The sequence below is a fragment of the Eretmochelys imbricata genome, chromosome 1 (genome assembly GCF_965152235.1).
Source record: "Eretmochelys imbricata isolate rEreImb1 chromosome 1, rEreImb1.hap1, whole genome shotgun sequence".
NCBI classification, from domain to species: domain Eukaryota; kingdom Metazoa; phylum Chordata; order Testudines; family Cheloniidae; genus Eretmochelys; species Eretmochelys imbricata.
The window spans coordinates 268,484,047-268,627,175 of NC_135572.1; the positions used below are offsets into that span (position 1 = coordinate 268,484,047).

Consider the following 143,129-nt stretch of genomic DNA (forward strand, 5'->3'; position numbering starts at 1 on the left):
GTAAGGGATGCTGTTTTGACCTTGTGTTAGATAAGAATGGAACTCAGACTGTAGCAGGAACTGCTGAGAAAAGTAAGATATCAGGAAGGAATATGTATAAACAAGACGCAGCAGTTGATCATTATTGTATGTAACAAAAGGTATAAATGCTTGCCCTAATTGTTTATTGGGCGGAGACCTGCCTAGGAAGGGGGAATCCCTGTCTGTGTGCACTCTCCCCCTTGCAATTGCTTGAGAATAAACCTGTCTCTGACTTGTTGCAAACAACCTAAGAGTGAAGACTGCGTTTTTCTTCCACGCTAACATCCTCCCCCCCCACACACACACCAAAAAAACAGTTCCATACTTCTCTTATCCACACCCAACAACCCTCCAGGTTCACTCCCAGGCTCCTTTCCTCTCCCTCAGCTCCTCTGTTATCTCTGACTCCCCTAAGTCTTTGCATTGCTTCTGAGTGATGTGGGAATATGTTTCTGTATTGTATTTTAAATGAATTACTTAAAGTTCTGTATTAATATTCCTAGTAAGGAATCTATTTGTAAAAAAAAAATCCTGAATTTTGTTGTCTATTATTAGAAATGTATTTGCTGACAGGTATTTTGAAATAAATTACCAAAATAATTGAAACTGGTGTGATTATATTGTGTTATTTTAACAAATAAAATTGCAGAATTTTAAAATATTGTGTGCTGAATTTTTAATGTTTTGGCGTAGAATTCCCCCAGGAGTACACGTGTCAAAGAAATTGCTATGCCCAATACACTGACAAAGGCAAAATCCAAAGGTTATAGAAAGCAAGACCATTTCAACCGATGTATCACGTGTGGCAAGCTCTAGTGATCCCAGTAAAGACACCAGTGTCTGCAAAAGAAGACAGTCCAGTTCTGTGAAATATATGGACTGGAGATGCTGCGTGTTTAAGAAATTCCCGCAAGAGAACTTTGTTTTCAAGAGATCATGTGAGAAGTTAAAACAAGTGGACCCTGATCAGAGCCCAAGAGTGGCTTAATGGCACAGGAAAGAAAGGAGGTGGAACTGAAGGCATCACCAAGACTCTCTCAGCACTCAGCAGATCGGACTTGTCTTACAACTGGAGAGCCCATATTGCAGCAGACACCAGAACCATGTTTCATGTTGGCTTGGATAACCAGCTTATTCACAGTGAGTCAAGAAAGGCCAGGAAGCAACGTGACAATAAAAAGGGGATGCCCTTTTACAAACCCTTCAAAGGGTTAAGGTTTTCTCTGGGGATGTACCACCCACTTCATTGCAAAATATTGCAACAAAAGATCTGGCTGCTGAAGCCATACAAGACACACTGTTGAATGTAAATATCCTGGGAAAAGTGCAATTGGACAATTTTATGGAGAAACAGCTTATGACACATACTTGTGGTCATCAGAAGCTGTACTACCAATAGGTGGTGCTCTTTTCTTCCACATAGAGAGAGCTCATTAGTAGGCACTAGTTTGGAGACAGGTCCACTGTCCAAATTCAATACTTCCTCTTCCAAATACAATGTTTTGGAAACAAGAGAACAAAGGTCTGTTGCCATAGCTCACGTCATTGCCACCAATACCAGCAGACTGCATGGAGGCAGTATTCTGTGGCTGCACAGGGTGCAGAAATCAGCAATGCAGCTACAAAACAGCATGACTTATTTGTATAGAAGCATGCAAATGTAGAGCGCTGGAAAAAAGTTGTGTCGATGTACCTGTACCTTAGTGCTTAAGGACAGAATTATCAAATAGGTAATGTGTCACAGTAAGTGACCAAATAAGATATTTTTAATTCAATCTGCCACTGTGTTCCAGGGTTTCTTGAAATAGTACAACATTAACATGTGCTTAACTTGTGTGCATTAAAATGTTAACTCAGTGTTTAGTTTTTAAAATAAGTGAAAATATTTTCTTCACAGGTATTTTCAGATTGTGTTGTATTTCTGAGAGAAAATCAATTTGTATACTTTTATTTCAAGTTGCTTATGCTCAAGTTATAAAAGCCAGCTAAACATGCTCTTTCACGGTTGTATAACATATTAAAATATTTCTGATACCTCTTGCAAATAAGAAATTGAAATTCAATAGCTTTATAAAAAAGTTGTGCATATTTCTGATTACTTTTACTATGGTCCTACAGCCCATTAAGATCCAACTTTGTTCTCTTTTTAGACACCTTTATACACAACGTACAGCTTTCTAACAACCGTATTTGGATTCAGCACACCCTAATTATCTTAAAAAGACTTGTTACCAACTTTAAACAAATAATGTTTGTAATGGGGTCAGTCAGGAGAAGTTGAGGCCACTCAAGAGACCATTCCAAGGGGCAGTGACATGCCTTTTACAGTTAACTTTTCTGAAAATCTTAGTCTATGTTATTCAGTGTCAACTTGTCTGTCACTGAAGCTGTATGTGCTGTGACCTTCTACTCCACCCCAGGTCCCAAATGCCCCTTGAGGTAGAAGGACAGATTGCTTGGATCATCAAAGGCCCCCAAACCCATGAACTCCTCTTGAACCTTGTGTATTAGTATAGTGTGCAGGTTCCAAAATGATTTTGTTCCTTGCTTGCTACCAGCCTATGCCATGCACAGGTACTCAGAAATCCCTTGTGTTGGTTCCATAATTTCCATTAGGTGTGCTTTGTACCTAATACAGAAAGAATCAGGGCAATGGTTTACAGGCTTTCCAGATATCTGGAGGAAAGATGTGCATTGGTAACTGATTCAGGCTGCTTTTGTGGAAGCTGAGATAATATGAATTATGAACAAGATTGCAAACATGACTCATGCAACTGCTAGTGAATATACAGTTGCCAGCCCTCCTGATATTTTCAGGATCATCTCAGCTTTGTTAGATCGGTGGCTCTCAGCCTTTCCAGACTTCTGTACTCCTTTCAAGGGTCTGATTTGTCTTTCTATCCCCCCAAGTTTCACCTCACTGAAAAAATACTTGCTTACAAAATCAGACATAAAAATACAAAATTATTACAGCACACTATTGCTGAAAAATTGCTTACTTTCTCATTTTTACCATATAATAAAATAAATCCATCGGAATATAAGTATTGTACTTACATTTCAGTGTATAGTACATAAAGCAGTATAAACAAGTTATTGTCTGTATGAAATTTTAGTTTGTACAGACTTCGCTAGTGCTTTTTATGTAGCCTGTTGTAAAACTAGGCAACTATCTAGCTGAGTTGATGTACCTCCCTGAAAGACCTCTGAGTACCCCTAGGGATACATTTCAGAGTAGCAGCCATGTTAGTCTGTATCCGCAAAAAGAAAAGGAGTACTTGTGGCACCTTAGAGACTAACAAACTTATTTGAGCATAAGCTTTTGTGAGCTACAGCTCACTTCATCGGATGCATGCCTAGGAATACAATTACCCCTGGTTGAGAACCACAGTGTTAGATTATCCCATGTCCCACAAGCAGTAGGGCTTGCAATAACCAATAACTTTCTCCCAATAACTTTCATGCCTTGCAAAATGTTACCACGTTGAGATGCATAATGATAATCTTGTGATAGGTGATGACTGTCCAATGAAAAGTCATCATATTGCATCATACATAAATATATCAAGCTCAGGATGAATTATTGTGTCCCAGGTGAAAAACTCCAGTGTGTGATACCCTACTGTAGGTGACCCCCTACTCTGTGAATTTTCACTAAATTGTCATTTAAATAATATTATCTTTATAGATCTCCCTTGTCTTATATTTTGCTGTCACACTTGCCTAATGGGAAAGATGGGCATCCTAGGAAGTGTTAGAGATTCTATGTCATGATTAAAAAATACATGCTTTTGGACTGTGACTGTATATATTTGTGTGATATTTTCCCCTGTCAATAGAGCCCAATAAAACAAAAGTCATGAACTGTAGGACAATGTAAGCTATGCAACAAGCTGCTCCCTGGTGGAACAAGCTTAACATAGCTCCTCTTGTCTTGGTCCAATAGGGACACAGCTGATGCCTACTGACAGTGACCTGGATGCATTTCAAATTACAGCTGGAGCAATCTGTACTGTACAATGAATCCAGCCGTTGGTTATAAAGACTTTAAAGGGTTGAGTTTGTTCTACTGGTTGGCCCTGGGGCACAACAAGGACACTTGTAATTTTCAGGAATGTAACAAGTAACTTAAGTAGTCTTGACAGAATTCAATTTTTATTTGTTTGTAATTTTGACATAATATCAATATTTATTTTAAAGTATTTTTCCCATTTTTATTAATGTAAAAGTTCACAGTTGTGCAAAAGTATGGGTTTTAAGCATTTTTCCCAATTGTTATCAATTTAAATTTTTAAAGTTGTGGGAGATTATGGGGGTCAGACACTCTGTGTGTGTGTGGTGGTCAGATGGTAATTATTTAATGGCAGATTCAAAAAGATAAAGCTTTATAACCCTTGAAACACAAATTATGAACATCACATGTCAAAACATACAAAGTAAATAGTCTTAAATCAAACTCTAATAAGTTTTCAAACAGCATTTTTCTTACTTTGCCCAGCTGTAAACATTCATTACAATTGATGGAAATATTTTTCATCGTTTTTTGTGCATGCAATGAAATCAACGTTTACCAGCATTTATTGATAAAAATCTAATCCTTCCAAGCCTAAATATAAAGCTATTTCTGGAATAAATTTTGCCCTAGTTCAGTATTGCCAACACCAAGCTTTAAAATATCTTCAGTCAGATCCCAAATTGTCATGTGATTGGCTTTAAAATAATGAGACTTTTAAAAAATATAAAATATTTTATTTTTAATTGCCGTCAGGTTTTTAAGCTTTCCTCTGCATCAATGAGGGTTAGAAACTTACCTGTTGTTTTTTTTTTTAAATGAAAGCTGATATTCAAGGCCAGATTTAGGGGCAAGCGACCCAGGTGACGACTTGGGGTGCCGTTTTTGTTGTGAGCAGCAAAAGGGAAAATAGAATGTTTGAAGTAAATGTTTCACGTATTCAGTATGTGGATTCATTTTTTACAAACGTTCTAGAATGTTCTGGACCTTTGTAGAATCTCGTGGCAGTTTCCAGACTTTCTGAGAACTACATTTTCTTGGAACATCCTACAATGTTGTCAGCCATGCCCTTATGGGTATATAAGAGGCGGACTGTCACTCTTCAGTCAGTGAGATATAAAAGGGAAGTGAAGTGAGAGCCAGCTGCCATATTGTGAACGTTGTTTTATTATGTAATTGTGAAACTTGTGTTTTAAGATTTAAAGAATGTAAGTAGCGACTAATAAGGGACATATTTAATGAGACGCCAGAGATACCTATCAAACTGATGCTCTGAAGCAACATAAAAAGTCACCCAGTCATTTTACGGCCTACTCCAAATGGATGGAGGTTGAGTCCAGGCTCAAGCTGAATAAATGCATAGATACAGAAAACCAGCTCATTATTAATGTAGAAACACAGCACTGGAGGAATGTGCTTGAGTGTCTGACCTTAATTACTCTCTTCCTTGCAAATAATTTGGCTTTCCGGGGCTCGTCGGTTAAGTTGTGCACTGAACATAAATATGTGCACTGAAATATGACAGTGTCATTCATGAGCACCTAGTTCATAATGAAGCTATGGACCATTACTGCAGCAAAACAATTCAAAATGAATTGATTGACATGGCAAGGAAGGTGCTTGATAACATATTGATGCGGCTTGGCAAAGCAAAGTACTAAACCGTAATAATAGACTGCATTCCCGACATTAGTCACAGTGAAAAGATGTCATTCACAGTAAGATTGGTTGACAACAAAGATGTATCCAAGTGAAGGAACACTTTATTTGTTCACAGACCGTAAACAGCTCTACTGGATAAGGCCTAACAGAACTGTTTACGAACATTTTGAATGAGAAGTAAATAAAGCTTCAGGACTGCCATGGCCAAGGCTACAACAACAGTAGAGACATGAAGGGAAGAAACAGTGGCGTCCAGGAAAGGATCCTTGCACTGAATCCAAAAGCTTTCTTTGTTCCTTGTGGCTGCCATTCCCTCAACCTGGTTGTGTCAGATGCAGTATCATCTTCTTTAGATTCAGTATCTCTCTTTGGAGTACCGCAAAGGATCTAAGTCCTGTTTTCAGCATCAACTATTAGGAGGAAGATCCTCATGGACAATGTTGCAAATCTGACCGTGAAGCTGCTAAGTTACACATGTTGGGAGAGCTGCATTGACAGCGTAAGACCAGTGAGGTACTAAGTGATTGAGGTTTATGACTCCCTAATGGAACAGGCACAGTAAAGTAAAGCCGAAGCCGGAATCTGACATGAGGTGCAAAGCCTGGCAAACTTGATCACTGACTTTAAATTTCTGGTCTCAGTTGTGGTTTGGCACAATATCCTGTTCCAAGTAAACATTGTAGGCAAGGCATTACAAACTCAATCAATAGAAATCACAACCACTAATACTTTGATGAGAAGCTGCCTTGATTTTGTTGTGGTCTACAGAGACACTGATGTGAAGATGTCATCACTGCTGCAAAAGAAATGGCAGAAAACTTAGGAGTTGAGCCTGTCTTCAAGGAAACTTGTACTCACTGGAAGAAGAGACAATTTGTTACGAGGGCAGAGATGAGGTGATGGGAAGCTCGGAAGAAAATTCAAGAGGGAGCTTTTTTGCTCCCTCATTGACACTGCTTGAGTGTCCATCACAGAAAGGTTTGGACAAATGAAGCACCACAAAAAGACCTGGGATAGGGAGGGTTGTATGACCTTAATAGGCTGCCAGCAGACCGGAAAACACTGTTGAACATTTATATAGATCTTCACCAGACGCTGACACATGGGACTGTTTGGACGTCAATGATAAAGACCTCTATGTCAAATTGGACAACATCCGTGACATTTTGCCAAATGGGAAGCACTCTCCCCTCCAAGTTCTGCAATTTATTCATGATGCAGAGCTGAAGGACACGTTTCCTCATGTGTGGATAGCTTTGAGGATTCTGCTCACACTGCGGGTCATAGTCACGAGCGGTGAGCGCAGCTTTTCAAAGGTCAGGATCGTTAAAACATATCTTTGATGATGGCTGACGAGAGGCTGACATCACTTGCTATTTCATTGCTTGAAAATGCTATTGGCCAATCTTTGGATCTCTCTGACTCTATGCTTCTGTTCGCGAGGGCAAAAGCAAGAAAAGTGACCTTTTGAACTAAAGGACATGGGTTAATGTTCTAAGGCTATCACCTACTGTAACACTATTTAATACTGATCCACCCAGTGTTGGTGCACAGTTCAATTTCTTGATGTTAGTACATTTCAATTGTCCTTAAAATTAAAAAGTTTCTGTAAGCTTAGAGGAAATACATTTGTTATTTGTTTGTATATGGCATGAATAAATACAGATTCACAGATTCTAGTGTGCAAATTTATTGTCTTATATGACATGGATAAATCATGCATCAAAGTCGTGAAATGGGCTACAAATGCAATAAAAATAAGGTATTCAAAAGTTTATCAAATAAAGTGTGGGGGGGTGCCAAAGATACTCCTCACCTGGGGTGCCATTTAGTCCAGGGCCAGCTCTGCTGATATTCCTACATAACCAAACAACTTCAAGATCTGGGGCTTTAAGAAAAACAATGAATATCATATTTATCATAATACCCGTGATAAAAATCACAAGAATTGGCACTGCATCATGAACTTGCTAGGCTCCAGAGAGCCATACTCATGTCGGAGCAGTGTAAGCAAAGGCCTGGTATAGTCACAATTTTTATACCAGTTGAACTATTTTGATTAGGGGTGAAATATTTCTGCCAAAATTGTTAAATTGGTACTGTTATGCTAGAGAGTATTGGCAGTTACTAGCAAATGTGTAACTAGCGATTTCATTTAAGCTGATGGGCATACTAGCTGCTTTTCATTCTGTCTCAATGGAAGACGCAATTAAGCTCCTTTATGGAGTAGGTATAGCTGAAAAATTAAAAGTCACGGCCCAAAGCATTGGCCACCTGGAAGGCTTGAACAAGAACTAACTCAGGGAAAATAATAAGGGTTTCCCTGGGAACTGATGGAAAATGCAGGGAATAGGTGTAAAACCTAACTGTTCCCCAATGCAGCTGGCACTCTGTTGTCATGATATGTACCCAAAAGCTTGCATGTAATATTTCATTGGAAATCTAATAACTACTGATCATTGAAATTCTTGCATGATGTATGCATGATAAACCCACAAAGGACTGTATAGATATGTGCAGCAAATATGTTCTTAAAATATATTTGGCAAGCAGTGCCTCAGCCAAACCTGCTCCAGAAAAAAAAAAAAAGTATGGCTCCACCTGCTTGAATGGCTCTCCAATGTAAATTAGGCAAGGTCTGACCAAAGACAAAGAAAAGCACATTTACATGCAAGATAAACAAACCAACAGGAGAGCAAGTGGGGAAAGATGAATATTTAACTATCTTGATGGAGGATGGAGACTGCACCCCCAGGAAGCCTTCCTGCCTCTTGAAGCAGAATCAATGAACTTTGGGAAGACAGCCTGGTGTCTACACCCCCGCAGGAAAGAGAAGCTTTGGCCGGGCTTACTTTTCAAAGAATACATTTCAAAGGTTTACTGGACTATCAAAAGAAAGGAGAGAGAATCCCATAGTTATCCATGACTGAGCAGATACAAGAGGCTAGAGCTCTCGTACATCTGAGAAAAGTGGACCCTTCAACCAAGAGTGTTGACGTCTCTGGGAACTGAGTTTAGGTGAGAAACCTGCTTAGGCAAGGATTGTAACTTGCTGAAGTTAAGTTTCAGTCTTAGAAGTGTATTTTTACTTTTGTTTGCTTGTAGCCATTTCTATCTTTACTCCTTATACTTGGTAGCACTAGGTATGACTTTTGTTTAATAAACTTGTTTTACTATAAACCAATTCAATGCACTGATTGAAAGGAAGGGTGCATTAAGCCCTGTTAAGCTAACAGGCTGCAGTGTATTGTGTTTTTAAAGGACCAACAAACTTAATAACTTCTGTGAGTGTTCAGTGAAGGGAGCTAGGCAGTGCAGGGAGACATCTCTAGGGAACTTGGGAGTTGGGGTTCACTGTTTGTTACCTGTTAGGCAAGGTTTGGACTAGCAGAGTCCTGGAGTTTGCTGGAAAGGCAGACAAGCTGGTGTTTCTGGGAGTTGACACAGCTTAGCTGTAGCAAAATCTCATTTGCTGAGGCTGAAGGGGGAACACAGAATTACTCACCTTTCCATAAGTGTTGTTCTTCAAACTGTGTTGCACATGTCCATTCCATTGTAGGTATGTGTGGGGCGGGTTGTAGAATGGACAGGTGCAACACATCTTGAAGAACAATTATGGAAAGATAGGTAACCACTTTCGACAGGTATTTTGGATGAGATTCATGGGTGGCAGGTATAATAGGACAGGGGAGGCAGACCTGGTGCTGCTGCTGCTGCTGGTCCCCTGGTTGCGGGGTTTGGGGGGGCAGAAGTTTTTGCTTTATTATGCCCCATGCAGGTTCCAGGGTGGCTGAGGAGGCAGTATTTGCTATTCAGCTTCCTGGATTCATCAGTAATCTCCCTGGACTCCAGGGACGTTACTGATGGAACCAGGAAGCTGAGTAGCAAATACCACATCAGCAGCAGCCCCGGAACCTGCATGGGGCATATCAAAAGCTTCTTCAGGCAAGAGTGAGAGGCAACTGCATGTGAGGAGGGACAGGGGTTTTCCCAGGGCTGTTGCTGCAGCCAAAGCCTTTAGGAAAGAGAAGAGAGCAAGGGGTGTTGTTGCTCGGCAAAGTCTGTGCTGTGGTGTATCCCTGCCTATCATATAGGGAGACCAGGGTTCAACTCCCTGACAGGGAGTGCAATGCCTTTTGAATGGGGAGAAAGAAATGCCTGGCCCAGCCAGCATATTCTTCACCTCCTTCTTCTATTTTTAAAAAGGGCTCCAAAAGTGATTCTGGCAATTACAGGCTGGTAAGCCTGATTTCATAAACCAGGCAAACAGGTTGAAACTATAATAAAGAACAAAATTGTCAGACACATAGATGAACATAATTTGTTGGGGAAGAGTCAACATGGTTTTTGAAAAAGGAAGTCATGCCTCACCAATCTACCAGAATTCTTTGAGGGGGTCAACAAGCATGTGGCCAAGGGGGATCCAGTGGATATATTGTATTTAGATATAATGTACACCAAAGGCTCTTAAGCAAAGTACGCTGTCATGGATAAGAGGGAAGGTCCTCTCATGGATTGGTAACTGGTTAAAAGATAAGAAACAAAGGGTAGTTATAAATGGTCAGTTTTCAGAATGGAGAGAGGTAAATAGTGGTGTCCCCTAGGGGTCTGTACTGGGACCAGACCTATTCAACATATTCAGAAATGACCTGGAAAGAGGGATAAACGTGAGGTGGCAAAAAGCTACCCAAGATAGTTAAGTCCCAGGCAGACTGCGAAGAGCTACAAAAGGATCTCTCAGAACTGGGTGACTGGGCAACAAAATGGCAGATGAAATTCAATGTTGATAAATGCAAAGTAATGCACATTGGAAAAATAATCCCAACTATACATATAAAATGATGAGGTCGAAGTTAGCTGCTACAACTCAAAAAAGAGATCTTAGAGTCACTGTGAATAGTTCTCTGAAAACATCCACTCAATGTGCAACGACAGTCAAAAAAGAGAACAGAATGTTGGGAATCATTAAGGGATAGAAAATAAGACAGAAAATATCATATTGCCTCTATATAAATCCATGGTATTCCCACATCTTGAATACTCGGTGCAGATGTGGTCACCCCATCTCAAAAAAGATATATTGGAATTGGAAGAGGTTCAGAAAAGGGCAACAAAAATGATTAGGGGTATGGAATGGCTGCCATATGAGGAGAGATGAATAAAACTGCGACTTTTCAGCTTGGAAAATAGATGACTAAGGGGGGATATGATAGAGGTCTATAAAATCATGATTGATGTGGAGAAAGTAAATAAGGAAGTGTTATTTACTTCTCATAATACAAGAACTAGGGGTCACCAAATGAAATTAATAGGCAGCAGATTTAAAACAAACGAAAGGAAGTATTTTTTCACACAATGCACAGTCAACCTGTGGAACTCTTTGCCAGAGGATGTTGTGAAGGCCAAGACTGTAACAGGGTTAAAAAAATAACTAGATAAATTAATGGAGGATAGGTCCTTCAACGGCTGTTAGCCAGAATGGACAGGGATGGTGTCTCTAGCCTCTGTTTGCCAGAAGCTGGGAATGGGCGACAGGGGATGGATCACTTGATGATTACCTGTTCTGTTTATTCCTCTGGGGCACCTGGCACTGGCCACTGTTGGAAGACAGGATACTGGCCTAGATGGACCTTTGGTTTGACCCAGTATGGCTGTTCTTATGTTCTAATGAAGGGTCTATGGGCCTGAGAAGCTGCGGCCCTCAAGAGGTGCTTTGAAATCCAAAGAGGCCTTGGGTGAGTTTGTGATGGCATGACTTTGAGGAGTGTGTGAATTATGGAAGTAGAAGGGTAGAAAGAAAGGGTTGTGAGAGGAAGGTGAGGGAAAGGTCCCAGGCAGGTGTTAGAGGAGCTGCGTAGCCCCCAAAGGTAGCCTGCTGAGAGGTTTTTCCCTGCAGTGGCTTGGGGTCTAGGGAGGGGAGACACGGCATGGCTGTGGCTGACTCAGGGCACCTCCAGGTCAGGGAGTGGAGGCTGAGGGGCCGGGGGGGTGCTCAGGCCTCCGATCAGCGTGAGACTCCTTCGGCCGAAGTGGAGGGGCGCTCGGGACTCCTCCAGACAGCGGGGGACTTGTGGCCCTAGCCACAGGGGAGGGACAAGGGGTCTCGGGACTCTGGCTGCGGGGTGAGCGAAAGAGGCAGAGCCAGGGGCTAGCCTCCCCTAAGGGGGGCTCCATCAACCACCCATGGTGAGGTTGAAAGAAAACCTGGTCCCTAAAGAAAATTGTATAGGGAGGCTTTGACACCAAAGCTTGCATCTTCTGTACTCTCCTGGCTGAGGTTATAGCAGCCAAGAAAGCCACCTTTGTAGAGAGGCATAATACAGAACAAGTTGCTAGTGGCTCAAACGGGGTGGGGGCACATCTGCTTTGCTAGAACTAATTTTAAACTTTACTGTGGAACTAGGCTGGGAACCTGTGGGTATAATCTGAGCAAACCCTTGAGAAATCTGATGGAGACAGGGTTTGAAAAAAGCTGATTTGTTATCCTTGGAAGGGTGAAAAGCTGGATAGCCGTCAAATGGACTCTGATGGAACTAAGAGCTAACCCTTGTCGTTTAAAACAAAAGACAGTCTAAGACTTGGAGTCTAAGATTTGGGAAATCAGAAATTGAGCTGGGGGAACACCTCTTTGTATGGCCCAAACAGAGAATCTCTTCCATCTAGCAAGCTAAGTAGATTTAGTTGAAGGTTTCCTACTATTTAGCAGAACTTCCTGCACCCACTTAGAGCAAACTCGTTTCAAGGCTGTTGGCCATGAAGCATCCATGCTGTCACATGGAGGGCCTGGAGGTTGAAATGAAGGCGGCGGCTGTGGCCCTGGAAGATCACATCCACATCTCTCAGGAATAACAGTGGACATTGACCGATAGTAGGAGTAGAGTCAAAACGCAGTGTTGACAGGGCCATGCTGGGGCTATTAGAATAAGGTGAGCAGAATCTTCTTGACTTTGGATACAACTTTGGGCAAGAAAGGAACTGGAGGGAAGGCATACAGCAGGCCTTTAGACCGAGGTAGGAGGAAAGCATCTCTCAGTGAAACCAGACTGTGACCTGCTCAGGAACAAAAAAGGTCATATTATTTATTTCTTTTTGTTGCAAACAGGCCCACTTGGGGAGTTCCCCACTGCTGGAAAAAGGACCTGGACACATCTGGGCAAAGAGATCACTCATGATGACCTGCGAGCAACCTGCTCAGGCGGTCTCCCAGAGAGTTTTGAACTCCTGGAAGATAAGCAGCTCTCAAATTGACGGAACTGGTGATGCAGAAATTCCAAAGGAGGATCAACGCCTGGCATAACTTTAACAAATGCCTCCCTTTTACATAGAACATGGTTGCTGTGCTGTCTGCGAGTACCAATAAATTCTGCCCCTTGATATATAGGAGTGCCATGCAAGCTAAATGGTCGGCCAGAAGCTCCGTGATATTTAAGACTTAGGCCTTGTCTACACTACAGAGTTTTGTTGAAAAGGGGCAGCTTTTCCTCGACACAACAGTGGAGGTGTACACACTCCAGTGGAACTTTTGGTGACAAAATAAAACCACCTCGACGAGAGGCATAGAGCTTTTTGCGGCAAAGTTATATGGACAAAGTATCAGTGTAGACACCGCGCTTGGTTTAGTCGCTGTAAATGGCCTCCAGGAGATGTCCCACAATGCCCATCCTGACTGCTCTGGTCAGCAGTTAGAACTCCTCTGCCCTGCAGCCAGGTAAACAGGCTGAAAAGCAGTACTGTGAATTGGTAGTGAGATCCATTCACTGTGATTCTGAGAAACTTTCTGTGGCTCTGGTGAATCACAATGCGAAAATAAGTGTCCTTGAAGCTGAGAGCAGCATACCAATCCCTGGGATCTAAGGAAGGGATAATAGATGCTAGAGCGACCATCCAGAAATTTGTTTTCTTTAGGAACTTGTTTGGCTGTCTTAGATCTAAAATAGGCTTTAAAATCCCCCGCCCCCTGCCTTCCCCACCACATACTTTTACCTTTAGGATTAGGAAGAAATAGGAATAAAATCCCTTCCCTCTGAATGACACGGGAACTTCCTGTGTGGCTCTCATGAGGAGGAGAGACTGGACCTCCTGAAGTAGCATGGTTTTGTGAGAGTGGTCCCTGAAGAGGGATGGAGAAGGGGATTGGGAAGGGAGGATAGAAATAAATTAAAGAGTGTATCCCTATTTCACTGTGCTTAAGACCCATTGATCCATGATGATGCTGGTCCAAGCACTTAGGAAGTGGTTGGCAAAAATTGTGGTGTGAAAGATGGTACTCTGGTCAGTGGTAGACTGCTCACAATGATTGTTTAGAGGATTCCGTTTGTCTAGTTGCAGAAGAGGTGGGAGGAGAAGAAGGTTGCCTCTTGTAACTTCTGCTCCTCTCTTTGGATGGGTCCTGGCTTTGTGGCAAGAAGGGCTGAAACCCTTGGGACTGCCATGGATGGAACAGCTTTCTTTTTGCCACCGGTGTATAAAACCCCAGGGACTTAAGGGTCACCCTTGAATCCTTAAGTCTCTGAAGCCTCTTCTGTGTCTTATCAGAGAAGAGTTAGTGGCCTTCAAATGGGAGGTCTTGAATGGTTTGCTGCACCTCTGGGGGAAGACCTGACACCTGCAGCCAAGATGAACACCGTATATTGATGGCAGAAGCCATAGCTCGAGCCATAGAATCTGCCGCATCTGGGCTCACTTGCAATGCTGTTTTTGCAACTAATTTGCCATTCTCCACCGCAGCAGTGAACTCCTGCTTTGCCTCATCAGGAAGCTTGACTTTGAACTTCAGGATATTATCCCACAGGCTGAAGTCTTATCGACTCAGCAGAGCCTGCTGGTTTGTGATCCTAAGCTATAAACCTCCTGTGGAATAAAGCTTCCTGCTGAATAGGTGTATCTTTTTTTATTCTTTTCCTTTCAGGGTAGAGGTCTGGTCTCCCTGCCTTTCTTTTTCATTTGCAGCAGTGACTACTAGGGAGCCTAGAGGAGGGTGGTTATAGACGTGCTCAAATCCTTGCGAAGGGACATAATGTCTTCTCTCCACCCTTTTAGCAATGGGAGGAAGGGAAGATTTGCCATAAACCCTTGACAGATTCCTGGATAGCCTCACTAACAGGGGGAGCTACCCTAGAGGATCCTGCTGAGGCTAAAATGTCAATAAGCCTGCGTGACCTTACCTGCACCTCTTCTGGTTAGATAGCCAGAGCTGCAGCCACCCTCCTCAACAAGTCTTCATGAGTTTTGAAATCATCAGGAGGGGAAGAAGTAGGTACCGCCTCATCAGGCGACAAAGAAGAAGAGGCAAAGGGTTATTGAGGAGCTCCCTCCTCCAATTCCTCCACAGGTGAGTCCTCAGCATGCTGTTCCCCCTGCATGGTACCGGTCCCTGTACTGGGGGAGGGAAGACAGTGACATTGCTGCAGATGCTCCTGGTGCCTAGTCAATGTATAAGGGCAGGAAGGGAGCGTAGAGGCTTTAGAATGTGGAGGGAAGCCCCAAGGCCCCAAAAGGGCCATTGATATGGAGATGGGACCCAGTTATCTGCAGGCCTTTGGTCCTTACAGTGCTGAGGCTGTGGCTGGTACCACAGTGGTCTGGTGCCCCACTGGGGCTACTGGGCATTCAGATCAGGACACATAGGATCTGACCTTGGGGTCTGATGTGGAGTCTGTTTCTCAGACCATAGTGGAGCTGACCCTATTGGTACTGGGGAGATTGGCTCTGAGTTTGGAGATGGCGGTTCTGGTGAGATCATCACTGGCTTCCCTCTAGGTGGAACCCTACGGAGAGGAGCATAGGTGCTAGAACTAGGGGAGCTGTCACACCCCCTGTCTTGAAGTCGTTTCTATCATAGAGAGGGTTTACAGTTTGGTTCAATGGCTCTCAGCACCCCCATTATACAAATTGTTCCAGCACCCCTGGAGAGGAGCCACAACAGTAGAAGCCACCGAATGGTGCTCTGGGGCTAGAGCTGGGACCATGGGGACATGCACTTCCAATCCCATTACTGGCTGAGATTCCTGAACAGCAGGGGAAGCTGGCACTGACAGGTTAAGCAACTCTCTGGCTGCCTCTAAAGCTTCAGGTGTAGACAGCACCAGAAAGGGCTCCTGAGTCTGCAATACGAAAAGGTGCACACTGGTCTTTCAGGAACTGGTATCACTGGACCCTTCCTGGACTCCCAAGTCAGCAATCCCCGCTGGTTTATGGACTGTGTCTAGGAGTGCCTCTTCTTTGAGTGCACTTCTGAGACATCGCCTCTGCTTGGTGCCTTCACTGTAGACTTCAAAGCCCTGGTACTGAGTCTATGGGAGACTTAATGTTGTCTTGTCTTAGGTACTGGCAATGAGGATCTGCCTCTGGATTCAATCAGAACAGGAGGAGTACTCCTAGATGATTTGGACTTGCTCAGTACCCATTCCGAGCAGGTTCCTATGGCAGGTGAAGCACAGACACCATAAGTGGGTACTTGAGTCTGCCAGCCCCGTCCTTTTTCGATCAGGGTTTGAACCCCCTATAAATGTCACATTTGTCACTCACATATGCCTCTCCCAAACAGTTAAGGCAGCTGGAGTGTTGGTTGCTCACTGGCATAGATTTGTTACATGAACGACAGGCCTTGAAGCCAGGAAAACGATGCATTAGTCTGGTACCGAGACCGGTACCCAGCCGCTAACTGATAGTGCCGCTCTAGAAAATTACTATCCTTAACTTATTCTTATATTTAAATAGTACAAACACATTACACTAGACTGAAAAGTAACTCTGCGGGTACTAGATACACTGAAAGAGGGAAGACTTGCCCATACAAAGACTGGAGCTCCAACAAAGCAAGGAATTGAGGGGATCTGGGGCAGCATAGCCCTTTATACCTCTAGCAGTTGTATGAGGCACCAGAGGACACTGACGCTGCCCCAACAGGTACCGCTCAGGAAAAAATCTGCAAGAACTGTGCATGAGGTGTGCACATACCTACAGTGTAATGGACATGTGCAGTCACTCGATGCAGAACTCACAGTTCTGCGAACCCCAGCAAATTGTCACAATGGGTCATCGATTGAACTTTAGCCATATGCATGAGAAGTATAAAACAACCAGAAAGTCAGGATCATATAGCAAGAGAAGCATTGGTAATGTGGTCCTAAGAGGAAGCCAGGAGAGAGAGGGCTTATTTTGGACAGAATGCTGGCTGGAAAAGCAGGCTTGGAAATTGTGAGCAAGGAAACTGCCTACTGTTGTTTGATCTTACTGTGTTGAGGGAAACAAGATTTTGTGAACATTCTTATAGAACTGTGTCAACATTAGGGATGGGGGTAGGGAGCTGTACCACTTGAACTGTACTGTTATAGATAGAGCAGTACAACCTTTGTGTGTATAGATAATGCCTGAATAGCCTTCCCTGCTGACTGCTGGTGGTAGAATCTTGGGGTTAACCAATGGGGAAAGATGATTTGGCCAAGTTGGAGCAGTACATATTAGGGCATGTCACTGTTGAATACACCTTGCTGTTACAGGCAAGGGTTGTTAGGGGAACAAGTTAGGACACCCACAGATTGCAGTTGCGGTATTTCCATCTTGAAACTGAACATTCTTGTATGAAAAATTTAGTCCTTATTGACAACCTAGTGCATGGGCAGCTGGAGGATGAGTTTAAACTAGATTAATTATTAGGCTGGAGGTCCTTTTCTTTCATATGCGTCGCAGGTCAATATCTAGATTGTTCAACCATCTTACCGCTGCAACATCAAGGGCAGCAAGGTGTTGCAGTCCACCCTCCAATCTTCTAATTGTGCACTCCTCCACCACATGTGTGGCCATTTGCATCGCTACCCCACGGTCACACTGTGAAGATTGGACTAAGCCAAATTTCTGCATTGTGGCAGCCGCTCTGGCTGTTCCAGTGAGCAGTCTGTGAAGCCTAGTCCAAGATCTGCACCACAGGTTGCAAACAGGTGGCTATAAGTTGGGGCTTCTGAAATTCATCAGCATGCCTGTCTCTCTATCCCAGAGTTGCTGCCACTCTGTGAGGACATAGCTGTTGGCCTTGATATGCTGTTGTTCATCCAAGATTGGCACTGGCCATAATGCATGGATGGTCACCGCAAAAGGATGTTACAAAGTTAGTTGTGCCAAGTCAGCAGGAACTTCAGGTGTAGGTGTTTTCTTCTGGAAGTGAGCAGATCTTCTTCTGTGTTGTTTATTTGTGCCTATTGGGACCATTGTCAGCCTTGTGTGCAGCAGGTTGTTTTCATCCACCATAGTCCTCTGCGCAGTTTTAAGGGTGATGGCATCTTGGCAAAGTTTTGGGGGAGCTATGTGAGCCAACTTATAAATTAGATGTTAATGTGTGGCTAAGACAGCCAATAATGATATAGGTGGCTGTGTTCATCTCTGAATCAACGAGCTGTGTAGCCAACTTCTGCCCCAAACTGCTGCACAATATTCCGCTGGAGCAAATACCAGCACCAGGAGGTACTGAGGTTCGTAAAACATTTGCTTTTGCTCCCCAGAAGGTTCCTGCTAGCTTCTGGATCAAGACAGTGCAGATCTTTAAGTGTTCTAGATAGAACAGGTATCAGTGTGGTCCAGTTTGACTCCTAAATAAGTGACAACTGATTGGAAAGGGAGTGGACAATCCACAACACAGACTGTAAGGGGTTGATTAGCCAGGTAATTGTTCAGCTAGAAGGTTGTGGCCACTGTCTCAGTCTCAATGTCAGTCTCCCAAGAGGCAGGCGGTGAGTTGGGAGTACTACTCCCAACTGGCTAAGAACTGTGCACAATCTTTTCGTGTTTAGGCCCTTAACCCTGCCTCCTTAACCCCCACCCTGTCCCTCTTGTTGTCTTACCCACCTGTTATGTCTTGTCTTTTCAGAATTGGTCCGAAGAGAAACATCTGCCACTAAACAATATTGTTGGGGGGAGGGGGGAGACAATGACAGCACATTAAGCCCCCATCCTGGAATTGGATCCAAATGGAGTTAATTGAAGATAGAGATGCTCCACATGGATGCAGGGTTCTGCCTGCATGGAGCTTTATGTGGGATCAGGGCCTAAACTGGAAATATGTATGGATTTGAAAAAGCAGTAAAAATTATTTTACAGCTGATATTTCTAGCAACAGACAATCAGTCCCCAGCAGAAGCCAATTAGAAGTTTGAAAGTAACTGAAATTGGATATGTTGCTTGTGTCTTTTGTACTGAGATAAAGAGTTTAAGAGTGTAGTGTAAAGCAGAGGTTCTAAATCTTTTTCTTTCTGAGGCCCCCTCCAACATGCTGTAAAAACTCTGTGGTCCACCTGTGCCACAATAACTGATTTTATGCATATAAAAGCCAGGGCTGACATTAAGGGGTAGCAAGCAGGGCAATTGCCTGGGGCCCAATGCCACAGGGGCACTCACAAAGCTACATTGCTCAGGCTTCAGCTTTAGCCCCAAGTGCTGGGGCTCAGGGACCTGGGCTTCAGCCCCAGGTGAGGGGGCTTCAGCTTTCTACCCTAGGCCCCAGTGAGTCTAATGCTGGCCCTGCTTGGAGGCTCCCCTGAAACCAGCTCAAGGTTGAGAACTACTAGTGTAAAGAACAATCCCAAAGCAGTGTGGGATGAACTAGGTAATTGCCATCTCTAATTTTCATGGCCCTTATCCTGCAAGCCATTTAGGCACCTGCAGTTGCTTAACTTAATGCATGTGATAGTCGCATTGCACACAGATAGTGATGGTCTTTTTAGGTGGCATACTCTAACTGCTGACTTCAATGTGATGTCTTATTTGCATAAAGTTACTCAAGTGTGTATGCAAAGATTCCAGGCCTGTGTTATTGTACAGGTATTTACTAAAAAGAGCAGTAAAAGTTATTGAAATCAGTGATCAAAATAATATCAACCATAACAAACACTGTGACAATTTGGTAGCAAGACAGTTATCTTGGTAAAAATCAAATAACCGATTTCCAACGCCATGAGGGAAGGGTCTATTTAGGCGAAACCGGTTACCACTAGGACCTAGAAGAAGCTCAGGGAAGCTGCTGTTACTGCTGAGGGAGGGGGAGAGAGAGACCTGGAAATGAAAGTAAAGAGACCAGGAGGCACATGGAGGGAGCTGCAGGGGCAGCAGATCCGGAAGCAGAATGCTTCCTTCTGTAATTAAATAGCATTTACTATTATTATTACTAACAGTAATAATACTCTAATAATATCTCTAGTAATATCATACCATTTATCAAGGAAAGTTATACATAGTGTGAGTGGGGGAAAACCCAAGCGGAGGTGAGTCCTTTATTATTTTTTTGGATTTTTTTTTCCTAACTCCAGACATAAAAGGGGACAGGTCTGAGCAATAGGAAGAAAAGCTAAATATTGTGTACACTAGCAAAATCCCCCCCCACCAATAGTAATTAAATAGAGGAAACGTTTTGCAGTAGCAAAAAACAAGTAGAGAAAATGATTTATTTTCGAGGCCACCTCCCACCAAAAAGATGTGGGGCTTGCAGGAAATAATTGTGAAAGACCCTAATCCCCTCCTTTAAAAAAAAAATGCAACTGGAGTTTAAAAGTTACTAGCGAGCTAAAAAAGCCCCTAGGGTTGATGTGAACACTGGGTATGAACTGGTTTTATGTTTGTGTGGTTTTCAGATTTCAAAGCTTTATCCTTCTCTGTGTTTCGCCTGCAGTTTTCCCTTTTGTGGGTCTAAGCCCCATGAAACAGCAAATAAATGCTTGTGACATAGCTTTTCAGATGTGCCATTTCTCAGGGGTTGGAAAGCTCATCAAATAAGAGAGATTATTTTTATTCTTTGATCCTTTTTATGGCTTCTGGGTGGAGGGTGCTGTTAGCCCCCCCAACCCCCCTTTTTTAAGTCGTCTCCCAAAACACTTGGAAATAGGTGTTTTGTTTTCGTTTTTTGGTTGAAATGATTTGGGAGTCGTTTTTAAAGTGGGTGGGGGAGCTGGGCGATATTGGTGATGGGAGACACCTCCCAGCAATAGGGAGAGCTGACTTCGGGGTGATGAACGCCTGGAAGACTAGACGGGAGACGTTTGTAGTTGCCAAAGGAAGGCGGTGCTGCCTTAGCGCATGTCCCCGCCCGAGATGCTCCTGCCGCCCGTTGCTTCTGCTAAGCGAGCCCGGGGATCGGCGGCCTATGGCTGGTGGGGGAGGGGAGGAGATGACTTTATTCCTGGGAGCTCAAACCAGGCTATTTTGCTGCTAGGGCCCTCAGTGGGGCAGGGGAGTGACACCGCCCCGAGGAGCGGGGAGAAGGGCTGCAGCGCCTGCAATACAAAGAAGTGGCTGGGGAAAAAAATCCCCCTGCCTCTTTGGGTGCCTGTTGCATTGAAATGCCACCCCCTCAGGAGATGCACGGACCCACCGACTGGGGGAAACATGGCTCAGTGCAGGTGGGAGCCTGCTATAAAGTGGGCAAGGCCTGAGCATGAGGTGGGGATCCCCAAGGCTTGGTGCACTGGGTGGTGTGTCTAAATGGCATTATTGTGTGTGCTTTTAAATGGGGGGGGGGCCGCACTCGGGTACTCTGGGCACAGGGGTGGCTATAGAAGTGCCCCATATTTATTTCAGAGAGGTTGTAACAATGACGCTGTCTTGCCAGACACCGCTAATGACCTTGGTGGCTTGCAGCATTTCTAATGGGCATGGAGCGAGGGAGAGAAGAGGAGTGGTAGGGTGAGAGAGGGTGGCTAGGTATATGGGATGGGGCATGTTAGAGGGGATGGGGGTTGGTCAGACATGGAGAGTGGGGTATGGGATGAGGTGGTCAGGTTTACAGGGTGGACATGGGGAGTTGACAGGCACGGGCCATGGTGGAGAAGGACTGGGGAAGAGTTCAAGCACATGGAGCGGAGGACAATCAAATGTGCAGGATTGGGCAGAGCTCTTTGATGTATTGGCTTATGCAGAATGTTCTGCATTTGAGTTGAATTAGGTTGTCTGTTTTGCTGCACCAAATCAGGTACAGTTCTGCAGGTTAGCAACTCCTTATCTAAATACCCTGTGGCCCGCTCGCTGGGACATGGCCGCCGGCATCCTGGGCCGCGGCCCCAGGATCCTCCTCCCGTGCCACATGTGGAGAACATTGGCTTCGCAGACTGGTGGGGAAGCCAGGGTGATGCAGGTCCTCCGAGAAAAATTCCCTTTGGCTTTGGCCATCAAAGTAGTGGATATATCGGGAGGCTGTGGAGCGATTTATGAAATTCATATAGAATCTGAAGAATTTAAAGAAAAGAGAACTGTCCAGCACCATCAGATGGTTAATCAGGCACTAAGTGAAGAAATTAAAGCAATGCATGGACTACATGGATATTCACACTTATTCCAAAGCACTGAAGATTAACCAGGCAGCATGGTTACAAACCTGTGTGGAGATGGGACACCTCTGGGCATGAGACAAATCAGGAAGTTTGTATTTTTGGATTAGTGACTTGTTTATCTTTAAATAATCAATATTTAAAGGTGTTAAAACAAGGACAGTAAGTATTTCAGAAGCTATTTAAATAGATCCTATTTCATGTTTGTTTAATTTTAATTTGTAGATTGATTTCTTATGTTTTCATAAAGTACCTGATGCCAAAAAAAAATAAAGGTGGGAGTGAGAAGACCTGAGTTCTGATCTCACCTCTACTGATTGCCATTTATATTTCAACGTGTTTATAGCCCATATTACTGACCAAAGCATTGTAAGCAAACCCTGGAAAGCAGTCAAGTATTAGCCTTCTCAATCCCCATTTTTCAAATAAATTCACAGAAACTTTGCACAGACAGAATTGGAAATAAAAACCAGATCTCTAATATGGCAGACTCAAGTCTTTTCCACCGAGTTATACTGTCTTTCAGACTGAATGTGCCAAATCTGTGTGCTTCGGTTACCCTGTCTAACTACTAGACCACATTTCCCTCCCAGAGCCAGGGATAGAATTTAGGTTACGTGGTTGCCAATATTTTTCTGCTGTCTAGTAAATAGTTTGTAACTCCTTGGCAAAATGTGTGTAAAGTCCCCTCTAGTGGTTAATCCACCCAGATGGTAACAGCTAACCTCTGTGACTCAAGTGGTAGAGAGGTCTGTGCAGGGGATGTGAAGGCCCAGGGTTTAAACCTTCCTGCCGATTGAGTCAGAGGAAGTATTGTGTTGTTGCATGTAGTATAGCATGGTTTTCCATTTTTATTTTAAAATAAGATGGTGCAAACACATCCTTTAAAACAGGTTTTATAATTAAAAACAATTATCTGTCAGTTATGTTATGACATGCCACAAAATCCAAGTGCTCCACATATTGCTTGTTTTTCACGCATTTGGATTGCTGGTGTTCCACATTTGCAGGTTTGAAGTTTGCGAGGCATAGGATGGGACATGGTAGGGGGGACTGGGGAATAGGCTCACAAAGTAAGTAATGACAGAGGGAGATGAGAAAGTGGTCAGATTTGCAGAGTCGGGGGTGGCAGAAGGAGTTGGGGGCGTGGTCATATGTGGGATAGGGGAGTGGTCAGGCAGGCAGGTCACAGCAGTTATGGAGGGAGAATGCGGGAGACGTCAGCCTCATGGGGTGGAACACAGTGGAAAGTGGTGGTGATCCTTGTTCAGTGAAAGATAGTTGTGTCTGAGATATATAAAGGAGTGGGTAGTATTGCAGGATGGTGGGATGCAGGAGGACAGTTCTTGTATGTGGGGTTACATAAAGCAGGGGTGGAGGTGCGTGAAAAGGTGTGGGTGGGTTCAACAGCAAAGGAAAGTGGTCAGGGTCAGCAGTAGAGGAGGTTGGTTAACCATGTGAGGTAGGAGGGGCGCTATTAGGCATGCAGAACGTAGAAAGGCCAGTGAACGGGCTGGCTATGGCTGCAGTGCAGGGAGGTGAGAACACCTCTCAGGCACAGAGGATGGTGCAGAGGAGATAGTGGTCCTTTATGTGGGGTTATCCAGTGGGGATCAGTGGACAGGTACGAGGGTCACAGCAGGGGTAGATTAGGCTGGTGAGTCATCAAAGTGGGGAGCTCTGGAGGGAAGACATGTGGGGTGTGGCAGGTTAGACGGGTGTGGGGGAAGCAGGGGTGGTGAGAAAGGGGAGAAATCTGAAATGAGCTCCAAGGGGAGCTGGGTGAGTCTGGGGGATCAGAGAAGAGTTATGGAGCCTTTTCCCTGCAAAGTCTGTGGCTCCAACCAGGCCTCTGATCAGTAATGACTAGGGGTACAGATTTGTCGTGACATTTTTTTATCAAAAACCACAGAGCAGTCATGGTAAATTTAATAAAAATCACGGGTTTAAGGGGAAATGGCATGTAAAGTCACGGGTAGGAGCCATGAGGTATGAGTCATGACAGAGCGACGGCCAGGCCAAACCTGAGCAGCACTGTGACTCTGTTTCCCAGGTTGCAACACCCTGGAGCAGGGAACCAGACCCAGCCCTGTGGGACAGGAGCTGCTGCTGCAGAGTGAGTGTGAGGCAAGCTGGCTTTGCAGCCCCTGTGCCTGGGACCTGGCCAGGATTAGGGTTGCTGTGCAGGGACGGAGGATGCTGCTGTGTGTTGTCAATGCGCCCTCTCTCCAGGCTGAAAAGGCACAGTGTCCATCACATTGTCACCGCCATAACAATCCTATGGTCCTAGTAGTGACTGAAAGTCATTATCCGTTGACAGCTTTTTCAGTGATGTGTGAAATAAGTCAGAAGTCCTAGTCCAGATCTTGTTGTAATTTATGTCCACACCCCATTTGGCCATCTCGTGGGGTGTCTGAGCAGAAGGCTAAGAAAGTAATAGAATGGAAGCTGAACTCCTCTCCCCCCACCAACTCCTCCTACTGGTCCCTTGAGAATAAGGTTGATGCAAATGGCAGAGGTTAGGTTAGGTGATGTGTACAGGAAACTTTCATAGCTGCTGCTCATGCTGTATTTGGTGTGTGGATAAACAGGAGTTCAAAGTGCTGCCATAGCATTTTTTGGCTTGTTGCCTCTAGTTTTGGAATGACCTGCCAATGTTTGATTGTTCTCACTGTGGTCCCCAGTGGGCGAAGTCTATAGGCAACTGCTTTATTTTCATATCCTTTGTTCTATCTGATATGGCCAGTAACTCCCTCTTCCTCTGCATTCTCTCCTCTCTCTGGATTTTTGTGATTCTGTGTTCTCTTGCCTTTCCAGCCTTTCCCATTGCTGCTTCAGTGTCTCTGGTGGTGGCTTCTCCACTTCCTCTTCCTCTCTTTCTCATGTCCCCGAAGGTTCTTTGACTAGGGCTTTTTGTCTCCTTCTTTACTTCATCCTTGGGTGACCTTATTCTTCCTCATCACTTCAACTACCACTTCTATGTGGATATTTCCTAAATCTACCGCTTCCTGACATCAAATCAAACTCTTTGGCCCAAACTCAAGTCCATATCCTCCCCTCTCCAAGCCTTCCCTTCTTTATCACAGTTGATCATCCCAGCCTCACAATTTCATTGTTACATTTATCTCCTCTCTTTTTTACACCCAGGTTGTTGATAAATCCTACTGGTTTTTCTACTACAACCTCTCTGACATCTATCCAGTCTTCTCCATACCTTCTACTAAAAACCCTCGTCTGTACGTTGATAATCTCTTGCTTCATTTATTACACTGTCCTCCTCTCTGACCTCGTTGGTTCTTTCCTCCAGTCCATCCAAAATGCTGATGCTAAAATAGTCTCTTCCACCTGTTGCTTGGACCATGCAACTCTTCTCTTTGAACGTGACCTCTGGCTTCCCATCACCTGGGGCAGGTACCTGCTTCCCAGCCTCACCTTCAAGGCTCTGCCCAGCTCAGCATCTGCTTGCATTTCTTCTTACTCTCCCTCTGGCTCCTTTTGTTCTGCCCAATCCTCCTGTTTCACTGCTCCCTTTGTAGCCATCTCCAACTCTAGCTTTCATACTTTCTTCCACTTTCCCCTGGAACAGTCCCCTCATATGCATCAGGCATATTCTCTTTCCTCATCCAGATCCCCTTTATAAAGCTGCCCTTCTTCCACAGGTCCTAGTAAAGAGAATACCCAGAGAGACTTAAACTGTCTGCCCCACTTTACCCTCTGATCCCTGGTGTGTTACATATCTGAGCACTAGTGTCTATCCAGTCTTCCGTGGAAAGACTTCTTGAAGTAGGGGCCATGACTTTCTCTACGTTTTGTATAATGCAGAGCATGGTGAGGGGGCTTCAATAAATGATAATGGTTGGATTCTGCTGCCATTTCTTACTTAGACGTCAAGGGCTTAATTCTCATTTACAACAAGGCTCCTTCAACCTGTTCTGGTTTAATGTAAAGAACACTTAAAATGGGTGGAAATGGCCTTAATGTAAATAAGAAGTAGGCCATATCTCTTTGATGTTTTGGTGTGGACTTAGAGGGGTGGCTGATTTTTCCTCCACCCCCAGAGCCTTTTCGGTGGCAACCCTAGCATGGGAGCATAAATCATGCCTTGAAGAACGTGGCAGCTTGAATTCCACCTCACTTCCCTGATTCTGCCCTTACTCTGTTTATCTGCCTCTCTCCCTTCCCCCCGCGCACCAGGTTGAACACCTTTCATGAACATGGCTTCTCTGTGTCAGTGTGGATCTGTGGGCTTCAACAGATCTTTCCTGGCACAGAATTCCAGGGTGCCTTCTATCTCTCTCTGCTACTCCTATGCTCTCGTTAAGATAGCAGTGCAGATGTGGGGAGTGGGCTATTCCTGGTTTTGCACCAAAGCTGCAGCAGATGAACAATGCAAACGTAACTGTTTGAATCTAACCCATTTCAGTTGAGAACAGGGCCTTCTAGGTCTCACTACTCACAAATCTAAGGTAGGGGGGATATTGGCCCCTTTGTATGGTTAACTTGTTTTCGTTCATAGAGTCATGGAAAATAGAGGTGCAAGAGAATGGATCTGGTCTCTTTCTATCCTTGGCCAATGCAGGATTGTTCTCTACAGTGGCTTCCCCTGGGCTCTGTCCATTCCATGTTAAATGATGGGGCTTTCACCACTTTCCTTAGGAGAATATTCCATAGTCTAACAGGTGTCACCATTAGGAAACATATTCCAGTAGTCAGCCTGACATTCTCTTTGCCCAGTTTCATCCTTGTACTTTTATTTGTACCACACAAATTGGTTCCTCAGCTACCATGGTGCTTACATCTCTCAAATTCTGTAGGCAGTTTATCTATATCCCCATGGTATCCAACCTCCCCCATCTTACACCAGGTTAAAATCTAACCCAGGTAAGTAGTGATCAAAGTTGCTTATCATCTGATGGCTGCTTGGTAGCCTGCATTAAATTAGTTAGTGGGGGGAAGGTCTCAGTTAATTTTCTAGTGAACAACCACCATCACAATTTTCACTAATTGACTTCCTTGCTGGCCAATGGCATACCGGTACATTTTTAGTCAGGCATGCACTTCTACACTTGCATGCGAAATTGTATCCTTGATGTGGCGTGACCTCGCATGTACAGTGCATGCAAGGTCATGCTGTGCAGAAGATGCCATTTTGTTCTTCAAAATGGCATCCTCCTTGTGCATTTGGGGGCCTGATGGAATCATCCTGCAGGCGTGGTTGGTCCTGGGGAATGCCATGCATGTATTGCATACACAGACAATATGCTACTGTTGTTGGCAGTCTAAGCAGAGAGCTTGGACTGAATGGGCCGGTATGAATGAATTCCTTTTCACACCATTGGGTGGTCTCCTGCAAATCATGGGGGAGATGCATGGGTAGCGAGTTTGCATTGGTGCTGCCTCCCACGCTGTGGGTAAATAAAACATTTTGGTGTCTAAGGCAGTCAGTCTGGAACATTTTGCTAGTGCTATATTCACTTAAATAGTGCACTGCTACTTTGACAGTAAGATCTGTAATAACTGGCTTTGTCTTTTTCTCTCTGCAGACGCTATAATGGAGAGACAGAAAAGGAAAGAGGAAATAGAGAAGGGACTTCAATTCATTCAGTAAGTGAGCGGGTTCACTGCTCTTTTCTTTTGACTTTGGACATAGTCCTTGCAACGTATGGTATAAGGAGAAATAACATTTTCTTTTCATTCTGTTCACTGGTCCAGGGCTGATGCTTGGAAAGGTCCAGAGAGCATTTGTCCTGATTCTTCCAAGTGTTGCTCGTCCTGCAAGATGTCCATATTTAAAATCAAGTCATTCCAATTCCCGTCTTGGTTTTGCCCACTACTTCCGTTCCAATGTGATCTTAATACCCAGTGCAGCAGCAGTAATAATAATATTAACACTCTGCACTTCTTCAAAGCCTTCCATCTGAGGATTTCAAAGCATTGGTCAAGCACTGATAATTTAAGCCTTTCACTGCCTCAGTGAGGTAGGCAAGAGTAGTATCTCCATTTGAGATACGAGGAAACCAAGGCACAAGAGGTGCTATATGTCCCAAGAAGAATCCTGATTCCTTAACTGCCAGTCCTGACCATCCTTATGTGACTATCTATGAGTTTGAGACGAATGTTTGTACAGTGTTTGGAAGCTAGGAGCCTAAGTTGCTTTTACATGGAATACAGCTTTGTATTCTTTCTCCAACAGTTACTTTAGCAAATGCTGAAAACTCGGGTCAAAATTCCAGTGTGTGTGTGAGAGAGAAGCAAGGTGGTAATGAGAATTATGTGTTGGTGTTCTGTTTTTTTCTTTTTTTAAAGATCCGTTTTGTAATGGAAAGCTGAGAAGGCTAGTTCTCCAATAGTATATAATATGTATTTGCACTTCTGATGGATCAATTTGTGACATATAGGACTTCAAAACTGTTGCCGGTGCCTTGGCCTTGCAGTGCTATTTTGGCCCTAGTTCTGCCAGACTGAGTATGTGGGGCTAATAATGATTACCTACTTCACAGGGGAAGTTGTGAGGCTTAATTTGTTCACATTTCTACAGCACTTTCCAGATGTGGATCTCAAGGCACTTTAGAAATATGAAGTAGTAGTATTCCTGTATAGCGTGTCCTGAACCTTGGAGCAGTGTAAGTTTCATTTAATGGCTTGATTTGAGGGGTCACTGTGGAGGAGGGGCTTTCAAATTTTAGTGGCCTGATGATGATGGGGCCACATCCACCGCCCCCACACACTTTACTTATTAAGTCCATGAAAATTCTTCTGCCTAATTTTAAGGTGCAATAACTGATGAGCTCTAGAAAGAGAGTCTGGTGTATCTGGCTAGTGAGATGATTATGATGTAGTGTTCCGAGAGTAGACAGGGGTTAGAAAGGTATGGGGAAAGTGAAAGGCTTTTTGGGGGGCTTGGCATTCTCTTCCCTGAAGAAAAGAAACACTGTGGATCTGGGCTTTGGTGCATTGATCAAGGGGAAGGAACATGGCTTATCTTGTGATGGTTAAAAGACACTTTATTGAAGGTGACTGGATGATCTCAAGATTGGGTTTGGGATATGGAGTCTTTCATCTCTGGGTCACTTGTTCTAGTCTGGCCCCATCTTGAAAGTGACCAAAAGTCCTTACCGTCAGACTGCTGTTTGGTGGTCCGTATGAAATGGCGTGGTCTCAGTCCTGTTGTGGTACATGTGTTCTCACCACAGAAGCCACCCAGCACTACTGGCTCCCTGGCTGGTGGTCTCTGCAGAAAAGGCAAGGATTGATGGCCTATGGAGCCAGAGCTCCTGTGAGGTGCTCCCTCCAGGGGAGGGTTTAGACCAGCGTTGCTCAAATATGGCCACCATGCACTTTTCTTGTGGCCACAGCCTCCTGGGCTGGGGGTGGGGCAAAGTAGCAGCCACTCCCCCACCCTGTTGCTCCTGAATGCCCTGCCCTGGTGTTGGTTGCTGGGGCCCTGTCCCCCTCTGGAGACAAGGGGGTTGGGCCCTGGGGCACAACGCTGGAGGAGCAGTTCTCCACCTTCCCATGGATGGTGGATCTCAGGCTTTGGGGTTCAGCCCTGGGGCGGTGGGGTGGGTGGGTGAGGGGCTTCAGGGTCCAGTTCTGGGCTCCGACTGTGCAGCAGCAGGCCCCAGACTCCAGCAGCTGGGCTTCAGGCTCTGGCCCCCCACTGCCTCCCTTGGCCCCTCATCCAGGGCTTAATCTGTCACTGGCTTGCCAGAGCTGAATAAATCTCTGAAAAGTGATACTTGTATGTATGTTAATATCACTTTTCACAACAGACTTACTAGCTAGCAATAAATAAATTACAATGATTTGGACGTGTATATGTGCATATTTATTTGGTTGTCCTAAAGCTAATTAAATATTTTAGGGGAAGGTGTGAGAGCAGCCACTGCCAAGAGTTGGTGGCTGCACTCTGAGGCCACCAAAAATTTTGTCCTGAGAACCTCTGGTTTAGACCCTTTGTCAGGGGAAGCATAGAAGCAACTTGCTGCGCTCTGGGCCTTACTTGTTCCATGGCTAAACAGAGGGATTCAGTGTTCTGGGACCTACCAGTCCAACATCTTTCACTGGTACCATATTCTCTTAAAAAATTTATGTTCTTTTATAAAAACATTTTAGCATGACAGTATCTGTTCTGATCCCAGATTGAAACCTGGCTGCCTGAATGCAGCCCCTAGAGCAGCTGGTTTGCATAGGGAATAGCCATGAAAATGCAGTCTCCTAAATTAGTCAGATTGTAAACTCTTTGAGGCAGTGACCATCTCCTGTTGTGGCTATCTGGTGCCTAGCTTGGTGGAGTACTGATCTCTAACTGGCCCTCTTGGCACAACAGCGATACAAGTAATCAATAGTAAATGTGGAGTAAAATGCGTAATGAGATCCATAACACAGAGCCAGAAAGACTGCTTGTTTAGCTGAGAGAGACGCAAGTGTTTGCACAGACCCATGTTTCATGAAACCTTCCTCTTCTCTCCTCAGGTCCACATTACCCCTAAACCAAGAAGATTATGAGGTAATTTAAGATTTGTTTTTCTGAAGGCGTTTGAAACCACATAACGGTGGCTTTTGGTCAATACATGTTGCCCTCTTGCACAGACGTTATAAATTAATGTCCTTGCTTTTGAGAGCCAAGAGGGGCTAGTTATGTGTGGGAATGGTCTAGTGCCATTTGTCTATAGTGGAAGATCTTTAAGGGGAAGAATACTGGGAGGAGTTAACCTCTAAGAGAGGGGGAATTTGGGTGATGGCACTTAGCCCTTGGAGGGAAGGAGTTTTGGTTGAATTAGCCTCCCCACTAGGGGACGGATGGAGTTTGAGGATGGGGAATTAATTTCTTGACAGGAGGACTTGATTTGAGGGCACACGTGAAGATGAATTGGGGGTTGGGAAACCCCTCTCAGTTTCTGGGCATGTTATACAGGAGGTCAGACTAGATGATCACAATGACCTGTTCTGGCCATGGAATCTATGAATCTCCACTCCACTCTGTTTATATTCTCTTTCCACCCAGGCCTTTTTACAGAAGCTGGTGCGGAACCTTTTTGCAGAGGGGAATGACTTGTTCCGGGAGAAGGACTTCAAGCTGGCACTGGTGCAGTACGTAGAAGGGCTGAATGTGGCGGATTATGCGGCCTCGGATGAGGTGACCATCCCAGTGGAGCTCCTATGTAAGCTGCACGTCAACCGGGCTGCTTGCTACTTTGCCATGGTGAGCACCTACCTGAGCCATTCCCAAGAGCTGGACAAAAAACATTGGGAAGTGGGGAGACCCAACAGATGGCCATGCAGAGGATGGGGGTTTGAACTGATCTCGTCCACTTCTCCAGCATTGGAGGAGGAATACAGAAAACTCTGAACTCTTCTCATTATGACATTGGTGTCACAAGATCCAGACAGAAAATGTGAGGGGGTGCCCTTACAGGCCTTGAGAGTGCACTAATATAGATCACAGTGGTGGGGGAGAGGTTGAGGTGCTGTGGAGTTATGAGCTATAAAGGGCCAGTTCCTTCAAGTATTCCATGATGATAATGCAATCTTGGGAGCATTGCTCTGTAAATTATTCTTTCTCCTGTGCTTGAGAAAATACATTTAATCTAGATCTGGTGTGAACATGGTGGGTGTGGGGTTTCCGTAGAAAATTTTGAAATATTTCAACCAAAAACTGAAATATGTTGATTCTGAATACTGCTGTAGTACCTCATGGGAGCTGTAGTTCAAGGGCCTCATTCTCTATACACCAGATTCCCTGGTCAGACTACATCTCCCATGATACACCTCCACTTACCAAGAGGGGAGCTGAGGTGGTGCATCATGGCAGTGTCATGACCACAATGAGTCATGAAAGGTGAAGTCTGGCTGGGAACTCAGCCTATAGAGGGGTATAGGAGCATGAGGTACCCAAACCACAGCTTCCATGAGGGATTTCAGAACTAAAATAATTCATTTTTTGTATGAGGGGAAAAAAAATCAATTTTTTGGTTTTCAAATGTTCAGTTTTTCAATGGGGGAAAAAAGTTTTATGTGGAAATAGGACACTTTGCAAAAGTTTTGTTTAGTGAAAACCTAATTTTCTGTCAACCTCCTCCCCCCACACACACACACCGCAAATCATCAGATGGAAAAAATTTCTAATAGCTCTAACTTCATAATTCTCTCAGCAAAGTATGCCATGAACCCCCAGTACCCTCCTAGTTAAATTGCTGGCATCCATTATAACTCCTCCTAAAGATAGATTTAATAAAACATTACATGTCAAGAGAAGGGTTATTAGCTGCAGTGTCTCTGAAGATAAGATGAAAAATGGAGGCAGTTGTGGGGAAATTTTCTCTTCTTATCCTCTGGCTTCAGGGCCACCGTCTTCTGAAGTATCAACCGTTGGTGGAGATAAGATCCTGAACTAAGTAGACCAGTGGCCAAAACTGGTATGGTAAGAGAGAGGGTGCTGGATTGGGTGGACTATTTGTTTGAACTGGTATGGCAGGATATTGTACTAGATGGACCAGTGCTGTGATCTGGTGTGGTAGTATATTCTATGTTCCTATCTAACTGGTTTTAAACGTTACCCTTCCAGGATCCCAGTATGGTCATACCAGTACTCTTGCAGTAGAGGCTTCAGTCAACCAGTAGGATTTCTTCCCTTCAGAAGCCCATTTCAAAGTTGTTATAGGTAGAACTGGTAGGCAGTGCCTATTATTAAGGTTGCTTCCATCCCAGTATAAGATCCTGTTTCAAGTTGCTTATAACTTTGCCAAACTAACTGTTTAGGCTGAAATTTTCCACACTGGGTGTCTGCCTTCGGCTGAATGTTTTGGGAAACCTTCAGCTGAAATGGTTCAGCTATTTCCGAGAACAAGGCGAGGGGAAAAATTATGTTTTGCCCATGTTCAAAATTTCTGACAGGTTTTTCTTGAAGATGCTCTTGCTATCTCACGCTTTGGAGCTGGAACTTTAATTTGGCAGTGAGAGGCCTTTGTGACAGGGAGTTGTCTTTTGCCATCCCTAGGAAAATCCAGCCCAGTTTCAACCCTCTGAAAAATTCTAAGTTTGCACATACCCAACTGAGACATTATTAAACTTTCTAGCAAATTTCCCCAAGATTCTAAGGGCCCTGAGAATGCTCCATCTTGGGGCTGAGAAGGGTTTTACCTGTAGCTACTGCTCCTTGATGCTATGGGCTAGTCTGGAGCCAGGTACTGGAGCAAGGGGCCTGTCTCTCCTATGCTAACAGTGAACACCTCTGCTGGTCCCATGCAGTGTGGAAGAAGCTGACTGATTCAAATACAAAGGGGACAATAGCCAGACCTGGGGTGGGGAAGGGAGAGTAGATTGGGACAAGGACTCTGATGGGAGGGAGACTGGGACTGCAGGCAGGTGAGGTGGGGTGGAAACTGGGACTGAAAATTGCGGTAGAGGGAGACTGGTACTGGCTGTGCAAGTAGACCTGAACTGTGAACTAGTGGGTTGAGGGGAAGTAGCTGTAGGGGGAGAGGAGACAGATCTGACAAGGAGCTGAAGTGCAGTGAGAGAACTGAGATTGGCTGGGTAAAGAGACTGGAATGAGAAGCTTGTGGGGTTGATGCTGTGGTTAGACTAGGAACTTGGGGAGGGAGACTGGAACATGAGTGGTCATGACTGGAGGCCAGCATGCAGATGAGGAGCTTGGAGGGGGAAGTAAGACTGTTTCAGCAAAGAAACTAGGGACAGTGATCTGGGGGGGGGATCTGGGATTGGTTGAGCAGGGGTGTGGGGAGATAAGGAGTCCGGAGGGAGACACTAGGACTGGCTGGGCAAGGAGATTGGGATGAAAAGCATGAGGAGTGGAGACTGGGACTGGCTAGGTGGGCGGAGAATGGGACTGGGATGAAGAACCAGGGGTGAGAAAGAGACAGGATTGGGCCAGGTGTGGGCTGGAGGGGTCAGGCGCAGAAGGGGTTAAGCTTGGAGGAAGTGGGTGGAAAAGTCTGTGCTTGCTAGATCATACTCTCCTCCAGAGCCTGAAATGGAACCTAGGATTCCTGAGTCTCGGCATTCCTCTGCTGTCAGCAGATATCTGTGAAATCCACGGACAGTGTCTCTCATCTCCCTGTAGTGCTGGTACACAAAGAGGATGACAGCCTACTTCTGCTACCAGTTACTCCACTAACTCAAGTGGCAGAAGTCTGTGTGGTAAATCTAAAGGTTCCAACTCTGCTGATGACCCTTAGATGCCAAGATCAGAAGGATCCACTGTGATCATCCAGTCTGACCTCCTGAATAACATAGACCATAAAAATCTCCCAAAGTAACTCTATTGGAACTAGAGCATATCTTTGAAAAAAAAATCAAAGCATGTTTTAAAAATGGTCAGTGATGGAGAATCCATGATCCTTGGTAAATTGTTCCAGAGGTTAATTACCCTCGCTGTTAGAAATTTATCAATATGATGGTATTTGATTTGCTTATTTTAAACCTAGGAAATCACACACACACACACACACATGCACACGCATGTTAAAAAAAAAACAACATTGAGGTGGTAAAGTCAAGCATTCAGAAGTTGCTTGTGTGATCTTAATTTGGCCCCCTTGTGCCTCCTATTATGATGCAATCTCTAGTTACATGTTTACATACTATTTTTTCCACAGAACCCCTGCCTCATTCAGTGTGGATGGTGCTCAGCACAGAACAGGCAGCACTTACCGAATGAGCGGCTATTCAATATTTAATTTTCTTCTCATTGATCAGAGAATGGCCCCAGACCTTATTTAATGCACACTAGTCAAACTAGGCTCTGAAGACAGAGTTGTTAATTTCCTCATATGCTATTCTGTGGTGCTCATAAGTACATTATCTGAGTGCTTCACAACCATTAACAAATTTATTCTCACAACATACCCCTGTAAGATGGGAGGGGGGGTGTTATCTCACTTTTACAGATGGGGAACTGAGACACGATGATTAGTGGAACTTTTGACTTTAATTTTGGGTGCCTAATTTGAGATGCCTAGGATCTGATTTTTTCAGAGTACTCCGCATTACATAGCACTTTTAATGTTCAAATCGCGGCTCCCATTGAGTTCAGTTGCAACTCAGCACTTCTCCAAAATGGACCCCAGGGTCTCAGGCACCCAGAAAATGAGGAATACATAAGTAGTGACCACCTGTAAAAAGTCTGGTTTAAGTGACTTGCTCAGCGTCACACAGGAACTCTGTGGCAGAGGAAGGGGTAGACTCCCATTCTCCACGGCAACATGCACCTGCCTTAACCGTGAGACCATCCTTGCCCTTCCTTCGATTGTCTGCCTCTTTTACTACATGCCTTCCAACTCCCCCCAACACATGGGGCAGGCCCCTTCACTACACAACCCTTATTCATCCCTAGAGCTGGCCCACCCTGTGCACTGAATGGTGCAGGAAGACCTGTGGAAAAAGTAGTATGGGATCATGTAATTCAAGACTACAGCGTACACAGAGGGGGCTGAATTAAGATGCACACAGACGCCCTTAATTCTGGCATTTCCTAACTTTTGAGTGCTTGACTCTGTAACCTTTATAACCTTATAATTACCTCCCCCACCCGCAATCTGCATTAAATCTAATCTCCAATTGCTTTTATATTCATGGGTTTTGATGACGTATGTTCCCAGTGAACTGCAGTAAATGGTTGGGCAGAACTTTCACGCAGGGAGAGGAGGTGGATTCCAGTGTGTGACAGACACCATTGCCTGCTCAGGTGGTCTCTTTCCTCTCATGCAGGGCTTGTACGAGAAGGCACTGGAAGACAGCGAGAAGGCTTTGGTGCTTGAGAAGGAGAACATCCGTGCCCTCTTCCGCAAAGCCCGCTCCTTAAATGAGCTGGGGAGGCACAAGGAGGCGTATGAATGTAATAGCCGCTGCCTGCTGTCCCTCCCACATGTAAGTGTGTGACATGTGTGTCTACCCCAGCCTCTGAGGCACTTTTCCATCTTTCCTTTCCCACGGTCTATTGCAGCGTGAATGGTGATGGTAGTGGAAGAGAGAAGCTGGCTGTTCTATACGACGCACCCGTTCCCAGTAATTGCATCTCTTGGGGAGTTCCAACTCCATGTCTTCACCAAGAGGCTTAGAGCTTAAGTCGGTGTATTTAGGGCAATGCAGTGACTGTGCAGACACTGCATTACTTACATCAGCTGTTGACTGTCTTGTCGGGCTCACAGCAGGAGAGTCAGGACAAGAATGGATCCTGCTTCCAGCTGGGAGCCAGGCGGGGCCGGCTGGAAATGTTGGCTGTCTTGTCAAATTTCATGGCTCCATGCTGTAGCTGTGAAATTGACAGGGCTTCCTGACTCCTAGCGGATGCAGGGGGCCAAAAAGCTGGGACCACTGGATCCCACTCCCCAGAGGCAAGAAGCTCTGGGCGACTTCCCCCCCTCTCTCTCCAGCCCACCCCACTCTCAGTAGGGAACGGGGAGGCGAGAAGCCCCAGTCAGCCCACTTGGAGTCCAGGAGCCTGTAGGGCAGCTGGGCTCCGGCCAGGGACTTGCAAGCAGAGCTGAGACACCAGGCTTTCATCTCTCCACAGTGCCCCTCTTAGGTCAGTGGAAGAGCTCATGGTGAGGCTGTGCACCACCAACCCAAGGAGGGAAGTGTGGACATGCACCACCGCAGTAATTACTGTGCTGACTGTAAGTCAACCTAATATAGGTCGACTTAAGTTTCTAGAGTAGACATACCCTATTCCTAATCCCCCAAGCCTCAGTAGAGCACCATAAATATGTTTTAGCTGATAAATAGCAGTCATTTTACCCATTAAGAGCTGAGTTCAGGCCCTCAGTGGCCAGTGTTTCTTGGGGTGAGAGGTGTCAGTGTGTGAAAGGGGCTTTAATGTGGGTATATTAACAGAAGTGTCACATGTAAGACACTGGAGGTAACTGTTCTGCTCTGCTCGGCACAGATGAGGCCTCAGCTGCAATATTGTGTCCAGTTCTGGATGCCACACTTTAGGAAAGATGAGGAGTACTTGCGGCCCCTTAGAGACTAACAAATTTATCTGAGCATAAGCTTTCGTGAGCTACAGCTCACTTCATCGGATGTGGACAAACTGGAGAAAGTCCAAAGGAGATCAACAAAAATGATTAAAGGTTTAGGTTTTTTAACCTTTTCTATGAGGAAAAGGTTAAAAAACAACGGGGCATGTTTAGTCATGAGAAAAGGAGACTGAGGGGGGACCTGATAACACTCCTCAGATATGTTAAGGGCTGTTATAAAGGGGACTGTGACTGACTGTCCTCCAAAGGTAGGACAAGAAGTAATGGGCTTAATCTGCGACCAGGGAGATTTAGGTTAGGTATTAAAAAGTTTTTCCTAACTATAAGGATAGTAAATCTCTGGAATGGGGATTCCATCCCTATTGGAAGCCTATCCCTGACGGCTGTTAAGAACAGGTTGGAGAAACACCTGTCAGGGATGGTCTAGGTTTACTTGGTCCTGTCTCAGTGCAGGGGGCTGGACTAGATGACCTCTCAAAGTCTCTACATTTCTGGGATTCTGTAATGTTGCTTTGATGTCCTAGATTTTAAGGCCAGAAAGTGACTGCTGTAACCATCTAGTCTGGCCTCCTGTATAACCCAGGCCAGAGAGCTTCACCCAGGAATCCCTGCATCAATCCTGTAACTCCTTTTTGAGCTATAGACTATCTAAAGACTTCAAGTGATTGACTGAGTTAATTTGGTACCTGGTTCTGCTATTTCCTGCTGCTGGCTTGTGTGGTTAATACATTACCAGTATGATGATTATATTGATATTATTTATATCGCTGTAGCATCATGGATCAGGGCACCATTGTGCTAGGCCCTGTGCACCTACTTAACAAACAGATGTTCTATCCCCCAAAGAGCTTAAAATCTAAATAACAGTAAATAATACTGTGGTGCTATATAGTATGCTTCTGTGTGGTCCTCGTTGTTGTAATGTTAAGGAATTTTTAGGGCATTTGGCATAGGTATTCCTTAAACTGTTTAAATAAATCATTAGATTCAGTGTAGGCAGCATGGCAGAAGTGGGTCTTTAAGAGAGCCTTAAACGTGGACAGAGTCGGGGCCTTGTGGCTAAGGTCAGGGAGCTGGGCCCATGTATGCGGGCCCTGAAGGCATTTTTGCGATAGACTGAGGGGGAAACACAGAGTTTGAGAAGGGAGGATAATTGGGGCAGAGCAGAGTCCTCTAGAGCCTTAAAGGTGGTGACCTGCAGATTGAATTTGCTATAATAGCTTATGGGCAGCTGGTAGAGGAATCTGAGGAGGGAAGAGACTAAACAGACTGATGAGTAAAGGAGATGATTTTAGCAGCCGTATTATGTACGGACTGAAGGGAGCAATGTGCGTGTTTGGAACATCAGAGAGGAGTGTGCGGCAGTAGTCGAGATGGGATGTAATGAGGGCCTGAATGGAGATTTTTACTGTGGGAAATGGGAAAACAAAGGATGGATCTTGGAGCTGTTAAGAAGGAAGCAGTAGCAGGATTTGGCTATGGCCTGAGTATTTGTGGCAACAGAGTGGGAGGGTACAAAAGAAACCCTCAAATTGCAGGCCTGAGTGACAGTGACAGCGTGGTGTGGTTGACAGAGTTAAGGATGGGAAAGTGGAGGAGGTTTGTGAGGAGAGAGAAGTTCAGTTTTGACCACATATTTAACTGAAGATGGGACATCCAAGAGGAGATGTCACAGACAGGTTGAGAAGCGGAGTAAGCAAACGAGCTGGCCCTGTGCTGTCCTCACTTTACATCCTGTCTCTGGGCCATGGACAGAGGCCTGGGGAACCCCCACTGTGAGTGGGAGAGGGGAGGAGGTGGGCCCACTGAAAGAGAAGCTGAGGAAATGGACAGAGAGATAGAAGGAGAACCAGGAGACAGTGGTATCTCAAAAACGCAGAGAGGATAAGATGCCAAGAAGGGGAGGGTAATGGACAGTATCAAAAGTGGCACAGAGTTGGTGGCCCTGAGGTTTGGCCAGGAAGGGGTTGTTGGAGACACTAGTGAGACCAGTTTCAGTAGAGAGGAGAGGTGGGGGGCCAGATTGGAAGGGGTCCAAGACCGAGGAGAGGAAGTAAATGCGTTGGTTTTAGATTGTGCTCAGTGGGTTCAGAGACGGCGAGGATGGCGACAGGGCAGTAGTTGGAGAGACAGGTCTGGTTGAAGGATTGTGCTCTAAAGAGAGGGGAAACCAGGGCACACTAGTATTTGTGAGGGGGAGGAGCCAAAGGCTGGGGAGAGGTTGCGAAGGAGTGGGAGGAGCAAGGGGGGCAACGTAGGTAAAGAGCCAAGCATCAGTGGACTCACTGGGGCAGGTGGAGGGCTTAGTGGTGGAGAGAAGGCAGCAGACTTCAAAATTTGAAGTTTGGTGATGAGGGAGAACATGTTTGAAGGAACCAGGCAGGGGGCGAATCAAAGAGGATTTAGTTGATTTTTTCATGTAACGAAGTTAACCAAATACTTTGCAAGGAGGGAAGAAAGGATGGGGAACATGAGGCTGAAGGAGGCAGTCAGAGGGTGAAAATAAGTGTTGGGGATTGTGCTCGTGCGACTTGGTGATGGAGGAAACCTGTTTTTGTTTGGCCAGGGAGATGACAGAGTTGACGGAGGAGAGAACGAAACTGTAGTGGGGGATGCAGTGTGGTCATGGGCCTCCCGCCAACGGTGCTGAGTGACATGGTAGCAGGAGCGGATGCTGGGAGTGACCTAGTGCTGTGGGTTAGTAGGGTGGACTCTAATAGGAGAGAGGGGCAGTGATTGGCTGAATTTACGTTGTGGATTGTGTAGTTCCAGGAAGTAGCGTCTATGTGTTTGGTACATTGGAAACTTTTTTAAAGAGGAACTGAGAAAGTGAATGCAGACTGGATGTGATGAGCTAAATCATTAGCAGAGCTCAGTGCAGCAGAGAGTGTGGAAAGTCAAAGGTGCCTCTGAACCAGTGCTCCCACCCAGATCCTGGGATTGGAGAGAGGGAGCGGGGTTGAAGGTCCGGCCCTTGTGTCAGTAAGGATCACTAGCCCTGCATTTGGAGACTCGATACTTTGTTTGCCTCTCCATTTCTGCAGCTTTGTATCTCTGCAGGGCAGAATGACATCTTAAATCTGCACGGCCTCTCCAAGAATGGAGTCTGCAATTGACTACCTCTCGACTTGCATACCAATAAGAATACTAGCATGTAATTCAGTCTGTGTAGTCTGTTTGTGTAACTTGTGGTCTGATTCTGGTTGGTTATTGTATGTGCAGGAAAATAAAACCACATGCTTTAAAATGACAATGTCCTTGAATTACATTTTCCCTAGGATGAGAGTGTTACGCAGCTTGGTCAGGAGCTCGCACAGAAGCTGGGTTTAAGGGTTCGGAAAGCGTATAAGAGGCCTCAGGTATGACTCTTTCTAGACTGTCCTTTGGAGTCCACTGATATGTTTCTGTACAGGCTACTGATTCTGAGCGGCTGCATTGCCATAGGTATAGCCTTCAGCACCTCCTGCTGTTCCACTCCTGGGAATGCCCCACCCCCAGATCTGCCAATCATTCTTCAGTCCTGGCCTGCAGCACCCCTGCAGGTGCATTTCTGGCTTGCAGCCATAAGCATCTTGGCTTGGTGCACAATCTCATATATCCTACGCTAAGCAGAATGGAGCCTGGACGTTGTTTGAGGGGATAGCTCTAAGGTAGCAGTTCTCAAACTGGGTCAGGACCTCAAAGTGGATTGTGACCCCATTTTAATGGGGTCGCCAGGCTGGCTTAGACTTGCTGGGGCAAGGGGTCGAAGCCAAAGCCCGAGTCCCATACTCTGGGGCTGAAGCCCGAGGGCTTCAGTCTTGGGCAGTGGGGCTGAGATTACAGGCCCCCTGCCTGGGGCTGAAGCCCTTGGGCTTTGGCTTTGCGTTCCCCCCACCACTCCCCTGGGCAGTGGGGCTTTGCCCCCCCTCCCCCAGAGTGGCAGAGGTTGACCAGGCTCAGACTTCGGTCCCCCCTCCTGGGGTCGTGTAGTAATTTTTTATTTTTTTGTCAGAAGGCGGGGGTCCCATTGCAATGAAGTCTGAGAATCACTGCTCTAAGGAAAACCCTAGTGCTGCAATAAATGGATGTGGTGGTTCAATATGGAGCATTGTTCTCTCTATCAGCATGAAATGTACACCCCAGGATTGTGCTGAGGGGTGCTGAGCTACTGCTATGGCTGTCCTTTAGATAAGGCAAAATCACTTCTGGTCACTGACGCTCCTGTGACACATTTCTTAAGAATAGGAATGTTAGCCCCAGGGCTCTGGCTGAATTCCAGCTTGAGTGATTGACATTCTGGTCCCTCAAATTCCTCTCTGCAGTTTTATTTAGATGCAACATGCTTCTTCAGTTCCTGTCTCTAACTCTTGTGTGACCTTGCTGTGCAGTGTTAAATAGCTGGTACATTCCAGCTGAGAAGTGGCTGCATTTCAGTGCTAAGTGAAGTGATTTGTAGTAGTTGGCAAAGAGCTTTTGGGAACTGATGCTATATAAATATCAAGTCTGCGTGTTTTGAAATGCAGAATAATAAGTGGTGTTGGATTAGAGGAAAATCCTCCACTTGCTAGATCTCTAAAAATGTTGTAATTATTGAATCTTAAGAGAAGGGAAACTTTCCCTGAAATACTTTCCATACTTACTCACCCCGTTGGCCCTCTGCACTTTTCCCTCTACCTCGTTACTCCACAGAGATGAGTCTAAACTGTGTCTATGCAAGCAAAACACAAGACTCCCTTTTTTAATTAATTGAAACATTTTGGTAGCATTTTGCTACAGCTTGCTCTAGCTTCTCTTTTTCGTTCCAATGCTTTAATGCACTCCACAACTAATTTTTTAAATTACAAGGCTGAATGTCTGTCGTGGAGTGGGGTTCAAACTTACTATCTCCTTATGCAGCATTGCAACAGGGGTGTTTTCGCACCAGGATTTTGCATCGATGTGCATTTTGCGCCAGGATGGCTGGACTGAATCTGGGGCTCTTTCATAATCCTTCAAGCAACAGGCTTCAGGGGCAATCACATGAATTTTGGGATGATTGGTGCACACTGAGGAAAAGCAGGCAGTCCTGATTTCTCTCCCTATGGTTTGTGGTTGTAGAGAATGCCTGATAGGGAAGTGTACTGTTGGATAGCAGTGGCTGACAAGATACAATCAGTCACTACCTAATTTGCAGGAGTTCAAGGAATCCCTGTGTCATGAAATCTCTCTCTTTCTTGCAGCAGGAATTGGAAACTTTCTCTCTACTCAGTAATGGCACATCAGCCAGCTTAGCAAATCAGGTACAGTTCCTGTCTGATTTTCTCAATGTCCCGTACTTTATTTTACATGAGAGTTTCTATATTTTATATCATGCAAGTTTATTACCATCTTTTAGGAATAAAGGATCAGTGTTTATCTATTTTTCCCTTTTCAAGGAACAATGTCAAGAAAATCATTTTTTTAAAATATTTCCATTTGCTGCAGTGCTGATTAAATTATTAAAGTCGAAAAATTGTTAATCTAATTTTGCTTTTCACTGTCAAAGCTTGCATTTCACTTATCTAGACTGGATGACTTCACTTTCTGTTTCCTTCTCTGGTTCTGGTACAATTACAAAGTGCTAATATGCTAGAACAGGAAGTGAAACAGATGAAGAAACTTATAAAATGAAACTAGACTGGGGGATTTCACTGTCCAAGCTGAGTGAAGCGTCCCAATTTAAATATTGCTTAATTTATTATTTACTCTTTTGTATTACCGTAGCACCTAGGAGCTCCAGTCATGGACCAGGACCCCATTGTGCTAGGCACTGTACAAGCACAGAATGAAAAATAATCAGATCGCTGATTTCATTGCAGGTTTTTAAGAGATTTCATTAAAACGCTTCATATTTTTTAAAAAAATATTTAACAATCATTTTAGGCTCTTAAATTTGGGGCCTAGCACAATTTGACATTGTCCCTTTTTAAATGAACCTAAAAATCCCTTAAAAGATACTAGAGCAGTACAATTTGAAGTTTACATTGCTGGGTGACTTGCCTTAATATCTGTCTAGCAATGAGAATCAGCCTTGGATCATTTCTTGTAGCCGCCCATAATCTTCTTCCATTGAAAATGTTCCCTTTTATGGAAAATTAGAACACTGCAAAAGCTGAAGTTGTAACTGATGAAGTTGCAAATGTGTAATCTCTAATATTTGTCATACTGACGTCTGTCATTTTTAACTAAAAGTAGGAAGAAAAATGTGTTTGCACTGTTGGACTATAGGCTCACATTAGGGTGAACTGTGGCTTTAACTTGAGTTTCAATCTTAGCATAAGGAATAGGCCCAAAGCCTGTGATTTTTAAAGAGAGTCAGATCATGAGAAGGAAGAGTTGTTTGTGTTAAACTTGTGGTGACCCTTAAACTACTTGTGTTATCTTATTTAAGGTTTGGTCTGAGGTCATAGAAATTTTTAAAATATTATTATTTGGGTACCAGGTGCAGTAAATGATTGGTTGAATTGATTATAAAGAAATGCTTAGTTTAGGAATATGGTAAAATGAGATAAGAAAACCTTGAGGAAAGAGGCCCAGTCATTAATCTTGTCTTGACCAGAGCAGAGGATAGAGCTCTGCTCTAAGCTGCTTCATCTGGCCTTGGCCAAGGTCTGGTAACCAGCAATGACATCACTCGTTTGTTAGAGTGCATAAAAGGCAAGGTTTTCTAGGGGTTCTGTGTCAGAGTGATGCCATGATGGGAAGGTGTCTTCCCGAGCCGGAGCCTGTTTGGCCAAAATACTTAAAACTGTACTGTTGCTGGAGTATAGAATATAGGTATATTTGCTTATATTTGTATTTTGGATATAACTAACACCAAGTGGCCTTTGGACTAATACAGGAATGTTTGTGTGGAAATGGAGTCATGGTAGGCCTAGTGAAATTATTAGGAAAATTATTCCCAGCAGCATCATTCATACTTCTGTAAAGTTGCCCATTTATTCCTTGCCTAGGGCTCACAGTCAGCAGTTGTTTTGGCGGGAACCTTTTCCTGTTTTTAGTCTTGCTGTAAAAATTAGTGGTTTATTAAATGGAAAGATATGTAAGCTAAGAAAGGCTAGTTATGTAAGATAAAACTAATCAGATCTCATGCTTTGTGGGGCTAGCTGATTGGCTCTGGGAATCAGGAAGGAATATTCTCACCCACATGCAATCCCATGTGCAGAATTACTGAGAAGGTCAGGTATTATGGGGGTTTGTTACTTCAGAGGAATGCGGGTTTTGGTCACTGCTGAAGGTGAAATACCAGGCTAGGTGGAATAGTGGTCTAAAAGTACATCAGTTACTGAAAAGGTGGGGGTGGGGGGAGAGGAGGGAAGCAGCAGCAGCCTGCACTGAAGATATTTGGGAGGGGAGATTTGGGGCTATGAAGCACTAACACCTTTCAAAAGATGTCTTTGTAGTGATGAGTTGTTCTTCTCCTTCTCCCTGCCTTGCAGATGACTTCCAATGGGTTGGGCTCCATAGATGATATTGAAACAGGTAAAGCTTTCTCCTTTCTGTTTCTCATGGGAGCAATAAGGCACCTGCCCGGGTTGGGTGGACTAATAGTTGCTTTGTCTTCATTTGGACCTCTTTTGAGTTTCCTGACTTTGGAGACTGGAAGAGACCAGCCTAGCGGGGATGGGGGCAGGAGGTGGTGGGGAGCAGGAATGTATGGAGGTGCTGTTCTTTATATTGGTTTCTCTTCACTTCTTCAGAATCCTCAGTGAACTATTAAGACACTGACAGAGGGGAAAACCAGGTCAAGAGGCACTTACTAGGAGAACCTTGTACAATTGAACTCTAGCTATCCAAGCAGAACAAGGGACATATCATATTTTTGGATAAATGGGGACTAATCCATGCAAATTACAAACACATGGGCCGTAACCTATTTTCAGCTCTAAAGCTGGGTTTGAACAAATGTGATTCTTCTGTATGTTCCCAAAGAAAACAACTTTAAAGTTAAGACGGTAGACACAGAGCCGTGCTTTAAATACACGCTACCCTCCAAGAGCATTAGAATTGGAGCCTTATATGTTTAGAACCCCAGGAAATGCAGAGTGAAAGTTGCAAGGTTGCTGTCTTCCTGCCAGGGACTAAACTACCGTAACTCTATCTCCCGTAGAAATGCCAGCCCAACACCCACCCTTCTTAACAGCGTATTGAAAACCATGCTCCACAGCACATTGGTTTTTATTTGTTCCTTGCATAAATGTCTGCAATACTAGGTGTGAAGCTTTGTCACTGCACTAACTATTGCTGGGCCCTGGTAAAGGGCCCCATTTTATGATCTGGGTGTATGAAGTTTGCATGTGGAAACACATTAGCTCTGTGCTTAATGACTCTTGAATAATTGACTATCACATGGAATCATAAGACCCAGACCTGTGAGGTGATGAGCGTCTCTTATGAGCCTTCAGTACGTCACAGAATTGGGCTGTTAATGCAGAGTGAGGAATGATTGCTTTCGCTTTGCTATTTGTCTGATCAGGAATTGGCATATGTGGAAGTCCATAAAGCAGCCCAATCACTAATCAGTTGAGATGAAGGCGTTCTAGTTTTGGGGTTGCTGATAACGTTTTTGGGGAGGTTCTATGGCCTGTGTTATACAGGAGGTCAGACTAGATGATCACAGTGGTCCTTCTGGCCTTGGAATCTCTGAACATGGAACTCTTTAGTAGAGGATGGAGAAGGTGGTAGTATTTTTCTGATTTTTTTTCTTTTCAGGGCATCACTACGGGGCAGAATGAAGGTAGTTTGGGTGCCTGGTTTGAGACTTACATGTGTAACTCTGCATCTCCTGGGGGTCTAACGTTTGGATTGTTTCTTTTCAAACTCTAACAGTTTTGCAGGATAAAGCGTGCTCAGATGACCAACGTATGCTTGCCACCTTAACAGAGTATTGTGGGGGTGGGGGCGGAATTGCCTCATTTTCAAATAGTCAGAACACTGGGCCAGAGGGTGAAGGAAGCTGTAGGGAAAGTTGTCTCTTCTCCCCCCCCTTCCCTCCCCTTGCCCCTAAAACTACTGAGGGAAGCCTCAGTAATGCAGTAAAGGTCTTTAAGGCAGGAAGCCTGTCTCTTGGAGACATTGAAGGGAGGGGTACTCAGGAGTGAGGCACCACTCTGGCAAGGGCATCTGGTGAGTCTTCTAATGTTTGTTGGGGACCCAGTATTCTGTATGATCTTTGGGAGGCTTGTCTGGGCTTCCTTACCCTGCTCCCCTCCCCAGTCAGGGTTTGGGTGTGTCCCTCCCTTCCCCACCAGGGAAGCTCAAAACTTAAAGAGCCTGCGGGGAAGTGGGTTTTAGTGGGGGGCACAGGCGCTGCCAGGAGCAGAGGTGCTAGGAGGACAACTGAGCTCTGCAGGAGGAGGCAGTTTAGAAGCATTTAAAAACCACAGGACAATGGGGTATAGGACTCTGGACTCATGGGGCCAGGACTGGACATCACTGAATTCAATAGCAGTTTTGCCATTGACTTCAGTGAGACTAAGATTTGGCCTGCAGACACTTCCCAGGCATCATCATGGGAGGTGAGCATTGTCTGGCTATTCACGAGACATTCTGCGAAGGCCTTTGGGAGGTCTGAGACAAAAACCAAAGGCCAAGAATCTCTGAAACTGGAGCCACCAGTCTGTAAAGGGTTTCATCTGCTTGGGACTTGAGGTTCAACTAAGTTGTACGTCTTGTGTTCTTTGACCAAGCCACGCTCAGCTCACCCCCAGGTGCCATGTGACTGGCTTTGTGTCCCCGTCCCACCCCGCAGACTTCTCCATGGACCTGCAGTGCATCCCTGCTCCCCTCGCCACCTCTATTCCTGTGAGCGAGGGCGCAGCCCTTTCAGCCTCTGACATGGATGCAAAGGGCCTGCCCACCTCTCTCCCTGCTGCCACACTGCTCCATTCTCCGGATTGCGTATCCCTGCCTGTGCCCGAGAGTGTGGAGGACTTCACAGATGGGGAGGTCATTGGGGAAGAACTGGACTCTCTTCTGGATTCCCTGGCTGATGGGTCACAGTACCCTCTAGTAAGAGCTCCGGTCGTGTTCTGAATTAATCCTTTTAGAGCATGTTCGTTCTCTCTCTCTCTCTCTCTCCTTACTGTTGCGTGTTCCTCTGGCAGTTTGTGCTCGGTCACTTTCTTTCTTCCCATCGCTGGCTTGTGTGTCTCTCAGGAGCCCATCTTAGATCTTGGTTCATTGGGTGGCCTGGTGTGAGTGAAATACATAAATCCAGATGGAGGGGCTAGTCCCACATGGGAATGAAGCTAGCACCTCGCCCCCTTTCACCCCCTGCTTTTAAGTGTTCGGGGGTGGAAATGGGCCTGGAGGGTAGAGGCTGGCTTATTGCTCTGAAGTAAAGCGTTGTGCACTCTGGAGTGGGAGACCTTGTTTTACTTGATGCTGTAGTGTGCTCTGTCCATCCACCCATCTGTCTGACACACGCTTCCTCCAGTCCTTTCTCTAACATGCTGTCTGTGCCCCCTTTTCCTCCCAACTCTCAAAGTCTCTGGTCCAGGGAACCATTCCCACCAACTTGCCTACTGAGATGCCCCAGCTGATCCCCGTGTTTCCAGGCGGAACCCCTCTGCTGCCCCCTGTGGTGACAGCCAACATCCCGATCAACCAACATCCTCTGCCACCTGCCTCCTTCGGCCTGGTGATGGATCCCACCAAGCAGCTCTCCTCTTCCGTCCTGGATGCCTTTGAGCCCACAGGGGGCAGTGGTGGCTCCCCCTTGGATTCTCTGGATTCACTGGACCTGCTCCCGTACACAGAGCCACGGCTCGATGCCCTGGACGCCTTTGGGACTAGCAGGGGATCACTGGATGCCCTGGATTCCTTTGCTATAGGTAGGTGCAGGGCACAGAGGAGTGGGGGTTGCAGGTGTTTGACTGTGACAATGCCCCTAGAACACTGTGTTAAGCTCTGAGTGTCTCCACAGCAGGCAGATGTCCATGTTAGAGACGAGAGATCAATAATTAAGTTTCCAGAGAACTGATTGAGATGGACGAAAGATTAACTGAACGAAATATCAGCACAGCTTGTCTGAGCGATAATTGGAGGGGGGGGGGTGTATTGTGGGGGGTGTGACCGCTGATTACAAGCATCTGCAGGGTGTAGACACCAAGGAGGCAGAGCTGTTGTTCAGGGTTATCCTGGGGGTATAGCTAGAGTAATGAGGGGACATTCAGGCTTGATATCAAAGAAACATTGCCTGACACTGAGATCTCCTAGAGTGTGAGTGGTCTCCTAAGGGAAGTAGTGGGAGCCCTTTTACTCCAAGTCATTTAAAACAGACTTTGGCAAAGTCTTGGCGAATCTACTTTAGGGCAGGATTTTGCATTGGGCAGGGTGGGGTGGACTAGATGGTTTCGTCAGTCTTTGCCTCCTTTGATCTCTGTGAGCAATAAGTGTCATAGCCCAAAGAGCACTCCAGTCATGTTCTGTGGAGCTGGGCTCTGGAGGGAGATCGGGTAAGGAGCATTTCAGCCCCTTGGGGCATAGTTAGGCTCCATGGGTGACTGTGCAAGCATGGGGACATTACAGCAGACTGAATGCTAGAGCTTCACAAGTGGAGAAGAGGTTGCCCAGTGAGGCCTGTGCTGGAACTTCGGCTCCTGTCTGTGCTGAATTCCTTTGGTCCCTTGCTGTTTGTGAAAAGCACCCTTAAGGCAGCTGGCAGTGGGGTTCTGTTGCCTTCAGGGATTTCAGAAAAAGGGGAGGCTCTTGCAGAGGTTTTCAAGTCTCTGCCCTGGGTACTGGATGTTCCTAGAAGATGAAAAGAATTGAACTATTGAACAAGCATAAATCTGTGTCTCGGGCATCAGAGCAGGTTCCAAAAGTGAGGTGTGTGTGTTTGGGATTTTTCTTCCTCTGCCCAGAAGAAGCTGGTCCTCAGGAACTGCGACACACTGTTGGCAGCCAGAAACCATCTTCTGCGGTGAGTGAGCTGCTACCCCCGCTGAATGTACCAAGGTGCCCGTGTGCCATGGGAGTGGGGAGGGCACGGGGCTATTCTTGCACTCTGGGCCCTTTCTTAATCAGTTCCAAAATCTGGTGGCTTCAGTTACCCTGGCCTGTGTGCGTAACCTCCTGCCCGCTCGCCCCCTGTGCTGGCAGGGCTGTATGGAGACTTTTCTCCGTATGTGGTAGCACAGCATTTTCCTCTTCCTTCTTTGTCCCCTCCCCCAGTGTATTATTGGGGTGAGAATGGAGTCAAATGCTCCATTCCAGTCTCCGTCATGCATGGGATTGCACGTTGGTCTCACCGAGTCTGAGGCTGGGCTGAGGCTTTTTCTCCCAGGAGCTCTGTGGGTGGGATGATCTGCCTCTGTCTAAATTAGGTTATTGAGTGGGGCTGGGGCATCGTTGAACCTCCGTCCTTCCTGTTTTATTTCCGTCTGACACGTTGCACGGCAGGGTTAGTTCTTCTGTTCAAGTGCTGGGAAGGTCGGGGAGAGAAGCCCTTCCTCCAGGGATGAAGAGAGAGCTGTTGTCCCCTGAGCTGCTGGCCCTTCCGTGGGGAGGGAGAGGTCCTTCTCTGCTGCAGATAAATGGCCCATCGAGTGTATTTGAAAACACAACTGGTGTGCCTGATGCCATTTCTGAGCCGCCTGCTGCTGGTGGCGGCCATCTTGCTGAGGCACGAGCTGTTGTGTGTTTGCGGGGTCATGAAGGGGGCCCAGCATTAGTCTGGGGGCCAGTTTCTGTACATTTGGCTGTGAGGATTAGAAGAGGGATGTATGTGTTTTTTGTCTTTCAGGTCAGCCTCAGTGGTGTGGGTCACCCTATCGTCCCCAAGGGGGCAGAGCTCCTGCAGTCTCAGCCAGAGGCGGTGATGCCCAACACTGCCCTGCTTGTGAAGAACCCCCTGGCGTCCACTCATGTCTTCAAACAAGCCTGCCACCTCTGCTACCCCAAAACAGGTGATGTGCTCGTAACACCCGGAGCAGTTGTGTGCTTGGGGATTGTTTTCCCTCTTGCTGATCGGGTCCTCCTTTCCCATAGGCCCCAAGGCTGGTGACTACACTTACCGGGAAGGCCTGGAGCACAAGTGCAAGCGGGATGTATTGTTGGGGAGACTGCGAAACTCTGAAGACAAGACCTGGAAGAGGATCCGGCCCCGCCCCACCAAAACCAACTTTGTGGGATCCTATTATCTGTGCAAAGGTGAGCTGGTGGCTGGACGGGACTGTGAGGCATATGCCGTCAGAGGTATCGGGGAGCTTTCAGCATGGATCATGTGCTCCCTCTGGAGCCTTCTTGCTCCTTCGTGAAATGATCACTGGATTTCAGGGGTTGGGAGGTGGAGTGAGAAACCGAGATGAGACGGATGAACCTGTAACACATGGTAGAAAACGGGAGTTTCGCAGAGTGGAGCAGCAGCTGGTGCTTTTGCTCTGGGTATGGGACAGCTTGGAAAGAGCGATACGACTGGCCTCTGGAGATTTCGCAGGGTGGTGGGAATGGCAAGACTGCAGCCTGCTTCTCTCAAAGCAACCAGTTTTGGGTGCCCCGCTGAGGTGGGAGAGCCTGTCTCCCACTGGCACTGAACTACTAACACTGCTCCCACCAGCACGGGCTGGGACTTTGGTTCTGGCGAGAGCCTTCCCTGCTGAGTAACCAGCTCTGCTGCAGAGCACTGGGACTTTCCCAAGAAGTTCCCCATCCTAGGCCAGATCAGGCCCAACCCTGCTCCGGGTATGAGATGTAACCAGACTAGTCTCTGAGGTGGTGTAACTATAAAGTGTCTAATGAGGGGCCAAAAGCTCAGGCTTGGTGTCTTTCTTAACTCTTCAGTTTTAGCTCCTTGTGAGTTGTGGGGAACAGGGCAAGGTGACGAGGGCGAGCTCAGTTTCTGATCTGGCCCCCCTCTCTGTGGGGTGCTCTGCTCTTTGTTGCTTTGTAGATATGATTAACAAGCAGGACTGTAAGTATGGGGATAATTGCACCTTCGCGTACCACCAGGAGGAGATTGACGTGTGGACGGAGGAAAGGAAGGGAACACTCAATCGCGACCTCCTCTTTGACCCGCTGGGAGGGATCAAGAGGGGCAACCTGACCATTGCCAAGCTCCTGAAGGAACACCAGGGCATCTTCACCTTCCTCTGCGAGGTACAGGGAGGAAGAGGAGCGGGGAGAACTGTTTCCTTGTGGAATAGCTAGGCACAAACCTCACACATACATTTTGGCATTTATATCTGCCACAAGGAAACTCTACTGTAAGTGTGTGAAAGAGGCAGGCTCCCTTCTGCTGCATCCCACCCTAGTTCAGCTGTCAGTGTGCAGCTGGACCATTGGTCCATCCTGGCTAGTATCCAGCCTCCAGAAGCAGCCAGTCCCTATTGCTTCAGAGGAAGGTGACAGAACTGAACAATCCATGATATACCTGAGCAATTGTGTGATGCTGTAGGTGTGGAAGGGGATAACTCCTCTCTGCCCTCTGTAGGTGGTCAGCTCATGCCTGGAGCATACAGTTTGACTACCCTGGGCTTTCATAGCTAGCAAGGTTGTTAATAATCATAACTTTGACCCAGATGTTTGAAAAACCATAACCACGTAATGGGCAAAACTAGTGTCACTTCATTCATAGATTCTAAGGCCAGAAGGGACCATTGTGATCATCTAGTTTGACCTCTTGCACAACACATGCTGTTTGAAACCAGTAGAGCTACCTTGATTTACATTAACTGAGGATCTGGCCCTCTCTCTCTTGGCCTCCTGCAGAAGCATGTTCCCCAGGGTGACTGTGTATGTAAAGCAACATGACTTGTTTTGGACTTACTCGTCTTTAATTTCCTCTATCACTCCGTTTGCTTTTGCATTTTTTGGATGAAAAGAAGGGAATTATAAGTTGACCTGGTTAAAATTTTTCCAACTGTGATGAAAAAAAACTGTTGGAATGTCCCAAAAAAAAAAAAGCTCCAAAAATTTTGTTTGGAAATTTTTGCAAAATGTGTTTACTGGTTTCCAAGCAGCTCTAGTGCTAAGTTTCCATCAGGCTTGTTCTAATTTTTGGACCTCTTGAGTAAGTTCCCTCTAGCTCTTCTCCATTCCAAGTGAAATGATCCCAGTCTGGGTAAGCTCTCTGGCAGCATCTCTCCTTTTTCCTGCTTTCTGAGATTTCCTAGTGTGCTGCTTCTTCCCTTCTCAGATCTGCTTTGACAGCAAACCCCGGATAATCAGCAAAGGGACCAAGGACTCTCCAGCTGTCTGCTCCAACCTTGCTGCCAAACACAGCTTTTATGACAACAAGTGAGTGAACTGGCCCGTGCAGTGCCTGCTGGAGTAACCCTACTGGTGCCCAGCCAGCTAGCTCCTGTTACTTGCCCATTTCTTCCTCTCGTCCCCAGCACATGAAAGCACAGGGTGCGATGTGTTGCCCTGCATGTCTGACACCTGGTGCCAAGGGATTTGGAGCCAGATCAGAGCCCATTGATGTCAGTGGAAAGACTGCAGCTTGACTCCAGTGAGCTTGGATTTGGCCTATGCTGCACAGGGGTTCAGAGGTCAGATATTTTAAACAAGGTGGTGTAAAGTGTCTGCCTGAGGTGCTCCAGGGTTGGGGACAAGGCATGACCCAGGACTTGGATCCACCCGTGCAAATGGCTGCTCATTGCACTATCAGATTGTTAGTGACTCCTAGGATCGGCTTTAACACCCATCCATGCTTCGGCCAGCTCAGAGAATGGGGAAGGAGGAGGAGGGGTGAAGAGTCAATCCGTTGATCCCTTGTGTTTCTCTTGCTCGGCCATTTTCCCCACTGCAGGTGTTTGGTTCATATTGTGCGTTCCACCTCCCTGAAATACTCTAAGATCCGCCAGTTCCAGGAGCACTTCCAGTTTGATGTGTGCCGGCATGAGGTGCGCTACGGCTGCTTGCGTGAGGACAGCTGCCACTTCGCTCACAGCTTCATCGAGCTCAAGGTCTGGCTGCTGCAGCAATACTCGGGTAAGTGCGCCGCTGGGTGCGGCTTTGGGGTGGGGAGGGAAGAGGAGGAGAGAGCGTGTGCTCGTGCCTTCTCCAGCCTAGGTACTGTGCCACTGGGGACAGAGAGAGGGCCTTGCAGGGGGGTCTGGCAGAGTTCAAGAAATTTTACGTTCTCTCTCACATACATGCACTCCCTTCCCTCTCTCGGCTTGTAGGAGATAGAGGTGGGGCCGTGAAATGCTCTGGCGGGGAGGTCAGCCCTTCCAGTGCTATTGCCAGGTTTGTCTGTCTAGGGGTAATCCTGGGAATTCTAGCCCAGCGAGCCTTTACCTCAGGACCACGTGTGTTGGAGGAAATGGTCGTTAGAAGTAGAGTCCTAGAACGGCTAGGTGAACGGGATATGGCAGGGACAAGCCGGTGCAGCTGCTATGAAAGGAAATCGGGCCCCTCTGATGTTTTGCTTCTTCGAACATGTTCACAAAATAGTGGTAACCAGTGAGATTTCTTTGAACTTTCAAAAAACCTTTGATAAAGCCGCTCCCAAGAGGCTGTTATGGAAACTAAATAGTTGGCAACAGGCCATCTGCCCCCTCTCAGAGTGCGGTCTTCAATTCAGGTCACTTACATAATGGCACGGAAATCTCTTCAGTCTGATTTTTCTCTCCCCTCCAACTGCTTTGTCTGATTCTCTGACTCACTGCATGCTGAGCAGAGATTTTCACTGTCCTGTCCCAAAATGAAGCCCGACTCTTTTTCCTGCCTTGGAACAGTTCGTGGAGAACCCTGCAGTGTGCTTGGAGGAGTTCGGCTGAAATTAGAAGGCAAATGTCCTTTGCCTGCCTAAATATAAGCAGGCTGCTAAACCTGTGACAGTTCCATTTGATGCCCATCCGGAGGGGAAAGCACAGAAATATCTGCCTGCCTCTCGAGGTGCTTGTGTGGCCTGTCGTACTGATGGGTTCTGTAGTATTTAAGCTCCTCCCAAGTACATAAAAAGAGAAATTATGAATATAATCTCCCTCCTCAGCCTGGGTGCAAGTGAGTGTGTCTGTGTGTGAGGAGAGGACGTGGGTTTTGCATTTAGTTGCATGGGGGACTCGAACCATGCTCATTCCTGTTTCTTTGCAGGAGTGGGTGCTGTTACGTAGGGGCAGTCCCTGGGAAAGTTTTGTCTCTGGCTCACTCAAGAGCCTGCCCTCCGTGGCTGATGGTCGCAGTGAAATGTAGCTGCCATGGGAGTTCATGGTTACGGAGGGAGAGGGGCTGTCTTGGGGACCTGGGGCCAATCCCATGGAGACCTTTGACCAGCAGGGCTGGGAGCTTGACTTGGACTCTGTTCACTGGTGAGCCAGTGCGAGGGTGGCTGTACTGGAGGTGATGTGTTCAGTGACCCGTGTTGCTAAGCAGATGGGCTGCTTCATTTTGTAGCCGCTTGAGCTTTCTCAGGCTGTGTCCTAGGGCTGATGAATTGCACTTGTCAGGCCTGGAGGGGACACATGCCTGGGCCACGACAGCCAGATGGGTGCAATCTTCTGGTGAGTAGAAGATGGTAGTGGGCATTCTTTTGCCACCATCCAACAACACTTGGGGTTTTTTGGACTCCTCAGGCAGTTGCCCTCCATACTGGTGGATGGTACAGAGGAGGGTGAAACAGCTGACAATGTCAAAACGTAAATAGTTGGCTTTGGGTTTCAGCATTCCTATCCCATTGAGATGCTTGGGCAGTTCACGCCTCTCAGAGCCATTGTTTCTGGCTGTCTGCAGACTCAAGAGGACAGCACTGTTTGCACTTGGAAGGTTTTTTTACACAACCACAAGGTCAAGAAATGTAATTTTAAAACTAAAAAGAGTTTTGAGCAGGATCTTCTGGTAAGAGGTTGGTTTTACCCTACATTCTGGAATTGCAGAATGCATGAGGGCTGGGAGAAGTGGACCCAGAATGACATGATGCAGTCTTTCCTGGGGGCTAACACCACATTGTATCAACAAGGACATCACCAGCAAAACACTGATTTCAGCACCAAACACAGGGCAGCTGCTGCTTCAGAGGCATTTCTGGGTGTGCTTGAATAATAAAAATGCTTATCTAGTGCTTTGGATTTCCTCAACGCACTGTACAGACTTTAACAAAATGAATGCCCCAACATGCCTGGGAAGCTGCCAGACGGTATTATTTCACAGATGGGGAAACTGAGGCACGGAATGTTCTGACTTGTCCATTGCCACGCAGCAGGTCATAAGAAGTATAGAGTTTTCTGGCTTCCGACCCTCTGGACTACACAGACTCTCAGAGCCGAGAGAGCATTCACAGGGTACTCTGTAATAGCAAAGCTAACATAACAGCTTTCAGTGACTGTAATATATACAGCTTTGCTACCTTTCTGTATAAGTGGGGCTTTATCAAAGCAACCCTCTGGTGTTTTTGGTTTCAGTGAGCTGGAAGTTGGTCAGACATCTTAAACATCCTTCATACGCCATCTCTAAACTGCACGGCAACAAGATAATTAGGCTTGGCATTAACCCAGCTAGTTAAAGATGTCTCGCCGCATACTGCTCCACTGACTACATGCTTGTACGCCTGCTAGAAAATTAACAAGTTCTCACTGTTCGGTGCTCTGAGACTCTTAATGCTGGTTGGTTGTCTCCACGCTGGTAGTGTTGGCAAAGGCTTTGGTTCAGATCCTTGAACCCATCGAGGAGTTAACTCCTGAGATAAATTGTGACCAAGGCAATGTTTCCGTAAGAGTCTTTTTCTTACCAACTTGATCAAAATTGAAAAAAGGACGTTTATTTTGAAACGGGTGTCTACACACAGACTTGCAGCAAAGTACCACGAGGTGTGAATTACACCTGATTTAGTTATTTAGTGACAGTTTGTGTGTAGATCAGCCCTTGTGGCTTGTCTACACGCACAAATTATATTGCTTTACCTACACTACTTCAGTTAAGTGTCACATCCCTCTTAGACTGGAGATAGTTTTATTGGTATAAATGTGCTTATTCCTCTTCCTGTACAGGAAAAGCTATGCTGGTATAAGGTATCTCAAGATTGATATAACTGTCCACACTAGGGGCTATACTGGTAAACAGTCATACCCTAACCAATATAGCTATATCGGTACAAAAACTGTAGACATTTATCTTCAACCAAATATGTGAATGTCTTGTTAATGGGAGGAGCCATAGTTGGTATCCAATAAAATGTACGGTCTGTTGTTTGGGTTTTGGTTTTTTGTTTTGTTTTAAAGTGGATTTGTTGAGTCCCTGATCAAAACTGGGTGACTTTCCATAAACAGACAGACTGAATCTAGGAGCCAGGAATTAGCTTAGATTTTCAAGATCTGTGAGAGACTGGTTGACTCAGGGGAATGTGATATACAGCAGAACCTCAAAGATACAAATTCCAGAGTTCTGGACACCCTCTGGAACCGGAAGTCATCAGGCAGCAGTGGAGAGACGGACACCCCCCCCACCGCCATATATTTACTGCCTTGGGGCTTTAGCCCCAGGGCTCAAGGCTTTGTGGCGGGGGTGGAGGTTGGGGTTGCAGTTGCATGGGAGGGGGAGGTCAGGACTCTTGGCAGGGGGTGGTCAGGGCTTCTGACCCTCTGGAGCACCAGGGCTCAGGGCTTTAGATTGGGGGGCACTGGGGTGCGAGGCTTCAGCCCCACAGCTCTGCTTCTGGTTTTGTGAGGGTGCTAGGGATCGGAGCTTTAGCTACAGGGGGAACGCTGGGGTTGAAACCAGCCCCATGCCCCAGTGCCCCCTGAAGCCAGGAAAGGAGCTGCGGGACAGAAGCCCCAACAAACCCTATGAGGTTGGAGCCCCGAGCTTCAGCACACTCTTTCCCCCCACCCCCGATCTAAAGCCCTGAGCCCCGGTGCTCCTGATGGTCAGAAGCCCTGACAGCCCCCCCCATGGCTGAAGTCTGTAACGTCTTGTTCAGAGTTACAGACAGCCTCCATTCCCGAGGTGTCCCAAACACTGATGTTCTATTGTATGCAGCCTTTCATCCTTAAGGCACCAGCTCCAACCCAGCTGCAGGTTGGTAGTAATGTACGTGGCTTCTGCTGGCTGGTCAGTGCTCCGCATGACATTGTTTGGTGGATCTTTTTTGTCAAGATTTTGTAGAACAAGTGTCCACATCTTAAAAACTGCCAGCAAAGGAGCCAGTGGCTGTCTCAGCAAGAAGGCCAAAGACTGACTGAATCATGGAGGCTGAATTCTTCTCTCTCTCTGCGGTGTTGATTCACATGGGCGAGAGAGAGAGTGTATGGAGGAAATTTGAACTTTCTTGGCCTGCGGTGAACCTGTTCTGGTGATAAGTAAAAGGCTGGCGTCTCCAGGGATGTGACTCCAGCACCTTTTTAGCCTGTAAACTAAAGATCCATGTGATGCAGGCATGAACTGAAGCATTACTAGAAGTGGAGTCTTGGACCGGTGGTGGTGATGTGGCTCCTTTTCCCCTCCCTCCCTCAGTGCCTTTGACGCTCGGGTGCCTGGGTCAGCAGACTGGTGTGGGGATGCTCAGTCGTGTCTCTGCTTTGTTGTTCTCAGGTATGACCCATGAAGATATTGTCCAGGAGTCTAAAAAGTACTGGCAGCTAATGGAGGCGCATGCCAGCAAAGCCACCAGCAGCACGGTAAGAAGCCACGGGGACCCTGGGACTGGTTTGTGTTTTTTTGGAGCTGTTACTTGCACCTGTTCCAGTCAGTTCTGTGCCCTCCCCACCAATCAGAGAGAGAATATGGCGCTGCCAGGGCCCCCTTTGCCTCCCGTGTGCTACAGCGAGCAGGGTGGGAGTGAGCGCATGACAGCGGCCTGGGCTGGACCTGAAGTTCTGCAGGGAAGGGTGAAGCCCTGCTGTTGCCACACCCCAGTGCGAATGGTGCTCTGCACAGCCATGGAGAGCATAAGAAAGGCCATACTGGGTCAGACCAAAGGTCCATCCAGCCCAGTATCCTGTCTACCGACAGTGGCCAATACCAGGTGCCCCAAGGGAGTGAACCTAACAGGTAATGATCTAGTGATCTCTCTCTTGCCATCCATCTCCACCCTCTGACAACAGAGGCTAGGGACACCCTTCCTTACCCATCCTGGTTAATATCCATTAATGGACTTAACCTCCATGGACTTATCTGTTATAGTGCTAGCCTTCACAACCTCCTCAAGCAAGGAGTTCCATAGGTTGACTGCACACTGTGTGAAGAAGAACCTCCTTTTATTTGTTAAATCTGCTGCCCATTAATTTCATTTGGTGGCCCCTAGTTCTTATGTTATGGGAACAAGTAAATAACTTTTCTTTATTCAGGTTTCAGAGTAACAGCCGTGTTAGTCTGTATTCGCAAAAAGAAAAGGAGTACTTGTGGCACCTTAGAGACTAACCAATTTATTTGAGCATGAGCTTTCGTGAGCTACAGCTCACTTCAGAAGTGAGCTGTAGCTCACGAAAGCTCATGCTCAAATAAATTGGTTAGTGAAGTGAGCTGTAGCTCACGAAAGCTCATGCTCAAATAAATTGGTTAGTGAAGTGAGCTGTAGCTCACGAAAGCTCATGCTCAAATAAATTGGTTAGTCTCTAAGGTGCCACAAGTACTCCTTTTCTTTTTTCTTTATTCACTTTCTCCACACCACTCATGATTTTGTATACCTCTATCATATCCCCCCTGAGTCTCCTCTTTTCCAAGCTGAAAAGTCCTAGCCTCTTTAATCTCTCCTCATATGGGACCCGTTCCAAACCCCTAATCATTTTAGTTGCCCTTTTCTGAACCTTTTCTAATGCCAGTATATCTTTTTTGAGATGAGGGGACCACATCTGTATGCAGTATTCAAGATGTGGGCGTACCATGGATTTATATAAGGGCAATAAGATATTCTCCATCTTATTCTCTATCCCTTTTTTAATGATTGATTGCTAACATCCCGTTTGCTTTTTTTACTGCCACTGCACGCTGCATGGACGTCTTCAGAGAACTATCCACAATGACTCCAAGATCTTTCTCCTGATTAGTTGTAGCTAAATTAGCCCCCATCATATTGTATGTATAGTTGGGGTTATTTTTTCCAATGTGCATTACTTTACATTTATCCACATTAAATTTCATTTGCCATTTTGTTGCCCAGTCACTTAGTTTTGTGAGATCTTTTTGAAGTTCTTCACAGTCTGCTTTGGTCTTAAGTTATCTTGAGCAGTTTAGTATCATCTGCAAACTTTGCCACCTCACTGTTTACCCCTTTCTCCAGATCATTTATGAATACATTGAATAGGATTGGTCGGAGGACTGACCCTCAGGGAACACCGCTAGTTACCCCTCTCCATTCTGAAAATTTACCATTTATTCCTATCCTTTGTTCCCTGTCTTTTAACCAGTTCTCAAGCCATGAAAGGATCTTCCTTCTTATCCCATGACAACTTAATTTACATAAGAGCCTTTGGTAAGGGACCTCGTCAAAGGCCTTCTGGAAATCTAAGTACGCTATGTCCACTGGATTCCCCCTTGTCCACATGTTTGTTTGACCCCTTCGGAGAACTCTAATAGATTAGTAAGACATGATCTCCCTTTACAGAAACCATGTTGACTTTTGCCCAACAATTTTATGTTCTTCTATGTGTCTGACAATTTTATTCTTTACTATTGTTTCAACTAATTTGCCCGGTACTGACATTAGACTTACCGGTCTGTAATTGCCGGGATCACCTTTAGAGCCCTTTTTAAATATTGGTGTTACGTTGGCTATCTTCCAGTCATTGGGTACAGTATCTGATTTAAAGGACAGGTTACAAACCATAGTTACTAGTTCCGCAATTTCACATTTGAGTTCTTTCAGAACGCTTGGGTGAATGCCATCTGGTCCTGGTGTCTTGTTACTGTTAAGTTTCTCAATTAATTCCAAAACCTCCTCTAGTGACACTTCAATCTGTGACAGTTCCTCAGATTTGTCACCTTCAAAAGATGGCTCAGGTTTGGGAATCTCCCTAACCTCGTCAGCCATGAAGACTGAAGCAAAGAATTCATTTAGTTTCTCTGCAATGACTTGATCATCTTTAAGTGGTCCTTTTGAATCTCCATCGTCCAGGGGCCCCACTGGTTGTTCAGCAGGCTTCCTGCTTCTGATGTACTTAAAAAAACATTTTGTTATTACCTTTTTGAATTTTTGGCTAGCTGTTCTTCAAACTCCTTTTTGACTTTTCTTATTATATTTTTACACTTAATTTGGCAGTGTTTATGCTCCTTTCTATTTACCTCGCTAGGATTTGACTTCCACTTTTTAAAAGATGCCTTTTTATCTCTCACTGCTTCTTTTACATGGTTGTTAAGCCACGGTGGCTCTTTTTTAGTTCCTTTACTGTGTTTTTTAATTTGGGGTATACATTTAAGTTGAGCCTCTATCATGGTGTCTTTGAAAAGTGGCCATGCAGCTTGCAGGGCTTTCACTGTAGTCACTGTGCCTTTTATTTTCTGTTTAATTAACCTCCTCATTTTTGCATAGTTCCCCTTTCTGAAATTAAATGCCAGTGTTGGGCTGTTGAGGTGTTCTTCCCACCACAGGAATGTTAAATGTTGTTATATTTTGGTCACTATTTCCAAGCGGTCCTGTTATAGTTACCTCTTGGACCAGATCCTGCACTCCACTCAGGACTAGATCGAGAGTTGCCTGTCCCCTTGTGGGTTCCTGTACCAGCTGCTCCAAGAAGCAGTCATTTAAATTATCAAGAAATTTTGTCTCTGCATTTTGTCCTGAGGTGACATGTACCCAGTCAATATGGGGATAATTGAAATCCCCCACTATTATTGAGTTCTTTATTTTGATAGCCTCTCTAATCTCTCTTAGCATTTCATCGTCACTATCACTGTCCTGATCAGGTGGTCGATAATAGATCTACTATTATATTCTTATTAGAGCATGGGATTACTATCCATAAAGATTCTATGGAAGATGTGGATTCATTTAAGACTTTCACTTCATTTGATTCTCTCTAACATGAGGCATCGCTTCCGGCATTCTCAGTCACAGTGAGGGCTGCCTTCCCCCCGCTGTGTGCCAGGGGTGGAGCAAAGATGGTGCCTGTTGTGATGGGGGGGGTGGGGGTGGAGGGAAGATGAGAGGTGAGTCATGAGCGTAGATAGTGGGGGTCACACAACATGACCGTCCTTCATGTTGCCTCTGCCTCCATCCCCTAAAACTTGATCTTTATGTGGACAACATACACCAGCAACTTCCTCCTCCTCATGCTCTCTGCCCTGTGGCTGGCCAGCCCCTTGCAGAGCTTGAACGCAGTTGGGATGTGCAGTCCGGGGTGGGTGGCACCAAGGTGGGACGGTGCTTGGGGCTGGCTCATCTCAGTTAACGAGAAGCTGCAGAATTATCAGCCATTTTTTTGTTGGAGTGGGGATGTGACACCCCCAAATCACCTTCTCCTTAATAGACACATTGGAGGCTGCTGCTGTTTCAGTGCACTCCCAGCAGCTGCAAGCTGCTGCTAGGGGTGCATTGCAGCAGCAGGGTCAGCCCCCACTTTCTAACTCTTTCCCCCCCTCCCCCCGCCTGCTCCCCTCACTCACCCCGGGGCTCTCGGGCTGGATGGGGCTCCACCTGAGCTACCTGGTGCTGGGCACCATGTCACAGCTCCTCTTCCCAATCTCGAAGATGCCACCCGACTCACCTTAATGGGCAGCCTGCAAAGCGGGCAGCCTGCAAAGCGCTGGGACTCTAGCAGCAGAGAAGGAGAAGCAGCCCCATGTAGTGCGCGGGGGAGCTCAGCCCACAGCCACCCTGCTGCTTCCTCCCTCCCCGCGCTGCATGGGTACATGGTGAGTGCTGCCACCAGGGCGAGCCACTGCCTCCTTGCTGCTAGGCGTCCCGGCGAGAGGTGGCATGAGAAATCGGGGGGGGTGGGCACATGACCCTGCATTCCCCCTGCCCCTGTGTCGCCTCTGCAGGGAAGGAGGGCATCCCGCTAATGCAAGCCAGATCCCGTGGGGAGCAGTAACTGTCATACGGGTGCCAGGTTCAAACACACCTTTTAGGGTGGAGGAGCCCATTTTTAAAAACAAGTCCAGGGACATTCAAGCTCAGGTGCTGGTGAAGCTGGTCATGCCAGCCAACCAACCTGGCTGCAGGGCAGAGCAAATGGAAGGCATTGCTTGTCCCCCTGGTCGTACTCCTCCTCCCCACCAGGCTTTCAAGGCAGCGCTGACCCTGAAGAGGGGTGTTTAAGCAGAGAGCATTGCTCCACGCTTGCTGCCTCCTGAGCTGTAGGGTCTGGGTGGTGTCAGGCAGACCTAGCCCTAACCACGTGCCCTCTACCTTGGTGGTGGTGGCTGTTTGCATTGTGGAGCAGAGCCCAGCTGGTGAGTAACCATCTGAGCCCAGCCCCGCCCTGGGGTCAGATTAAAGCTGCATTAGAACACAGAGTTCTTTCTTCTTTACTTGTCTGGTGCAGCTGACAAGGTGAGAAAAGTAGGAGCAGAGTCTCTTTATGCCTCCAATCAAGGCCTTGGCATACAAACCCCACCGGGGGATGCCTTGTTAAACCCTCCTGCCACAAGGGGGGGGGGTCTTGGCTTCCATCTGCAACATACCGAGGAGTCGAGTGGCTCACCCAGGATGTAGGGGCTGTGCCTGGGTGGCAGAGCAACAATACTTTGTTGGCAGTGTAGAGACCACAGGAGCCAGTTCCCTCCCTGCAGAGCTGAAAAGCTAGAATCCAGTCGGGTGAGACCCTGAGCGTCCTCAGCTCCCATCAGAATCACTGGGAATTGAGGTGCCTCGGCCTAGCAGAGGGATTAGGTCCTAAAATGGACAATGTACAAACAATAAAGACAAAGGTTGGGAAGTAGGAAATAACACCTGGAATATGTGGGTTCCCCTTATTGCTAAAGGCCTATAGCAGTGACATGTGCAGTGCCAGGATCAGGAGGACATCAGTGCCTGTGGGGATTGAAGACCAAGCTGACAATTTCCAGCCCCCTTTGCTAACGGTTTCATAAAGCTGCATGACAGCCAGGCGCTGAGTTTTGTGGTGGTGTGCAACATAACAGAGCTGCAGGGCCTGTGTCGCTGTGTTTGTCGTGGGACATGTGGGATGTATTGTCAGTGTAGCTGGAAGGTGCTTGCTTATCACGTCGTCCCTTGTCACGAGCGTGGAGCTGGTCGGTGCCCCAGCCTGACGCCAATGCACGGCATCGTTTGTGTCTTTAAAAAGAGAGAGAGACTGTCCTACAGTCAGTTAAAGCCACATGCGTGCCTGGCAGCGCACCACAGCTCTGGCAACAGTGAGTGTTCGGACAGTAGGCTCAGGAGAGTCAGCAACTCGCTGCTGCAGACTGCAGGGCAGGGCTAGCCCATTCGGCAGAGCGAAGTTTGTTTCTGCTTTTATTTTTCTCCAGCCTGAGCAGATTAATCTGGCATAACATCCACCCAGCTTCACAACTCAGCTGCATGGCAAAGGCAACTTCCCAGGAGCACTGTGCAGACTAGCCCCTCCTCCCACCCTTAACTTAAATAGCTCCGATGTCAGCTTCTCAGGGTGTTCTTCAGACAGCAGGAACAAGGCATCTCCTATAGGGTTAGGAGCAACCTAAACTGTCACAGCAGCTAATTGAGCCCCAAAACCAGCTAGATGCCTCTGGCTGGAGAAGAACAGTGTAAGGCCGCAATGCTGTGCAGACGAGGAGGCTCACGCAGGAGGTGCCACATGCCAAAGGCCTGCTCTGCAGGCTAGTGCTGGAGCTCAGTCCCAGAGGACGTGGGGCTCTCTGGCCATTCACCCAGAGCTGGTCAGAGAAGTTTCTGATCAGAGTCTGCTGCAGTGCAGAAGCAAACGGCTGCTGGATGTGGGTGGGAGAGGAGGTGGTTTGGGGAATCTGCAGTAGACTTACCCTGGCTCCCGGAGGTCTTTGCAACTCCAGAAGTTACTGTGCCACATCACAGTGGCCAGCTGCTGAACAACATCTGAGGTGAGCATCAGAGTTGGTAGCTAGACACTCAGGGGAAAATGTGGGAAGGAGAATTTTTTTGCCTCCTTTATAATGTGTCTGGTGCCTTATTTGGAACATAAAGCTAAGAACGACCGTGCCAAAGTCTTGATTCATTTGGTTGCTACAGTTTAGTAGCTAACTTTGTTGTAGTCTTCTGTGTTAGCTTCATAACAATGGGCGCTGTTATAACCTGAAGCCCGTTTGACTGACTTAATGTGTAGCAACCTCTCGAGACCCTAATTTCCATGTCACGGCGATCTGTTTTATTACCAGTCTGCCAGACGTGTAGCATGTCCTTACAAATACAGCTGTGTATAGCAGCAGCTGCTTTGACTCTTTACGCCCAGTCCCCTCTGAGCATACATGCATGCTGGATTTACTGCACATGGTCAGTGAGACGTTCTGGGGATCACCTGCCTGGTTAGGGGTTTTGTCACTGCCTGCCCTGTAACCTTGTGTCCCTGTGCTGTGCAGCTATGATTCAATCCCCTGACACCAGCAGCCTGCCCACAAGCATAAGGTCTCACCCTGGCTTTCAACAGCCTAGGTGCTCCTTGCAGAGAGACCCCCACCAGCCCTTCCAGTCCCAAATTCATTCTCCCCCAGTTCTTAAGTACAAGATGCTCAGACTGTTCCCATCTGGTTCCTCACCCCTAAAGGCATGAAACCAGCTCCCAGTTATCCGTTCACTTTGGCCCCCACTCTCCACTCAGTTTGCACACTAGAGACCTGCTTGGGGTAAAAATAAACAAAAGTTTTGTTTGTTAAAAAAACACAGGTTCAAAGATGAAATTGTAAAGTCGTGAAAACCTGTACAAATTACATAGTAAATAAACATAGACACAACCTCCGACTTTACTCTTCTGTGTTAGATAAAATCCCTTTTCAAATACAAGTTACCTATTGCCCTAAAACAGTTACTCCACATACCCTCTAGGTATAGAAGGGATCCAGCATTCATGGACAGCCTCCTGCCTAGATACTGTCCCTCAAGTTCTGGAAAAAAAAAAACTTTAGGCCTGGTCTACACTGGAAAATTAGGTTGGTTTAACTACGTCGCTCAGGGGTGTGAAACATCTACGCCCCTGAGCGGCATAATTAAGCCGACCTAAGTCCCCATGTAGACAGCCCCTAGGTTGGCAAAAGAATTCTTCTGTCAACCTAGCTACCACCTCTTGGGGAGGTGGATACCTATGCTGACAGGAGAACCCTCCCGTCTGTGTAGGTGGCGTCTACACTGAAACACTACGGCAACAGAGCTGTGCCACTGTCGCCTTTTAAGTGTAGACGAGCCCTCAGTCTCAAGCCTGTTTTTAAAAGGTTTTTTTCCCTTTTATTTTCTCTCTGTCCATGATGACTCCTGCTTAGTCAGAGTGGGGAAATTCTTTCTTGGCTTGATAGCCAGGCTGTCTCTCTGCCTTCCCGTTATCGCTAATGGTCCATTGTTGCCTTTTTCTGGGCTGAAAAAAAAAAGCTGGTTTCATGTTAAAACACCTGGCTTGGGTGGTGCCCCTTTCTGCTTGACGGCTCACTGCCCTGCTGTGAGATGTAGTACAGCTTCTGAGCAGTTTTCTGTACACATAGAGTCATAACCTCATTCCGTGTACATATCTCATACTGACCAGCAAGTTCAGGGCATGACGAGCTTTTGTGAAAGACCTTATTCGATAGATTTTGCATACTGTATTATGCTGTAATTCAGTTGGTTTAACTGCTCATTTTGTGGGTTTAAACCTTCTCTTCTCCTCTTGGGGTGTCTGGATCCTGATTGTCACAGTAAATATTCACGGTCTTTGCACTACTCACATCAGAAAACTTTTGGTTAGCTCCTGCCTGAAGTTCTCGGAACAGGAGCCAAACACTGTTAGGACCTTTTCAGCTAATCCTCTCAGGTCCCTGAACATTGTCATGCTCTGGATCTGACATGTCAGTCTGGCCTGTCGGGTAGAGCTAACCTGCATCTCATGGTTATGTTGGGAAATATACCACATGGCAGGATAATACAGCAGACCTTGCAGGGCTGGTGAAAATGAATATGCCACCAGATCTGCCTCAATCAAAAGAACTGAGTCTGCTAACTGGAAGCCTGTAGGTCCGTAACTGAGGTACAGTTGGGCTCTGCATTGTCCATTGGACCTTTCCACCTGCCAGATATTGGCCCAAACGTCCCTAAGATCCACATTGCTGATGAGCAAACTGACTAAAACCTGCTGCTCATGGAGATTGTTTGCTCTCTGGTAAATGCCCAGCATAGGAAAGTCAATATGGGACAGCTGGTGCAAGCTGGTTAGCTGGCACAGGCAGACAGTCACGTGTACTGGCACAAAATCATTGGGCTCCGCAGCCCGCTCGCCTCTAGGGGCATTCCTTTGGGAATTCCGCCTTGGCTCTGGATCCTTGGCTGCACCCCAGGTGGTTGGCTGCTAAGCACAGCTCCTTGCATCTGCATTTGCTTCTTCCTTGGGAAATGAGCTGTAGACTCAAACATCACGTGTTCCCTGTTGTTGCAGGTATAAGTGCCTGAGTTAGTGGCGCAAATTCCAAATGTAACTCTGCTGTAAGTGCGTGGAAGAGGCAGGTACAGAATTCAGGCCTCTTGATTGCAAATTGTGTATCTTAATCATATGACCGTCCTTCCTCCCTAGACAGCATGTGAAAGGACTGCGGACATTTTGTGACCCTTTCAGCTAGGGATCATGATGTAAGGGCTATGAATTCTCAAGCGTCGGGTCACATGTTGGTTAATAGGCTGGTGGGTTGAGTCTGGCTGTGCAACTCAGGGCACAGGAACCTCAGGGGTGGACAGTCTGCCCAGAATGGAGTTTAGAGGCACAAGATGGGGCCCGCATCATCCAGCTGTGACCCAAAAGTGGGTGGCGGTGGCTGGATGTAGTGTGACCAGGAGACATGTTGATTCAGTGCAGCCTGGGGGGCCTCCTCTGCTATCAGAGCTCCTAATGGGCCCAAATTGTGACTTTAAACTGCTTTCTCCAGATAGACAGCATCCCCAGGAAGTTCAGTGCAGATGCCCCCTACCCTCCCTGCGAATGAATCCCCACCCCTTGTCTGCAGCTGCACCAGTGGGTCCGGATTGAGCCCTCGGTCAGCGCTAGTGGGGTGTGTGTGTGTGTGTGTGGGGCCTGGTTACGTGCATTGTGAGGTGGTTGTGTCTTCCTCTGAAGACCTGGGTTTAGCCATTGTTAGAGAGAGGGTACAAACAGGAGGGATCAATGGCCCTATATCATATGACAAGAGGTAAGGAAACCAGACTAAACTGACCATGGTTTGATCTGATCTGGTATCTTGATGGACCAATGGCTTGTGCTGCCAAATGAGAGCTCAGTCTGCCTCTGTCTTGGCTTTTATACTATGCTCTTTGCTGTAGTGTACAAGTGCCTATGGGGAAAGGCATCTATCCCAGGGCATACGCATGCATGTACACAGTAATGACTGGGGCAAAGTGTTGAGGTCCATTTGCCTGAATCCTGCTTCTTCATGTGATCCTTCACAGGCTGCCCCCCGGGCTCCGACGTCAAGCAGCTTTGACCTCCAGATGAAATTTGTTTGTGGCCAATGCTGGAGGAACGGGCAGGTGGTGGAGCCAGACAAGGACCTCAAGTATTGTAGTGCCAAAGCCCGCCACTGGTGAGTGTTCCTGCCCTCTCCTCTGTCTCCCCCGCTAGCCTCAGTGCAGGATTTCCCCCCGCCATGTATTCATTCTCCAGTGCTTTGTACAGGCTACTTTGAAATATCTGTGAGGGCTTCCATCCTGGCAGACTGTTCCCTTGAGGAGACTCTTCCACAGTTTAATAGACATCACCATTAGCAAACATTCTTTGAGTGGTTTCAGAGTAACAGCCGTGTTAGTCTGTATTCGCAAAAAGAAAAGGAGTACTTGTGGCACCTTAGAGACTAACCAATTTATTTGAGCATGAGCTTTCGTGAGCTACAGCTCACTTCATCGGATGCATACTGTGGAAACTGCAGAAGACATTATATACACAGAGACCATGAAACAGTACCTCCTCCCACCCCACTCTCCTGCTGGTAATAGCTTACCTAAAGTGATCATCAAGTTGGGCCATTTCCAGCACAAATCCAGGTTTTCTTTGAGTGCTTGCTTGTGTCGATTCCATTCTAGGTGTGCACACACCCATGTGCACGGTTGTTGGATATGTTTGTCTTAGCAGTATCCGTAGGGTCGACTGTGGCGCCCCCTTGACTGCCGCGCTCATACGTAAGTATATCAAGTACCTCCAGCACTATGCCATCTGTTACCTTTTACTGCCAGGGGTGGTTAGTCAGAGCACCTTTCCTTGCGTAGCAAGGGCTAGCAGTTTCATTTCTTCTGACTTCGAGCCTTAGGGCCTTGTAAATAGTTGTTTATAGTAGTTAGTGTTAAGTAGCTGTTAGAAGTTAGAGTCCCAGAGGGGACTTTGCCCCTGGCGGGGCACGCCCCGGTTTCCAGGGTTTAAGCCCTGCATGGACTGTAACAGGCCTATGCCTGTAAGTGACCCTCACAGCAGCTGCCTCAAGTGCTTGGAATCACGTGGAGGACAAGTGTCATATTTGTAAAAAAAGAAAATTTGACCCAGGACTCCGAGCGGGATATTTGTTTCCGGGCTCTCCTCATGGAGGCTGCCCTTCGTCTGGTTTCCGAGCCGTCCCACCAAGAGTCACCTAGTACTCAGCCTCAGTGCACAGCGCACCTCCGGCACCGCTCCCCGTCACCGGTGCCCGGAAAGAAAACAAAAAAGTACGGCTCCCCGGTACCGGGCAAGAAGGGCCATGGGGCATCAAGCAAAGGACCCAGTTCGGGCCAACCAGTCGCTCCAGAGCCATGTGGATGCGCTTCCCGTTCAGGGCCCGTAGCCCCTTAAAGGAGCCACCACTGACTCCCAGGAGGGTTAGGGGACCTAAACTTCTGGCGGCATTGACGCTTTCCCAAGCTCCCCCAGCACTGAGAGAGTAGAGGCCTCCTCCCGTGCCACAGGAAGTGGCAAAGGCTCCCTACAAGGGCAAGACAGCCACTAAGACCCCTCCGGGGGTAGTGGAGCTCCACCAATCCCCCAAGACAAGGCAGCGCTCTCCATCTCTGCATCGCAGATCTACAGCATCGCAGCCCAGATCCTCTGGGGCTCGCCCTCGGTCAGCGGCACTGCGATCACGGTCCCCACCATCTCAATGCTGATCACCTAGGGGGAGGCACCGGTCTCCATTCTACCGGCACTGTTCACCCTCCCGCCAGTCATCCTCTCGGCACACATCTTGGTTGCCTGCTCCGTGGGAGCACTCCCCGTCGCGATTCCAGTCCCCTTTATGCCGGCACCAGTCTCTCTTCCTCCTCTCCCCCACCCCCACCCCCCCACTCCAGGCACTGGTCTCTGGTGGCGACAGTCAGCAGGCAGACACAGGCGGTGATGGCCCTGCCGTGGTCACCGGAAGGGGATTGCTCTGGCATGGAAGGGCAGTTCAGCCCCTCACCAAGACCCCACCAGCGCGATTGGGCACCTGATGCTGTGTTGACATCTACAGCGCTGCCTTGGCAGCGTGGCCGGTGCAGTGGCCTTATTAGAGTGCATGGGGCATGCTGGTAATGACAATGCCCCCTTCACACTGCTCATCTGCCGCCACCTGGAGCAACAGCCGGCGGCACCGGGTTAGGTGCATGAGACCTGCTTGGAGGTCGGAGTAGGGGAGACGGCATCCACCCCAAAACCCCGCTCCTCCACGGGGGGATGATGCTCCGGAGCCTCCCCCAGCAGTACAGTTGTCGTCCTCAACCCTGGATGAGGCTGTCCCTTGAGGGCCAGCCCGCCGGACAGTTTTAGAAGAACACCAGGCCCTGCTTCAATGGGTGACCGAGAACTTGGCCCTAGAAGTGAAGGAGATGGCCAGGCAGGTGGACACCTTGTTCAGTGTCCTCTCAGCCTCTACCCCTGCATGTGTTGTACTTCCAGTGCATGACGGGTCCTGAAAATTGCCAAGACTCTCTGGTAAATCCCGTCGTCCATCCCTCCCACTCCAAAAGGGCCTAAAAGAGGTACTTCATCCCAGCCAAAGGGTTCAAGTACCTTTTTATACCCATCCACTTCTGGGCTTGCTGGTTGTCTCTGCGGCCAACAAAAAGGACAAGCAGGGACACACCAGTTCAACTCCCAAAAATAAAGAGGCCAAAAGACTGGACCTTTTTGGGGAGAAAAATTTATTCAACAGCCAGCCTGCAATTCCACATGGTGAACCAACAGGCCCTCTCTGGCAGGTACAGTTTAAACTTGTGAGGACGGTCTCTTTTCGAAGCAGACTGATGCAAGCCTGCTTAGGTTAAAAGACACTTGGGCCACCCTTCGCTCACTGGGCATGCATATGCCGCAGTCTGCATGGAAGCAGTTCTGGCTGCACCCACTACCAAGGCCTTGGCAGCCTCTCCAGGGGTCTGCAAGGAGAAGGGATAGAGACACGAGCTTTCGTCTTCGCCACCTGTGCAGCCCAGCCTGGCAAAGCATCCCAGGGCCAGAAATGCTCATTTTGAAGGTGCGCTCGAGAGCGACGCCCCAGTCAAATCCCCGCATCCACCTTGTTCTTTCCTTGATCATGTTCATCCCTACCGTTCGGTCACAGGTCACCTCGGACTGCTGGGTGCTGGACAGAGTATCTCAGGGCTGTACTCTGCAATTTTCTTGACCCTCCTGAAGGGCAGGGTGGTGCAGATCCTGACGGACAATACTGCCGTGATGTATTACATCAACAGGCAGGGTGGCACCGGGTCTTCGGCCTTTTGTCAAGAAGCTCTCTGCCTTCGGGATTTTTTTGTGTGCGGCATGATAGCGCACCAGCGCGGAACAAGGAACATCATAGCAGATCACCTTAGCAAGACTTTCTCATCTCACCACAAGTGGCTGCTCCATCAGGAGGCGGTCAGCATAATCTTCCAGAACAGAAAATGCCATGTGTTGTATTTGATCCGGGGGGAATGAACAGGGGCCCCCTATCGGACGCCTTTCTCATTCTGTGGTCGGGGGCGCTGATGTATGCCTTTCCACCAGTGCCGTTGATTTACAGGGTCCCTGTGAAGATCAAGTAAGACGGGGCGAGAATTATCCCAATAGCCCCTGCATGGCCTCACCAGCACTGGTTTGGCACATTGTTGAGCCTTTCGGTAGCCACCCTGCTGCTGCTGTCCCAGAACTACAGCAGCCTTTTGCACCTGAACCTAACAGCACTGCACTTGACCGCTTGGCTACCGCATGGCTGAGCACAGACGAACGGGTGTGCTCCCCCTGTGTTCAGCAGGTCTTGCTGAGTAGCAGGAAACCCTCCACCAAAGTGACTTACCTGGCCAAGTGGAAAAGGTTCATGTGCTGGGCCTCCGAACGGCATATCTGAGCCGAGGAGTCCCGACGGCAGGAGATCCTGGATTATCTGCTGCACCTCAGACTCCAAGGGTTGTCCCTGTCATCGATCAAGTTCCACCCGGCTGCTATCTCGGCTTTCCATCCTCCGTTCCAAGGCAGGTCGCTCTTCGCTCATGCCATGATGGCATGGTTTTTGAAAGGTCTGGAGTGTGTCTACCCACGTGTCCAGGATCCCATCCCTCCCTGGGACCTGAATCTCATGCTGTTGAGGCATCTGGGGCCTCCCTTTGAACCTCTGGTTTCCTGCTTCTCTCCTGGAAGGTTTCGTTCCTGGTTGCGATAACGTCTGCCCCCAGGGTGTCCAAGATCAGGGTGCTTACTTCAGAGCCGCCCTATACCGTCTTCTACAAGGATACAATCCAGTTACGACCGCACCCAAGGTAGTTTCCGCCCAAGGTAGTTCCCCAGTTTCATACTAGCCAGGACCTATATTTACCCGTCTTCTTTCCAAAGTCTCGTACGTCAGGTAGGGAGCACAGGCTACGCGCTCTGGACGTCAGGAGGGCGCTGGCCTTCTACACAGATAGAACGAAGCCGTTCCGTAACTCAGTGCAGTTGTTTGTTGCAGTGGCAGACCGAATGAAAGGTCACCCAGTGTCTACTCAGAACTTTTTGTCCTGGATCACGGCCTGCATCCACCACTGCTATGAACTGGCGAAGGTGCTTCCACCAGTAATCGTGACGGCACACTCGACTAGGGCGCAAGCGTTGTCAGCGGCCTTCCTGGCACAGGTGCCAATCCAAGAGATCTGTAGGGCCGCTACCTGGTCATATGTCCACACGTTCACGTCTCAGTACGCTCTTACCCAGCAGGCTCGAGACAGCGCTGGCTTTGGCAGAGCAGTGCTGCAAGCTGCAAGACTGTGAGCTCCGAGCCCACCTCCACTGATACTGCTTGTGAGACACCTACAATGGAACTGACGTGAGCAAGCACTCGAAGAAGGAAAAACGGTCGCCTACCTTTTCGTAACTGTTGTTCTTCGAGATGTGTTGCTCCTGTCCATTCCGTTACCCGCCTTCCTGCCCCTCCGTCGGAGGAGTTGGCAAGAAGGACCTGAGAGGGCATAGGGCTGGCGGTGCCTAATATACCGGCGCATGAGTGCAGCACTCAAGGGGGCGCTACAGCCAGCCCTAGGGATACCGCTAAGGCAAAAATCTTTGACGACTGTGCACGTGGGCGTGCGCACACCTGGAATGGAATGGACATGAGCAACACATCTCCGAGAACAACAGTTGCGGAAAGGTAGGTAACTGTTGTGTTTTTTTTCTGCTGTCAGATTCTATTATTTTTCATTTGTATGCAGGGCCCTCTTTGGGCATGGCACTTGGCAGAGAGAGAAAAGACACAAATCCCCTCTCTAGGAGCTTACACAGTCCCCACTCTAGGAGCCCACTTTCCCTTTGTTCAGTTCATCCCATTTCTCCTAGCTATACTCAGCTGGAGCACCCAAAACAATTCATCTCCAAACTTGTTTCCAGACGTCTGCTGTTTGTAGGTGGCAATCCTATCGCTATTGGTTGTACTTTTAGCCATGGTATGTACTTTGATCATTTTTGTTGCATTTCTCTGAAATGCATCCAATTTGTCTGCCTTGGTCTGTGAATGTGGTGCTCTAGAAGAGGTCTCCTCAGTGCTACATAGAGAGGGACTGTCACCTTCCCTTCCTGGGATGTCATTTCTCTGACTGTGGTCTATTGGCCTGGATTTTTTTTGCCACAATACCCTCTTCTGATCCTTTTGTACGGCATTGTGGAAGAGTGATCTGCCTAACTGTAGGATCTTGTTCACAGTGCAGTGTCTGTGTGTAAGGATGTTCTACAGCATCTCTCACCCTGAGGGGTCCCGAAGTGGTGTGTGTTTTTTTTTTTTTGTTTGTTTTTTTACAGACTGTATAGATCAGGACCGGTTCAGCCACCCCTGGGGATGGAGTGCTGCAGATGTTCAGCAGTTCACAAGAGTGGGTTGTGGGGGGGAGGAAAGGGTCCCTTTGGCTCACCCTGGAGAGCTACAGTCTGTTCTTCTGGTGCGTCTGCTGTAGTTACCTGGAGCACATGTGCACACACGCGTCCCAGTCCAGCTACCAACCAGTGCAAGGGGCAGGCTGAGTGACGGTCCTGGTGTGGTGATGGGATGTTTTAAACCCCCTTTGCTTCCCCTCCTGCCTTTTTGTTTTAATTCCCCCTCTCCCCATTTCCTAGCTGGACAAAGGAGCGTCGCGTCCTGCTGGTGATGTCCAAAGCAAAGAGGAAGTGGGTATCTGTCCGACCGCTGCCTTCCATCCGCAACTTCCCCCAGCAATATGATGTAAGCCCTGTACCCCTTTGTGGCTCCAGAATCCTCTCCCTTCCTATTGCAACACTGCACGCACCAAGCATGGAGCCAGTGCTTCGATGCTCCGAGGGGGGTGCTTTGTAAATGGTCGGGTGGGTAGGTAGACGTGGACTCGGGTGGAAAGCAAAGACCAGCTGAAAGCCAAGAGAGATCAGTTCCATCTCAGCCAGCTCCGTGGCATGGTATGAAAGGACCCTTGCAGCAAGGTTTTTGACACTGCACTTTACACCATCACCACCTATAGGACTGGCCGGCTCAGGGGATGGGATCTAGCCCTTCACCTCAGGTCACACCTTTCCAGACCGGGTCACAGGTGGGGCAGTAGGCATGGGATAAGCTTATGTTGTCCCTGCTTTTGCTGTTCCTGTTCTGCTGGTAAAGAGAGCACTAGTCTTCTAGGCTTCCAATCTAGCCACTTCCACCAGTTTTTACAGATCTCTTGAAAGGTGATTTGAAAACTGATATGTTTAAAAAAAACAAACAAAAAAAACCCTCACACCCTAAATTAAAACCCCAGAGCTATGTGAAAAGCTGTAAAGCCCAATCCCAGCTCAGCATGTGATGGGAGGTGGGATAGTGCTCTTCTCCTTTCTGCCTCAGAGAGCTCCCCACCCCTCAATTAAGAGGTGTCTGGCATGTCTTAATCTAGAGCCATAGGGGAGCCCATGTGAAAATGCTGGGGATCCCCTTCTGCTCACAGCCAGGGTAGCTATAAAGCATCTGCGACCTCTGTCAGTTGGATCACTCAGCTGCTTGAGTGTGTTCCGTTGCCTCGCAATGAAAGATTTCCATGTGCTGCCATGGCAGTCACAGGCAGTGCCTGGGGGAGTGGGAGTTTCTTCCTGGAGTGGCTGCTGACTTCTGGGAAACTGTCCTGGGTTTTTCAGTCTGTTCCTAATCAGATTTTGTGTCTCTCCCCTCTCAGCCCAAAGCCAAAATCATGTATGTGTGCTGGAGGTGGGAGGGGGTGATAGGTCAGACTAAGTTGCTGTTGAGATGTCACCCAGGAGAGATCCCAGCTGTGGGGTAGGGAGAGGGGAAGGGTGTGGACTCGCAGCGTAGCTGACTTGGTTTTGTTTGTTTTTAAGATTCCTCGTAGTGCGAAAGGAGGCATGAGTGCTATGGGAAATGGGAGCCGGTGTCTGGCAGAAGAAGTAGCCCTTTGTTTTCTCCACCGTGCCTCCATTAAAGAGCCTGTGACAGGCACTGCCAGGAGGAGGCTAAGGCCTGCCTGTCACGGGGTTCCGCGGGGCTTTAAGAGGAAGGGGGGTGCGCCCATGGGAGAGCTGCAGAAGGAAGGACCCCTGGGCGGGGGCAGCACATGTGCTCTAGGGTGACAGCTTTTGTTTTGTGAGTCTGTGTCCTGAGAGAAGGACCTGACCAGAGCCTTGGGCCTGGCTCTGAATTCTTCCTGAGCTTGTGAGGGAATCATTGACCTGCGGCCCCAAACGCCGCCGCTGGCTCTGATGTTACTGGAGAGTCTGGGGGGCTTTTCCTCTCTTTCCTGTGCGGGTGGACACGTGTGGTTAGTGTTTGTGGAAAAGGAGCCACGTTGGCTGCTGCTGGGGAGTGAACCCGTTGGTTTGTTTCCACAATAGGTAGTGCATGGGCAGCAAGAGTGCAAGCTTCCCACCCCGGCCCTGCTGCGCGCTCTCTCTCTCTTGCTTCCAAGGGGCGAGAGAATGGTTATGTCTCCAGTGACGCCTTCAGTCCCTGGCCCTGCTGCTGAGGCTGTAACAAGGGGGTCGGTGTGTTAACTGCGGGGGTGGTTTTTGCAAGGTAGACGGTTCGGCGGGTGGGCTGCAGTGTCAAAAACCTCTGCGGTCAGGTGCTTCCGAAAGGCAGTTTCCCTTCTTCATACCATGCCTTGCTCATTTCATGTGGGGCCACGTTGCAGCTTCCCGGTGGGTAACAATTAGGTGTCACTGCTGATCTGGGCTGGATTGCAGCCATCAGCTTAGTCAGGGCTAGCTTGACAGTTTGCAGGGGCTAAGCTGCTGAAATGGGGGGAAACCCAGCCATAATTCCAGCCCGGTTGCTGGAAGAGGAAAGGGGATCTGGAGGGGACCCGTTTCCTGGCGCTGAAGCGGGAGATAAAGTCAGCTGGTGATTTGCGAAGGAGACAGGGCCCCAAACAGCTGCTTGCTTTGGCTGTGCATAAGGACAGCCATGAATGGAGAGGAAAGGCTCTATATGCCACCCGCTGTTCGCTGAGCCCTCCGGACTCTCCTTGGCAGGACTGTTTACAGGGGGAAAGGGAGCGAGTGTGTAACTAGCAATGGGTGGGCTGGAAGTATGCAGGGAAAGCTTTGCTGTTCCTAGTAGAGTTTTGTCATTGGGAACTTTTGCTCTGAATCCAAACTCACCTTGGGTATCTCTCCACTTCCCTCTGAAAGCCTCTCCATCTCTTAAAGACCTCCATCCATCAGGCTGGAGAGGACATGAGTGAGAGTCCCCTTAAGTTGCTTTCCACCACCTCACCTGGCTCCATGAGAAACCTTATCTGTAAGCGGGCCAGCCATGGGCTTGGTGGATAGGTAGTGAGAGGAAAGTCACTGAACTCAAGCCTCCTGTACATTTATACAAAGATCTCGTCCCCCAAAGTCTTACGGGACCCAGGGAGAAAAGGCACGAGTGATCAGCATCACCTGCTCAGTGCCTCTGCTGGTTGGTCTGCCCCTTTCTCTTCTGCCTCCCTAACCAGAAGGGTCTGGGTGGGGGGGGCTGTGTTTTCTTTTCTGTCTCTTGACAGCTGTGTATCCATGCACAAAATGGCAGGAAATGCCAGTATGTTGGGAACTGCTCCTTTGCCCACAGCCCTGAGGAGAGAGACATGTGGACCTTCATGAAAGAAAATAAAAGTGAGTGGTGAGCTGAGGGCAGGAATGGGGACGCTGAAGAGCACAGGGTATGTTACGCCCCTTCTCCCCGGCGTCCCAGAGCTGGAAAGGATGTCGCGCACCCCCGCCTTTCCAGCAAGAGGGTGAAATTACTCTGAAAAATGAGACTCTCAGAGCGTGAGCTAGAGCTATTCAAATGACAGCCACGCACAGCTGCGCAATCACCCTTCTGCCAGCGCATCCAAGTCCCGCACCTGGTGCTATTCCATTCTCGCCTGCATGCTCCACAGCTTTGCTCTTCCTCTGCTAGTCTAGCCCTGGCTCCATACACCTCACTCCTGACCTCTGCCCCTGTCCTTGCCTCTCCCCTTGTTCTGCTAATGTCCCTCACGCCTAGGCTGCAGCATTCCCTGCTGATTGTGTGAAAGATCGTACACAGGTGTGTGAACTTTGTGTCCTGAATGAGGATGCTGTTGGGCAGTGCCCCTTACAAACAAGCTTGTCCTCACTTGTTAATAGTTCTTGGAAATGTAGGTGGTCACCATGCCCCGTGGTCTTGGCCAAAATTTCTCCTTCTACCCTTGCCACCTCACTGTCCCGCCAGTTGAGTTGTAGAGCTGGCCAAAATGCTTTACCTAATGGCAATTTTGCTAAAAAATGCATTTTGGGGGGGTTCCCAAACTATTCAAAAATGTGGGTCAAATTTGGTGAATAGTTTTGGCCAAAAAAGAATGATCCCCCTCTCCACCCCCATGTCAGTGTTCGGATACTTTGTTTCTGAAGAAAAATGTCTATTTGAATTAATATTTTGTTTAAAAAATCACAACATTTGAAACCCAAACACGCTACTTCTTTTTTTGTTGCGTCTCCTGCTTTGTTGCAGCAGGAGGTGAGCTACCCAGTGAGAGGGACCAGGCTCGGGTCTGATCTGGCACCTCCTTGTGGGTGTGAAGTCCAGAGCGATCGCTAACTCTTTGCCCTCCTTCCTTCTCTCTCAATATTTATAAAAGCTGCCATCACAGTACCCTGTGAGTTTCAGAACTCGCATCTGCCTCCCTCCCCCAGACCAAGGGAAAGAGATTTCCCTACCCAGCCTCTCACCTGAGGAGGTAACCGCACCTCAGAAGGAATGTCTGTAACTGAAGGGAGGGTGCACGCTCAACACCAGATCTGTACAGGTCCCTTGTTCTGAGTGTGTCCATAGTGGGTGGGTAGGTGAGTTGCCTGGCTGATCTGGCTGATTCCCTCCTCACAGTATTGGATATGCAGCAGACCTATGACATGTGGCTAAAGAAACACAACCCTGGAAAGCCAGGAGAGGGGACACCACTCACGTCGCGGGAAGGAGAGAAGCAGATCCAGATGCCCACTGACTATGCTGACATCATGGTAATACCTCTCCTCCCTCTCTCCTGTGCATCCCTGCAGGAGTCTCTTGAGAGGAGGCTGTGCTAACTGGAAATCCAGCAGGGTTGGAACGCTCCCTTGGGGAAAAGCCTGTGATCTTTGCTAGCTAGGAGGAGGGCAGCCGGGGTAGCAGTGATGAGGCAGGAGGCCATAGGCCCGGGTCAGCAAGGCTGCTCCAGGACTTTTCTGTCCGTTAAACGTGTTTTTATCCAAGAAGTCAGCTGAAACTGTATCTTACGCATGAACTCCTGCTTCCTTGGCCCCCGCCTTCCACCCAGGCTCCCACCCTTCCCTGGAGCCCTGGAATGGCAAAGCCCCACGGCTGGCCGTTTTGAAAATAGTTGGTTGGGGGTGAGAGATCTGTGGGGGTGTAACTAGCCCACCAATGGGTGGGAAGAGAAGTAGGGGGAGAGTGCATAGGCAGCATACTAATGTGTGGCAGAGGAGAGGTATGGGGAAGGGGGATGGGCAGGCCACTAAGGTCTGGAGAAACCATATCTAATTGCTCAACAATCCCTCCTATGGCTGTTTATAGGGAGTGATACTGGTGGGCTCAGACAAAGACACTAGTCCTGTCCCCTGTGGCCAGCAGTTTGATGTTCCCAACACTGATGTGTCAGGAGAGGGAGGGAGGTGCTGGGTGGGGTGGGGAGACCCTTGATGCTCTGGCGGAGAGGGGACATCCCTTCCTCTCCACTCCCCAGCGCTGGGCAGGTCAGGGTGGGCACCGCTAACGGGCTGCTCGGTCTGTGCCGGTTAGATGGGATACCACTGCTGGCTGTGTGGGAAGAACAGCAACAGCAAGAAGCAATGGCAGCAGCACATCCAGTCGGAGAAGCATAAGGAGAAGGTCTTCACCTCCGACAACGACTCGAGCTGCTGGAACTACCGCTTCCCCATGGGTGAATTCCGGCTCTGTGACAGGTACCGCCTGCGCCACACCTCCGTTCCACACGGGGGGCCGCTGCCGGTGAAAGGAGAGCAGACCTGGTACTGAGTCGCTCTGCTCCTAAATGGGGAGCCCCAAGGAACTGCAGCTCGCAGGAGTTCTGGGGAGGTCGAAAAGTGGGAGATGTTATTGAAGAGGTGGGCAAACTACAGCTTGCTGGACCGTCCTGCCTGGCCCCTCCCCTGCTGTCCCACCTCCCCCACAGCCTCAGCTTGCCCGCCACCAGCGCTCCGGCAGGGCGGCACGGCTGCCAGTCCTGCTGCTGCTCTGAGTGGCATGGTAAGGGGGCAGGGAGCGGGAAAGTTTGATAGGGGTGGGGTCCCGGCGGGGGGAGTGGTCAAGGGACAAGGAGCAGGGGGGTTTGGATGGGTCGGGAGTTCTGAGGGGGGCAGTCAGGGGGGCAGGAAGTGGGAGGGGGTGGATGGGGGCGGGGACCAGGCTGTTTGTGGGGCACAGCCTTCCCTACCCGGCCCTCCGTACAGTTTTGGAACCCCGATGTGGCCCTCAGGCCAAAAAGTGTGCCCACCCTTGCATTATTGGGAACACACTCCCTTCCCGCACCTAAAAGTGGTAAACTACAAAACTAAAAGGCACGAGTGATGCTTCTCCAGGCTCACAGTCTGTTTATATTTTGGGAAATGAAAGAACCTTTAACCCAGCACCCATGCCACCCATGACTATGGTGACATCAGCTCTCACAAGCTAATCAAAGCCTGGCTAGGTCCTTGCTTGTCTGAGACATCTCTTTGGGAGACCCAGCTGCTTCAGTAAGTGGGTTTAGTGTCTCACTAGAGTGCCTCTCTCTCTTTTGTCCATGCCTCAAGACGGTGACCGGAGGCACTGTGCCGCTGGAGGTGAAATAGAAAACTGAGGTCCTGGTCACTCGTGTCTGTTTAAAGGTCCCTTGGCGTTTTTTTCAAGAGTAGGGCTGTTCAGCCCTAAATATTAGCCCAGTTCTAACTTGTCATTTCATTCTGCAGCCCTAAATCCCCTTCTAGTCTCAGTTGGGTATGGATACATCACTTCTTGGCCAAACCTGTTATTGCTATACTCTCTTAAACAACCTCCAGGCTTCACCCCGGAGGTGGTGCTACATGTCTTCAGTCAGAGAATGAGCCCGATACAGGGAGAGAGTTTGTAAAGTGCTTTAGAATCCAGCACAATGTTAATGCTAGAGAAATGGATCAACCCTTTAAACCTTTCCCCATTAAAAAAAATAGTCCAGTGAGTTGTGTTTCTCTCCTGGCAGGTTCCAGAAGACTAAGGCCTGCCCTGAGGGGGAGAAATGTTGCTTTGCTCATGGCCAGGACGAACTGACAGAGTGGCTGGATCGGCGGGAGGTGCTGAAGCAGAAACTGGCCAAAGCTCGCAAGGACATGCTGCTGTGCCCCAGGGATGACGACTTCGGCAAATACAACTTCCTATTGCGGGACGGTGTATAGTTGGGGGGTGGTTTTTATCCGTTGACTGGAGAAGCAGAAGCAAGTTTTCAAAGAGTGAGACTGTGGCAAGGCAACTGAGATACATGTCTCACAAGGAGAACTTTATTTTTTCCTTTTGTCTCAAGATTACCAATATGATTTTCTGGTGGTGAATGAAATTGTGACCCGATTCCTCTGTGGCCAGTGAATGCCGTGCTCATAAAGTTTATTTTCTATCTTCTCTTTTCTTTCCTTATTCTCTCCCCACCTTCTTCTTTTTTTCTTTTTTCTTTTTTTAATTGAAAGGAATGAACACAGTTGGGCATGAAAGAGAGAAAATCCTTTCGTTTTAATTCCCCACCTCTAGACTCTTAAGTGTAGCTGGGAGGTTTTTTGGGACAATGCAGTGTCATGAATGCATCTGAGAGGGGGAGCCGAGATTGGGGAAAGGGTTACTGGAGCATATGCGTCTGCAGTCTTCTGTGCTCATTCTCCTCAGTATGATGGAGAAAATTCCTCTTCTCTTTCACACTCTCCTGAAAGAACAATATAAAAAACAATTATAGCTGAGATGCAGGTGAGGAAAGCCTTTAAGTCCATGTGATTTAAAAGGGTGGTTTTAAAACTCCTGGCCTGTTAGCTGCTGTGGATGACCACAAAGGAGCAAAATTACATCCCAAGTCTTCCCCTGAGGCACACGACAACTGAGGAGGGTAACAGCTGTCTAGCCCCCACATACATGGATGCAAGGAGCATAGCTGAGAAAACAAGCAGGGTGCTTTTTGCAGAAGGGGCAGTTTGAAAGTGATCATGGATGACTTTTTTGATATTACTATTGATTGTACCCAAAAACAAACTAGTAATGGGTCATTTGATGTCTTTCTCATGGACAGAAGAGTGCAGGTTTTTTGTTTGTTTTTTTTTTAAACTAGTGTGATTATGTAAGTAAGACCTGAGTCTGTCCACAGGGTATAGCTAATACTGTGGTGCTGTTGTCATCTGTGTGCTCTGGGCCTTGGGATCAGCCAGAAAAAACAAAGTAACAGAAAAGGAGCTTGTATTTTTATTTGTCAGCAGTGTAAAGTCAGTCAGCTTCTGCTTCGGGGATTACATCTTTAAATAGTCTACATACTTGGTTACTTGGATATGGGTTTTGTCTGTAGAGGCTGAATGTGCTGTCAGAGGAAGTGGGCATAAATCGATTTAAAGGACACTATCAAGTAGCATAGGCCCAAAATTCAGAGTTTGTGTTTGACAAAGAACGCGTTTGGAAATGATTTCACGATTGAAATGAATACAGTGTGGTTGCTGGAGGGGCTTGAAACTTTCTCTTGCAGTGTTGCAAAATCAAGCTCAATAGCATTTGACTAGTGTGTGGGAACCAGAAAACAAAGCTAACTAGAAATGGAAGACCAAACCGACCAGGGTAGTTTGGAGCTGAGTGAAGTGCAAAACACAAACCAATAGCGTGCTGAAGAGACCGATTTTAAAGGTTCTTTTAGATTATTAAACTGAAGCCAGTTATTAATGCAAGTAAGGAGAATGTTTGTTTGTTCGTTCTTAGAATGTGATTTTACTTTGACTGTGTGTCCCCTTGCAGTCTCCCCTCTGCTCCCCCAAAAGAAAAAGGAAATGAATTCTTCCTGTATCCATTGTCAGACAGAGGCCAAAATGTCCAACAACCGTCTGGAAGAGAAGAGGAAGATCATATTTGTAATATGAGGGTCCCTCAGGGTAAATAGAAACACACAACCACCCAGACGCAGTGTCCCCATCAGGTTACACCTTGCTTTTTTGGTGGGGAATGTTCAGCAGTAGGAAGTGTGCTTTTCTGATTGTGGTTTTTTTAAATCATTACGAACATTGCATTTAAACTGGCTTCTAAGCTTTTGTGCCTCCCTCCCCTCACTAGACTGCCGGTGCTGCAAGTAAGGTCATTTTTCAGCAAACTGGCCCCTCCCAGCAGGAAGAATAGAGGAGTGCCTCTTTGTCATGGGAACATTCAGGCACGCAGGGGATACAGGAGCCTCTGATAGAATCACCCCGCCTCGTGGCACAAGAAAGGGAACAGCTGTCAGGTCCGCTGCTGGTATTGTGCTGACTTTCATTTTGAATTAGGTCAGCTCTAGGGGGAGCAGCTGATACTCAGAGGGTATGTCTACACTGAAAATGCTACTGGGGCAAAGCTGCAGCTGCACCGCTGTAGCATGCCAGTGTAGACACTCCTACACTGACAGGAGCAGTTCTCCCGTTGGCGTTGATAACCCACCGCCCTGAGAAGGGAGAGCTAGGACAATGGAAGAATTCTTCTGTCACCCTAGCATTGTCTACACCGGGGGTTAGCTTGGCATAGTTGCGTTTCTCAGGGGTGCGGAATTTTCACGCCCCGAGAGTTGTAGCTGTACGGCTGTATGTTCCCAGTGTAGACCAGCCCGTAGACTGTGTCCACTGTAAGCGAAGCTAGTGTTGCCAAATGAAGTGACCCAGCTGAATGCTGTTCCTGTCAGAGCAGGTACCATTCTCCGTTGAGCCCAGCTGAAGGGATTCATCAGCGCATGTGGCATGCGTGGCTCCAGAGGGAAGATCCATGATGTGGCCCAGCACTTGCCGTCTGTCAGCAAGTTGGCGGGGTGACCCCACATCATTTGGGTGGGATGGGATTGATGCAGGGATATGTTAAGAAAATGGCAGAGACTGTCCATAGTGCATGCTATACCACCTGCACTCTTGCCTTGTTAATTTGAGGAGTGGTGATAGGACGTCTCGCTGGATTTTATATCTCCAATACTGGTATGATCTAAATTATGTTAAAACAAGCCAGCTCAAACGGAGGAACCCGATTGGCCAAACTGGGGTGCGGAGTAGAGTCTCAGATAGAACTCCACTGAGGTCATGATCTCAGTATTTATAATGGCAATAATGAGCTTATGCCAACACCCCAGAGTTTCTCTGGGGGTCAGCTTTGTGCCTCATCCTGGTTCACCTGTAACTGGGGAGTGGGTGTGCTGACATCTTCCCCCTTTGTCCTGAGCCTCCCTACCCCTCACTCTGATTACAGTTTAATACAGTGTGCATGTGTGTACATAATTTGATACAGCACCATCCGCTCAAGAACAAACAGTTCCACCTTCTTAAAGCAATGTGTGTGTAGTTTTTTTGTTTTTGTTTTCTTTGTAGGGTCTCATGAGATTGTTTTGCCTCTGAGAAGTCTGAGCCCTCCAGTGCTGTATGGACAATAAATAAAACATGGCTGTATTTTGCATGGTGGTTAAGCAGCAATGGGTCCCCTTTTCTTCACCCCGCCTCTGAGAACACGTGTCCCTAGACAAGAGATATTAGGTAGGGAGTAATATGTGGGAGTTACTGAATTGGCACCTGGCATCTTTATACAGACCTAACTCTGGACGTACACAACTCATAGGCAGCTGGCTTAGCTCTTGCATAGTGATTAGAGCCTGGGGGTATTAATGAGACCTGGGGACTGGTCTTTCCAGCCACTGCTGTTAAGTCACTGGGTCCCCTGGACAAGCCGCTAGCCCCTCAATGCTTCAGTTTTCCCTTCTGCCAAATTGCGATAACGATATGAGGCTTAATTCATTAGTACGTGTACAGTTCTTTGGGATCCTTGCCTGGAAGTGGCATTTGAAGCACAAAGTTTGAGTATGTATTCGTTGTTTATGATAGAGAGGTGGGAGAAGGGAGGATACTTTTTCTTGCGTGCACGCATGCCTCAAGGAGACAGCAGAGCAGCTGGAAAGATCCTTGCTCCACTGATCCCAATCCCAAGTTTTATTGGATGCCCATGGTTTTTGAACAGGCTGATGCTGTATTTGTTTCCACCGATCAGGGGTGAGGTGCGACTTCTGTTCAGATTTGAAACTGGGCACCTCATCTCCTAGTACGTACATTTCATTGTCTCAAGCACTGAAATTGTAAAGGCTAGATGGCAAGGGAGAGGGATGCTTGTCTTCTATTTTGCCAAGTATAGTCATAATGTATAGAATTGCTGAGACACTGGATTAAGCAAAGTAACAGGAACCCAACTGCTGCTAAATGAGCTAATTCAGCCTTCCCTTCACACACCCCTTTCTGTAGCTGTCTAATCCCTGCTTTACCAACGCATGCTCAGCTGGTCACTCCCTCTGCAGAATTTACCAAAAAAGTGATCTTCGCACCAGTGCGTAGGCTTGTACCATGTTCGCTGGAGTGGCAGCCGGCACATGTGCAGGGGAGAAGAGAGGAAAAATTAATCAAGGGGGGGAGAAATGCTTGTTTTTTATTTTAAAAACAAATCTGCATTTACAGTGTAATTGTCACATTTGCTGTGCCGTGATTTAAGAGTTGATCATTTGTTTAGATTATGGAGCGGGGTGATGCCCCCCCTTCTCTTTAATCAAAATAACTGCTCTGCACCCACTCTTCTCCAGACTGATAGTATTGGCTGGGGAGGGGGGGCACAGGGGTTGGGGATGCTCATGGGCACTGCGTATCTATTTTTGTTTTCCCAGATATGATAACCTGATCTGTGGTGTTGCAGTATTTTGTCACAGACTTGTTTTAGTGTGTATATATGTGACCCCTGTGAAGCATATATACACAGGTATTAAATATATCGCTCTATATAATATTATATATGTGTGTGGTATCGAAGGAATCTTTTTTAATGAGGGTAAGGGAAAAGGACTCAATCCAGGAAATGCAGCATCTCCTGTTTCAATTTGAAGGCTTCCCTCTTTTCTCCCCCCCTCCCCCCCCGCCCCCCCCCCCCCCCAGCTGGGGTGGCAGAAAGGAGGAGGAAGGGAGGAGTTTATAGACAGGTATAAGGTTCAAGCTGGAACAGGTTTTCCTGATCACACCTCTGAAAACCCTCCGGTGATGACCTTCCTACCCCACCCTAGTGAAAGAACATTCAGGTGCTTAGCTAATGAGTAAAAGTTATGATTAAAAGCTTTGCTTATATGTATGTAAAGGGCAGGAGACTCCAGATTTGACCCCTCGTTTTATTTTGCTTAGCTTTTTTCAGTGTGATATTTCATCTCACCAAAAATACTCAGCACTATCAGCTGTACGATAATTAAACCATAAGCTCCAGTGTTCGAAAAGAACCCGACAACGAACCAGTATGCTCAGCACAGCACTCACTCCTCCTACAATAACAATCTCGCCTGTGCTATGTGGGGGCTAAGGGGAGGATTTTCAGCAAGAAAACAAATCTGAGGGCTAACATTAAGAAAAATATCTTGCCCCTTTATTTATAAAAACCAACACACACACCAGGCTTTGATTTAGTTCAGCTTGTTAAGTGCTGAGGGATATAATACAAATCCTTCTCCCAATCCTTTAAGTGAAGGGAGGGATTTGTGAAGTTGGTGTCAGAGGTAACCAAATGTTTGAAGCAAAAAACAACAAATCCGCTCATATGAACAGTGCGTCACAAATGGATGTGCTCTTGGCACGTGAAAGGGGAAAATAGCAAAGGGGTTGCTGCAGTTCTAAGCTGGATAGTAATGAGATGGAGTCCTTTAAAATGTCTTTGTATTAATATAATTTAAGAATACCACGCTTTACTATTAAAGAAAACCTTAGTACCTTTCATAAGGTCTAGTACCAAGATAATAATGTAGATGTTTTAACAATTTTGTTTTTGTTCTTAAAACAAACTTGCTTCTTTTAGCCTTTGTAATAGAAAATAAAAGTGTGCACTTTAAACCCTCTCCAGATGACTTGCGTGTCTGTGTTGCAAAGAGCTTGTGAAAGGCCTTATCTGGGCCTCAAGGCCTCCTTGATAAATGACATCGCTGCTCCAGGAAGAGAGTGGTGTGGGAGGGGAGAGCGGATGGGATTGAAGGACACCTGGTGTGGTTTTATATCCAAGTAATCCACTAGTCTTAATAATCATTCATTGCTAGTAGCTTAACAGTCTTTCTTAGAGACATAGCTAACGTACATACAGAGCATCTGAACTCAGGCCAATCTATCATTTTAACGTGAGAAACAACAGCCTTCTCTAGGAGTCGCTCCCACACCCTGAAAATTCTATTCAGTCTCTTAAATCCACATTAACACCACATCTGTGTTCTAGTTTTTTAATACAAATCTATTGATATCAAAATTGTCTTAACAGATCTTCTTTGAGGCAGTGGCCGTCTAAATTCTATATTTGCTGTATTAATGAAGTTGCTCTTATTATTTAGAGGAATGAGGTCATTTTCTTCCTGCTCTTGGTACTGTACTACCTCATTTCTTCTTTCAACTAAGTCTGGTCTGTAGGTAACAACTGCAATGTCTCTGATTTCGCCTATACACTTGACCATTATTAGTCATGACATCATAAGACTGAGGTGCTACCTCTTTTGTTACAATGGCTTTCTGAGCCCAGTGTCTACCAATATAGACACGCACTCTATCGTTCCGTTTCTAATAAGGTAGTTTATGCAATCTTGTATCATAATGAATCTTTTGATACAAACTCGACCGTTTATACTTATTCTTTTCTTTATATCCTTTTTTAAACAAACGTAGGTAATCTGTTTCTGTTAAACAACAAATGTGCAGGTGATAAACCTTGTAATGGTGATGTTCTGTAATTTAATAATGCCAAATATAAATCAGTGTTTGTTTCTTCACCTTTTTTGTTAATAATCTTTTTACTATTAACACCAATTTTCACTAGCCCATTAGATTACGGGTAACCTGGACTTGATGTAATATGTTTGAAATGATATGCTATGGCAAAGCTTTTCAACTCTTGACTCTGAAACTAAGGTCCATTATCAGTTGTTACTATATTGGGAATGCCATACCTTGCAAAAATTTATTTCATTTTATTAATGACTTGTTTGGCATGTTTTCCAGTATAGATATATTTAGGAAAATGCAAGTAATCAAGAACTATAACATATGCAGGTCTTTTATATTCAAATAGATCTAAACCTACTTTAGATCAAGGTCTTGAATTTTCATGAATAAATGTCAGGTTTTCTAGACTGAGCATTTCTACATCTTTTTACAAATGTCACATTCTTGTATATAATGCTCTGTTTTGGTTCATTTGTCGCCAATACAGAACCTCTCTAGCTCTGTTTACATTTTTCTATGCCTAACTGTCCCTCCTGTGTGTGGTTCAACATCTCTGCTGTTAACCCTAAAGGGAATTACTACTATTACCTTTAAATAGAATTCCTTCAATTACTGGTAAACCTTGAATAAATTGATTATATGGCTTCAGTATCATTTTATTAGTATTATTAGCTTTCCAATAGCTGTAATAATCCTTTATAAATTCTCATTCTGTCTAGTTGCTTGTACAATTTCTTCCCAGACTGTGTGACAGAATATGCTCCTGCGTTCATGCATGCACCCTACACACTATTGTAATAATGTTTGTACAAGATATGCCTTGTGTGGTATTTAAAAAAAACTCAATTTGTTGATCAATAATGTCATGGCAAAATGCACATAACAACATTATATGTAAAGTTATGAACATAAGCTGAAATCATGACTGAAGTGTATGTTTCCTGGATAAGTCTGGGGAGGGACTAAACCAGTTCCTCCGAGGCAAAGGGCAAGCTGAGGCCTCAGTCAGGTGTCAATGAGGCTGATGGACCATTACCTGTGAAGTGGCTATTTTTTGGCAAGGAAGGCACAAAAAAATCTACATCTTAGCTAAGAAACAGCATGGAGTTTCTTTTCTTCACCAGACTGCCTGTTGCTAGGGTTGCCAATTTTGGTTGGGTGTATTCCTGGAGGTTTTGTTACATGATGTTTTTAAATTAAAGATTAATCTGGAAATGCTTCTCAAGGGGGGGGGCAGCCACCCCAAGACACCTCTCTGTTCCCCTGCCCGTTGCAGTGTCAGCACATGAGAAGACAAAAGGAAATACCTGTTGGACTTTGGGGGCGGGGTCCTGACCTGAAGAGTTTGGACAATAACCATGCTGGAAGCAGGTGCTGAGAATTTTTGTATGAATCTAATATAGTTAGGCACTAGTCAACATTTTTTCTGTTTTGTCTTGTAACTAGGGTTTCCAACCCTCCAGGATTGTCCTGGAGTCTCCAGGAATTAAAGATCAATCTTTAAAGATTATGTCATGGGATGAAATCTCCAGGAATATGTCCAACCAAAAATTGGCAACCCTACTTGTAACCATTTCAGATTAAGTGAGTACAAGTAATGAGGCATAAAAGTCAATCTCTTCGTAGTTAATAAGCTTGTTTTACTGTTATCTTCTCCAGTGTGTTTAAGTGGGAGTGTCTGCGTACTCTATTTAAAATAATAAAATGGCGCATTATTCCCTTTAAGGATTAACAGACTTTATATATTTGTATTGTCAAACTCAGGGCTGGGCAGTGTAGCACATGTACTTCTGGAGAAATGTTGGGGTCACCCTGCAGTATAACCAAGGCTGGTGAGAGCCAGAGTGTAGCTGGCAGGCTGCAGTTACACACAGACACTCAGGGTGTGGCTTGCATGCTGGAAGGCTGTTTGTGAGCGGATCATGGGGGAGATACTACAGCAAAGCATAAGGCACCCAAGGTTGCAGAACCACCTGTGGTCTGGATTGTGCACTCCGATATAGAAAACAGTTTAAGTACATTTACATGTACCACATCCCCCTTCTTCAGTTACATTGGTTATGCAATAAGCTCTAGAAACAGTATCAGCAGCCATTAATGATTTGCTTGGCTGATACCCTAATTTTAAATAATTGAAAAAATAATCTTTGGAACTGAGGCGGTATGTCTGTCGTGTTCCTTTTTGAAATATTAACTAATGGTTTGTGATCTGTTTCTGCCAATACTGGTCTACCCTATATACACGTGAAATTTTTGCATGCAAAAACCAATGTCAAAGCCTCTCTCTCGGAGCATACTGACATTCCATTTTTGATATGGCTCTAGGATGCATAAGAGAGTGATTTCCATACATCACCCTACTTTTGTAATAGAACTGCTCCTAGGCTTTGTTTGGAGGCATATGAAGACAATTTTATAAGTCTGTTACTATCAAATCGTTTTAATATTGGAGCTGTTTTTATTAGTTGCTTAAGATGCTTAAATTCTTGTTGCTGTTGACAGTCCCATTTCCAATTATTACTTTTACAAAGTAAAGCCCTTAAATACGGTGGTGGTTCTGCTAGGCTAGGTATGTATTTTCCTATAAAATTAACAATATCCAAAATTTCTGTAATGACTTGTCTTTTAGGTAAGCAATACTATCAATGGGTTGTATTCACTGTGGATCAATCTATAATCCCTGAATGGTCAGTTTTTCCTTCTAGAAATGTTAATTCTTGCACTCTGAACTTATTTATTTTTATTACGTTTCAATCCTGTTACTTCAGCTCTAGACAATGCTTTAGTTAATCTTATATCATGCTCTTCTAAAGTCTTCTCTTATTATTTTATCTATGTACACTTTCAAAAATGTTTTGTATTGCTCTATGAAATACCTCTGGAGCTGAATGTAATCCAAAAAATCTTTTAAACCAGTAACAGCCAAAAGGTGTATTAAACATACATCGCAATCAACTTTCTTGCTCCAACGGTATTTGCCAAAATCCATTTGAAGCATCGAAAGTATTTTGCTCCTGACATTTGTCTAACTGTTTCTTAGTAAGTATTTTAAGATGTTTCCTTTTAACAGCCTTAAACAAGTCTTTTAGATCTAAACATAAATGTAATGATCCATCTTTATTTTCTACTGTTAATAATGAATTCACCTACTCTAATTATATCTAAATTAACTAACCCAATTTTTTGTATCCTATTTTTTAAAGCTAAAGATATCTTTCTAGTTGCATGTATTACTGGTTTGTTTCATTTAACTCTTTTTTTACACATTATATTCAATTTACCAATGCCAGTGAATAACTCTGTAAGTGGCTGTTTTCTTTCCAGTGTCTTGGAATCCTGAATAGTCTGAATTCTACCAGGTAGATTTAGTGTTAAACATCGTTTCTAAATCTAATATAGAAATGTTTTCCCTTAACTACTACAAATCTTGTTTTCTAAATTACCTTTAACTATGACCTGTAATTCATAAATAGCCATAAGAATTTTTTCATCCCTATAATATTGTACGTTAATATGTATTTGTTATAACTACAGATTTTACTTTTAGACATTTTAAATTTTTTTCTGAAATTACATTAGCTTGTGGACTGGTATCTATTACATAGGAAATAAATGTTCCATTAGTAGATAGTGTAATTGACCAATCCTCCTTGTAGTTCAAAGTCACTGTTTCAAAATACCTAGAAACAAGTTTCTTCATCTGTTATGTCAGCTCTGTTGTCCTTCTTTGGTATTGCGTGAGAAATATACATTTAGTTCAACATTCAAAAGTTAAAGTTTTTCCAGACTTCTGTTTATAAACTTTTGTGAAATGATTGTTTCTTGCAGATATGACAAGTTTGACCATATGTTGGACATTGCCTAGGGTGGTACCTCCTTCCACATCTAGAACGTTCTTTCATATGATTATATGTTTTAACTTTAATACTTTCACTTTGTTTTCCTCCATACTACTATTTTTTTTTAACTTCTCTATTCATCAGTTTGTTTTCTTTCTTAAATGGGCAATCACTGTTGATTAAGTTCAGCAGTTTGACACATTCTTGCTGCTTTTTCCAGATTTATATGTGGCTCTAGTCAGCTTGCTTACGCTGAAATCTTTATATACCCATCACAATTTCATCTCTCTCATTGACTCAAATTCTGGAAATTATATTCTGACTTATCTTTAGATCTGTTAAAAATGCTTCAAAAGTCTCTTCGTCCATTTGATTTCTTGAGTGAAATCTTTCAATTTTTTTTTTGTAAACAGTATTCCTCAAATTAAGACACACTCTTAGAATATTCTCTAACCTTAAAATCAGATGAATTATATAATTGTTTCAAGTCCTTCTTTTTGAATATTGCAGGTAATCTTTTATTCATCTTCCTTATGAGTAGATCCCAACGCCCTCAAAAATCAATCAAGTTCACATTTAAGCTTTTTCCAATTTTCTGCAGCATTTCTTGACATTTTTAGGAATGGGGGCACTCTTAATTGATCCATCTTATTTCAATCAAACTTGTTTTTCACTTATGAGTAACCTTTTTACCTCAGGGTGGTGGTGGTTTGGGTTTTTTTTTTTTAACTTCTAGTTCTTTTTATCAGTACTTTCTCTCCTGGTACCCTGTGTTTTATATTCATGTAATTCACCAGTTTTCATAATTATTAATTGCTAATAACTTGTCTTTTTTAGATACATAGTTAACATCTACACAGAGCATCTGAACTCAGGTCAATCTATCAGTCTAACCTAAAACCAACTGCCTCTTCCAACAGTCAGCTTCCACACCCTGAAGAATCTGTTCATTCTCAATGCCACAGTAACATTGAACCTGGTACCTTTCATAATATGGAGCTGCCCTCTTGTATGGAAAAGTGTGTGGGTGTGTGTGTTGCAATTCTCCACCAGCCATGCAAATCTTTGTGTAAGTGGTCCATCTGAATGACATATTTTTACCAAGTGTGTTGAACCTGTACAAGGTCACTCTGCATTAACACATCCTTCCTAAGTATATGGGGCACCCAAGTTTCAAGGCTGCGGGTGAGCAAGCCTGTAACTTGATTGTCAGGCTGTTGTAGAGTTCTGCTGTGTAGATTGGTCTGAATAACTGAATCTGTTTAACTGGGTTAGCCAGTTCTCCTGCCTCCCATGTTTCACTGTAAGAGGACATTCCACATCCTGGGACACGCACAGTCCTCTGCACCTAGTACCAGCAGCTAAGGTAATGCAGAGTAATTGCCCAGACTTCCCTCTATAGAGAACACTGTCCAGTGGAGCACCACAGGTGAGGGGAAGAGGTCAATACTGGGACACTTGCTAAATATTTTCAATAATGACTTATCTGAGATTTCATTTCTTGATTATACCAAAATATTGAGATGTGGCAAACACAAGAAACTCGGTTGTATAAATACCCAGCCACTTACTGGAACTGTGGGCCACATGCAATGAATGACTAGCTGAGATTCATTATTGCAGTCTTGAATGCAGCAGGATACAAGCACCAGGACAGCTATGTGGAAGGTGAAGACAGAGGATGACCTACTGGTAACAAGCAATGCCAAGCTAAGCATGAGCCTGCAGTGCAAAGCTTTAGGAAAAAAAGTCCAATGCTGTTTTAAGATGTCTATGGAGGTATCACCTGTAAAAAACTGTGTGGTAAGTGTCACTCTATAGAACTAGTGTGACTTTGTCTGGAATACGGAGTGGAGTTTTGGTCTCCATGCTTCAGGCAAAAGCTACATAAAATACAAATGTCAAATATAGGAGGTTTGGAGGACAACACGAGGAGAAAGAGCTGGAGCTAAATGTGCGGTGTTGAGAAAGGATAACCTCCCTGGAGATATGACCCAAAACTATAAAATGAGCACTGAAAGAAGGGAACTCTTGTGTTCTGAAGGCAGCAGGACACGTGATGACTAAAGAGCAAGAAGTTCAAGTGTTGATATGATAATTTTCAACAGTAACAGAGAGCAAGCAGTGACAGACTCTCAAGGCCAGGTGGTGGAGGCCCTGGTGATGCAACACAAGCTAGATATGGAGAATGAAGAACTGAAAAAGGCAGTTCTGAGGTGATCTTGCACGGGGAGTTTACCTTGCACGCTCTAAAATCTGTAAATGGGGTTCCTAGTCAAGCTGCATGATCACTGATTGATTATAGAGCAATGTCAAGCCATGATGCAACATGAAGATGAAATATATACATGTGATGCTAAACCTGTGGGCCAGCTCAAATATTGTAACAGTTAATGCTTGGGAATTATAAGCTTGTGGGCCAGACCTTTGAAAAACAGGCTGTTAGGTACCAGATGAATGGAACTCATAAATGAAGCTCACCCAGGACTGGAAGGGGAACCTCTCAAACATGACTCCCATCATGGCCACCTCATGCTCTGAAGAGGCGGAAACACTTAACATTAAAGGAACCCTGAGTAACTCTTACTCCTATAGATTCCCTCTGTCTGCAATGACAATTAACTTTCTGGTACCTTACAGGCAGATGCTGGGAAGGGGTAGATAGCCATGTGTTGCTAGAACTGAACACCTGGTAACAACATGCACCTAATACTGGTTGTGCAGTAGAACTGGAAATCCCTGATTGCGTGGAGTGTGTGTGGGTGACTGCACCGGTTTTCATATGCTGAACAGCATCAGGCCCAATGAGAATATCAATAGGAGACCCCCAAGAAACTGCATGGTGCTGCAGGAAGTGGTGTTAGTGACTCGTGCAGGGATGTTCTGAGTCAGTAAGGAACCAATATTTCAGAATGATGGCAGGGGAATCTATTCAGCTGCAGATGCCATCTTTCTTTTGAGACCTAAAAATGGAGGCCCTGACTATCTGGAGTCATCAAAAAAGCTGCTTTCCATATGAGGAAAAGTGTTGCCCCTATCCTAATTCCAGTTTGGGTAATTACATCCTTCTGACATACATTCTCCCCCGCCACACACAGTTTCAGTCACATACAGTGTCTTCCCTTGCTCTTCTCATTTGCATTGCTCCAAGGCACATCACCCCAGAGGCCCCTGCATTTCAGTGGTGGGGGAGTGATCCAGTCTGTAAAGTGCTCTGGGATGTGTAGAGGGTGAAAGGTGCTGGAGAAATGTCTGCTGTAACATAAGATGTGAAGAAGAGCTCCAAAGCTTGTCTTTCATCAACAGAATTTGGTCCAGAAAAAGATATTACCTTACCCAGCATGTCTGTGCTGTAACATAATTTATTAATTTCACTGCTGGCCTCACTTATTTTTAGAGGAAGTACATCGACCTGCCCTGAGGGGAATCCGTGTCAACTGCCTTCCTTGCCTCCCTATGCAAAAGGCTTCCACTGCTCCCTATGAGATTAACAGTGGGGAAGCAGCTACAGCTGGGCCCATGTCCCAATCAGGCCACCGCTGGCCCTATAAAAGGGCTGTGAGCCAGGAGCTGAGTCAGTGTCTCTAGCTGGGGAGAGCAAGAGAGAAGAACCTGGCTGCTTGGGAGAAAAGGGTACCTGGAGTGGAGCAGGGCTAGGGAAAGGCCAGAGGAGCTGGGAAGCTCCAGTCTGGCAACTCCCCAGGCTGAGGCCTTGCTAAAGGCCAAAGAGGGTACTGGGGCTGCAGAGGTACAGTCTGGGATTAGGCAGAGGCAGCTGGTCCAACACTCCCTTGCCAGTGATGATTGGTTTACAGACTGCAGTCTGCCCCAGTGAGCAGGGGCTAGATGGTGACTGGCAGTAGCCACTGAGGCGAGGTGGAGATGGAGGGTTGGGGGTTCCCCTGGGAGGGGAAACCCAGAGTGTGGGGGCATTGCCAGAGGGCAGTACCCCCAAGGAAAAGGGGCACCGGGGTCCGTGAGGGACACTGGGGCCAGCAGCAGGCAAGATACTGGCCTGCAGGGGGTGCTCTGGGCTGGAAGAGCTAATTCCCGAGACAACCAGCAGGAGGCGCTGCACTGGTGAGTCATCGCTGGGCTATAGATGGCCATGGGTGCGCAGAGCTGTGGTGAAGCCAGCTGCCACGTGAGCTCTCCAGGAGGGGGAGGGGGCACAACTTTGGATTGAAGCAAAGCTAATTAGTTTTTGGCACAGACATGTGAAAGGAATTTCTTCTGCCTCAGGAGGTGCAGGTGATTCCTCTTCCCAGCACTGAGATCAGTTGCTCGTCCAACACAGGGCTCCATAAGTAAGGCCTGCTGGCTTTAGACAGTTTGGGGGAAGGGAAAGAAGGGGCCAAGGATATGCTGCTGGGACTTGTTAATATTGCCCATGTGCAGTTTGGTTCCATTTAGGCTGGGACTGGGGAAGACTGTAGTGATTTTAGATGAAGAGCTGCAGGCTCACACATGCTGATGACATGCCCATAGACTACATAAAGCTGATGACCATTACAGAGGTGCCAAGCTGGATGCTCAAAGTACTGATCACAGCAGCTCCTCGCTGGAGCCACAGGGATGCCAGCCTAGGACACCCGAAATGCTGCTCTAATCATTGCAGGAGGATGTCTACGGGAAGCATTTGCAGCTCACATAAACGAAAACCATAGCTGCTTCTTTCTCTGCTAAAGTAAGGGAGTGCCTCCCTCTTCCCTCCCTCCTTCAAACAACTAGGTTGCCCTTCCCACTCTGTCTCAAGGGAGCTGAGCTGAAACTGAACACGCACACCATGCTGTGCCCAGTGATCGAGGGAAGGGATTAAGGAGAAGCAGTCACGCTGATGCTGACACCAGGCACACCTCCCTGGTGCTCTTCAGACACCTGCCTGTGGGTATTAACTCTAATTCTCCCTCCCATGGATGCTGTGACAGGAGCACTTTGATTAATTAGGCCAGGCCTTTCTGCTTGCTAAAGCAGTGAGGTGGGAGGCCACCCTCAGCTCCCAGCCTGTGGAGATGTTTCTTTAGCGCTGGTGAAAGGGGTGAGATTGGTGCCCCTAGCAATCAAATTCTGTAGCCGAAACACAGGGCAGCAGACACACTGCCAGTGGGTGATCCCCCCAGAAATACAGAGGCGGTTCAGAGTAAGCCCTGGTTTACACTAGGAGTTGAGGTCGGATTTAGCAGCGTTAAATGGATTTAACCCTGCATGCGTCCACGTGACGAAGCCCTTTTTTTTTACTTAAAGGGTTCTTAAAACTGATTTCTTTACTCCACCCCCAACAAGGGGATTAGCACTGAAATTGGCCTTGCTGGGTCAAATTTGGGGTACTGTGGACGCAATTAGACGGTATTGGCCTCCAGGAGCTATCCCAGAGTGCTCCATTTTGACCGCTCTGGACAGCACTCTCAACTCTGATGCACTGGCCAGGTAGACAGGAAAAGGCCCGTGAACTTTTGAATTTCATTTCCTGTTGGGCCAGCGTGGCGAGCTGCAGGAGAGTGCAGAGCTCATCAGCAGAGGTGACCATGATGGAGTCCCAGAATCGCAAAAGAGCTCCAGCATGGACCGAACGGGAGGTATGGGATCTGATCACTGTATGGGGAGCGGAATCCGTGCTATCAGAACTCTGTTCCAGTTTTCGAAATGCCAAAACATTTGTCAAAATCTCCCAGGGCTTGAAGGACAGAGGCCATAACAGGGACCCGAAGCAATGCCATGTGAAACTTAAGGAGCTGAGGCAAGCCTACCAGAAAACCAGAGAGGGAAACGGCCGCTCCAGGTCAGAGCCCCAAACATGCCGCTTCTATGATGAGCTGCATGCCATTTTAGGGGGTTCAGCCACCACTAGCCCAACTGTGTGCTTTGACTTCTTCAATGAAGAGGGAGGCAACACGGAAGCAGGTCTGGGGAACGAGGAAGATGATGATGAGGTTGTAGATTGCTTACAGCAAGTAAGCAGAGAAACCGGTTTTCCCGACAGCCAGGAACTGTTTCTCACCCTGGACCTGGAGCCAGTACCCCCTGAACCCACCCAAGGTTGCCTCCCGGACCTGCCAGGGGGAGAAGGGACCTCTGGTGAGTGTACCTTTTAAAATAGTATACATGGTATAAAAGCAAGCATGTTTAATGATTAATTTGCCCTGGCATTTGCGGCCAGTACAGCTACTGGAAAAGTCTGTTAACGTGTCTGGGGATGGAGCGGAAATCCTCCAGGGACATCTCCATAAAGCTCTCCTGGATGTATTCCCAAAGCCTTTGCAAAAGGTTTCTGGGGAGGGCAGCCTTATTCCGTCCACCATGGTGGGACACTTTACCACTCCAGGCAAGTAGCACATAGTCAGCATTGCACAAAGCATTGCAGTGTATGTTTGCTGGCATTCAAACAACATCCGTTCTTTATCTCTCTGTGTTATCCTCAGGAGAGTAATATCATTCATGGTCACCTGGTTGAAATAGGGTGCTTTTCTTAAGGGGACATTCAGAGGTGCCCATTCCTGCTGGGCTGTTTGCCTGTGGCTGAACAGAAATGTTCCCCGCTGTTAGCCACAGGGAAGGGTGAGGGACCAGCCACGTGGTGGGGGGAAGGAAAAATGCAACCTTGGAACGAAAGCACGTGCTATGTATGTAATGTTAACAGCAAGGTTTACCGTGAAAGAGTGTACCCATTGTTCTATAAAATGTGTCTTTTTAAATACCACTGTCCCTTTTTTTTCCTCCACCAGCTGCATGTGTTTCAAGGATCACAGGATCTTCTCCTTCCCAGAGGCCAGTGAAGATTAGAAGGCAAAAAAACCACACTTGCAATGAAATGTTCTCTGAGCTCACGCTGTCCTCCCACACTGACAGAACACAGATGAATGTATGGAGGCAGACAATGTCAGAGTGCAGGAAAGCACAAAATGATCAGGAGGAGAGGTGGCGGGCTGAAGAGAGGGCTGAAGCTGAAAGGTGGTGGCAGAGTGATGAGAGGAGGCAGGATTCAGTGCTGAGGCTGCTGGAGGATCAAACTCAAATGGTTGAGCTGCAGGAAAGGCAGCTGGAGCACAGACCGCCCTCCTCCCCAAGTTCCATAGCCTCCTCACCCAGACACCCAAGAACGCAGTGGGGGGGCCTCCGGCCACCCAGCCACTCCACCCCAGAGGATTGCCCAAGCAACAGAAGGCTGACATTCAATAAGTTTAAACTTTTAAAGTGCTGTGTGGCCTTGTCCTTCCCTCCTCCACTACCCCTCCCAGGCTACCTTGCCAGTTATCCCCCTATTTGTGTGATGAACTAATAAAGAATGCATGAATGTGAAGCAACAATGACTTTATTGCCTCTGCAAGCGGTGATCAAAGGGGGGAGTGGAGGGTGGTTAACTTACAGGGAAGTAGAGTGAACCAAGGGGAGGGGGGTTTCATCAAGGAGAAACGAACAGAAATTTCGCACCGTAGCCTTGCCAGTCATTAAACTGGTTTTCAAAGCTTCTCTGATGTGCACCACGCCCTCCTGTGCTCTTCTAACCGCCCTAGTGTCTGGCTGTGCGTAACCAGTGGCCAGGTGATTTGCCTCAACCTCCCACCCCGCCATAAACACCTCCCCCTACTCTCACAGATATTGTGGAGCACACAGCAAGCAGTAATAACAGTGGGAATATTGGTTTCGCTGAGGTCTAACCAAGTCAGTAAACTGCGCCAGCGCACTTTTAAATGTCCAAATGCACATTCTACCACCATTCTGCACTTGCTCAGCCTGTAGTTGATCAGCTCCTGACTACTATCCAGGCTGCCTGTGTATGGCTTCATGAGCCATGGCATTAAGGGGTAGGCTGGGTCCCCAAGGATAACTATAGGCATTTCAACATCCCCAAAAGTTATTTTCTGGTCTGGGAATAAAGTCCCTTCCTGCAGCTTTCGAAACAGACCAGAGTTCCTGAAGGTGTGAGCGTCATGTACCTTTCCCAGCCATCCCATGTTGATCACGTCCCTTGTGATCCACCAGTGCTTGCAGCACTATTGAAAAGTACCCCTTGAGGTTTATGTACTCGCAGGCTTGGTGCTCCAGTGTCAAGATAGGGATATGGGTTCCGTCTATGGCCCCACCACAGTTAGGGAATCCCATTGCAGCAAAGCCATCCACTATGACCTGCACATTTCCCAGCGTCATTTCCCTTGGTATCAGCAGATCTTTGATTGCATTGGCTACTTGCATCACAGCATCCACCACAGTAGATTAGCCCACTCCAAATTGATTCCCGACTGACTGGTAGCTATCTGGCACTGCAAGCTTCCATAGGGCTAATGCCACTCGCTTGTGAACTGTGAGGGCTGCTCTCATCTTGGTATTCTTGTGCCTCAGGGCAGGGAAAAGCAAGTCAAAGTTCCATGAAAGTGCCCTTACGCATGTGAAAGTTTCGCAGCCACTGGGAATCGTCCCAGACCCGCAACACTATGCGGTCCCACCAGTCTGTGCTTGTTTCCCGGGCCCAGAGTCAGCATTCCACCACATGAACCTGCCCCATTAGTACCATGATGCCCATATTGCCAGGGCCTGTGCTTTGACAGAAGTCTGTGTCCATGTCCTCATCGCTCTCATCACCGCGCTGTTGCCGCCTACTTGCCCATTTTCGCTTTGCCAGGTTCTGGTGCTGCATATGCTGCTGGATAATGCGCGTGGTGTTTAATGTGCTCCTAATTGCCAAAGTGATCTGAGCAGGCTCCATGCTTGCCGTGTTATGGCGTCTGCACAGAAAAAAGGCATGGAACGATTGTCTGCCGTTGCTCTGATGGAGGGAGGGGCAACTGACGACATAGCGTACAGAGAATTAAAATCAACTAAGGGGGTGGCTTTACATCAAGGAGAAACAAAAACAACTGTCACACAGAATGACCCCCTCAAGGATTGAACTCAAAACTCTGGGTTTAGCAGGCCAATGCTGAACCCAATGCTCAACCCACTGAGCTATCTCTCCACATGGTATTTTAGGCAGGACTGAATCTCCATTAAACTTTTCAAGGTGCCCCGACAGACCTCACCAAAACGATTGTCAGCCATTGATTTCACAGAGGGAGGGAGGGGGGAGCAAATGAATACAAAACAAATCTGGTCTATTTCCTGTTTTGATCCACTCCATCTGTCTTTTACATCTTTGGCTGGCAGCAGACGGTGCAGTAGGACTGTTAGCCATCCTCATCTCCTGCCTGTTCGGCAAAAGACGGTGCAATAGGACTGCCGGCAGGACTAAAGAGAATGTCCTGGTCAAGTCACTCCTATTTCAGTCCCTGTGCATGTCTGCCCAGGCGCTCCTGACCGACCTTACTGAGGTGACCAAGAGCACCTCGGACACAATGACGATGGTTTTCAGGCCTATTGCACCGTCTGCTGCCACAAGGCAATGAGCTGCTGCTGTGTAGCAATGCAGTACCACGTCTGCCAGGACCCAGGAGATGTAGGGTGATAGTGAGCTGAGCGGGCTCCATGCTTGCTGTGGTATGGCGTCTGCACAGGTAACTCAGGAAAAAAGGCGCAAAACGATTGTCTGCCGTTGCTTTCACGGAGGGAGGGAGGGCCTGATGACATGTACCCAGAACCACCCACAACAACGTTTTTGCCCCATCTGGATCTCAACCCAGAATTCCAAAAGGCGGCGGAGACTGCGGGAACTGTGGGATAGCCACCCACAGTGCAACTCCGGAAGTCTATGCTAGCCTCGGTACTGTGGAAGCACTCTGCCTAGTTAATGCATTTAATGCACTTAGAGCATTTTGTGTGGGGACACACACAATCGACTATATAAAAACGATTTCTAAAAAACCAACTTCTATAAAATTCACCTAGTTTTGTAGTGTAGACATACCCTATGGGTCAGTTGCCTCCTGGGCACCCCCTCATGGTCAGGGGTGCCTGGGCATTGCCCCTGCTAACAATTCCTCCCCTTTTCAGGACTCTCCCATAATTTCCACATCAAAGGAACAGTCTCACCAGCTTCTTATCAGGCTTCAGTCTCCAGGCACTTCTGGCCAGGCTTTTAGTCCTCTTGCGTTTTGTTAGTACAGCAAACAAAAATTGAAAACAACACTACTCTGCTAGTGTTGAATTCTGGCCTCAGGGTGTCTCTTCCACAGTTTCCTGCCTCTGGCAGTCTCACCAACTCTCTCAGTGCTCCGGCTGCAGCTTTTCTCTCACTCTCTGGCTTCCTCCTTGTTGCAGCTTCCTGCTGCTCTGATAGTGGGACCACCTGATCCAACCCAGGTGTGGCTCCTTCATAATCAGGGATGGCTAGCTTTAGGCACTCAAGCCCCTATGGGAGAGGTTCTCTGTTACAGGCTATTCAATCCTTGGCTTCTGTGCTGAGAATTAGTGCCAGCAGTCATGGGGCTTTTGCCTTGTGGGCACTTACCTAAGGGCTTGTCTAGATGAACTGTTAGTGCGTGGCAAGCTGGGCTGTAAATGCACAGCACACTAGGGTGCCACACACTAACTGTCTCTGTGGACCCAGCTACCATGCGCTGAAAGTTTCCTAGTATACACTAACCTACTCCTGTTTCATTGACTCGTTTCACAGTCACTGAACTAGGTCACTAGTGGTCTACTGTGGAAAAATTCCTCTCCCATTCTCAGACCTCTGAGCCATCCACCCGCCTTTGATATTTGATTATTTTCCCTTAAAAAATAAATAAATCACAACCTGTATGATACTTGAATGAAAGATCCTCCAATCTATGGTGATATTTGTCTATAATGAGCAATATCATCACCCAGGTAATTTAGTGTGAGGGACAGTCAGCTGCTAGGGATAGGCTAAAATTATGTCCCCTACAAAGGTACTGGAGGGCAACACAATGTGGGCATTGCACTTCAGGTTTATGTGGCAGCTATCCCACTAGCCCCCACCAGTACTGAGCTCTGCCAATAAGGGTCACTACCCTCCAGGATTGTCCTGGAGTCTCCAGGAATTAAAGATTGTCATGTGATGAACCTCCAGGAATTAGGGCTGTCAATTAATCACAGTTAACTCACGTGATTAACTCAAAAAAATTAATCACGATTAATCACAGTTTTAATTGCACTGTTAAACAGTAGACTATCAATTGAAATTTATTAAAGATTTTTGGATGTTTTTCTAAATTTTTAAATTTATTGATATCAATTACAACACAGAATACAAAGTGTACAGTGCTCACTTTGCATTTTTATTACAAATATTTGCACTTAAAATGATAAAAGAAATAGTATTTTTCCATTCACCTCACACAAGTACTGTAGTGCAATCTCTTTACTGTGAAAGTGAGAACAGGCATTTGCATGGCACTTTTGTAGCCAGCATTGCAAAGTATTTATGTGCCAGATATGCGAAACATTTGTATGCCCCTTCATGCCTCTGTCATCATTTCAGAAGACATGCTTCCATGCTGATGATGCTCATTAAAAAAATAATACATTAATTACTTAGTGACTGAACTTCTTGGGGGAGAATTGTATGTCTCCTGTTCTGTTTTACCCGCATTCCTCATATATTTCATGTTATAGCAGTCTCGGATGATGACCCAGCACATGTTTTAAGAACACTTTGACAGCAGACTTGACAAAACTCAAAGAAGGTACCAATGTGAGATTTCTAAAGATAGCTACAGCACTTGATTCAAGGGACGAGGTGTGGAGCATGCTCACAGAAGTCTTAAAAGAGCAACACTCTGATGTGGAAACTACAGAACCGAACTACCAAAAAAGAAAATCAACCTTCTGCATCTGACTCAGATGATGAAATTGAACATGCGTCAATCCGCACTGCTTTGGATCATTATCAAGCAGAACCTATCATCAGCATAGACACATGTCCTCTGGAACAGTGGTTGAAGCACGAAGGGACATATGAATCTTTAGCGCATCCGGCACGTAAATGTCTTGCAATGCTGGCTACCACAGTGCCATGCGAACGCCTGTTCTCACTTTCAGGTGACACTGTAAACAAGAAGTGGGCAGCTTTATCTCCTGCAAATGTAAACAAACTTGTTTGAGCAATTGGCTGAACGAGAAGTAGGACTGAGTAGACTTATAGGCTCCAAAGTTTTATATTGTTTTGTTTTTGAATGCAGTTTTTTTGTACATAATTCCACGTTTGTAAGTTCAACTTTCGTGAAAAAGAGATTGCACTACAGTACTTGTATTAGGTGAATCAAAAAATACTATTTATTTTGTTTTTTACAGTGCAAATATTTGTAATAAATAAATATAAAGTGAGCACTGTACACTTTGTATTCTGTGTTGTAATTGAAATCAATATGTTTGAAAATGTAGAAAACATCCAAGAATATTTAAATAAATGGTATTCTATTATTGCTTAACAGTGAGATTAAGCGCGATTAATTTTTTTAATCATGTCATTAATTGCGTTAATTTTTTTTAATTGCTTAACAGCCCTACCAGGAATACATTGAACCCAAATTGGCAACCCTACTGCCAATCCATTTCAAGCCTGAGCTTCAGCTTCCCCTAGTGTTGCAGTCCTGAGGTCCCACACAGCTCTGCCAAATGCCCCTCACTTCTGATCTCCATCTCTCTCTTACTTCATGAACTACTGCAATTCAGGGGTGCAAGAACTAGGGATGCTGGGAGTGCAGAAGTGGTTTCCATCATATACAGGGTTTACAGTTTTGTTCAATGGCTTTCAGTACCCCTACTATAAAAATTGTCCTAGGACCCCTGCTGCACTGGGTTGGATAAAGTCCACTGTAAAGGGGAAGCTGGGATATGGCACAAACATTCTTTTTCAAAAGGTTGTGGTGAAATTTAGGTCATTGGCAGAGAAGGTGGCTCTCATCAAAAGTTACAAAAATCCCCAAAGAAGCCAAATTCAGTCCTGAAGGAAGTAGGCAAAACTCCCCTTGACTTCAATTGACTACCTAGCCCAATTCCTGGTTTAGACAAAGAAAAGAAGAAATAGGTGGAAAGGTCATTGCCTGGCCTCCAAGAAACTTTTCTAATGGGAAAGAGGGGCCAACTGCCAGTGCTGAGTTTTTCCATCCTCAGGGCTTGGAGCCTTGATGGCGAACGCTATGAGTCATCTTGATCCACAGGACACGTGGCAGAATGATGCGAAGTCTCAGTGAGGGCAATTGTGACATTCCAAAGCAAATGACAATGCTGCAAAAATCAATTGTCTCAGCTGAAGAAAAAATAGCATCTGTTTACTAGAAGAGACAAAACTACTGGATAACCAAGTTGCTTTCAACAGAGTTTTGCCTCACCCACACAGAGGCGGAGTGATAGACGAAGAATTAATAATAACTGCACTCAGGACTGTTAGGGGAAATCAACCTAGTTAGCATATGTGACTCCATTTTTGGTTTCTTCTCGGCCATTAACTAGAGGCGAGCACATCACGTACCAAGGGAGGATCCTTCAGGGTGGACAGCTGGACAGTTTCAAGATAAGAGAAACAAAGGAGACAGGAACCAGCCAACATGCCTGAAACAGTTGCTAATTCAGCTTTTTTGCAGGGGGAAGGTGGCTGCAGGGGATTGGTGATAGATAAGGAGAAGGCCTGTTTATTGGTTTAGGCCCCCCCAGACCGAGGCACCCAGGCAGGATGTTTTGCCAACAGTATATAATCTTTGTGTAACCTGTAATCGGGGTCCCATTCTGCTTAACAGACCGGTACCACGCTCGAGCGTAATAAACCTACAAACTTTGAGATACTCTGCAGTCTGTCTTTATTTGGTTGCCTCAGCCTAGCAACGAACTGTATGTGTCCTAACTGGAATAATTTGTAACAGGACGCTCTGCTGTACGCTTTAAGCCATACCAACATGCAATAAAACTCTATAGAAAAATACCTTCTTAAAATGTGGAATTAATAAAGCAAACTGAGGGGTCTGCTACTGGGAAAAAGGGCCAAGCTCAGAGTAGGAATGGGGTGTAAAGGAAACAAATATGTGCTCAACATTAGCTTTATATGAAAAGCCAACTTTGCGGTGAAAACTGTAAAAGTGGGAAGAAATGTACTAAGATAGATGTCAAGGGAAGAATATTCCACTTTAGGGTCCAGTGCGGTCAAGCCACCATTGCATACAAATTTAAAAGGCAAGATTAACAGGCTTATTACCACACAGCAGGTGGTGTGTGTGATCAGATACCTGGTGGGATGAGGTTTAGGGGAATGGTTTTGCATGTAACTGAAGCCTACACCACTGAGGGCTTTAAAACCCAGGAGTGCCAGTTTAAAATTAAGCTACATCTACGTACAGGATATAAAGAATGCATGGCAGGCGTAATTTTACCCTGGTAGTTCAAACCGGTGAGCAAACATGCTTCCAGAGGCTGAACAAGTTGTGAATGATGGAGAAGCCCTGCTGAGAGCTCCACTCAGATGGAGTTACAATAATAAATCGCACAGGAGCATGAGGGCCTGCAAGGTCATAGCAAGATGATAAAGATGTGGTGAGGACAAACTGTGCATCTGAAACATTTTATTACGATGTCTGACACACAGCTTTCCATGGACAAAGATAGAGCCAGCGTTTTAAACATTATTCACTATCTCAGAGCAAGCCCCCTCAACAGCAGGGGCACAAAGGAAGAGAGAACCTTCCTGTTACGATGAGTACCTACTGCCATGATTTTTGATACCCCAGGCCTTGAAAATAAGACCGCTCTGATGCATCCTTCTAGTGAAATCAGCCAAGCATTTCTCCAGGGCAGGGACTATATTTTCAGGGTCTATGAAGCATGAAAGACATAGTCTTGGCAAGAGGCCTGTACCAGGGCAGTTACCTGCTCCAGTCCTGACAGGGCTGAGGCCACCCCTGGGAGAGGGCTGGGGCTATGGGGAAAAGCCCAGGCTGATTAAGGGAGCAGCCGCAGCTGTGGTCAGCTCAATCAGGCCCAGCTGGCCCCTATAAGAGGCTGTGAGCCAGGAGCCTAGTTAGTCTCCCTCTGCCTGTAAGGTGCTGAGCAGGACACCCAGATTGGGGCAAGGCAAGGCCTAGAGGAGCTGGGAGCTCTGGCCTGGAAAGCCTCAGGCTGTAGGCCTGACTACAGGCCAAATAGGTGCAGGGTTGCAGAGGGGTAGCCCATGGGTAGGCAGAGGCAGCAGGCCCAAAACCCCCTGGCCTGTGATGACTGGAGTATACACTTCAATCTATCCCCGATACAAGGAGCTAAGTGGGGACTGGCAGTAGCCCAGAGCGAGGTGAGGTTAGAGGGTGGGGGTTCCTCTGGGTGGGGAGACCCAGAACCTAAGAGTGTGGGGGTACTGCCAGGGGGGCAGCACTCCAGAGAAAGGTGCACCGGGTTCTGGGAGGGACACAGGGGCCAGTGGTAAGGTGGATCACCGGCCTGCAGAGGGTGCTCCGGTGCCTGGATGAGCTGATGACTGCCAGCAGGAGGTGCTGCTGGGTGAGTCCAAACCTTCACAAGGCCTCATTTATATGGTGAACACATGGTGGGGGATACTACTTATTAGACCTTTGGTGAATAACACATGAATATCTATCACCACAGAACAGCCCCTCTTTTCTGTTAATGGCTCAAACCACTGGATGGCAATTTCAGACACTAGCAACTTCCTTCTTTAGCAATAACCCACAGGCATTTGTTCCACAAATTACTGAGAAGTCTTCTAGCCCCCAAATGGCTAGCTATATGCAATTAAAAACAAATAATAATAAAAAAACATTCTTGTCCCTCACCAGTGTCGTCTCACCTTCAAAGAGAGGTTGTAGCCCACCTGGAATCAACCCAGGATGTCACTGGGTGTACAAATGCATCTGGAACTGAATAGCCACTACCTGCTCAACTTTTTTTTTTTTTTTTATCAAGGGGATAAGTTAGACTTGGTGATAACAGGCAAGCATGCCAGTGTCAATGAATGGGTCCCTGAGGAGGGGCAGGCCTCTGCATATTTGAGGATAGTCTGTCTCCTCCCCTCATTAAACAGACATTAATAATGAATAGCCCCCACAGCTACTCCGCTTACCTTAAGCAACCAAGATAGACAAGCTAGAGAACATGAAACAATGGGTGTTACCATACACACTGTAATGAGAGTGATCACCTAAGGTGAGCTATTACCAGCAGGATTGGGGGGAACCTTTTGTAGTGATGATCAAGGTGGGCCATTTCCAGCAGTTGACAAGAACAGCTCAGGAACAGTGTGGCGGGGGGGATAAACATGGGGAAATAGTTTTACTTTGTGTAATTACTTTGTGTAATAACTGGGAGTGGATGGGTCATTACACAAAGTAAAACTATTTTCCCATGTTTATTTCCCCTCCTCCCCCCAAACTGTTCCTCATACGTTCTTATCAACTGCTGGAAATGGCCACCTTGATTATCACTACAAAAGGTGTGGTCCGCCCCTTCTCACCCCCCCCCCCCAGCTTTCCTGCTGGTAATAGCTCACCTTAAGTGATCACTCTGGTTACAGTGTGTATGGTAACACCCATTGCTTCATGTTCTGTGTGTATATAAATCTCCTCACTGTATTTTCCACTGAATGCATCCGATGAAGTGAGCTGTAGCTCAGGAAAGCTTATGCTCAAATAGATTGGTTAGTCTCTAAGGTGCCACAAGTCCTCCTACTCTCGTATGTGTGACTGTGTGTATTTGCTGCCTCTGTTCGTTGTCCCTGTGCTCTGTGTCTCACAGTGTATATTTGCTGTCGATGTATGTGCTCTCAGTATGTGTGTTTGTTTGCTTGCTGTATCTCTGTGTGTGTTCCACTGTCTCTCAATGTGTGTTTGCGTTTGCTTTGTGTGTGTGTGTGTGTCTCTCTCTCTCTCTCGGTCTGTTGTTTCAGTGCATGTTTTCCCACTGTGTGTTTGCTCTCAGCGCCTGTGATGACCTGTGTTTGCTCTGTGCATGTGTCCGCTCTCAGGGCGTGTGACTGACTGCCTCTCGGTGCGTGTATTACTTGTCCGAACATCTTTCCAAGCAGCCGGTGACTTCTTTCCCAAAGTTAGGTAACAGGCCCAGTTCTTTGCCGCCTGGGTGGCTGCGGCGGGCCCTATCAGCCAATCGTGCCAGGCGGCCCCGGCCCAGCCAGTCAGGAGGCCATTTCCACCAGCGGGCCCCGCAGCGGGGACGCGGCTCGGAGGCGGGCGGGGCGGGGCAGGGCAGGGTCGGCTGGGGACAGGCTGCTGCTCTCGCTCGCTCTCATCTGCCCAGCCCAGCGCTGCTCCGCCAATCCCGCGCCGGGCACGGCCGCAACCTCTCTCGTGACTCCCATTAGCGCCATCCGCGCTCTGCACCCAGCGGGCCTCTCCGGGACACGGCATGTCCGGCTGCGACAACCTCGGCGTCCCGCCTGCCATGGACTTCCCCGAAGTGCTGAAGTCCCTGCTGGAGTACTCCTTACCCTGGGCCGACACGCTCGCAGGTAGGCGGGCGCCCCCCCCCCCCCGCCTTGCCCACCCCCAGCGCTCCGCTGCCCGGCTGCGCTCCCCCGGGAGAGGGCGAGGCGGGGGTCCCGGTTAGACGGATCGCCAGCCCCGGGAAGGGGGCGCAGCTGCCGAGCCTTTGGGGCTCTGCTCCCAGCGAGCCTGGCGGGCTTTGCGCCGCAATAGGCGCAACTCCTCGCCACCGGCCGATCCTCTGCCCTGTTTGGCCCGTTTCACAAGAACGGCCGAGCCTCCGGCTGTTGCTGCTGCCCCTCGCCCCCAGTGGGAACGAGTCACCCAGGGGGTTGGGTGTTTGTGGGGCAAACTCTGTGTCTGCTGCTGCGGAGGGGGGTTACGAATGGAAAGCTGGGCAGGGAGCAAGAGCGATGTCCCACCTTCTGTACACTTAGAGCCTCTTCCTTTCTGGACTTTCCCTCTTGCTGTGTTCCTAGGACTGTACCGCACAAACCAGATGCAAAAAACCTAGGAGGTCCCCCGGTGCAAACTCTTGTCCTCTCCGGGGCAGTGCAGGATAGATCAAGCCACCCTTGCTTGATACACTCTAAGGACTGGGGAATCGCTACACCCAGGGACCTTTCCATTTTCAGATGGGATAGTTACATGTCCCTGGCAAAAAGAAAAGGAGTACTTGTGGCACCTTAGAGACTAACCAATTTATTTGAGTATAAGCTTTCGTGAGCTACAGCTCACTTCTGTAGCTCAGGAAAGCTTATGCTCAAATAAATTGGTTAGTCTCTAAGGTGCCACAAGTACTCCTTTTCTTTTTGCGAATGCAGACTAACACGGCTGTTACTCTGAAACATGTCCTTTGCAGGCTGCTTTGTGGTTGTTTTAACTCTTTCCTGGCTGAGCAGCGTTGTGGGTGGGAGTGCACGTAGAAATGCCATGGCACACCTCAGTCGTGTTTGGACATGTGCCTCCTTACCTCACAGACTGATGTTCACTGAACTAAATGTTCTCAGGAAACTGCTGCCAGGACACAGATATGGTTCTGTGGCAGCAAAAGGGGCTAACATGGTACAGGAGAGGTGCACCAGAAAAGGCATTAATGAAAGAATCTCTTAGCCAAGGAGAGCGGCTAATGGGATATAAATGGGGGCAGGAGTGCTGGTAGTAAGTGGCTTATGGCACAGAATAATTAGACACAAGGACCTGTGGCATTAGGAAGACCTGTGATGACGAAGGGATTACTGTAGGTCCCCACCTCTCTGAACGGATTCATTTTGTCAAGTCCCTGTAGCACAGTCCGTCTGTTGTTCCCTGTAAATTCACTCCCTCCCTTGCTGAGACTTGTACAATAACCAGACTGTTATATAATATGGAGCTGGATGGCTGGTCCTGGACGTGTTTCTCAGCTATCCTGTGCCATGGTGAAAAGCTGACCGAGAGAGGAGGGTGTAGTTGTGGCAGAGCTAGGAAAACAGTGTCACTAGTGCATGTGCCTGGATGGTGCTCTGGCCAAGGCTGGATTAAGTAAATTCCTTAGATCCTTGGTATCTAGATTCAGCGGAGCGAGGCAACTGGTTGGAATCCATCCAACCTAGGAAAGCTGGGAAGAATTTGTTGAGGGGGCTAGAGAGGAAATTCTTTGATTATTGGATATGACTTTCTTTGGCTGCATGGGGACATGGTACCATGACAACTCCCTCCCCTTGCCTGGGGACCTCCCTCATGTTCTCTTAGTCTCCTTTAGTTCTTAGTTCCCTATTAGTACACCTCCCTGCCAGAGCCAGTCTTTCCACCCCCCTCTTTCAGGGACCAGGTCTGTCATCACACACACCCCTCCATTTTACATACTCTGCTATCCTGCAGCAGACCTCCTAGTGGTGTTGATTGCACACATACCCCCCTACCTGGCCGTAGGCTCCTTATTACAGATCCTCCCGTCACATCAGAGCTGTGCTTCTCCTCATCTCCTTTGGAGCTGAATTCCCATCACAAGCTAAGCAGTGTAAAAGCTAAGCCCACTGAGGATTTCCATCTTGCATGCCCCAATTCTTAGTACCACAGCTAAAGAGAAACTGACAGTTACATTTGCAAAATCTAAATAAAGCAGGAGGGTGCAGCTGATGTTGCAGTTTCCAGTGATCTACTGCACCCATCCACTTTATTCCATTGGTGACTAGACTCTGAGTATCTAATCCCAGGAAGAGTCCAAGGAAACGTTCTCAAACCAGCCTCTCCCATCACTGCCTGAAGAAGAGCCAGACACTTGACACCCATGCAGAGTGCATTGTGAAGGATCCCACAAGAAGCTCCCTGGAAACTCCTGTTAAAGCCTATGCAAAAAATCATCTTTGCGTAAATTAAACACTCCCTGTGCACAGGCACATGCCTATGACTGTACAAAGCTAACCCTAATGTTCAGCATCTGCTGAACTCATCTGGAAGTAAGTCAGGGAACAAGGTCAGTCTTAGGCACAAACACTGCACCTCCACCAGACAGCCTTCCACTTTTGGGGCCTAGAGATGAGGAAGACACTGTTGAGCTAATTCACTGCCTAAGTACAGTAGTTTAGATTCCTTTACAGATCTTCGTTTCCTTGGACTCTTCCTGGGATTAGATACTCAGAGTCTAGTCATGGAATAAAGTGGATGGGTGCAGTAGGTCACTGGAAACCAGCCTTGCTAGGGAAACTGCAGCCTTGAACAAAATGGTGGGAAGCAGATATGAGGACTGTAACCCTCTAACAAGCACTCAGTGACACCTCCTCTGCAAAATCTCATTTCCCCTGGGAGATTCCTTCTCCTTTTAAGTCTCCCCAGGCTGAGTTCTCGTCTTAGCTGGAGGAAGTTAGCACATGGTGGAAACTTCATTTACAGTCCAGTTGCCCCACATGGAGTATCATGGTCTGCAAATGGAGGATTTATTATGAGTAGTCTTGTGCATGCCTTTCATTGCCCCTTGCTGGATAAAATATATTAAATCTTCTTATCTGTATATTTCTGTCCTCTACCAGCTGAGCTAGAGGAGATTGGCTGTGTGTATGTGGGCACTAATTGCCTACTATTTCGAATCTGTAGAGGGCATATATCAGTTCTATTCTTCTTAGATTTTTTCACTGTGCTGCTCATCATGGTATGCTCAATGTCTTCCAGTGATGCATTGAGCAACATGACTAATTACTATCATGTGCTATCTCTTCTCCATTTATCCCCCTGGAGCGTGGGTGGGAAATTGATTTTGATGTACTATGAGCTTGTATTAGTGAAGGTCAGGTCAAAGAAAGTTTGCCTTGCAACTGGGACAGAAAGTGATGAAATCTGAGGTAGTTCTTAGATTCTATGGGAGTGAGTTCCATGGTCATGGTCTGACCCATGAAAATGCATAAATGAGCTTCATCTTTGTGGTAGATAATGGCACTTGTGCCAGAGGAGTGCAGTTCCCTTCTGGCTGAATTATGGAAGTGGCTCTTTTAGATATGGGGTGGACCGTCTTGAGCATGTGTCACACTGTCCTCCACTGGTTGGAATATATTATTTATTCATACATCACTGTAGATGTGTGTGGCACTTTTACAGTCAAGTAAAAGACAAAAAGAAAAGGAGGACTTGTGGCACCTAAGAGACTAACCAATTTATCTGAGCATGAGCTTTCGTGAGCTACAGCTCACTTCATTGGATGCATACCGTGGAAACTGCAGTAGACATTATATACACACAGAGACCATCTCTGTGTGTATATAATGTCTACTGCAGTTTCCACGGTATGCATCCGATGAAGTGAGCTGTAGCTCACAAAAGCTCATGCTCATTGGTTAGTCTCTAAGGTGCCACAAGTACTCCTTTTCTTTTTGCAAAGACAGACTAACACGGCTGTTACTCTGAAAAGTAAGAGACAGTGTTGCGGTTCAAAAATTTGTCCGTTTGAAGTGTATATCACTGTCTATGAGCTTATTAGCTCTGCTAGCTGAGCTACTGGAGGTACTCCTTAACAGCTGGCTGGGTAGAGATCTGTGTGTTTTGAAATGGAAGATTGCAGGATGTAGTTTCTCCACTTATGCATTTAGGTGGCAAGTGTCATATATGTATTTGAGTGATACAGGAAACATTGAGCAGGAACAGAGGTGGGAAATTACTAAAGACAAGAAAGAAAAACAAGAACTCGTAGATTACCCTATCCAAAGCCTGCCAATGTCAGATTGTAACTCTGGGTTGTTTCTCACCAACTTCACCAGTATAGTTATATTGGGTCTGCACCTCTAAATCCAGCACCATTTTCCTTGTTTGTTTGAGGGCTGGAAACAACCTCAAAGTTTCTTCCTTCTCCTAGGGGGTTTGACATCACATAGGACACATAGCAGCTATTGTCACGTTGTAGGACAGGGGGAGATCATATCCATGTCACAGGGGATAGGTGATCTCTGGATCCAAATTATATTCCTTGATGTTCTTATGGTCTTCATGTATCCTCCTAATTGCTATGCTGCCTGATGCAGGCAGTAATGCTAGTATCCCATCTGGAGGTTGTGTTAGGTTTGATTTCCCCCGATGTTGGCCACAGAGAATAAATTTGCATGACATTTGAATTTAAGCAGACTGGTAGTACCATAGAGTGCTCTGCCTTTTTACATTGCCTTTCACCTAGTTTCCTTATGTCGGTCAATACGCTATGGTTCCCATTAATCTAAATCATTATCACTAGACTGTGACTTATCTTCCCTGCTCTCCCCCAATAACAAAAAAAAACAAAAAAAGCTAAAGAGATGGAAGTTCTAAACACATCTTTACTCAGCAATATTCCCTGGATGAAAAATAAGGAATAGATTTCCTAAGGAACTCAAGGCCAGACTTTCAAGTGCTCGTTGTATTGTGGTACTGGCATCCAGATGTCAAGAGCTCAGCTCCTAGCTCACTGAGCTCTCTTGAAACTCTGCTCCTGCTTGTGTACTTTTGAAAATCTACTCCAAGAAGTAAAGCAGGTGCTGTCAGGCACAAATGTTAGATGATGACTTTTGTGCAAGGAGAATGATCATACACATCACTGCTTCGGACCCTGGAGGGAGGGGGCTGAGTCTGATTTCACATTTTTTTTTCACTGTGATGACATGATCTCTTTGGCAACAGACAGACATCTTCTATGTTTGTACAGTGCTTGGAACAACAGGGAAGGATTCTTGGTTGGCCCCTCATCACTAACATAATAAAGATAAAATAAAAGCACCAAATGCTGGGGAGAAGCAGAGGGTGGGAAAGGAAAAGAAAAAAAGTTGGAGTTCTTTATCTCAGAGTATGTTCCCCTCCCCGGTTGTGCACAAACAACTCCTTTTTTTAATATTTCTGGGCCCATAGCTCCGCTGCGGCAATGACAGTAATTGCCTCTAGAGGATACGAATATTAAAGAAACGAACGTATTTCTAGCGTGTGTTGCTGACATTTAGCAGCTGCACGCAAGTGGAGCCCGTGTCACGTGATCAGCCTTGTCCTCACTGGAAAGGTGACTCGCGAACAGCCAGCTGGGGCCAGCCTGGAGTGGAGCTGAAGTAATGCGACCCCTAGTGTAGACAGAGGCTGTTTGCCTGAAACCAGAGTAAGCTGGGGCGATGCACATCGCAGCCTGGAGCAGCTTGTCACGCGGGGACACACGTGGGGCATAATCCCCCGCGCGGCCGAGCGCTGGCTGCAACCCGAGCTGGGATCGCTCCGAAATCCGGCCCCCCATCTCCGCTGGGTGCGGAGCCGCGGCCCCACCCGCTGCAGGGAAGCGGGGCCGCGTCTCTGGGAAGGGATTGTTAGGGACGTGGGGGAGCCGCTGCGCGCGCCCGCAGCCCCGCCCCCTCCCGAGGGGGCACGGCGGCTAATGGGCTCGCGACTCCCGGCCCCAGTGGCTTCGCCCGCGCGCTCTCCTGCGGTCGCCGCGGCACTCCTGTGCGCGCGGCTGTTTCCACACCCCTCCGCGCGCGGTCTGTGGAAGAAACAGCGGCAGCGGAGACTCGAACGCTGGGGGCGCCGGGTGGGCGGGACTAACATGCTAATGAGTCACACGCCTTCCTTGCACTTTCCTGGCCTGCGCCGGCTGAACGTGCCCCCCCCCCCCCACGGCCAATGGGAGCGCTGCCCTGGAGCGGCGCAGCCAATCACAGAAGGCGGCCTGGCTTGTGGGCGGGAAGTGAGGGAAGCTCGCTCTCATGAATAAAGAAGTAAGGCGAGGCTGGCTCGCGGCGTCAGCTGCTGGCGCGTGCGCCTTGGCGGTGTCTTTCCGGGAGCTGCTGGCGCAGCCCTAATTCGTAGCCTTCCGCTGCGGGGGCCTCGGTGTTGGCACCGCTCGCCGGGCAGCGGGGAGCATGCCCGGCCGCGCCGCGCGCCAGGAGGCAGCAGCGGGCAGCGCGGGGGCGGCCGCCTCCGCGCAGCAGGAGCGGAGCCTGGCGGGCACCTTCCCGTTGGTGCTGAAGAAGCTGATGGAGAATCCTCCGCGGCACGCGCGCCTCGGTGAGGGCGGGAGCGCGCGCGCACGCACGGCGCGACCGCGCGAGCGGCGGGACGCGCGCGTGTCGAGGGGGCGGGGCGAGCCCCATCTCTCTGGTTGCCGGGGAGACGCCCTGGCTGGGCCGGGGCCCGCGAGTGGCGCGTGCTGCTGCCCCGCCCCGCCGGTTGCATGGCAGGGCAGGGCCGGGCCGGGCCCAGCCCGAGGCTCGAGTGGCTGCGGGCAGGGGAGCTCCGGGCCCTCCCGGTGTGCCCAGGCGGCAGCGGGAGAGATTCCCCCCGTCCAGTGTCTTTCCCCTTCCTTAGCCACGCGGCCAGGGCTGCCCTGAGGAGACTTGTGGCCTGGGTGACTGCCCTGCTCGGAGTGTGGCTGCAGCCTCGGGGCTTTTTGCCAGTGCAAAGTACCGCAACATAAACTAAAAAACAACCTCCCCCCGCAGCAGCGCGGCCTGACCCCCAGGGCTGGGCTTTGCTCCAGGCGTGGCCACCTGGTGCATGCAAGTGTCCAGTTGCCTTACAACTCCAACCAGAATCAACGTGATTTACAAAACTAAGTCGTCAGTGTCGTTTGGTGCATTTGGGGGAGGGACAGCTCAGTGGTTTGAGCGTTGGCCGTCTACACCCAGGGTTGTGAGATCAATCCTTGAGGGAGCCATTTAGGGATTGGGGCAAAAATTGGGGATTGGTCCTGCTTTGAGCAGGGGGTTGGACTAGGTGACTTTCTGAGGTCCCTTCCAACCCTGATATTCTATGATTAATACTTATGCTAGTACCCAGCCATCTCAGGCAGGATGGGCTCGATTATGCTAGGTACTGAACAAATGCATGGAAAGACATAGTTCTATCTGAAGAGCCTATGATGTAGTATCAGCCTGTGTGTTCCTGCCAGCTGTTGCAGAGTCCTGAGCCTCTGGCTGGTGAAGCAATTACTTTCTCATCCAGGTTTGTTTATTCGCTATGAATTACATTTTCTTCTGTGCTTTTAAACATAATGTGAGAAAAACAGCAGGTTGAAGTAACAATGATACTCTATCGCAGTGCTGTCCTTTTCAACAGAAACCTCATTCTTGCCTTGAGCCTTCAAAAGACATATTCCACCTTGCTTCTGTTCCTGTTAAGGAAGTAGTTTGAAGTAATGTCTGCCAGAGTAATCGGGGTAGGGTTTTCTAAGGGTTGGTAGGCAGGATCTTCTAAAATCACAGCAGGGCTAAAAAGGCTATCCTTGTCTCTGTGTGTAGTTGACCCTACTGGCCTACTGACTGATCTATTCCATCTGCTTTGGAACAGCGCAGCGTTCTCAGGTTTGTGCATCGTGCCCTTTGCCAGGCTACCCTATGTGAACATTGAAGAGCTGACCTCTGATGCAACAGGATTTACATCTCTCTGGAATTTGTCATTCTGGTCACTGTTGTTTTATTCAGAATCTGAATGATGGTGCTGTCTATTTCCATATTGCAGCATAAGGAAATTTAGTTTACAGTTGCTGAGCATTCTTGCAAGTATATATTTATACTTTGATCACACCTGCTGCATGAATTTGTACCGCTGTATACACTTCCCACACAATAGCCTGTATGTAGACTTCCAACTCCCAAATTAACATCCCATCAAGCACTAATTACCTGAGGTTCCTGGCTTCCAGAGAGAAATCTTCACTGTATTGCCTAAAGTGAGAGGAGCTCTCATCCAGGTACTCTTGTGTGGGAGTGAGCACCTCACAAAAATTGAAAAGATCTCATTGCTCTGCAGCCATTGCTCCTCATCCCAGGTCTCCACCAGCATGTTTTCACCCATCTGTGGATGTGCTTCTGCCCCCAAAATGGTACTCAGTCTAGTAAGATCTAGAGATAGGCACCTTGAGTGAGTATGAGTGAGTGTGGGTTTCATTAACAAAGTAGTGCCATTATTTAAGGCTGTCTTCTAATTCTTATGGGCCTCATTCTTTGCTGAGATTCTACTCAGCTTATCTATGACCTTCAGCAGCCAGTTAACCATGCTTCCAGGAATTCAGTCAGAAATGGGCTTTGCTTAGCATAGAGACAACTGTGCTTCTTTTGTGTATACCCTATAGTGTAGTTTAAACAGAAAATTGCATCAGTTTCTGGCGAAAATTCTAAGATGTTCTCCTACAAGCTCCCCTTTTGGGGAGCTGTGTGATAGGTACTTTGACCTATAATTAAGTGTTGGAGGGAGTACTGTGTGGGGACACTGAATTTTTTCAGGAACAAATGCTTTTATAAATGCTTAGCTGAACCATTACAGTTAGCATTTAATATAGATGGACTTTGTCTTATTTCCAAATCAAATATGAAAATCCCCCCCACACACACACACCCCCCCGCTTGTACCTAATCTTTCCCTCTTTGCACTTCTCTCCCAACTTCAGGATAAACTCTTGTTACCTCAAAGGCTTCTTAATAGTTTCCATTATAACCTGACCCTTCCACATCTACTTTTCCTGTCTTCCAGGAAAAGCCTGGGAGAAACAAAATATCTGCCATAAATCCTAAAGATAATCAAATCTAAACTGTGGTGAATCATGGTGCTTAGGACTATGTGTCTTATGCCACCCCTGGGTGGGTTGTTTGCAGCACGGATTGTACAGAGGACCTCTATGCTAAAAGACCCTGCTCTCTTAGCTCAAAGACTTTAACGTACCTGTAAATCTCTGTGGCCTACCTATTAGATGGAGACCAATGAACTGTTAAGTTTCAGAGTGGTAGCCGTGTTAGTCTGTATCAGCAAAAAGAACAAGGAGTACTTGTGGCACCTTAAAGACTAACAAATTTATTTGAGCATAAGCTTTCATGGGCTAAAACCCACTTCATCGAACATTACACATGGAGATTGGTCTGAGTAAAGTGGTGTAGAACATGTCGAGTTAATTTCCTTGCTCTGATGGAGTCTGTATTGAACTCTTACCATTATTTAAATCTAGTCTTTAATCTTCTAACCCATATTTTACACTGTGACCTTTATGTTTTTGTCTTTTAGATAAAGAAAAGAAGGAAAAACTTGAGGAGGATGAAGCTGCAGCTGCCAGCACTATGGCAGTCTCTGCCTCCCTCATGCCTCCCATCTGGGACAAAACCATCCCTTATGATGGGGAATCTTTCCACCTGGAGTACATGGATCTGGATGAGTTCCTCCTGGAGAATGGAATCCCTTCCAGCCCTGCTCACCTAGGCTTGAACCAGAACCCGCTTCTGCCTGTGGCTGAGCTGGAAGGAAAAGAGCCCACCAGTGCATCTGCTGCCTCCCCTCCCTCATCATCTTCCACTGTAGTTTTCCAACCATCTGAAGCTGCCTCCGGCACAGGTAGGTGAAATACTTTGAAGTCTTGTGAATGGTTTCTGCTGTTGTGTTATGTAAAGAGACCTCCTTAACCTGGGGAGAAGCACTACCATCCTGAGGAGATTAGCTTCAGAAGCTTAAACAGCATAAACAGTGTTTAGCCTATGGAGTCTCATTCATCTGTAAGTTCCTGCTAATCTTTATGAAGAGGTCTTTCCCACCCCCAAAATAACTTAGGGCTTGTCTACACTTACCGGAACATCCACGCTGCGGCGATTGATGCGTCGGCAGTCGATCATTCTCCTATTGACTCCTGTACTCCACCTGATCGAGAAGAGTAAGGGGAGTCAAAGGGAGAGCGTCTCCCTTCGACATCGCTTAGTGTGGTCCTGTGGTAAGTAGGTCTAAGCTACATTGATTTGAGTTACGTTATTCACGTAACTCAAATTGCGTAGCTTAGATCGACTTTTCCCTTTAGTGTAGACAAGGCCTTAATGCCACTGCTGCTTAGCCACTTCACATTCAGTGTATCTGATTGCAGATCTTGTGGCTGTTGATGCTAGAGCTGGGTGAATGAGCCTGGATAAAATAAGAACCAGCCCAAACATTCCCCAACAACTAAAGCTGGACTTTTTTTAAGGTTTTAATATCTGTCTTTAAAAAAAAACCAAAAAACACATTGCTTCTGTGCTGTTTTGTTTCTAGTTGGAATTGGCAAATCTGAAATACCAACTTTCTGATTGGTACTTCTAACCTAGCAAGAGTCTGGAATTCCTTGAATTCTTGTGAAAGAATCTGTTACTATAAGATCTGCAGTCTTGATAGGTTCAGATAAGCTTTTGAATACCTTGGTGGTTCAGTCCATTGAGGTAAGCCATTAGTAGTTAGTGTACATCCAGTGAACTGTGCTTTATGGAAATGTTATAATAAAGCCTTTCATTTGGCTTGTGAAGTGTGACAGCTAAGTTTTTTGGACAGAGGCTGTTTATACTTTAGTTTGAAGCTCCAAGGAATGCTTGGAAGTCTCTTGAGTACCTGAGGTGAGAAAGGAGAGACAAAGAAATAAAACACATTTCTGGTGCCTCCACCTTAGCTACCCGTGACCTGATCCTAGATAGCAGTGTGCGTATCTGGAGAGGACCTTCACTTTTCAGTGTAGTGCTGGACTTGGGAACTCCACACAATAACACTGCACAGACTTAATGGCTATTTTGTGAGGAAAAGAACCTGCGAGATGGCTTTATGGAAAGGGCCTGAACCCTGACCCCCTTTCCACGAACCTGGTAGACATATGCACAACATGGAGTACAAAGGTTTTCAACAGGAGAGAGGAAAGCAACCGTGCATCAAGTGCTCACTTATTGACTCCATGTTTATATATGATGTGTTTTATGTTATCCTTTGGGTATAGTTTTTGTTGTTGCTTCTCCTAAACTCTCGTGTAGTGTTGCTAATGTTTTACTGCCCAGATATGTGGCTGCATTTCGCTGGTGGAAGAAGAGATTTATTTATCCCTACCTATATTTCACTTAGTGCTAAAATTTGCAGTTCATCAATGTGAAAGATGTATATAAACATAAAGTTACTGTAATGTGACTTTTAACTCATGTCTTTAAAGATCATGCTACCAATCTGTTTCTGTCACAGTACACATCTCTTCCACCCCAGGCCCTCTGTTATTACTCTTCCATTTACATATAACAAATAAGGAAGAACATGATGTGTGGATTTTTATCAAACCTCTATTTTTCATGCTGAAAATCAAATTTTTATGGTCTTCCGTGGGCTCAGTGAGAGAAATCTCTAGGCCAGCTCATGCTTCTGTGGGAATTTCTGAGCCATAAATGGCAGGGAGCTAGAACTCTGAATTTCTGATTTCACTCTGTTGGAGCAAATACTTCTTATATGTAGCGAGGTGCACAAGGCCACAAGATTTTTGCTGAAGGGAGAAACTTTCATCTCTTTCTGCCATTTTTATCTTCTTGTGTATCTCATTCTGGGCATGCATGCCTTCCATGGTGAAGCAGGTTATCCAGCACTTCTGTGTAAAGTTGAGATGTTATCTCTTGCAGGGAATGGAACTATGTCTTGTACAGTACTGAGTTCACTATTAAATAGAAGTGATAAATGTGGCATACACTAGGACAGTGAGCAGAGATGCCCATATATGGGTACCTGGATTTATTTTCTTCATCATGCTGATCTCCTATTCTGATGTTTACTGCCTTTTGCTAGACTCCTCCCCAGAGAGTGAGAGAGAGACTCCGAGCCCTGTTGATCCAGAGTGCATTGAGATTGATGTAAACTTTAATCCCGACCCTGCTGACTTAGTGCTCTCCAGCGTGCCCGGTGGTGAGCTCTTCAATCCTCGCAAGCACAAGTTTGCTGAAGAGGACCTGAAACCACAGCCCATGATTAAAAAGGCCAAGAAGGTTTTTGTCCCAGATGAGCAAAAGGTAACAGACTTCTTATATCAGACTGATAAGGCTTTACGCAGAGTGTGTGGGGGTCTTTTTTTTTTGTATGTTGAAATACATTTGGGGCAAGGCCAGTGGGCCATACCTACTGGGTTGAGTGGAGAACGTTGCTCAGAAGAGGGTTGGAAGACTGATTCCTATTCAGCTGTAAGGCCCTTACTGCTTTAACTTGGAACAGTGAGTGAATTGTTGGGCAGGAGTGACTTGTGGTGGTAGACACAGAAAAGGATGGAAAAACTAAGTTGTCTCAGCTCATTCCTCCTTTGCTCTTCCTCACTAATGCAAATTTGCGCCCCACAAATGGTCATATGCTCATTTGCCAATGCTTTTGTCTAGTCCAATTCTATGTGCCCCAGACAATGGAACGTTAATCACTTTCGCTGGGAGATTATTCCACAGGCTAATAGACATAGCTGTTAAGAAATTGTTCTTGATGTCTAGCTGAAATGTTCCCTTTGTTTAATTTCACCTCAGTTTTACTTCCCCACCCCACCCCACCCTGAACTATCCTAAATAGGCTTCTTTTGAGGAGACAATCTTCCAGTACCATGTTGTCTAAACTTCAGTTAGTATCTGAGCCTAGCCAACCCAACAACTTCCTGCATGAGCTACAGGAGGAAATCTGATAGCAAGTAGGATGGCTTTTATGGGTAGGATGACTCTTGTGGTAGGGCAGGAAGATAGCTGTTTGATGCTGGATATGAAATGCTGAGCTGTCAGATTGGCTTTTTTTCTCCTCCCCCCCCCCCCCCTTTCCTACAGGATGAAAAATATTGGACAAGGCGAAAGAAGAACAACGTAGCAGCGAAACGTTCCCGTGACGCTCGGCGACTGAAAGAGAATCAGATCACAATCCGAGCAGCCTTCTTGGAGAAGGAGAACACTGCCCTCAGGACAGAGGTGGCAGAGCTGCGCAAGGAAGTGGGGAAATGCAAGAACATTGTCTCTAAATATGAGACCAGATACGGACCCTTGTAAGCACACCCTCTTTCCTTGCTAGGGCTCCTTGTTTAGTTCTTGGACTTCTCTGCCTTCTGTAGAGACTCCCAGAAATAACATGTATGGAGACCTTGTCATTGTGCATCTATAGCAAAGATCCGCTTCTGATGGCACAACTTGGTCAGGTCCTTTCCTGACCCTTGTGGTGCCAGAATCTAAGTTGTGTCCATCTTTACAGCTTTGTTTTAACACTGCTAGAGCAGTTGGTGATGCTAATCCAAGAGAATGGATTCATCCATCCAGGGAAATAAAAGTGAATCTGTTTAGATTGTTGGACAAGGCTTTTGCTTTCTGTTCTAATCTCCATTTTAAATGGAAAGAGAGCTGGCTGAAGTGCAAAAGTCTCCTGTTCGTTCTCGTTCTCTCTCTCTCCCCCTTTCTTTTTAAAACTTAGTTTTATAATTTGGGATACAAATGGGTGCTGCTGGACAGCATCATAAAAAAGTTCCTTCCCCAGTTCCTAGACACTGGAACGTAGCTGAGCAGCCCCTGTTGTGCAGGGCTCTGTGCTCCTGTTCAGGAGGAACAGGGAAACCTCCTAGGCCTGGGAACTGTCTGTCTTCTGCAGAGGTGAAGATAACATTCAGATGAACGTGCATTTGTGTAAACCATAGTGCAGTGAACACATTGTTTCTAAACAATACTTATACGTTTTTCTTTGGTTAGCTCCCAGAAGCATAGGATGAGGTGCAGGGCAAAGAGCCCCATACTTCTCCTTTACTAATGTGAGGTAACACTTTCTGAGTTCACAGCAATGGGTTTTAGGGAGTGCATCACTCTTTTCTTCCTTTCCCCTAATACAGTTAGGGGACTTCTTTTCTTGAACTACTAATTATGCAGCGCATGACTCTTCATTCAGAAGTGAAGGAGAAGGGCACCACCAAACTTTGAGTCATTTACCTGTGGCCTCATCAGATCAATTCTTAGGTCCATCTGGTTTGGGAATCACCAGCACTTTGTGTTTTGGGCGGGGAAGGGGGGACAAACCCAATCCACCACTCTAATGCATCTTCGCAGTCGTACAAGAGTTGCACCTCTGTAAGTGATACTTGGTCCTTTGCCTTTTGAGCAAGCAAGGGAGAAGCCACACCCACTCTAAACATGAAGAACTTCTCTCACAACCTCTTTGGGTGGCAGTCTCTCTATGCCAGCTGGTTTTCTCTCAAGCACATGACTTGCCCTCTTGGTGCTGAGAATGGATTACTTCCGAGTACTGCTCGTACAGTAAATGGTGCTAAAGAAAAATGCATTTTTGTGAATGTTGGAGGCTGCCTCCATCTGCAATGGAGAGCTTTAGTAAAATGCCTGGTACAAAAGTAGACTGTCACTGTCATATGTATTTTATCCCAGGCTTATGGCAGTGAATATGTTATAACTGTTGGTTAGATGTCTGGGGATGGTGTTTGTATTTGGGAGCAAGAGGAGTGTGGGAGATAAAAGGTTTTAGGATAGATTTGAGTGAAGGAATTAGAAACTTATAAGAGCACGTAGAAGTTATAGGGTTTCTTTTCTGTAACAGATTTTGACTAGGTCAGCTTTGTGAGCTCAATGTGAGAATAAAACAGCTTGTCTAAATTCATATGTTCACTCCCCAATGGAGTGGGGAAGGAAGCTAATCCAGCATGATTAAAGTAAATCTATACAGGAGCTGTTTTCTCCCTGCATTATTACCTGCTTGTCTGGGCTGAGCTGTTTTTTTTTTTTGTTTGTTTTTGGTTTTTTTGTGCAGCGCCAGTCAGGTTCCTCCTGAGCATCAAGGAGGGAGATAACTTTGCAGCAGGAAAATAGAATCCCACACTACTGGGTTTTTTCTTTCACAGAGTGGTGTGTAGTGGTGTTAGATGGAGTATACTGTAAATAAATTGTCACACTTACTGCTTTGCTTTATTTAAAGTGACTTATCTGATTCCGAGTGATGCAACTTTAAAGACTTCTAAAAACAAAGAAACTAAAAAGCACACATGAAACCATCTGTCTTCAGAGTGAACAGTGAGATGTGTGAGAGGTATCCAACAAAAACAACTGACGGGGACACTGCCTGCAAGTATCCCATCTGAACTGCACGGGGGCTGACATGATGAAAAGTGCAAGGTCTCCTTAATGCTGTGTATGGCTTTCTTATCTCTCTTTTTTTGTACTAATGTTTTTCTTCTCTCTGTAATCAAACTACAGTAATGTTACTTACTGACACTTGTCAATGACACTCACAGCTCATGTCTTTCAGTCCAATCTGTTGATGACTTGTGTGAATGGTGACTCTGTTTTGATACTTGAATGAAATGGGAGGAAGGGGGATTCTAACTTAAAATGGCTTAAACTATATTGTCACCGATTTTTGGGGTTGGGGGGAGCAGTAGAATAGGTTTTAGCTACTGCTGCAGCTGGGTTCTGACAAGCGTAGCATCTTGTGACGTACTGCTGGGGGTGCTGAACCAGAGGCATCCATGGAAAATAGTCTAGGAGTGCAAGAAAATGCAACAGATTTGTTGAAGTAAACTAAAAAGCACCATAGAGTGTGCTGTACAAAGAGTAACAAATAAATCCTGTTATATAGCCCAGATGACACACAACTCCTTAACTACTTCCTCTCCTGATATGTACACTATGGGGAGCCCACCTCCTTCCCCTTTTACTTTTAAGGGGATACTTTTGTATCTCAATAAAACAAAGTACATCCATTTCCTTGGCTGCTGTACCAAAATAGAGGAGAGGTGTATACCTCTCTGAGCTGCTGAGCCGTGTATCTGGCTGCAGGCCAGACCAGTCAGTCTGTATTGAAGCCCCAGAGGAACAGAGGCTAGCAGCTACTATGCTATGCATCCTTCTCTTTTTCCTACTGCACTCTAATTCCCCAAGCACCTCAGAAAGTACGGTGGGCATCTGTCTCATGGACCCAAAATATCCAGCAATTCCATTGTGTCATAATGGAACAGCTTTAAAAACCGACTCTGGGTGTGTATGGAGATAGATGAGGCACTTAGAGAGCATTGCAGGGATGTTGGCCCTGTGTAGAAAAGGGAGGATGTCCATGGAAGGAAAATTGCCATCAGTACAGCAAAAGACTCCTAACCAGACATCATAACCAAATGTATAGGTGAAAGAGAAAATGGAATGGCTTATTTCCAGTAAAATATTGTAGGGCTGCACTTGTCCAAGGTTATGTCAATAACATAGAAATGGAGAGGAGGTTTTCTATGTGTCTGTATGACACACAGAAAACTCTCTAAACTCTCTGCCAGGAGGCTGATTAATGGCAGACACCTGGCTGATAAAGACCTTTTGAAAGCCAGCAAAACGAAAAGGGCCTAAATGGGAGGCTCAGGATCCATTACAACTGAAACTTATGACATATGGTTTAATACTGTACAAATACCATGTCTTCATCTTCCCCAGAGGGATTCCTGCCCCCAGAACATCTTAGTAGGAAGGTGAAGAGGAAAGGGAGCAATGGGGAGAAGCAGACTGTTGCAAACTTTCTTTAAACAAAGTTGTAACCAATTAATTTTTCAGTGGAACCTGGAAAAGATGAATGGGCTTGATCCATCAAGTGCACTGCTTGATCTAGTCTTGCAAGTGGACCATGTTTTCAGTGTTAAAGAACACGCTTTAACTTTTTTCCTAACCAGTAAGAAATGTTATCAATGTGTTATATGTATGTAATAAGATTCCAGGATTGTCTCTGAAGCCTATTCATAGAATATCAGGGTTGGAAGGGACCTCAGGAGGTCATCTAGTCCAACTCCCTGCTCAAAGCAGGACCAGTCCCCAACTAAATCATCCCAGCGAGGGCTTTGTCAAGCCTGACCTTAAAAACTTCGAAGGAAGGAGATTCCACCACCTCCCTAGGTAACGCATTCCAGTGTTTCACCACCCTCCTAGTGAAAACGTTTTTCCTAATATCCAACCTAAACCTCCCCCACTGCAACTTGAGACCATTACTCCTCGTTCTGTCATCTGCTACCACTGAGAACAGTCTAGAGCCATCCTGTTTGGAACCCCCTTTCAGGTAGTTGAAAGCAGCTATCAAATCCCCCCTCATTCTTCTCTTCTGCAGACTAAGCAATTCCAGTTCCCTCAGCCTCTCCTCATAAGTCATGTGTTCCAGTCCCCTAATCATTTTTGTTGCCCTCCGCTGGACGCTTTCTAATTTTTCCACATCCTTCTTGTAGTGTGGGGCCAAAACTGGACACAGTACTCCAGATGAGGCCTCACCAATGTCGAATAGAGGAGAACGATCACGTCCCTCGATCTGCTGACAATGCCCCTATTTTTACAGCCCAAAATGCCATTGGCCTTCTTGGCAACAACGGCACACTGACTCATATCCAGCTTCTCGTCTGCTGTAACCCCTAGGTCCTTTTCTGCAGAACTGCTGCCTAGCCATTCGGTCCCTAGTCTGTAGCAGGGCATGGGATTCTTCCGTCCTAAGTGCAGGACTCTGCACTTGTCCTTGTTGAACCTCATCAGATTTCTTTTGGCCCAATCCTCTAATTTGTCTAGGGCCCTCTGTATCCTATCTCTACCCTCCAGCGTATCTACCTCTCCTGCCAGTTTAGTGTCATCTGCAAACTTGCTGAGGGTGCAATCCACACCATCCTCCAGATCGTTTATGAAGATATTGAACAAAACCGAACCTTGGGACACTCCACTTGATACCGGCTGCCAACTAGACATGGAGCCATTGATCATTACCCGTTGAGCCGGACAATCTAGCCAGCTTTCTATCCACCTTATCGTCCATTCATCCAGCCCATACTTCTTTAACTTGCTGTAGAGTCAGTGTGAAGCGATGGAAAACAGCTACACAGGTGGTTGAGAGCTCTTTTTGTTCTGAATATCAGCAGGTGCAGCCATCGCTGTGATCTGTTACTGTCATAAGTTCACAGCCATTTTTGGCTTTTTTGCACACGTGACTTTACAAATTACATCCATGGAACAACACAACTAGTACTTGTATAAGTTGGAACTCTTAAGATTCGCTAGGATAGTACATGAAAGTTTCCAAACATCTGCAAATGGGTTACTATTCCAGCATCAAATTCCTAAAATGTCGGGAATATAGTGCAACCTGTAGAAAGTGCTGCAGGCTTACACCTTGTAGTACAGCCTTGAACAACCTTTTTTTGGGGGGTTACTTTTTTAGTTTAAGGGGCTTGATTTTAAAGACGCTGAATGCATGTAAATATGATCTTCTAGCATTTATTTCCAATTACTTGGCTCTGAATTATTGTTTTTCACAGCCATGTTTACCATTTGAAGTGAGGTGGATTTTTTTAGTTGAATAATAACTGACTAAATTTACAAGTATGATTCATTTGGATCCTGCCATCGTTCTGCATTAGGAACAATCCTAATATACTTATTTCAGCAGTCTTAGTTGATATGTAAATAGGCAACTGCAGTGGACTATGGTAACCTTTAATGCTATCATCTAGAACAATGCATGTATGGAGAATTGTCTTTTGTAATAATCATGCTACATTATCACCATAATATTCAAGTAATGGGAATAGTCCCATTTGGTTTCCAGATTAATTTGTGCAATATAACATAAACCAGTGAAATATTCATTTGGTTTGTCTTTCAGAGAAGACTATCCATCTTGCATGCCGTGGTCCTTCTGTGTAGATTAGTGCACAAAGTTACACATCATGTGTGCTGCTGTACCTAGGTGATACAAGGTTGCGTCAGTCAAGCATAGTTTTTTCTCAAGTGTGGATTGATTTTTATAGCTGGAGAACCGTCACGTTGTGAGACATCCAGTAAGTTCTCTGAGGTAATGGTGGTGATCTCTTATTCCCATATGAACACAGCTCTTACCAGCCACCTCCTTTGTGCGGGGCCAACGCCTCTCTCTGTCTTGTTCTGGCTTTCTGTTGCGAGATTATGTCAAACTTCTTCCAATTCTTACAGTCTCTTGGAGGTTAGGCATGCTGCTTCAGAGCTTTCCACTCCTTTTAGAGTAAATTACCATGAACTCTGAGATTGTGATAGACGATAATGTAACTAGGATTGCCATCTTACCTGTGCAGCCTCTTCCCCTTGGTAACAGTACCGTAGTGTCTGCAGTGGAATACTGACAAATTGTTTCAAACAAATTTAATATTGAAAGGGGTTGAATTGACAGGCCAAGAGCCTGAAGTTTTCTAACAGCACAAGTTCAGCTTGAGCAATAATTAAGCAAGGTTCTCACATACACTGCTTCATGGCAATGTGTCCTATGCCTCACTGATAGGGACCATCTCAAAGGGAAAAAAGGAAATTGCATCTTTGGCCTTACTACAGAGACTATCATGAAGGGAGCAGTTTGATGGGGATGCCTGTTCAGTAGCCCCTGTGAAATGGCTAGTGGTTTAAATCTAGCTTCCACTGAACAGCCATCAGACTACAAACTTTCAAAATGTCCCCACTATTAATAGGGTTACATGTGGGGAACGTCTGCTTTAAAAATGTCTATTCTATTACATAACCAGAAAAAACAGTTCAATAAATGATGCAAGAGAGAATTCAATGGGCATTAGTTTCATACAAAGTCTGCCAATAGGTCTAACAGCGTAAGATATCTAATAGCAGTGCACATCTGCAATAAATACTCCTTAAGTACATTTTTTACTTACAGCCAAGTCCTGTTCCCATTGAAGTTGTTGGCAAAGCTCTCATGAACTTCCATAGACAAAGGTCTTTATTCTCTGCTCTGGTAATTTTGAGTTTTCATCAAACATTGGAGCGGTGGATGACTTTGCTTTCCTCTGGAGCACACTGAGCCCTGGTCTACACTTAAAAATTAGAGTGACCTAGTTACATCACTCAGGGCTGTGAAAAGTGTATGCTCCTGAGCACCATAGTGAGGTTGACCTAACTTCCCATATAGATGCAGAAGAATTCTGTCAACTTGGCTACAACCCCCTCAGAGCGTTGGATCGGTGACATTGACGGAAAAACCCCTTCCGTTGCTGTAGGAAGCGTGTACAGTGCCATGGTGGCACAGCTGTCGCCTCTGTAGGGTAGACAAGCCCTGAGTTGGGACCAGAAGAGACCCCTGTGATTGCAGGTGCAGTATTGGTGGACTGATCTTCCCATCACTTTTGTTTATCTTACGAACGAGAAAACTTTTTTTATTCAGATAGTCTGCTTAATTAATCTTTGATTTGCTGTTTGGTCTGGGTAAAGAAGAAATATGCAGTGCATGCTAAGAGAAGAAATGTGTTAATTCCAGGTGTCATATAGTTCTTTTCTTTTTTTTTTTTTAATAAGGTCTTCACTGCTGATAATTATCCATTTCATTTCTTTGCTGTACTGTTTGGAAGTCCCTTGTGTTCTAGCTGGAAATACTATTTTCCACATCATCTGGTGAGCTGCTACTAACTGTACCAGGTACATCTTAAGGTAGCAGGTGCAGTGGAGGTCCAGCAGCGCCAGAGTTTAGGAATACTGTAAAAGTACAATTGTTGTGACAAAAACGTTCTGTGTAGTCAGTAGGAGAGCAGTGCTGCTGTGCAACTTCAGATCCACAGAGCTCCTAAACTTCACAGAATTGAAGCTCCTGGTTATCAAAAGTCCTGATTTTACAAAGTGTTTAGTTATCTCAAAGCTTTGTAAAATCAGGGTGTGCCTGTATTGTTTTCTCCTGGCTGTAGTGGGTGAACCCAAGACAAAGGGGAGGTGCAGAGGTGACCTGACCCATTAACTTCATATTTTACAGTAACCTATATCTAAATCTTTACTGAGGAAAGAACATTTATTTTAGTATCTTTTTTTTAAGGGCTTTTCCCCTCACACAAATACAAAATCTTCACCAGATTTGTTGGTCTTCAGTAATTTCTCTGTTGTACATCTACCAAAACCACCACTAAAGGTTGGGGGGAAGGGACAAAGTCAATATTTCTAGCCAGATGGTTCATTATATTTTGTGTGGCTTTTTTGGAATACAAACTTTTAAAGTTCAGGCAGTCACAATAGAGTGGAGAGTTGTGAGGGAAGTAAAAAAGTAAGCAGAGCATAAAGAAGAGAGGAAAAACGGAAAGATAAGGTTAAGGCAAAATACTAGCCTGAGCCAGAATGCTGAAACTGAAGCCGAACTGCTTCTAACTTTGGGGCAGTTCAGATCCAGATCTCATCCCCACAGCTTGAGCTCATATCCAAGATGTTCACTTTTTAAAGTGATGGGTGCCTCCTTTTCTTGCTCATATTTCTTATGGGCCACAATAGAGAGTGAAGGTGAAAAGAACTTTGGAGAGTGGGGGAAGTTGCTATTATTTTTAACTACTGTAGTTATATTAATTTACTCACTGTATGTCCATTAAATTAAGGCACTTGATTCTGACGTGCAGATCTCAGTAATGCTGCACTTTGCTCATGTGGTTACCTGAACTGCTTGACAGCACTGCATCCATATGTGAGGATGAGGTGAGGATTCATTCACTTACCTAAATGGAATAGCAGGTAGCTGGTATCTATCTTTTTAGAGAAGCGATGAGGTGTCTGTTTGCTACTGGTCAGGGTAATGGAAGGATTCATCTTCTACACTCTTATGTGATGATGTGATTTATTGGAATATTGTATTTTGTATAATTTAGAATATGTAAATATACTTTTAAAATTAATCTGTCTTATAAAGTAATAAATAACGCTTCTATTGTAACACCTGAAAATTGTTAAAAGTGCTTCATGTCATATGACTTGGGATTTTTTTTTTCTAGAGAACTGCAGAAATCAAAGTGAGATTGATGTTGTGGAGTTTTCATTTAATTGTGATGCTTCCTGTTCACAAAAATATTTAAAAATAATAAACCACCCAAATAGAGAAACTTCATTTTATTTTTTTACAGTAGTCACTGAGGTGACATTCATCACTGTTCTCAGACAATCCCATTTTCTGGATTGTCCGTTTTGCTGTTGGCCAATAACAGTTAGAAAGCACTCCAATTGGTCAGTTTCATAAAAAGCACTGTGCGAGTCCAGAAAAAACAGTAACTTGTTTTTTAAATTGCTTGGTTGTGGCTTAAACATAGCCCTCTAACCAGACTGCGCTGTCATTGACTGTTACCGCAACTCACCCATAAAATAAGTAGAATAAACCTTCATCAGTCATGTTGTGTGTACACACAAATATATGGTTATCCTGCTCGCACACCGTTGGTGCATGGAGAGATACATTGACTAAAGACTTGAGTTTTCAGTGCATTTTCATTGTATACTGCACAGATGGAACTTTCAGCCAGTGAAATTCTTCTTTGTGTCAATTTTAGACTAGAGGAAAACAAAATTAATGGTTGAGAATCATGGTCAATGTGTTAGGAAGCAACTTGTCCTTGTCCTTCAAACTTTATCTAGCATTGGGGCCCACAGCCCTGTTATAAAACCTTCCTGCTGACCTATCTTTAGCTCACTGACCTTAACTGATGTACAGCAGTGGCCTGCTCTCCATTATCTGCTGCTGCAGCATTCCATTGAAATAACAATGGAAAATTACACATTTTTTTTTATAGTGGCAGAAATGGTGGTACATTTTTGTATTCTGTTCCCAAGCTGTTAATTTAGCTGCTTCACAGTTACTTATGTGCAAATTATTCACTGGAGTTGTGCACCTGTCAACCTTTTTTGGAGAAGAGGAGAGAGTCTGTTTTGATCTAATTAGTGTTTCTGGAAGAATCGCATTTGGTGTGTTTGGTTTACACTACATTTTAATGCCAGAAGCAAGAGAATTTTGAAGTGTCCTTTATTTGGATCTACAGATGACACCACTCTATCCCACTCATTCAAAAGGAAAAATTTGACTGCGGAATATTTTATTAACTGCAAAATATTATTTTAATATATAGTTTTGCTTTGTGTCATTAAACAGTTGCTGTGTTTCACCTCTTGGGTGTCTCCATTTTTGAGGAAGGCAGAGTAATTCCTGTATATAGTTTTGTAAGTCAGTCTGTAAAATGCTTTTTGGTCATTCTGAATGAAAGGCCCTATAGAAATGTAAAATTACTACTTTTACCAGATATTATCATGTTTGTGAAACAGGTGAGTAAAGTTGTCTATTACCATAAATAATCTAGCTTCGCTATTAATCATGTACCCAAAACTGCTCATTTTGTACACATACTCTTGCCAGCTGATCAAAGAAAATAAAGGTACCTGAATTGCAGTTTGATGAGGAAAGGGGCATTTCACTGTACACCCAGTATCCTCCTATATTTCCATTTCTGACTTTTTTTTTTTTAATGAACGAACTCTGGATTTGAAGTTTCCAAGTATTGAAAAATCGCTTGGAATTTGTGGGTATTGTAGTTGAAATCCTTTCTGCTCTTGACGACTGTTTTTTTTAATGCTTTTTTCTTTAATATGTAAAGTTTTGACTGTATGAAATTGTTTAGTATTTTTCCTTTTTAAAAAAATAAAGTGTATATTCCACTACAGGAAGATCTAGTCATGTATTTTTCCTCTCTCTCTCTCTCTGCCAGCATTCTGCCTGATGCTGATCCTTCAGTTGTTGTTGGAAGGTGCTTCATCTTCCAAAATTAGGTCCTACTGGTCCCTTTGTATGCGTATGTGGTGTACATGCAACACAGTTTCTCATCTTCTGTTTCCTTTATTACATTGTGATTATAAACTGACTTCGGAAATGTCACAAATCTCACCATTCATACTTCTTGTCCCTTGATCACTTCCAGATCAAACTTCCACTTTGCAAGGTCCAAAGAAAACCTGCCAATGCCACAAACATCATCTGTGCTCTCTCTCTGCCTCAGCACTACAATGAGGTAGTTAGGATTTAGTTGGTAATCTTGTGGACGACGCAGAATTTATTTAGGACTCCAGGGAGAAAATATGTGGAAAATGATTTTCTCCCTCTTCCCCCCCTCCCCTTGCCTATTTTAAACCACAACCAAACTTTCTAATAAATGGTGCTGGTGAAAAGTGCTGGATTACTTATTCCCCCAATCAGGTAAATCCTACATAGTGGTAGTACATGCTTTTTACTACCCCCATCCCCACCCTGTGCCTCAGACTTAACTTAAAAGGACCACTACTGGGGAAAGGCCTTGGTGTCTCTGGCCCCATTCAGTCCTTGGCCATTACCATTGAGACTATCAAAAATAGGGCCAGTTGTGACTTTAATATGAATAATTAAGGTGCTGTAAATGTACATGGTATCAGAGGGGTAGTCGTGTTTAGTCTGTATCCACAAAAACAATGAGGAGTCCGGTGGCACCTTAGAGACTAATGGATTTATCAAAAGCTTATGCCCAAATAAATCTGTTAGTCTTTAAGGTGCCACCGGACTCCTCATTGTTTAAATGTACATGGTGCTTTACAAAACAAACCAAGACCTGTTCCATGCACCTAAAACTGTATTGTCTGTAATGACACTGTCTAAATTTACAGTCCCATAAAAGGGAAGGCTGGGGGAGGACTACCTCTGCAAAGAACAATGTAGAAAAAATTATGTGGACAACTCTACTAGGAAATGCACTGAGGCGTCTTCACCATTTTTCACAGTGACTGGCCATAGGATAGTAGCAGTGATTTCTAATGTCTCCTGCTTCAGTCTGATGAGGTTTAAAGCTCCTTTTCTCGTGCCTGACCTTGAGTCATCTGCTTCTAACTCCCGTTTTTTTCTATAGCTGTGCTGAGCAGGATTGAAGTTTGCAAAATGTCAGCAAATCTCTCTTTTGGACCCAATCTCCCTTTATTGAACAACAGCCCCATCTCCTGTCAGCTTCATCTACGGAAGGTGCGGTGTAAGAGAAACATGTGAAATCAAATTTCCCCAGGTCTCAAGCAGTGGTGGGAAGGGCGTCTAGATGTGACTGAACAATAAACACAAAATACACGTGGAGGCAGAAGGTTCCATACTCTGCTGTTTAAATGAAACCTTTGAGAGCCACATGGAGTTGTAAGAATGGCCTTGCAGTCTGGATGAGGAGGGGCTTGATGATGGGCTCTTGCTTGTTCTGATCCTCCCCAGGTCTGTGGTGAGCAAAAGTTACTGCGGTGAAGTTAGTTTCTCAGTCTAGCTCTGCATGAAGTGGCTGCTCACCATTGGTGTCAAGTGGCCTCCTTGGCAGTCTCAGCAGAGAGTCCAAGGACTGCACTGACATCTCCCTAGAGTGTTCCAGCAGAGTCTGACTGAGGCACAGCTGCAGGGACAAAGCTTGCATTGCTGATACTTGTGTTACGTTTTACTTTCTCTGGGGAATAAAGGGACCGCGGAAGCTACAGCAACAGCTGGGGGCACACCTTTTACCAGCAATCAATTCATTTGCTTGGGCACTGGAAGGAACCGCTGAAGTGGAATTTCTATCACTGGAGGTGCTCCAGGGGTCAGACTAAATGCCCATCTATCAGGTATGGGTTAAGGGATAATGGAAATCATACACTCATAGAAGAATAGGGTTGGAAGAGACCTCAGGAGGTCATTTAGTCCAACCCCCTGCTCAAAGCTAAATCATCCCAGCTAGGGCTTTGTCAAGCTGGGCCTTAAAAACCTCTAAGGATGGAGATTCTACCACCTCCCTAGGTAACCCATTCCAGTGCTTCACCACCCTCCTAGTGAAATAGTTTTTCCTAATATGCAACCTAGATCTCCTCCACTGCAACTTGAGACCATTGCTCCTTGTTCTGTCGTCTGCCACCCCTGAGAACAGCCTAGCTCCATCTGCTTTGGAACCCCCCGTTCAGGTTCAGGTAGTTGAAGGCTGCTATTAAATCCCTCCTCACTCTTCTCTCCTGCAGCCTAAATAAGCCCAGTTCCCTCAGCCTCTCCTCATAAGTCATGTACCCTAGCCCCCTAATCATTTTCATTGCCCTCCACTGGACTCTCTCCAATTTGTCCACATTCTTTCTGTAGTGGGGGGCCCAAAAGTGGACACGATACTCCAGATGTGGCCTCACTAGTGCCAAATCTAGTCCCTCGATCTGCTGGCAATGCCCCTACTTATACAGCCCAAAATGCCATTGGCCTTCTTGGCAACAAGGGCACACTGCTGACTCATATCCAGCTTCTCGTCTGCTGTAATCCCTAGGTCCTTTTCTGCAGAACTGCCGCTTAGCCATTCGGTCCCTAGTCTGTAGCAGTGTCTGGGATTCTTCCGTCCTAAGTGCAGGACTCTGCACTTGTCCTTGTTGAACCTCATCAGATTTCTTTTGGCCCAAACCTCCAATTTGTCTAGGTCACTCTGGAACCTATCCCTACCCTCCACCATATGTACCTCTCTCCCCAGTTTAGTGTCATCTGTGAACTTGCTGAGGGTGCAGTCCATCCCATCATCCAGATCATTAATGAAATGCTGAACAAAATCCTTAAGGTGTTGCAGAGAATAGACTAGATGACTGGCTAGAGCGGTCTCCTGCTACAAATTATTTACTCCCTCTTCTCTCTGCTCACCTCCCTGAGAAATGCCATGATTGCCAATGACCTGGGTAGCATGGGGACTCAGGCTAGGAGCATAAACAAACTCCCAATCGGTTAACTAGAAATAAGAACCTGACCTATTTAACATTTAAGGTCATGTCCAGCCCATGGGCTTGATAGCGCATTTTAAGAGGAACTGTGTGGGTGCAGTGAGGTCTGTATGTATGGGTCTCATTCTAGAAACAGATTAACATCCCACTGAGAACACTTGGGGTTGGTGCCTAGCAAGATGGCTGCTGCTAGCAGTAGAAATACTCATTGATGCTCCTTCCCCCACTCCTGGTCAATGTCTTCTGTGGAAACTTACAAACTTGCTAAATAAGCACATTTTTATTACCTGTTCCCTGCAGGAAAGTGCAGTGATGCTCAGAAGAGTGGCAATGTAAAACTCTTCCTCAGCCAGTCTGCTTCCTGTCTGTAGTGGAGTCAGATCTGCTGACTTCAGTGACCAGAATAAACCCTTAGTACTTTTTGCTCCTGCTATTGCCACAAAGCCAGCAGAGCTATAGGAGAGTGAGCTGGAATCTGTTCTGTTTTGTGTTGGCATTGCACTGCCAACAGATTTATTTTTTCTCCCCAAGAAGCCAACTAGGACTTAAATCTGCAGAGAATTGCTGTGTATTTAAAACAAGGCATTTCTCTTCTTTCCTGCTACTCTGTTAGCCCTTGTTACTAGCTAGCACATCTTATAAACCATATTTCAAGCACTACACATGGTCTTCAGCAGGTGTGCTGGGGCATAGTCTGTTGATCTGGAGATGCAGGTTCTTTCACCAGCAGGTGACTAGTTTGCATATGTGATCACAGCTTTAATGTGACACTGAATTCCCCTTCAGAATCACAATTAAGTGTGGAGGTTTCATGATTATTTGAGAAGGGAGAATGGCAGAAGGCAGCCATGGTGTGTCGGGAATGAGGGGGAATAGAAGGAAGCAGTGGGGGCATGTAGAGAAAGGAGCAGAGTTTCAAGGTTTGATTTGAAGAGACAATTACATCAGGAGGAGGGGAAGGGGAGGGGATCCTGGATAATGCGTAGTGCAAGTGAAAGAAGAGCTAGTGTCCAGCCTTTCTCCTCTGTGGGAAGGGGGAGGACAGAGAAAGCTGAGATTGGAGGAACTGAGGGGAGTGGACAGGCAGGAAGAGCAGGGTAAAAGGCAGAGACTGGCAACATTCTAGATGTGGCAATAGGTAGCTTTACACACCTTTTCCCTTTCATACGCAGTTGCAAGTTCAGGGTCAAAGATTACTTAGATTTTTCTAGCCCTGGACTTTGCCTCCAGAGAGAGAGACAGTGGAGTCAGTGACCTGAGCTGTTCGACCCAAAAGCAGGACTTTTTCAGGCTCCTAAAGTAAATCAGAGTAAGACTTAAACAGCTAATCTCTTCAGTTCTGTCTAGATTCTTACACCCTGCCTATCGCCAGAGTTTGTGAGCATCCTCCAAAGTTAAAAATAAACCAGGTGACCACCATCAGTCAGATAAAGGGTTCTTCTCTCACAGGGAAAAGTTACATGAGGGGATTGATTTTGGTTTTAAAAAAAATCATAAATGAAGGTTAAAGTGAGGTCAAAGAAGTGAGCTTTGCATTAGAAACTGAAAGTGGTGAAGACTGTGTTTGTATTTACTTCCTTTGGGAGGGAGTTCCAGGCCTAAGATATAAGTTTCTGCCTTCAGGTAGACAGCTCCGCTGGTTCTGAGCCATGGGCTCATCTGGCCCTCAGAGGATGAGGGGTCCTTCAGGCAACCTTCCCCTGGACTCTAATAAGGACTGAAATCTTAAATGTGAATTTGTTCTCTAGGTAGCATGTAGAGTGAGCAGAGTACAGGGCTGATGTTTGTGGTAACCTGTGTTGCTGAGAAGAGATGCTGCTGCGTTCTGCACATTTATTTTCAGGGCTGATGCCCATAAGTCCAGGTAAGTAAAGTGAGTAGAGTGTGTTATTTTAAGTTTTATGCTTACAACATGGAAAAGAGCCTAGGCAGATATACTATAGCTTAGTGGCATAAATTTTACTCCTGAGGGAATTCTGTGCCAAAACAATTACAGATTCTGTGTGCAATGTTTTAAAATTCTGCAAATATTATTTGTCAGTCAATATATGTGGAAGCTTCAGTAGGGCAGTGGGGAGCACTGGCCACTGGCTGCACAGAGGTGGGAGATCACTCTGCATCCCCCTTCTGACATGGACTTGGGGATGAGGCTGCACCCAACCCTGATAGCACAAGGGTTGGGCCTGCCCCAGAAACGCCCCAAGGCCCTGCCCCTCTATGCTAGGCACACCAGATGTGGGCAGGCAGGCACAGCCTGGCAGGATACAAGTGTGGGGGGGCTCAGTGTGGGGGGACCAGGTGTGAGGTGAGAGGGTTCTGTCTGGGGCAAGCCGGGTGCGGGAAGCTCCGTGGGGGTTATGGGAGGGATCTGGATGCGCAGGGGCTTGTTGGGGGGGTTCCAGGTGCAGTAGCAATGGGACTCTGCAGGGGGGTCCAGGTGAAGGTGGTTGGGGCTCATCGGGGGGTCTGGGTGTGGAGGGGAATGCAGCTTGGTGGGAGAGTCTGCATCTGAGGGGCTCAGCAAGGGGGTCCAGGTGCTGGGGGAGTGAGGCTTGGTGGGGTGGGGATCTGGGTGCAAATGGTTGGGGCTCAGTGGGGTGAGAGTCCAAATGTGGGGGGCTTGTTGGGGTGGTTCAGGTGCAGGGGTTTGGGGCTTGTTTGTGTGGGGGTTCAAATGTGGGGGCTCAGGAGGAGGTGGTCAGGGTGCATGGGTGGGGGTCCAGATGCAGGGAGGTCTGGCTGCAGGGGAGCTCCGGATGCAGGGGGTGCCTCTTGATGGGGTGGAGGTTTGGGTGAGGGGGGCTTGGCAGGGGGTCTGGGTACAGGAGGGGTGTCAAGATGCATGGGGGTTGGTGGATGAGGAGCAGCTCCCCCTGCAGTGATCCCTCCCCACCACAGCTGAGGGGCAATGGGGGAAGGAAGTGTGAGAGGGAGTGTGGAGCTTCCATCAGTCAGGGGAGGTTTCTGGGAGTGGGTCTGACCGGGTGGCGGGCCCTGGTCACTCCTTGCAGGGGAAAAGGAAGTCCTATCCTCCCCTATCCCCAGCCCAGCTTGGACTAGCGCCGGGCTCAGCTGCAGGGTATAAGCCACTGGCAGGGGCATCCCCAGTCCCCTCTCCCCTGCAGTGAATTACCTCTCTGTCGGCTGCTCCGGGTGCCCAAAAATGACGCATCTCCGCTGCTGAGGAGGAGTGTGTGACCACTCTCAGGGCTTCCCATCAGAAAGTCATTTTTCTGTGGGGAGGCAAAGAAATCTGTCGGGAACATGAATTCGGCATGCGCGCATTGGCGCAGAATTCCTGCAGGAGTAAACTTTGATTGTAAATCCAGGTAAACCGCACAACAATAATCCAGTCAGAAGGTAATGAAAGTGCATATGACTGAGACCAGGTCATCATCAGCAATGATGAGACCTAAGGTAACATTTTCCAAAAGTGTCTAAGTGACTTAGAAGCCCAAGTTCCATTGAAAATCAGTGGGATTTAGGCTTTAAGAAACTTAGCTGCTTTTGAAATGTTACCGGCAGTCTAGTCAGAAGTTGTTGAATGTCTGTATAATTCCCAGATAAAAAACCCTAAAACATAAAGATTTTGGTACTGTAAGTAGCAGATATTGGAGAATATAAATACCAGGAATGTTGGTATTAAGCAACCTTAACATTAAACAATATGGAGATACAGTAAGGGTTAATGTGCATCAAGAGTCAAATACCTTTATAATTCATACATCCTCTAGGAAAAAATCTTGATATGTGAACATCATCATTAAACAATAAGCACCTGAACTATGACCCCCAAAGACATAACTTCTAAAAATATTGTTTTTCAGTTTACAAGTTCTAGAAAGAAAAAAAAAAAAAGACTTTTCAACACATAATACACCGCCAGATCTATAGTACTTATAACTGTCTTTCACCAACCTCCATACACATCTTCTAATTGTGGAATACTAATATTAATTCATGATTCAGATATGCAAAAATGTATTTAATATTGATTTGTTGTGTGTATTCTGGTAGTGCTTAGTGGCCTTGCTCAGAGAGCAGGGCCCCATTGTGCTAGGTACTGGAGACCAGATCCTCAAAGGTAATTAGGAGTCTAACTCCCATTGAAATCAGTGGAAGAGAGGCACCTAAATACTTTTGAGGATCTGGGCCTGCAAGTACAGCCCACCCTCCCATGCTGACCACACACAAAAAAAGTCCTTGCTTTGAAGATCTTATAATCTAGGTAGTAGTAATAGTAAAAACCTCCCAGGACTTTTGTCCCTCATCCTGCAAACTGCTCTACACACGCAGATCATTGCAGAGCAGTTTGCAGCATCAGAGCATTTGTAAGGATTATTGGCTAAAATAGTGCTTTGAGTTTATTTTTGAGTGATGATCATCTCTCCCTCGGGGAGGTTGTAACCAGCCACATTATAAGCCCATCTCTCTCTCTGTAAGGGTGGCAAAGAGGTTTTGTCACAACATTTTGGTGAAACAGAATTTTTTTTCTATTCATAAATTTCAAATGATTTTATTAAATGTTTCTGAAGGGGCAAATTATTCTCCCCATTTAGCAGGTGGAGAAATTGAGGCAGGAGGAGGTTTAAGTGACTTGCCCAAAGTCAGACAGAAATTTGAACTCAGAAATTCCTGATTCCCAGTCACGTGCCCAGACCATGAGGCCTGAAATGACTTCCACATTGGTGATGTCAGATATAGGGAGGCTGGAAGAGCCCCATTTCTCTCTCTGTCTCTCTGAGAGAACTCAGTCAATATCTGTGACATTCCAATGGCACCAACTACCAAACGAACTGAAGCTCCCTCCCCCAATTATTTGCTGTTCTTTTATTTGGAGGAGGCTTTCAAAGCCCTGAAGAAAATTGCCCCTAATAGCTTGGCTCCCTCTTCCCCTCCCCAACCCACTCTGTTCCACAGCCCATCTTCTAGCTCCTGGAGGACCTCAGTGCTGGTGTTATACCGATAAAATAAAAACCAGCAGGATCTTATTAAAGGGGAAAAGGCAAAATACCACATTTATTGTGAATACCGAAAGAATCATAGTAAGCAGTTAGTTATAGCTATAACATTCCATTCAATCTCATATTTATTCACACATTCATTCATACAAACACACACACACAGGTTCTGCAAGGTTGTTATCATAGTTACCAGCCTTAGCGTTGCTCATGCCAAGCCACTGGCCAGGTGGCCTGGACATGAGGCGGGAGCAGGGTGTTGTCAGATGCACATCTGATGCTCCTGGAAGTTGGTTTGCAGAATCAGACCCCAAAGTTCTCACTTTCTAGAGTCCATTTTTATAGGAATTTCTTCCTATGCCAGTCTATGGGAATTGCTTCATCATGCTGCTGCTGAATCAATCAGCAGATGGCACATTCCTGATGGCTCCATGCTGCAAGATGTTATCTTGTTCTTCGGTTCTCCCATCCTTGAGGCTGTTGGGTGGATTCCAGTCTGCCCTCTGGGGGTCCTCTGGTTGTTTCCACTTGATGCCTTCTTCAGCCGATGGACACTGGATTCTTAGGCTGGCACCTCCCTGATCATTCAGTTATTATCCACACCAAGCATCCATCCACATACATCCTCTATCTCTATTTTAATCACAATGGTTAACAAAGCGAGATGAATACAACAAAAGGGCGGAGAGTCTCTGGGTGCTGTTTTTGTTGTTACAGAGTATTGCTTTGAGTCACTCTCTGTGTGAGTAGGTTTCAGAGTAGCAGCCGTGTTAGTCTGTATTCGCAAAAAGAAAAGGAGGACTTGTGGCACCTTAGAGACTAACCAATTTATTTGAGCATAAGCTTCCGATGAAGTGAGCTGTAGCTCACGAAAGCTTATGCTCAAATAAATTGGTTAGTCTCTAAGGTGCCACAAGTCCTCCTTTTCTTTCTGTGTGAGTAGTTGTTGTTACAAAGAATTGCTTTGAGAACAGACTCTGTCTTAGACTGTACTAACACAATTAGCAACTTGCAAGTTTCACACAGAGAGGGAGAGAAACAGTACCAAAAACCAAGAGACCTCTTAATTAGTAATACCCTGGAATTTAAACTATGGGGAATCAAACTCATTTGTGATTTTAATACAGAACTTCTTTAATATAATCCAACATAATGCTGGAACCAGCAGGAGGGTGAAGTCCCTGCAGTGTGAAGACATCTGGAGTGTGTCCTTCCCTCTGTGCTTCCCACCCACGCAATAGGGGCTCAGTATGTTTCCTCCACAGTGCTTCCAAGGTCCGGCTTACCCCTGCATGTTGTTTGGAAATGGAGAGGCTGATTCGAGTCTCGCTTTCTAGGGCATGTAAATCTGAAGCCTGTGGGGTTGCACGGTTGTAATAGAGGAATGAGCGATGAGATCAGAAACTGGCCTGCTATCCTTAGAACATTGCGAGGGCTACTTGCTTGTAAACTAAATCATGTGCCCCATGTGCAGGCACATGCATTCTTGATCTCTACCCGCTTCCTTCCAGCAACAAAATTCTCTCATCCCACTGGTAACCCCCAGCAGCCAGACCTCAGGACCAGCTGCAGATACTGCTTGTGGTGGCTACCCTCTTTTAAGCTTCCTAATCCTACTGCTGCCTTCCACCTGGTGCCTGCTTTCCAGACCCTGAGACTGCCTGCTACCCTCTAACTAGCTTGGCAATTCTTTTGGAGCTGCTGAATCTCTCCGCATCCCCTGTATGACCATCCTGATCCCCTCTCAACTGCCCAATGCTGAACTACCCACCCCAAAGCCTCCGCTGACAAGACGTCCAGCTACCCTTCAGCAAATGCCTTGATGATTCCACTATGTCTAACCCTCTTGCAATCCCTGCAGCGCACCCCCTCCTCTCCCTCCAACAGCCTGATGCTCCTGGTTTCCAAGCATCTGCCACTTAGCCCTTTGAACCTAACAATTCTATTTTATTGTTTTAAACCTCTTTTTAAAGCACATCTCTCTGTGTTTCCAGTGACTGGTCACTAGAGGGCTCTGTGGTAGCATAACAAATAGGGTGACCTTGTCTCTTTAAAAAAATAAGCAAAAGCCCTTCAAACTCAGGATTGCGCAAGGATCCCAGGGTTATTCATATTGGATTAAAATGAAAATGAGAGGAAAAAAAAACCTCTTTGCCCAGAGCCATTAATCCAGGCCAAAGTCAGCAGGCTGCGTGGGTATTTAAAGGCACAGGACGCTCCCTTTAGAGATTTCAATTTCTTTCTGTTCTTGGACCTGCGTGCTGGGTTATTATCGGGCAGGAGTCCAAATGCACTCCGATCAAGTTCTTTCCCTGATAAATCTCATTCAGATGAGTGGGCAATCCTCAGGAACGTGCTCGCCTGAGTGAAATAAGCCTTTTATGTCACATGCAAAATGAACAGGGAACATACCAATTGCTATACCAGCTTAGACCAGAGATCTATCTAGGCCACTATCCTTTTTTTGCCAGCGTCAGGTGTGTCAGGAGAAGGTGGAAACCCCCACCTTCCATGGACACTTTTTGAATAACCTGCCCATGGAGGCCCTTTCCTCCTAACCTCTGTCACAGACTCATGGCCTGAGGCAAGACCATGTCTATCCCTTCCCACCTTTTGTGTCTTATCTAATGCACCAGTGGGGCGGGTCAGTGCCTTCAGCTGAATTCACTCAGGCCCAGATAACAAAACTGGCAGTGGCCCACTTTTTGTGCACTGCCATTTTTGGACCCTGTGTTGACTCTCTGATTTGGACTCTGCACCCTGCCAATTTATACAGGGAGACTGGGATGGGGCTACGATATCTGTGTATTTCACAGCACTGCCAAATCTCACTAGGTGACATTGGGCTGGTCACTTAGAACAAAGTATTCCGTAGTCTGAACAGTCAGGGCTTTGTTGCAAGGATAGGTTCCTGGGCAACAAAAACACTAATCCAGGAACCTATCCTGGCAACAAAGCCGGTGGCCAACTGTGCCCACATATCTATTCAGGGGACACCATCAGAGGGCCTAATCACATCAGCCACACTGTCAGAGGCTCGTTCACCTGCACATCTACCAATGTGATATATGCCATCATGTGCCAGCAATGCCCCTCTGCCATGTACATTGGCCAGACCAGACAGTCTCTATTCAAAAGAATAAATGGACACAAATCTCACGTCAAGAATTATAACATTCAAAAACCAGTCGGAGAACACTTCAGTCTCTTTGGTCACTCGATTACAGACCTAAAAGTCGCAATTCTTCAACAAAAAAACTTCAAAAACAGACTCCAACAAGAAACAGCAGAACTGGAATTAATCTGCAAACTGGACACCATTAAATTAGGCTTGAATAAAGATTGGGAGTGAATGAGTCATTACATTAACTAAAAACAGGTTTCAGAGTAGCAGCCATGTTAGTCTGTATTCGCAAAAAGAAAAGGAGTACTTGTGGCACCTTAGAGACTAACCA

At 46.3% G+C, this 143,129-nt stretch overlaps 2 protein-coding genes across 9 annotated transcripts; both read left to right on the plus strand.

The window, feature by feature from the left end:
* Positions 1-19,771: 19,771 nt before the first annotated feature.
* ZC3H7B (zinc finger CCCH-type containing 7B) lies at positions 19,772-85,980 on the plus strand. Of its 5 annotated transcripts, none has more exons than XM_077830642.1 (23): positions 19,772-19,947; positions 27,546-27,606; positions 30,478-30,511; positions 31,010-31,207; positions 35,734-35,892; positions 40,283-40,363; positions 42,206-42,265; positions 44,444-44,486; positions 46,756-47,015; positions 47,494-47,839; positions 48,818-48,930; positions 49,753-49,915; positions 49,998-50,159; positions 50,899-51,104; positions 52,144-52,244; positions 52,759-52,940; positions 57,477-57,562; positions 67,414-67,547; positions 73,517-73,622; positions 76,402-76,510; positions 77,745-77,878; positions 78,657-78,820; positions 80,095-85,980. In XM_077830642.1, the coding sequence occupies exons 2-23, from the start codon at positions 27,554-27,556 to the stop codon at positions 80,285-80,287; spliced, it is 3,087 nt and encodes a 1,028-aa protein (XP_077686768.1). In that variant the 5' UTR covers positions 19,772-19,947; positions 27,546-27,553; the 3' UTR covers positions 80,288-85,980. The 5 variants fall into 5 exon arrangements, with proteins under 5 accessions (XP_077686768.1, XP_077686784.1, XP_077686783.1 ...); XM_077830658.1 differs by having other exon boundaries at positions 48,872-48,930; XM_077830657.1 differs by having other exon boundaries at positions 42,209-42,265.
* Positions 85,981-107,869: 21,889 nt separating this feature from the next.
* On the plus strand, positions 107,870-131,662 carry TEF (TEF transcription factor, PAR bZIP family member). Of its 4 annotated transcripts, none has more exons than XM_077830663.1 (5): positions 107,870-108,040; positions 117,480-117,803; positions 120,015-120,235; positions 121,019-121,230; positions 123,150-131,662. In XM_077830663.1, the coding sequence occupies exons 1-5, from the start codon at positions 107,938-107,940 to the stop codon at positions 123,169-123,171; spliced, it is 882 nt and encodes a 293-aa protein (XP_077686789.1). In that variant the 5' UTR covers positions 107,870-107,937; the 3' UTR covers positions 123,172-131,662. The 4 variants fall into 4 exon arrangements, with proteins under 4 accessions (XP_077686789.1, XP_077686799.1, XP_077686785.1 ...); XM_077830659.1 differs by lacking the exon at positions 107,870-108,040 and adding an exon at positions 114,203-114,491; XM_077830673.1 differs by lacking the exon at positions 123,150-131,662 and having other exon boundaries at positions 107,871-108,040; positions 121,019-123,140.
* The last annotated feature ends 11,467 nt before the right edge of the window (positions 131,663-143,129 follow it).

Excerpts from the sequence above, each read along its gene's own strand:
- TEF (XM_077830659.1), top strand. The coding sequence starts at position 114,347 with ATGCCCGGCCGCGCCGCGCGCCAGGAGGCAGCAGCGGGCAGCGCGGGG. Across the intron at positions 117,804-120,014 it reads TGAAGCTGCCTCCGGCACAG|ACTCCTCCCCAGAGAGTGAG; the intron begins GTAGGTGAAATA and ends GCCTTTTGCTAG. Across the intron at positions 121,231-123,149 it reads GAGACCAGATACGGACCCTT|TGACTTATCTGATTCCGAGT; the intron begins GTAAGCACACCC and ends CTTTATTTAAAG.
- ZC3H7B (XM_077830642.1), top strand. The coding sequence starts at position 27,554 with ATGGAGAGACAGAAAAGGAAAGAGGAAATAGAGAAGGGACTTCAATTC. Across the intron at positions 47,840-48,817 it reads CCTGGATTCCTTTGCTATAG|AGCAGGTTCCAAAAGTGAGG; the intron begins GTAGGTGCAGGG and ends CTCGGGCATCAG. Across the intron at positions 77,879-78,656 it reads CTGACTATGCTGACATCATG|ATGGGATACCACTGCTGGCT; the intron begins GTAATACCTCTC and ends TGTGCCGGTTAG.